General features: G+C 36.5%; 9 protein-coding genes and 1 long non-coding RNA gene across 21 annotated transcripts; 5 read left to right on the forward strand and 5 right to left on the reverse strand.

Annotated features, from left to right (window-relative positions):
- Nucleotides 1-951: 951 nt before the first annotated feature.
- LOC116711172 (60S acidic ribosomal protein P2-like) lies at nucleotides 952-3689 on the reverse strand. Its single transcript, XM_032550556.1, has 5 exons — nucleotides 3595-3689; nucleotides 2054-2177; nucleotides 1935-1983; nucleotides 1230-1331; nucleotides 952-1080 (listed from the first exon to the last, which is right to left on the reverse strand). Exons 2-5 carry the CDS (start codon nucleotides 2174-2176, stop codon nucleotides 1004-1006), a joined length of 351 nt encoding a protein of 116 aa, XP_032406447.1. The 5' UTR covers nucleotide 2177; nucleotides 3595-3689; the 3' UTR covers nucleotides 952-1003.
- Nucleotides 3690-7742: 4053 nt separating this feature from the next.
- Nucleotides 7743-10807, reverse strand: LOC116709977 (adenosine receptor A1-like). The gene is made up of 2 exons (XM_032548739.1): nucleotides 9404-10807; nucleotides 7743-8683 (listed from the first exon to the last, which is right to left on the reverse strand). The coding sequence occupies exons 1-2, from the start codon at nucleotides 9754-9756 to the stop codon at nucleotides 8047-8049; spliced, it is 990 nt and encodes a 329-aa protein (XP_032404630.1). The 5' UTR covers nucleotides 9757-10807; the 3' UTR covers nucleotides 7743-8046.
- A 2602-nt stretch (nucleotides 10808-13409) lies between these two features.
- Nucleotides 13410-15123, forward strand: LOC116709988 (adenosine receptor A1-like). Its single transcript, XM_032548755.1, has 2 exons — nucleotides 13410-14299; nucleotides 14432-15123. The coding sequence occupies exons 1-2, from the start codon at nucleotides 13938-13940 to the stop codon at nucleotides 15066-15068; spliced, it is 999 nt and encodes a 332-aa protein (XP_032404646.1). The 5' UTR covers nucleotides 13410-13937; the 3' UTR covers nucleotides 15069-15123.
- A 6232-nt stretch (nucleotides 15124-21355) lies between these two features.
- On the reverse strand, nucleotides 21356-27930 carry LOC116709912 (uncharacterized). 2 transcript variants are annotated; one of them, XR_004336996.1, is made up of 3 exons: nucleotides 27619-27930; nucleotides 21910-21965; nucleotides 21356-21836 (listed from the first exon to the last, which is right to left on the reverse strand). It is a non-coding gene; the product is annotated as an uncharacterized LOC116709912 (long non-coding RNA). The 2 variants fall into 2 exon arrangements; XR_004336997.1 differs by lacking the exon at nucleotides 21356-21836 and having other exon boundaries at nucleotides 21909-21965.
- Nucleotides 27931-32321: 4391 nt separating this feature from the next.
- LOC116710364 (tubby-related protein 1) lies at nucleotides 32322-44654 on the forward strand. The gene is made up of 13 exons (XM_032549386.1): nucleotides 32322-32346; nucleotides 36171-36326; nucleotides 36420-36530; nucleotides 36954-37082; nucleotides 39488-39607; nucleotides 39924-40058; nucleotides 40131-40213; nucleotides 40349-40513; nucleotides 41232-41344; nucleotides 41428-41536; nucleotides 41646-41744; nucleotides 42674-42845; nucleotides 43635-44654. Exons 1-13 carry the CDS (start codon nucleotides 32322-32324, stop codon nucleotides 43766-43768), a joined length of 1551 nt encoding a protein of 516 aa, XP_032405277.1. The 3' UTR covers nucleotides 43769-44654.
- A 3021-nt stretch (nucleotides 44655-47675) lies between these two features.
- tead3b (TEA domain family member 3 b) lies at nucleotides 47676-82619 on the forward strand. Of its 8 annotated transcripts, XM_032549053.1 has the most exons (16): nucleotides 47676-47845; nucleotides 48185-48310; nucleotides 61939-62193; nucleotides 72389-72453; nucleotides 73479-73541; nucleotides 73684-73746; nucleotides 76810-76821; nucleotides 77588-77713; nucleotides 77822-77865; nucleotides 77988-78044; nucleotides 78485-78543; nucleotides 78617-78753; nucleotides 79113-79286; nucleotides 80050-80193; nucleotides 80281-80433; nucleotides 80518-82619. In XM_032549053.1, the coding sequence occupies exons 3-16, from the start codon at nucleotides 62070-62072 to the stop codon at nucleotides 80629-80631; spliced, it is 1335 nt and encodes a 444-aa protein (XP_032404944.1). In that variant the 5' UTR covers nucleotides 47676-47845; nucleotides 48185-48310; nucleotides 61939-62069; the 3' UTR covers nucleotides 80632-82619. The 8 variants fall into 8 exon arrangements, with proteins under 8 accessions (XP_032404944.1, XP_032404946.1, XP_032404945.1 ...); XM_032549055.1 differs by lacking the exon at nucleotides 77988-78044; XM_032549054.1 differs by lacking the exon at nucleotides 76810-76821.
- A 900-nt stretch (nucleotides 82620-83519) lies between these two features.
- smpd2b (sphingomyelin phosphodiesterase 2b) lies at nucleotides 83520-90219 on the forward strand. The gene is made up of 11 exons (XM_032550472.1): nucleotides 83520-83938; nucleotides 85520-85655; nucleotides 85760-85856; nucleotides 86010-86086; nucleotides 86491-86584; nucleotides 87146-87235; nucleotides 87325-87407; nucleotides 87635-87767; nucleotides 88241-88345; nucleotides 88483-88651; nucleotides 88810-90219. The coding sequence occupies exons 2-11, from the start codon at nucleotides 85606-85608 to the stop codon at nucleotides 89232-89234; spliced, it is 1323 nt and encodes a 440-aa protein (XP_032406363.1). The 5' UTR covers nucleotides 83520-83938; nucleotides 85520-85605; the 3' UTR covers nucleotides 89235-90219.
- A 3698-nt stretch (nucleotides 90220-93917) lies between these two features.
- On the forward strand, nucleotides 93918-104404 carry LOC116710566 (plakophilin-1-like). Its single transcript, XM_032549698.1, has 13 exons — nucleotides 93918-94204; nucleotides 95246-95340; nucleotides 96008-96444; nucleotides 96575-96716; nucleotides 97762-97969; nucleotides 98256-98412; nucleotides 100644-100761; nucleotides 100922-101098; nucleotides 101330-101500; nucleotides 102567-102720; nucleotides 102890-103076; nucleotides 103205-103289; nucleotides 103701-104404. The coding sequence occupies exons 1-13, from the start codon at nucleotides 94012-94014 to the stop codon at nucleotides 103773-103775; spliced, it is 2199 nt and encodes a 732-aa protein (XP_032405589.1). The 5' UTR covers nucleotides 93918-94011; the 3' UTR covers nucleotides 103776-104404.
- A 381-nt stretch (nucleotides 104405-104785) lies between these two features.
- LOC116710570 (troponin T, cardiac muscle isoforms-like) lies at nucleotides 104786-113100 on the reverse strand. Of its 4 annotated transcripts, none has more exons than XM_032549703.1 (12): nucleotides 113011-113100; nucleotides 112860-112913; nucleotides 110120-110150; nucleotides 110015-110036; nucleotides 108941-109004; nucleotides 108741-108857; nucleotides 108549-108626; nucleotides 108307-108408; nucleotides 108099-108208; nucleotides 107919-108009; nucleotides 106803-106843; nucleotides 104786-105093 (listed from the first exon to the last, which is right to left on the reverse strand). In XM_032549703.1, exons 2-12 carry the CDS (start codon nucleotides 112887-112889, stop codon nucleotides 105054-105056), a joined length of 726 nt encoding a protein of 241 aa, XP_032405594.1. In that variant the 5' UTR covers nucleotides 112890-112913; nucleotides 113011-113100; the 3' UTR covers nucleotides 104786-105053. The 4 variants fall into 4 exon arrangements, with proteins under 4 accessions (XP_032405594.1, XP_032405596.1, XP_032405597.1 ...); XM_032549705.1 differs by having other exon boundaries at nucleotides 112987-113043; XM_032549706.1 differs by having other exon boundaries at nucleotides 113006-113024.
- A 4542-nt stretch (nucleotides 113101-117642) lies between these two features.
- Nucleotides 117643-120632, reverse strand: LOC116710572 (troponin I, slow skeletal muscle-like). Its single transcript, XM_032549710.1, has 8 exons — nucleotides 120534-120632; nucleotides 119340-119373; nucleotides 119201-119207; nucleotides 119050-119091; nucleotides 118813-118944; nucleotides 118645-118734; nucleotides 118380-118556; nucleotides 117643-117911 (listed from the first exon to the last, which is right to left on the reverse strand). The coding sequence occupies exons 2-8, from the start codon at nucleotides 119354-119356 to the stop codon at nucleotides 117807-117809; spliced, it is 570 nt and encodes a 189-aa protein (XP_032405601.1). The 5' UTR covers nucleotides 119357-119373; nucleotides 120534-120632; the 3' UTR covers nucleotides 117643-117806.
- Between the last annotated feature and the right edge of the window lie 1264 nt (nucleotides 120633-121896).

Below are 121896 nucleotides of genomic sequence, written 5' to 3' on the forward strand. Positions count from 1 at the left end.
CAACTGAGTAATACACAGACAACACATAAAAATTGGCAGGTGAAAGCAAAAATTCAAATATTGCTCAAGTGACATGTTCCGTGACAAGTTAATTACTTGCTCAATCAAGATTATGCCCGATTGTGTGATCAGTTCTCAAAGATGCATTGTCAAGATGATGTTGACTCACATGCTACAGCTACACCACAAAGAAAAAAAATATGGTTTCTGGTTGCAAAAAGTAGTTTTAACATAGACTTAGTTAGAACTTTGCTTCAGTCAGACCTCAAGCCCTGTACAATATGAACTTTTATGAAACCATACTTTGGTTTGAGTGGTTTTGCCTTTGTAATACCTTTAACGTGAGAAATACTCATTGTGGGCATTGGGAATTTCACAATTTTTCTTTATTTAGACTAGAGAACAAAAGCAAACACTTCTGTTTTAATGTTGTAGGACTGATTTGAAGGGTTTCCAGTTATGACATAAGTGGAAACATAAATTAAATCTTGATACAATGGTAAGTCAAAAGTTCACAAATTTTTGTTTCATGTTGATGCATGTAGAATAAATACATATACAGTGAACCCTTGTTTTTCGCGGGGGTTGCATTCCGAAAAGAACCCGTGATAGGCGAAATCCGTGAAGTAGTTACCTTTATTTTTTTTTACAATTATTATACAGCATAATTAAATACTCTACATTGAGGCCGTGAAAGGTGAACCACGTTATAGCGAGGGTTCACTGTATTTATATATGTTGACCTTGTGTTTGGACATTTGGTTTTGTCTCTTCAAACTACAGTTTTTATGTTTTTGTGGTTTCACAAATTGACTGTGACCACATGCAGCGATGGGATTGTTTAATGGCGTCTTAATGCGTGTTCTACACAAATAATCAGACATGAAAAACTGCCATAATGAAGCCTAAAAATATATAGATTTTTAAAACACAAAGACAAATAGTCAGATATCTGTGTAAACCTTTTACATTTTTATTGCTTTTTATACACTGAGAAGGACGATTAATCAAAGAGTCCGAAGCCCATGTCTTCGTCTGACTCTTCAGATTCCTCTTTCTTCTCTTCTTTTTTCTCTTCCGCTGGAAACGAAAGTAAAACCAGCAGTTCAATGTAGGTAAAACTACACAGATGCCACAGAAAACACTCAAAAAACCTGAGTGTACCTTACATTTACAAACTACTTTATATGTAGCTTCATGTTTACTTGTGTACAAAGACATAGACATACCAGCAGCAGGTGCAGCCCCAGTTCCAGTGGGCCCACTACCAGCAGCTGCTGGTGGTGCAGCTACAGCACCACCTGCTGGTACAGAGGCTAACTTGGAGAGGCCTAGAAATAGAAAGACAAAAAGGTTAGTAAACTTTCATCTGTAGCATGAAAGTTACAGATGAAACTTTCATGCTATGCAAGTTTCATCTGTAAAGTTATGTACTGTATTTTTCGGACTACAAGCCGCTACTTTTTTCCCACACTTTGAACCATGCGGCTTATAGCCCGGTCGGCTTTTCTGTGGATTTTTCTTCAACCGTTACGAGGCTCTTTAACAGGAAGTGAATCATTGGAAGTCAAAATTGGATATCAAAGAAGAAAGTGGTGATTTTCATTTAGAACAAGCACATGCTTGTTCTCGACAGAGAAATGTTTTCAAACTCATACCCCCTCATCATGGAAGCAACACAAAGAAGTTCATATGATGCTGCTTTTAAGTTGAAAAAGGACACTGCTATTAAGGATGCAGATTATAGCAGATTTATTAAGGACGCAGTCCTCTGCGTCCTTGTGGAAAACTGAGAGCGGCGGAGATACCAGCAGTTTATAGCCCGGTGCGGCTTATATATGCACGGTTCCAGTTTTTTTTTTTTACTTTGTGGGTGACTTATAGTGAGGTGCGCTCTATAGTCCGGAAAATACGGTAAATTATAGAGTCCTTACCTGAATTCATGACTTGGTTGATGTCTTTTCCGTTCAGTTCACTAATTACCTGATAAATGAGTAAGACTGTTACTACCTGGCGTCTACAAACAGAACTTTACAATCATTACATTACATACTTTATTCAAGCGTTCATCATCGGCCTCAATTCCCACGCTGCTCAGGATCTCCTTGATGCCTTTTGCAGAGGGGTTGGTGTTCCCACCGAGAACAGCGAGCAAGTAAGCGGCCACGTAACGCATTCTGGAAATAACATGACAAATGAGCAGTTATCAAGTTATATCAAGACAAAACCAAATGTCCAAGGTATCCATAAAGCATGCAAGCTCAAACATTACAAGAAATAATGTTTTAGAACTTGTGAGATTCATTTAAAATGAAAAGAATCCCAACACATTTAGAACACTGTTGGTTTGCAAGTAGTGCAATTTAAAACCGCAGAATTTCAAAAATTGCACCTGTCAAACTTAAAAATAAATAAATAATCATACCAAAGATTTTTGCAGAGGCAAATGTTATACTAGCAGAGTGAACATTTTATTTTTATATCAAATTAAAAATGAATCCCAACAACTTTGTTGTGCTTGGCAAATCAGCAAGAAAGTTAAGTGGTGACATTGGTGATATCATTTTCTACTTAATTAGCATTATGTTATCAATTAGTCAGAAAACAGTTATTTTCAGCTATAGTTAAGCTAGCCTCTTTGTACCTCCGTTTTGTACTTGTGTCCCCATTTAGCATTTTCTTAAACTGCTTCGTTCATCTAAATAAACCACTTTCTACCTAGCAAGAATGAAGTATTTTGAGGTGCAAAAACTTTGAACTCACATACATAAGTAAGGTGTGTCATTAGTTGAAAATTTTTCTAATTATCTTTAAAATTGTATCCAATTTTGTTCAAATTTTACTGATTGCTCAATTTTTTACCTAAAAAAATTCAGGAAGAAACAACCTAACAAGCTACAAAAAGGTAAAACGACCAGTGTAATTTGTATAGTTTAAAACCTGAATACAGTATAATTTAGATAGATAGATAGATAGATAGATAGATAGATAGATAGATAGATAGATAGATAGATAGATAGATAGATAGATAGATAGCATTTATTGTCATTGAACAGAATTCAACGAAATTTCCATTGCAGCTCCCGTGCAAAAGGTCAAATATATACAGTAAAAATTTGAACATTTAGGTTAAGGGAGACAAATAACGTGAAATTAAGCCTCTTAAAAATGCATCCAGCGTCTGACTCTAGTACAGATTTAATCATGATCATGTAAACACGACGAAGGGGATTTCATTTTAGCGTTGCTAATTTTAGCTTTTGTTTTTGATGTACTCAAAAAGAGTCAACGGATATCACACATAACCAAATAAACGGTCACATTGTTGGATTTTGTTTTATACAGCCTCAGCTTACCTATCTACGTTATTTGTCAGAGTTAAACCGTGACAGTTATAGTATATATCACAGCTAGCACAGGCAGCAGCATGTGGCCATGTTTTCCAAATACTTTCTAGTTCTAACTGCGTAGCAGGACACATAGACGCGTTCATCACGATTTAAGCACAAAATATAAGTGTGTGCTTTATTAATATAGGATAATACAGAAAGTGGTCTACACAACATGGTATAAAAGGTGTAAATTTTGACTTACTTTTAAGTCTAAATAGACACGAAACGTCGGTCACGCTAAGCAGTACGGAAGAGGGCGGGAGGTGGTCCCGGAAGTAGAAAAGGACTGGATATGGCGTTCTCATTGGCTGGTTTGTACGCCAGACAAATTACGTCAAAACCTACTAAGCTCTGCTCCCTTCTTTCTTTACAACATATAAAGTTTTGGGGGTATTTTTTGTTGTTCAAATAAAAAATCTATTCTGATTACAGATTTGTTTTAACTTTATTTTTTATTTTTTATTTAATTTAGGATTAAATATGTAAAATCATAGTAACCTCGCAAATATATTCAACCGTTTCATTTTTTTCATAAAATTCCATACAAATTAAAATAAAAACTAAAACAAAAAATAGCAACTTGTTCTCATTTTTCTAGTGCAACTGTAGAACCAGTCTTTTACAGGGCATTCATTTTATCAACTAAGACCTGTTCATTTTAAATATTGGATTTCTGCATAACCTAATTTATTAAATTTCCAGTTAAATCCTATTTTCAAGCATTACTTCATATTTTTTAGCAATTTGCTGATATCAGATTGTTTTGACAATGCAGAGAGATGCCAGTGCACACAAGTCAGTTAAAGCCATACACAAAGTTGCAAAATATTTGTTTTATTATGTAGCTGTAGTTCCTGTAGACGAACTACAGTCTACAGGAGCTAGACTGCAGTGTAGTTCCTGTAGAAACTGTTTATGTAACAGTTTACACTGTTACATAAATATCACATGAAATACAAAAAGTTTAAAAGGAATGGTGTGAACACCTTTTTTCACATCCTACAATTCAACCAGCTCCTCTTGTCTCTCCTGAGTGAAGAGCCAGTCGATCAGAAACACAACAGAGTCTGACACAAACTCTGCTATCTTCTTCCCATTTGACACATACCAAATTTTATACAAACATTCGATTAGCAAAATCATCACAAAGATGATTAAAAAGACTAGGAAGATACGATCCATATAATAGTTTGCCTTTTCTCTGAAGGTCCATTGCTCATATGGTTGAGCACGCCGACTTTCTCCATATTTACTGAAATGCAGCAAAGCTTGCTGTTCATCATCCAGGTCTTCCTCTGGAGCCTCTGGATCCTGGCTGCCGTTCGTTTCATCAGTATTTGCCATTTTACAGTTCCAAATGTAAACTGCTTTCAGAAGCTTGAGGACATAAAGGAAAACAAGATGCCAGTGTTTCTATTCAAAACTGGAGAAAAAAAAACATCAAAAACTTTAGTCTTATAAGTATGAGGCGTCCTACCTTGAAGAAGATTTATATTTTAGATTTGAGAAATATTGAAGAAGTACATCAGAAATTGAGACATTTATCTTCTTTGCTTCTCTTTTAGACCATGCTTCTGTTTCTTAAGCATTTGTTAGGCCATAGAAAAGAGAAACAGGTCATGGAGCCAGTAATGCCAACTTGGTTGTGTGGTATCTCTGTCACTAAGACAAGGGCTAAGGATTTAACCATGCTCAGCAGTTTGAAATCCCTCAGCAAGGAGGGGAGGCCGACAGATGGTAATATACGTATTAATGAGTTCATGACTAAGAGACAGACAGAAACAGAGAGGCAGAGTTTTAACATTTTCTTCCATAACACTTCAAAAAAGTAAATATTGTTATAGAGCAGAATTCTTTTTATTACTGTAAATGTTAGTATTTGCCACACACAGAATCTGAAAATTGCATGAAATTTTGCAAGAAATTCACATATTTTATTTCAGAACACTGCTGTGGAAACTAGGCAGGAGTCAAACTGATGACAAAGCAGACCTACTGCAGAAGCTTTCGGTTTAGAGTTGGAATAAATCAGCTTAATGTTCTTTGGATAATTGATTCAGATGGTCCAATGCTTTTCACCTCTCTGCAACATCTTTTAATATATGGCCCAGAGAAGCTGAATTAGCTGAACCGAGCCCTGCATTCTGTGGTAAAGACTAAATTGCTTGTCTTTGTCATAGTTCTGTTCCATGGAAAGCAGCCTGTTATTTTGCAGTCTTAGCAGGGTAATTTAATTCCTATGCATATTGAACAGTGATATAATAATAAAAACAGGCTAAACAGAATAACAACCACACTTAACCTCTAATGACAAAATATTAGCCTTTAATATCTTCTTTTTTTTTTCTTGACAATAAAATCTTCTTTTGGTCAGTTCTGAAGTTTTGACCCAGTTCCAAACTTTTTAAATTGTGACCAATAAAGTTAGAGTGGAAGAGTCTTGTGGAACATTTCAACTCACATTAGCCGGTTGAAATGTTAATAGATCAACACTGACACGAAGACACCATGAAAACAAAGACAATCTTGACTCAAATGAAAGCAAAGAAAAAATTGAGGAATTTGGAAAGAACATTTTTATTACACCCATTATTGCTTGAAATGAAAGTAAATGATTCACAGGGTTATGATTGTTTCAATAGTTTTGGTCATTTAGCAAACACATAGACACATTTAGTATTGGTTAATATGAAAAAAGACAATGAGGGATATCCTGCCAATATTCATAAGACAGGCAAGTCTGTGGAAGGAAAATGCAGTTGACATGTGAATACTTAATGTCTGCTAAAATATTTATGTTAAATTTGTCCATAACATCCCCGGCCAACCATGGGTCTGTTGCCCTTTTGTGCACTTAACTTATAATAACAGTGCCCTTTGTCAACACCCATTTATTCTTTTTACAACTTTGGCAAACATATGCTATTGATTTTTTGAAAAAAAAAATCCCCAACTTGTTCTTCCACATAGAGGGGTGCTAACTTCAATGTTTGGGAGCAAGTAGTCCTAAACTGACTGTTTTTTAATCTATTGCAATAGTATTTGTGCATATTGTCTGACAATTTGGTTACCACAGTCGACTTGTTCAAGCAGCATCTCATCACATTTTTCAGTTATATCAGGGCAACCTAAATAGAAATATTATGAGGAGTCTATCCAACATTTTAACTTTAAATTAAGAAGCGAAAAGGCAATAAATGAATATAACATAGGTTTCCATAAATAACTGTAATTAGAACTAACACACCCAGAACAAAAATGCAATTTTAAATCTGAAGCACAGTTATATCATAGCAATCACATTATAAGGAAAAAGGCATTAGTCTGAAAATGGGATGTACATTTGATAATAGGAGGATGCTTTTTAACACAGAAGTCTCTCTATATGGCTTTTGTGGAGCAAACAATAAAATCTGTATATTTCCCGTTCATATGCACTATTTATAAGATGTTTTCCTGATGCACAAAAGCTTTCTGATATCCTTGTAGACTTGTGGTATTATATATTGCAGCCTTATTTTCTTGTGAATTGTCTTTTACAAAACAGATTTAATACATGGCTGCCTGGGCAAAGAAATGTGGCTAGGGATCTGGAGTTTGCACATTCTCCCATGTGTAGATTCTTTTCGGTTACTCCCATACTCCAAAGTCATAACTGTCATTTTAACTGGACTCTAAGTTGTCCTCAGATGTGTGTGTGTGTGTGTGTGTGTGCAAGGTTGATTTTTAATGTATGTCTTTGTGATGGAGTGGTGCCCTGTTCAAGCTGTACCTTGCCTTTTGCCTTATGAATACTGGAGATCATCCCCCACCCCAACCATCACCCTCATGCCACTTGCAAGGATAAGTGGGGTGAGCAATGGATGGATGGAATTTAACACACATTTTTTACATTTAATGTAAAATGTTTTTTAAATCAACAGTTGCCTCCATATCTAAGTAAAACTCAAATAGTGTTTAACAGTTCCCAAGACCATGTATACTGAAATCACAAAGAAAAAGATTTATATGTTAAAGAAACAGGATCAGTCACACTTTTTTCATTTTTGAATATTTATAGCATTTTTAGTCCCCTGGGACTACGCATTATAAAATAAAGGGTAACACTTTATTTGACAGGTTGTGAATAAGACTGTCATGACACAGTCATAAACATGACATAACACCTGTCATGAACATGAGTAAGTCTTCATGAATATTTATGACTGTTGTCATAAAGTGTCATTTGGTAAATCATGACACTTTTAAAACAAAGTTGACATTTTTCAAAATGTCTTTGTTATGACAACTTGACATTAACCAAGATATTCATGATCTGACATAAATTTGTTATAAAAGTATTACTGATTAAACTTTAAAAATATGTAGCTTCATGTTATTAAAGCTAAAGTTTAATCAGTAATACTTTTATAACAAATTTATGTCAGATCATGATTTTTTACTTAATGTCAAGTTATCAAAATGAAGACAGTTTGAATAATGTCAACTTTGTATTAAAAGTGTCATGATTTACCAAATGACACTTTATGACAACAGTCATAAATATTCATGAAGACTTACTCATGTTCATAACAGGTGTTATGTCATGTTTATGACGGTGTCAATACAGTCTTATTCACAATCCGTCAAACAAAATGTTACCAAATAAAGTTCTTCAATATAGGCTCACACCCATATTTTCACTCCCTTCTATTGCGCTAGTAGGGCATCGGGTGGGCACCATTGGGTTACATAATATGCTGCGGCGAATTATTTGGATCAGAGTAAGACGGAACCGTTTCATTCTGAATGCATAAACCATCGGGTTGAGTGCTGAGTTTACATGAGACATAAAAATTCCTATATACACAGCAAACTTGGGTATGTCATAGTCTGAGCAAAAGAAGTCGATGCAATTTATGATATGTATTGGCATCCAGCACATTATGAAAAGAACAACCACCAAGACCAGTGACTTGGCCAGCCTCAGCTCCTTTCGGTAGTACTTTTCTCCGTCACTAGTGGCCTCAGCACGGCGGTTGAGCTGCTGCCGGATCACTCTGAAGATCTCCCCATACAGAATGATCATCAAGACCAGTGGCACCACCACACAGGCGAAGAAATTAAAGTACACCATGTAGTCCATCCGAATAACAGTTTTAAACTCACAAACTATCTCTTTGGAGTTACTGAAGTTCCCGTGGTGCAGGTTGTTCCAGCCAACCAATGGAACCAATCCACTGAGGATGGCGAGGATCCAACACATACAAACTGCCATGTACGCCCTCCCCTGGGTCACTATGTCGCCGTACCTGGGCAGCACAATCAGAAGACAAATGAGAGTTTTCTCCAATAACCTAAATGCACTAGCAGACAACTTTAATGGCATTTTCTTGAACCAAGGCCATCCTGTTATTTCTCAGAAGCATATTTTTAAGTGTCAGGCTTTGACTTCAGGATTTAGCTGATAGGGAAACGTTAGTGTGGACACGTGCCAGCTACCTAAACAAACTGCCTTTGTCAATAATTTAGGCAGACAATATTTTAATTTACTTAAAAGGTTCAATGTCCAGCCCTCTGGTTTGTATAAAATTTGGCACTGATGTGACTAGACTCGACTGTATGTAGGATTTACACACTCGGTGAGTATTCCTCTCTGTCTCTCTTTAACAAAAAAAGAAACTTATATCTTTGTAAATGAGGAATGTTTGAAAAAGTTCAGTGACAGTAGAGGAAAAAAAAATATTTACTTGTTTTAATTTAAAAGACATTTCAAATCAAGTGGTAAAAGTAAAAGTTTAGAAAACTACTCTAGAGTAGAAAAAAAGATTTTATTCATTTCCTGTTTTGTTCCATTAATGATATTCAATTATTCATTTTAAAAGCAGTTTTGGTCTCTTACATCACAACATGAGTAATCTATGCTATCACTCTCTTTTTAATTGTGTTCAATCTTAATTTGAAATGCAGGGGAAAAACAAAAAACATGTATGTTTGAAATGTAGATGTGTGGAATTAAAACTTTTTCTTACCTTGTGGGAATCTTTATGCGCAGATATCGGTCGACAGCTATGGCCAGGAGGGACAGAATGGAGCTCTGAGTTATGATCAGCACCAGGCTGGAGAGGATGAGGCAGGTGTAGAACTGCGTCCTGAATCCCAGACTGATGACAATGGCCAGAGGGATAACCAAACTTCCAACAGCAATGTCAGCCACAGCCAGAGATGCAATAAAGCTAAAGGTGGTGTCACGGAGAGCCTGGTTCACATACACCACAAGCACAATTAATACATTCCCTAGGACAGAGGCCACAGAAATGGCTATCTCAATGGAGATGTACGCCACATCCACATGCTCCCTTGGCTTGACACCTGGAGAGGACATCTTTTTTTATCGTTCAGTATCTAACTTATCTTTGCTCAGATTGTAATAAAATGTGAATTAGTTCCTTTTCTCCTTTTTGTGTTCTCCTTCAGCAAAAACATCTTCCAGTAAACATGTAGTTCAGCTGAGACAGATGTAACTTTAGTCTTGCCACATTTAGAGCCCATGAAGGCACACTGACTGTTCAATCTTCTGCATCAAATTCGAAATCTCTGTAACGAACCCAGAACTGGCACATCACCACTCTTCCCTACTCTCTCACTCCCTCCTATTCACTGACTACTCTGTATAAACGAGTCATAACATCAAGGGGAGGGACTTTGTTTTCTGCAGTACTCTGCAGCATTAGTTTTGCTTGCATTAAGTGGGTAGGCGTGTACCCTGTGTGTGTATGTGAGCATTACATTTTTCTGTGGAAACAAGCTACATAATAACTGGAAGGATACAGTTAGGCTGTGAGGATGGGCAAGCATTAGCATTGATTTGGTCTTATAATAAAGTTAATGTTGTATCATCATCAACTTCATCAATAGACTTCAATGTAGTCTGTGAAAGTGGTTTGGTCTCCAATGTGAACGTTTTATAACTACTGTTTTTAGGATGTAACTTTCTCAGAAAACTGTTTTTGTGTTTTCATTGACACTTTCTCAGGGATGCTTTTATATAATTTGTTAGGAATGTGTGGTTATTTGTAAATGTTGAGCAGTAAAGACCATACATTTTAATTTGATCAGTTAAAAACTATTATAAAGGGCTTTGAGAAGAGTGTTGCCCTCTTTCTTTCTCCATTTTCTTTTTCTCTCCATTCCTCTCTCTTTATCTCCATGGGGATATTGGAAGTGGAAGCCTATGCTTCTATTAATTAAGAATTTCCACTAATGTTGGAGAATTTAATAATGCTCATTGTGCTGCCTTTTGTAAGTTAAGCTGGACCAGCAAGGTTGAAAACCGCACTAGAACGCCCCCTGGTGGATATTTTGTTATGTTTTGGTGACGCTAAAAAAAGAATATAGATCCAAGATGGTGGAACGCAACACCGAACAGTTCATGGATTAAGCTGATTATTATCCTTGTACGTTGTGTTTCAGACAAGATTTGTTCGTAAGTATTGGTTAATTGTCTCTTTGTTTTATGTAACTGTGGTGTAAATAATTGTACGCTGGAGTCATTTAGGAAAATGTTTTTTTTTTTTAGCTAGCAGCAAGAATGGCTAATTTGCAATGTTCGTTGGCTAATACTCAGTCTTGTATGTTTCAGTTTACGATGGCCAAAGTGATGGCAGTGGTCAGAGGCCACTCTTCAATAAGCAAGTAAAAAAGAAAGAAGTTTGGTTATTGGAGCGTTGTTGTCTGGCTGTCTAGCTGCTGAAAACTCGAAATCTCAGGGCGAGGACAGCACAGCAAACAGCAAACTCTGTAAAATGCTGAGATATCCAGAGGTCACTAACATGGTTCTTTCCTGAACTCTCACAAATCAGATAAAGGTTTCAAAATCACAAACAAGGTTTTAGGTATTCTACATTTAGTGTAAATCAGTACATGTTTGAAGAGTCTAATGACTTAAACCAGAGCAAATTAAAGATGCCCAAGGTAGTGAAGAATGAGATGGGATATCCTGTTTTTCTGTTTCCCGAATTGGAAGCTATAATTGAAAGCTAACTTCACTTCTGTTCAATGTTATGTAAATACAGTATGTCTATGCTTGGTGTCACGTTGGGCTACAGTAAACTATGTCAAAAGAAATGCATTTCATGAATGTTAATGATAGTGCAGTCCTCCATAAACATCTACTCCTAATTCTTTGGTTGATGACTGTTATGTAAATAGAAGCAACATGCAGCACATTTAGAACTTAGCGTTTTATGTTACCTTAAGAAATCATTTCAGAGAAAAATTCATAATGATAACTGACACTGAGAAATTTGATTAAAACACTAAAAACCTTTACAAATACCTTAACCATTACCAATAATCACAACCAATAATCACATCAGTGTGTTGAGTTGGGCTAACATGCACTATTATCTAGAAGCCATAGTAATTGATTTTATTATTGGCTTGCAGGCATCCTCTTGTGCCTGGGCAAGATCAACAACATGACAATGAAGCCTCTATTACCGGTTTTAATTAGCAAAGTTATTTTTAGAATTCTTTCCAAGCAACCTAGTGATGCATTTATTGCAACTTGACACATTGCTGTCTGTATTAGTCATGATCAGTATGTGAATCTAAACACTTGAGCTGACTGATTCAAGTGTTTACATGAATAAAATTAATGAAAGGTATTAAAGAGCAGAGAGGAGAAGATTAAATAAATCACAGCCCATCTCTCTCTCGAATGTTAGATAATGCTCAGGAGGTACAATGCTTTGCAAAAGTCTATACCCCTTGAACTTTTCTACATATTTGTCTTGATAGAACCACAAAGTGGAATGTTCTGCACAGAAGTGTCCCAATTATCGGACAATAAAGTATATTTCTATTCTATTCTATTCTATGATTTTAGGTGGTGGGCAAACACAAACACAAGGTAAAACAGAATTGTAAATCCGAGGGAAAAATTATTTTTAAGAATTGATACTTTCAATCACCTTCGATGTAAATATCTGCTACTTATCTTTTGCTGTGTCTCTGTCAGATTTCCACATAAAAAAGCATACTTTAAGGCCTATTGTTCTTTGCAAAATTGTTTAAGGTAGGGCATCCACCATGCTTAGGTTTTATAATACTTGTTCACTAATACTCTCTAGCAAACCTCTGAGGCCGTCATAGAACATTTTGTTAATAGCAAACTGAGGTTAAATAACTGTTTACTATAGGGCCACTTATGGAGGCAGTTGATTGAAAATATATATATTTTTAGGATTATCAAAGAATTGGAGATTAATCTCTAAAGCAGTGGTAACGTAACCTTTTAGATTTTTATTTTTTTAGTTTAAAAACAAAATCAAAAACCATGTGAATTTACTTTTCTCAACTTCCAAACTTTGTGGCAATTTCTGTTGGGCTGCCGTAAAAATTTTTTAAAATGTATTAAGGTCTGTGGCAACAAAATGGGAACAATTCTGAGAAACTCATGGTCAAAGCTTCTGGTTTTGCAGCTGAGTGTGATGTCTGAGACCATGGCTCTGAGATAAAGAAACAGGAATTGCACCATGTGTTTTTGGTGGGAGACTAGAGAACAAGTAATGACGTTCACAGGAAGAAGTGAGAGACGGACAGATGAACTAAAAACAGATGAGTTTTGCATATGTGGTGACAGATAATGTGAGTTGGCAATGTGGTTATGGCTCAGAAAGTTCAAATGAAAGATAATACTGTAGCTGACTATGGCATTCATGTGTATATACAATCATATTAAATGAGACATGTTTCTTATCAGAAGTACCATTTGAAATTAATCGCTTCCAAGCAGTTATTAAACATACTTTTAAGAGGTTTTGTATGAGCGGATGCCATCTAATGTTAAATCTTGTGTTTACACTTGCTGTAGCAGACAATAATAAAAACAAAACAGGAAGAAAGAATTGGAATTATCAGTGTGCATTTAATTGAAAACATGTTTCACTTACTAATCTGAGTTTCAATAATAATCTAACTTATTTAATGGATCTGTACATACAGTAGTTTGTTTCATTTTTCTCATTTTAAATGTTTATGTTCTAGGCTAATTCTTTACAGACAGACAGTGCAGGAACAAAATGCATTTTTCAAGGACAATAATAAAAAAGAAATTAAGAGTAGGGTAAAATAAACAAATACCATGCAGAAGCAAGTTTGATATGGCTTCAGCTGTATGAAATATGAAAGGGAAATATGTATGGTGAGATTATAAATGTGTGGCTTTAAAACCACTACAGTGCTGGTTTGCACACACCGTCTCACAAGTCACTGTAGATAGTAAAGTCAGTTAATTAGTTTGTAACTAATATTACATGATTCATTAGTAATATTAGCTAATATGATTATATTTTTTATAATACTAATGTAAAAGTTTTATTGTGCAAACAAACTTTTAAGCAATGGTTGCAAGACAGGCTAAAAACAAAAAATAGAAGAAGCTGCTGCAGCTAAGGACTTCCTCTAAAAGCTTCGCAAGAGTGAGATGAATGATAAGTGGAAGACTATGATCTAACTCTTAGTCAGGCTCGGCATTAGAACCTCACTCCATCAACTTGCAACATGAATCAATCAGACTCAAAGAGCACCACGGATACTGATATTGAAGAAACGATTTACACTTTGGTGGAAGTTCTCATTGCAGTATGCTGCTGTCTTGGGAATGCAATGGTTGTTTTGGCTCTGTGGAAAACAAAAAGCATCCAGCAACCCACCTACTGCTTCATTGTGTCTCTGGCTGTGGCTGACTTTCTTGTTGGAGCTGTGGCCATACCGTTGTCTGTGCTGGTGGATGGCCGAGTGAAAACTTCATTTCACACTTGTCTTTTCATCAGCTGTGTGGTGATCCTGCTAACCCTAGTTTCGGTTCTCTGTTTGACGGCCATTGCTATTGATCGTTATCTTCGACTCTCTCGCCCTTTCTGGTAAGAAAGTTTTCAGGGATTATAAAATGTGCAGATGTGATCTCAAGGCATGCCAAAATGCTATATTCTACAGCTCATCATTTCAATAAGAATTTTAATTAAAGCTTTTCTTACCAATGCTATTCTTTACAGGTACAAAAGGACTGTCACCTGGAGGTATTCATATTCTGTGGCTGCTGCATGCTGGTTTTTTGCAGTACCACTGAGTTTTACTCCAATGTTTGGCTGGAATGAAGGACTGAATACGTTTAATTCCTCTGATAAATGCATGTTTATGAATGTGATCACCTTGAATTATCTGGTCTACTTTAACTTTTTTCTCTGCACCTTAACACCACTGCTGGTGATGACTGTATTGTACGCCTATGTTTTCTGCTACATTCGAGAAAATCTCAGAGAGAAACCAGGCAACGGTGCCCAAAACCAGTCAAAGAACTACCTAACAAAAGAGAAACAGCTGGCATCATCTCTTGCTCTTGTCTTGGCTCTGTTTGCGCTGTCCTGGCTTCCACTTCACATTATGAACTGCATCTCTTTATTCACAAACCATGCAAATAAAATAGCTTTTCATATCGGCATCTCTCTTTCTCATGCTAATTCCGCAGTAAACCCTGTCGTGTATGCATTTAAAATAAAAAAGATAAAGAGAGCATACATACACATCTGGAAACGATATACTTATTGTGAAGCAGAAAGTCAAGGATCTCAGAGCAGCAAGTCTGATGTTATGCTCAGCTGCAACAATATGAGTGAGACCAATCAAAGCTAAAGAAGTTTATCTGTGAAAATGTTGAAGCCTTTTTTATTCTAATCCAAGATTTGTATTAATGCTGATAATGATGGCGTAAATAGGAATAGCAATTATGCATATATGAATATGTTTTTATTGATGCTAATGACATTAATTTATGGACTGTATTGCTGTGTATATAAATACTTCTTAATCGTGACAATATTGGTATGTCTATGGTATCTTCATGTAAAGGTATCTTCTCTTCTTGAATTTCTTCAGATATCTATTAATGTGCTTATCTATTTGTGTAGGGCTGTGATGTGAAATGAAAGCATTTTTCTTGTCTAAAGAATGTCGGTTGTGCAATGCAACATCGTAGAGAGTTTATGCATTCCTCTGAATGGATTAGGACTGAAGGTGCAGAATTTGGTACACAATAGGAAAAAATGCTGCCAAAGCAAGTGAAACCTGCTTAACAAACATGTTTTTTTTTGTCTTTTGAAGCACTGTCATCAAATATTATGGTAAATGCTGAAGTGCAATGCTGCAATGTTAAGGTTTGCATCTCATTAAGCTTCCCTTTTATTGTTCAAAAAGAAATGCACTGCACAATCCGGAACTGCATTATTTCTAAACAGATCTTTTAGAACGCATTTCATGATTTGTAAAACCTGTGTTTTATTTACGACTGATAATTGTAAAGGTCTTATTTGGTCTTCAGAAATTATGTTGTAAGTGATATAAGATTCACAGCATAACAATACGTTTTTATGGGACAGAAAGTAAATGGATCGTTCAAATTTGGACCTAATCTCAAGTGATTAGATCAAATCAGAATCTCAGTTTGATTATTTTTCACCACTCTGTGAAATTACAATATGTGAAGCCACACAAATGACAATTTCATAGCAACAGAACTGAGAAAAGTTACTTGCCCGTTGCATATTTCTTCTTTTTTTTGTTCCAGTTCATTAAGCAATGTTGTGCATCAGCCAAATATAACAAGGGTAATGTATGTTGTCTGAACAAAGATATCCACAAACCTGGTCATATATAAAAAAGTAAGTGTTCTGTTGCTGAGTCAAATTTTATAAATCACATCCAAGTCTGATTCCTGCAGAACCATAAAACTACTGAAAGAGAACACGTCTGAACACATGAAGTGTTGAGATGGGTTCTCAGAAATGAATTATTTATTACCTGATCTAAAGAAATCAAAGAACAGATGAGAACCAGAGCCACACCTGTGACCCTGGAACGCAGGGACGTGCAGAGACCTTTGGAGGGGCAGGAGCTCAAATTTAAAAAAGGAGCACATTGAACAAAAACTCCGTACAACAACAACATAGCAACAACCCATATTAATCAAGAATCTAATTGGATCCTACTATATCATTGCCATCATGCGGGGAAATGCAAAGCAAATATAGTCTATATTTTCCCCAACAGGAAACAAACCAGAGGAGAGAAGGTCAAAGATTATGAAGTTATGAAATAAGCTAATTTGCTGCCATTTTACTAATTAAGTCTTAATAATATCTATTTAACCTCTAGAACAACCTGGCTGCAGACTATTTATAGATAAAAAAAACTCACAGGGGTTAACTCTATATAATAGTTTGATGTCTTATAATTCTAGATCTAGAATTATAAGACATGGGATATCAAGGCAAAGAAAACTCAGTAGCTGCTGGTAGGGCCCTCCAGACATTCAGGGGCCCCTAGAAATGGTTTAATTGCAACACAGACCATAGATCTAAACCTGTAGCATCATTTATAGAGAATGACATTGTTATTACATTTTATTTAATGCATTCAGCTGAGAAAAATAAATAGTACATTTAGGATTTAATTAGGAGGTTTACTTTGTAAAAGTTTAAAGAATCATCTTGATAGTTGGATTGTTGTGTTACCATGGCTACAATATGGTGTAAACTTTGTGTTTGAGTTGGTTTGTTCACAAATAAATCACAGCAAATAACCAATAATCAATGATTGATTTTAAACTAGGCCAATAAACCTGGTCTCTCTCTCACAGATTCACCTTATTGATAATTAAACATGTCAGTGATGCTGAGGTTCTTAGTAGGACGGGTTTGAGGGGGTGGGGTGGGGTTCTGTCTAAGGTCCCATACTACCTTGGGCCGGCCCTGCATGAACAGCCGCTGCGATGCGCATCTCTGGAATCGACCTGGAATCCGCCAGTGGCCCCTATGTCAGTCCCCCGATGCTTTGGGGACATTTTGATTCATTTAATTGTGGCACGTTTGGCTTTATGTTGCGGTTCTAATTATTGCTACAATATTTTCTCTGATGTTTATTTTGTGAACTCTAAATGTTCTGGGCCGAATCTTCCTTTAACACTTGAGGTTCTGCAATAACTTCTATTTCAACACATTCTCACTCCCGACTCGTCATATATTGACGAGTTGGGACGATTTCTCTATTTACAGCCGCGAACCTCCAGCCCAGATTAACCCGCCTGATAGAAACGTTAAGGAGAAGCAGAGCGACTGCCTGTAGCGAACCGGGCTTTTAGCACAATGATGAAGTTAAAGTCAGAAGTTTTCTCCGGAGCTGAAGCATGTCTGTGGCGGGTTTTGTCCCGCTATTGCAAGGACGATTATGAAAATATAAATAGAAACAGTTTTTCTAATGTCAACCTCAGACCTACGTTTTTATTCACAAACCAGTGTATGAAAAAATATTCTTGCCCATAATTTGATAGTTAGAGGACACAGATCCGCCCTCCTCCTCCTCCTCTTCACCATGGACCCGGAGTCTGAACAACATGGAGGCTCTGAGAGTCATTATTAGACTGAGGGCAGCCAGACTAGTTTGTTTTTACTAAATCATTATATTTAGCTAAATATTATTGCTGAGGGGCACAAACAGGCCTTCTGACATACAGATTAAAAATAAAAAATTCAGAAAATAATCATTAAAAAAAACTCAAAAAGGGAACTAGGGGCATCAAGGATAAAAAGGGCGGGGCCTCTGGACGTGCTTGCTGGAACGTGTGGAAACCACAAGAGAAATTATTTTAAATAAAGAAAACAGAACCATGGTGAATGTGTCCTGTCAGACAGCAATACCAAAATGACTCAGCGATGATCACAGATCTTCAAATCCGACAACAGCTTGAGTGCTGCAGCCCTCAAATGCCTCACTTAATGTCAGTGTTCATGTTTCAACAGCAGGGAAGAGGTTTGGAATCAGTGGAAAAGTTATTATTTAATAGCCTTTTGGAAAGTCCCATGACTTTAGGTGGAAAAACTAGCACAGCATTTGTGAGGGTCAGAAAAAAGAACATCATACTAACAATTAGACATGATGGTGGTAGTGTGATGTTCTGGGGCTGCCTTGTTCTTTCAAGGTGTGGATGATTTGCTGTATTTGAAGGTGGCATTGTTAACATTAGCTAAGACAATCTTTGGTGTGAAATAAACTAAGTAAGTGGGCCAAACGTTAAATGTATGGAATGTGAAAGACATTTTTACCAGTTATTGCAAATGCTTGCAGTTATTGATTGTAAGGGTGACAAAATCAGTGGTTGGGTCAAGCATGCACCTACTTTTTTGCCTCAAGATCAGGTTTATTTGGTTATTTGGTAACTGTTTTTGTATTTTCTCATGCTAAGCTCAAGTTAAAGATACAAACAAAATATTGGCTTCTCAGTTTTGCCTAATAAATAACTTGTAACAATGTTTGTTTCATTCTCATGAGTTGAATTTGTATTTTCACAGCTGCAATACTTCTGTGTATCGTAAACATGTTTGTTGCAAAGAAACCCACTTCCACTTGATTAAGACTAGCAGGCTTCAGTTCCAGCAGTTTCATATCACTGTTTATCAGTGTTTGAGTTTAAGTTTCCGTTCATCTTGAAAGTGCATACCCTCACAGAAACTAGATTCACTTCATTGCAAGTTAATCTTAACTTGTACTTATATAATTTTCTGGTAATAACTGTTTTAAATGATCAAAAGTAAGTAGACCATCCAGACTGGCTGATAGTTTGCTTTCAGTCTTAATTAGAAGTGAAATCAGCTTTATATTGAGTATTATCTGGATTATGCAGTTTATGTTTTTTGGGGGGGTGAAGGGGCCTTGCATCTGTGTGTTCTCATGCATATCTGCAAACAGGAACGTGTGTCTTCATGCTTCTGTCCTGCAATACCACAATATACAACCACACCAGAAAACTGAGCAATCTTGCCTGGCATAGTTTGAAAAGGGTTAAGGTTTAAAAGTTCATGGTAATGCAATACGATAACTTCAAAGTTTTACAAAGAATCTTCTCACAAGAATTTTCTCACAAGGTTCCAGTGTCATAAATATTAGTAAAATCTTATACATTTTTATTTAAAAAACTAGACCTGTGCAACATACTAGCCATATTGGCCATATTATTTTAGATTAATTAAAGTACTTTTTAGTGTCATATAAATAATAAAAGCAGCAGAGCATAATTCTGATTGGTTCCTAATTTGTTTATTACAACTCTGCTTTTTAAAATCTGATGGCTATCTCTTTTTGTGGTCACCCAGATATATTCTTTATTCAATAATATATCTCTATGAAACTTCCGCTTTTGGAAGCTTATTTTGAACGTATTTAATCTCTAACTACTAATATGTACAGTTAGAGTCAGATTTTTATTAACACAATATAAAAGACATTATCTTTTTTTAGTTCTGTTAAATTTAATTTAGCTAATTTTTGTTTATTTACAATGTATTGTGCTGATTCTTTATTTGACAAAACTCACGCTTTATGTCAAGATAACTGAAATTGTTCACCCAACTGTGAAGGTATTAGCAACCTCACACTGTGTGGTTACTTTGCTTTGCGCTGTTCACAAAATACAGGAGATGGAATAAAAAAACAAACATGTGGATATTAAAAACATACAGTTTAAAGATTGTGATAAAACAAAGCAGAAGAAAGAGAGGAAAATAAAAGAACAAAGATTCTCAAAAGAGATTTTTCTGATACAGTACAGTTCCACCAAAAGGACTCTCAGTTATTGCTCTCTTAAAATGTTATTTTTATGTGTACTGCTTACCACTTCTCTCACAACTAATATGTAATTATTCCTTGTTGGTTTTTACTTGTGCTAACTTTTCCTGCTAGAACCTACAGACTAAGTACGGAGGAGATGCTAACTTTAAAGGCCAAAGCTGCTGCTTGCTTTACTTCCTGCAGCAGAGGGGAACCAAACCTGGCTTCTAGTTTCAGGAGTTAGTGTTTGTTACTGTAGCAATCTACACATTCTCTGTAAGTCAGGTTTTATTGCTAACTTCACATTGCCTCCACCAGTGCACACACACACGCATACTTAAGCTTTATGTGGCGATCACACACTCCTCCTCTTCAGTAACACGTAAAGGAGCAACGCCCCCTACTGTTGTTGGCTGGTAGAGTTGCTCAGTTTAACTTTTTGGTTTAGAGAACATGACCTGCTAATGGTCTGTCTGGAGTTTTCTGGAACAAATGGGTTGTTTGTCCACTCCTGAGTTTGTAAAAGAAGGCTAAAGAATAAATACAGACTGAAAGACAGAACTGGCCCCAGGTTGTATGAGACCCTAAACAGAATTCCGTTTGGGTCCCCAAACACAGCTAAGCTCATTAGTCAATGTCACTGACCTTTATTGCAGTAAATACTGAATTAAAGAAATGTTTGTCTTTTTGTTTTTAGTTTATTTTTTGTAAATAGAAACATAAATTATTAATTTATATTTAAGTTATGCCTATTCATAACACAACTATCACCTATCAAATAGCATTTGTTCAATTTTCAATTTGACATGCTTTTGTCTATGTTCTCTTGGAGCCTGACAGTAAACATCAGACTAGAGGTTTTCTGTACCGTAAGCAAAAACTAACAAACAACACCACTTCTAATCATACTCTTTGCAAAATAAATCAATAAAATTATTTGTCCTCTTTTTTGTGGTAATTTTTCTTTTAAGATTTGCAAAGTAAAATTGAACACGGTATTTGAAGTATTACAAATAAGACACATGGATTTTTTTCATTTTTATTCAAAATACATGACTAAGGAAGTAGAGACAAAAAAATAGTTTGTTTCTCTTTCTTCAGCAGTTAATGTTAGTGTGGTTAATTTTACACCAAGGTCGTGACTGTTACTAACACAAAGTATACATTTCTTTAAATTCAAAATCTATGGGTTTCAATATCTTATTAAAAAATCCAACCATATTGAAAATCAGCAATCATTGTTTCTTTTTTAATGCTATATATATATATATATATATATATATATATATATATATATATGCTAAATACATTTAATTGTAAATTTATATTTTAAGTATAGCATCTGGCTTTAAAACTTCAAATATATCCATACTTCAGCATGTAGCCATTTATTAGATTTTGGCCATACGGTGGCGGTAGAGAGTCTTTCACTACGTAGATAAACCAGTGAGAAGCATTCCAAGCACTCATTGTACCTTTCAAGGAAGGTAATAGACTGTATAGTTATCACCTGAGTAGGATTGTCTCAATCCCACAAACTATACAACCTACTACCTCACCTTGCTAGGCTCAACTTCAAGTATATATCTATGTTCTTTAAAAAAATGCTTTCTTGCTCAAATATTAAACAATGATGTATTTTTAAATAAATGTCTTTGCAGCAGCTCGGTAATGACAATCCTGTGCCTGCATGTGTCTTCAGATGCCTTTAAGTTGAGCGTTTATTTCTTTTCTGAGTTCCATAACTGAAGAAGCTTCCGAAGTGCATGAAGGCTTGGCTTGAAACGTGGCTTATTCTGTTTCCTTTGGAAAGACAGTAGATTGTATAGTTATCTCAAAAGGAGGACATGAACCCCACAACTATTCAATCTACTACCTCAGCCTTAAGGACAGATGATTTGGCAGGTAGGTGTGGAAATCTGGCATTTGAACCTACAAGACACATTTAAAAAAAAGTAAAGTTATTCTTCAGTTACAACATTTACTTTCCCCAAATCATGATTGTCATTATAGTTATGAATAAAAGCAGAATATGAGACTGAGAACTGTCAAAGCATTTGAAATGAAATGCATTCAAGCTTTTTAATGCAATTGGGAAACAATTGTGTCAAAGTATTCTTTTTTTCAGTGGGTTTTTAAACACACCAAGAGATATTGTTAAACTACTATTTTTTAGGAATTGTTCTATTTAAGCAAATAGCTGTTTATTTACCTGCTAAGGATGTTTAAACAACTTAAAATCAAACCCTATTTAGGATTAGGAGGGATAGCTCAGAGGATCTAGTTTCACTTAGTAATCTATGACTTCCTGTTTTACCTGGGGGAAGAATATGATGACACAAAGGCCCATTTCTCTTTGCCAGTTTTCAAAACAGGAAAACCAAGAAACAAAAAAATCTAGAGGAAATAGCTACCTGTCTGAGCTTGTTCATGTATACAATAGTCACAGCAATAAAAAAAAAAGAATTTAGCAGGAACTGTCCCAAACAAAACCAGGTTTATCTGGTCACATAAGGCCAAATAACACACAAAAATCTCACCAAACATAAAAAACAACCTTCATTTATGACCATCGCAGTCCTCAAATCTAAAATGTTTAGAAAACTTGTATTGCGACCTAAAAGTAAGAGTGCACTGTTTCTGTGTTGTGAAAAGATCATTATCAAGAATGATCTTTGACCCTTCTTCACAGAGAAGAAGGATCAACCATTGCAGTGCAACCATTGAAAACTGTCACAGATGAAGAGGAGGGAAGATCATGTGGCAAAAGAGGGTTCTACAACAGGAGCGCCAATATTTTGCAGAAAATATCAAGTTATTCAAATAGAATTGTTTTCTTTACTGTTTAAATGTGAATGTAGCTTACAGATTGGCTTATTTTAATATTTATGTTTAGCATAAGAGTAAGTTCATCATAAAGTTGTGAGGACATCTTTATCAGGGGTGGCATGAAGTCTGAAGGGCATTGTGGTTGGAATGGTCATTATACACTTATCAGCTTATGATTGGCAAAAAAGATTTCTCCTTCATAACTGACACATCATAAAAACGTGTTCCTTACTGATCTATCAAAAACTATGGAAAAGTAATCTATATTCAGAACAAATAGTATATAAAACAACAAAATAGTGATTTAAAAAATATCGACTTAGATTTTTGTTTTTCAAATTTAGGTACAGTTTCCTCAGTTCACTCTCATATTTCTCCAACCATAAAGTGAAGAAAATCAAAGGAAATAAGAACAAAGATACCTTGAAACCTACATTTTCCATTTTAGGGAGTTGTTTGGCAGCTACACCTAACATCTGTGGTGCAGCATGTGAACTGCTTACTCTTTGCTCTGCCTGCCTATAAGTTCTGTCTTTCTTTTCCATGGAGTTTTGGTACAGCTAAGGGATTCGCTTGCTTGTGACTTATCTCAGTGACTCTACTGTTTATAATTTTCCAATATAATGTGATGTGAGGAACTAAACGTAGATGTCTGGAAGTTGCCCTTTTTTAGTTCAGAGTGACAGCCACTTCAAGTCCATTGAAAAGAAGTCTGTGTACTGTGCCAGCTAGAAGCTGGGACACAAGCTGGGTGAGTGGCCAAGTCTAGACGAGGCCGCACTTTGACGGGGAAAATTGAGGCCAGACACTGCTGTAGTAGAAGGCAATGGTCAAACCATGCAAAGTGCTGGGACACTTTGCATAAATTAACATGTGAACCATGTTAGCTGAAAGGCAGCTATGCTTTTCATTGACATTCTCAATTCCTTTTTACCCAATTAATGCCAGCAGAGATTGAAATGTTTTGGCAGGCTGCGTGGCTGTGCCAGCAGGACATGCTCAGTGGGGCAGAAAAAAACAGTGGGGCATCAGACAGTAAGTACTCTTAATTAAGTTGTTGAATTAACCAAATGCAAAATGATATTAGACTATTCTGACAATGGCTTACTAGCAGAAAAATATATCAACAAGATTCTTTAATACCATTGAAGTGAATCATATATACCAATAGTACCTACCTATAGTAAAAGAGAGCATTTATTTATTTTCTTTATAAGCTCTGTAGCACATATGGCTTTGTAAAAAGCAGCATCTTACCAGTATACATATTAAAAAGAGAAATCAGTATTGTGGAAATGTAGGGAAGAGTAGATTAAAAAACTCAGTTTTTTAAGTCGTAGACATTAAACCTGGATGATTGGATTAATTTCAAAATGACATTTATTATGTCCGTACTTTACTTTTAGGCAATATCCCAAAAATATAACTTAGTGACAAAGACTGGGGCTATAATTTAAGAGACAAAATTTAAAAAAAAAATCTTTCTGTTCATAAGCCAAAAATAAGTTTGTGTATTACAGTTTGTGGCGTGAAAATGTGGAACAATATGCATGGCAGGGTAGAACAAAGGTATAAATTAATGTAAAAAACTGTGTAAAAAGATAAATTAATGTAAAAAACTGTGTAAAAAGACATTTAGAGGAGGTATGCAGCTGAGGTTGGTGGCTCGTACTTTTCTGTCACATAAAGTATTTATCTTGGATAGTATTATTCACTTATTTTATTCCTGCAGTCACTTTTTGGTTTCTGTTTTTTGTGATTTGCTTTTCTTGATGTGCCAGTTAAACTACAGAAGTGTAATTTGCCATTCATTTCCCCACCAATCACATTTGTATTTTAGTTCTATGTGGCTTAAATTCTATTTTCCATAATTTCTGTCAAAACATGCATTGTGCTTTTTTTCTTGACCAACGTGTATGCCCTGTGAGTAAACACTTACATTGGAACTTTGTTGTCTCTTTTTGACAACAGATACGAGTTTTATCTGGCTGTGTCTTTGGTGCATTAAACTAAATGATGGACAAATTATCATTAGAGGTGATTTTTTTGTAAATAACAGGATACCACATGTCCAACTGGCTTAAGATTATGTTCAATAAAGGTAAGGGTCAAATGTAAAATAGGTGATGATCATGTCTTTCTGCTCATGTATCCAAATGGCAGTGTTACACTAGAAAGGATTTTGGGGGAAAGGAATAGAGGAAGCTACAATCAAGTGGTTTCTTTTGATGGCTAATCACATTAAGCAAGCTATATTTTTAAAGATGTTGGTTTGCAGTTTTAAAAATATATTCTTGTGTCTACTTTTATAATCAGACACTTATTCAAAATGTCCCTGCAATGCTTTGCAACTTGTTGCACTCGTTGCTGTTGCACTTATTACTGGATGACATGTAATTGTCTCAACAGTGTTGAACATTCACCCAGAACAAAACCAGGTTTCTTCCTGCCCAATTTGTAACTACTATACACAAGCAATAAAATAAGACAAATCTGGAGATGAAACTAAATGGGCCTTGAATGCTTGCCCTTTTCACTAGTCAAAAATAATGCTGCAGAGGACACTACCATTCCCATGTTGTGGTTGGGCTACAACAACCCACCAGAGAAAAAATGTCCATAAAAGAATAGTGCTGCCTAGACAGTAATTGGTGACTTATGATTTCAGAAAAAAAATAGTAAAGAACCTTTATAATGTGAAATATTTTATGACATCCCTTATGATATTGCAGCAATTTTTCAATGCCTTGGTCTCCGAGCATTAATACAAGAAACTGGGGCTGGTAATGTGTGATGTGAAGCTGTGCTCCATGTCCAACTTGGGTTGCACAAGCCTGTGACCAACCCCCCTTAACAAAATAGCTATAATGACTATTTAAGTACTGATACACCTCAGGACTTTTAACGTTTACCTTGGAACCAAATATATGTGGGAGAAGATATTATCCTCTCCCACATATATTTGCTTTGTGAGAGATCATCATGACTAACCAGTCTGAGTGGTAAAAAATATAAACAATTCACAGTTCCACTGCTAGCATATGTAGTTACTTAAAGAAGTATGTGATGGTCTGTTTGTTTTATGTTTATTATAATAAAGCTAAAAGAGCATCATTTGTGGTCATTTCCAGTATCTACTATCAACTGTTTTCAAGTCTGATTTTGCATCAACATGTTTTTAAGAGTTGTGGGGTGTGAAAGTCTGCAAGTACTTTTAATGGTTTTCCTGATGTGTTAGCTGCTTGAAATCAGTGCTGCAGCTACAATGATCATAAGGCAGTGTTTTAAAGTTTGTTTAGTAAACCATTGTCAATTTTAAATCAGTCATTTAATGGAAAACCTGCCACAAAGATAAAGACAGATGGTAAAACACTGGCCAACTATTTAGAGTCTGTCTAAAGAGATCTCTCACAGCTTTTGCTTAATGGTTTCTCTTGGTAGTCTTTTGTAAGACGGCTGTACTCCAAAGAGTTTGATCAAGTGCTGTTTATAGGCCCTGAAACAGTTTTGCTAACAGGAAGAGCTGATTAAGTGTGTGCAGTCTGACCTGATGAAAGCAAAAAGGCAAAACGAGACTTTGATCCTTACGACCACAGAGTCACACCAGCTATGGGGAGGAGAGAAAGACAAATAGCGGAAGAAGTGGCTTTCCAAACAACATGTCATCAAGCTATATGGCAAGTTCATCTGAGGAGAACTTAAGGGGAGGAGGAAATAGGCTCATTTTTTTCTCCTGGCTCCCACCCACTTTGTTTTTCTTCATTCACTCTATGTGTGTTACCATATGTAATAATATGTTTGTATCATACATTCAAACAGATGTCTACAACTGGCAACTTCGCCTGCTGGCTTACATAACTTTACATAGTGCAGCATAAATCTATGCAAATGTAATGCAAAAGCTACGGTTATAGACAGTAAAGAGAAACTGAGTGGTACGTAAAGTGAAAATAAAAGATACTTTTTCCTGTAGACTAACTACTCAACATGTGTGCTTTGACGCTTTAGTGACTAGAAAAGCAGTCCAAAAAAAAAAATCAAGTCTATTTGATCTGAAGCAGAATTTCTTCATCCTGGTAACACAACCCTCTTCATGAGCAGAACAGTTTTCCACAGAAAGATCAGGTTTACACTGGTTTTTAAAACAGGTTTATCAAAGGGCACCATCCAAGAGCATTTTAAGCAACAACACAAACTGTTTGAAAGATGTGAGCAGCACATTTGCCCAAAAGAGTATTTTTTGTTTTGTGGGCGATAGCTGGTGATAGTTACACTTCAATGTTGTTTCTAACTGCAGATTTTGAGCACCTTTCATTACTGAGAACTTCCTGTTTGAAACTTAGAGGTAATAATCACTGTTTATTTGGTTGGTGATTTGAAGATTGCAGCAAAATATGTTTTGCTGCAATCAAAACATATTTGTTAAAACAGAGAAAATAGAGCCGCAAATATGTCTTTTATTCTTATGATCCCACATTACCATAAATAAAAAATGTTCCTATGTACACAAAGTTTGAAAACTTTGAGCAACAACAATGCATTTAAACAAGATCGCATTATTCAAACAAAATCCAAGTTTGTATTACTGAATTGTAACCGTCTCCTATTTCTGAATTGTTAGCAAAAGAGAGATCTGTGTTGTGCAGAAGGTAATATTAAAATATGTTTGAAACGCCAACAGACACAAATAAAGGAGGCCTCGTTACAAAAGGACAACGAAGGCCCAAACAGAACCAGAAAAAGAAATGAGAAATACCTGATGTCTTTTTATGTCAATATCAGGCTAGCGGTCACACACTGGCAATAAGGAAAAGGTATTGATGAGAGAAAAAACAAAAAGCGTTGGTTGAAAAAGAAGAAAAGAATACTATTCCACACCTCTTTCTTTCGCCTGAGGAATGAGGGAAAGGCTGAGCAGTGTGTAAGTGTGCAACCCCACTCGAACAGGGGCTGGGGCTTGAGAGCAGCTTTTGGGCCATGCCCTCCTCTCTCCCTGCCCACTTTTACATGATTGCCAAGAAGCACAGAAAAGAAGGCAGGAAAAGAAATCACTAAGTTAGAAAATCTCGTTTCCACACATCCCATAAATCATAAAGAACAACGTTGATTACGCTGTAAATATAGAGAGAATTTAGCTTTGACACAGAGCTACAGTTGGCTAATTAAACTCAAGTGCAGCAGTCATGTGAGATGTAGATTATGTGTCATCTAATAGACATCCCACTTGACTGAAGGAGTAAAAGTAATTGAAAAGCTATTTAGCTATTTACTAAATTAGAAATGAGTACTTACTTGCTGTCTGGTAGCAAAGCTAAAGGGTTGAAAGATTTATCTGTAGCTGGCCAAACAGTTTTGTGCCGAGTTGTCCTGAAGCGAGTGAGTTAAAGTCTTGTCTCAGAGCCGTGCAGTAAAGCCTTTTGTCAGCAGTTGGCATCATTCCCAGGTAGTTCATGCCTCACAGTTCCCATTTTCAGTGGTTCCTCCAGACGTCTTCAGTTGGTCTGCACCTGCCTTTGTTTTTTATGCAGACTTTTTACAGAAAAGAGAAAGGAGAATGGTCAGCACTGAGATTCATTAGTCTAACAGTATTTTTGGTAGTAAACTAGTGTCCAATGTCAACACAACAGGAAATTCTTTACTGCTAAACACACTAAGGCAACAAATTGTATCTGGGGACTCTAAAAAATCTCAAGCAAAAAGGAAAAAAATAGGGCAAGAATCAGGTTTGAGTTCTGGAAAAGCACAAATCCCAGAAAATAAAAATAACTCAAATAATAGTTCCAGCCTTATGAGTAAACATCAGTATCTTTTATCAGGCAATATCCAAGACAGCTTTCTGTGTGACGTCACAACTCTTTGTCCTTTAGGCTGATACTGCTTTGCATGTTTTTTTAAAAATCCTTTCTCATTCTGTGCAGTCCTCCTTCCAAGAATTTACCTCATTGATATCTGCAAATAAAAGTATGAATGACTTCTCTGAATAAAGACAAGAAGACAGCAGCAACAAGCTCCCTTTTGCTAATCTCTCTGTGTCTTTCTCTTCCTGTTTGTGAGCATTGAGCTTGTAAAACTTTCAGCTGCAAGGATTTGAGCCAGCCTTCATTGGCACGATTTCAAAAGAGCAATACCTGTCTCAGGAAAAGAAAAAACAGAGAAAAGTCAAAGGAGACGAGTTTCAGAAGGTCTGGCGTTTGCAGTCTCTCCTCCCCTCACCCTCTTTCTTGGACTCTCCACGCAGTGGCACTCTTTTCCTCTCTGCCTTCGGGGTATTTTTTGCTCATGCCAGATTAGCTCCAAGCCTTCCTGTTATCTAGAATCATGGTCATTTGAATTGCTCCACATATTCTGATCCTTATCAAACAGAGCACACACAGAAAATGAAATGCGCGCAGCAGCACTATTTCCTGAATGTTGCCTCCAACTTTCCAGATGTATGTCAAACTCTCCTGGGGCTCAGCACTGCTTGTGTTATAGTTCACACAAGGTTCTGGCTGCTGTCTTTTCTTCCTGTACTGTAATGGCTTGAGAAACTCTCATCTAGACTTTGGTGTAGCTCTCCTAGTGAAAGCATAGCACTGGAATAAATTTATTCTCAGACTTATAACTGATGATCCGTTATTGTTTTTCTACTGTTGTCAGTTTTGATGTAAAATCTGAACAAAGTTTTAAAGGGGCGGTACTATGTATCTTCCAGGCATATGGTGCCATTTTTATAGCACAATCAAGTAATTATGTTATCTTCAGTTGTTATAAAGAAGCTGCATAGATCAAACATGACTTGAAAAAGGTTTGGCTTAACAATTGGATGCCTTGAAATTAGCCTCTGTCTTTTGAAATGTTCCTACTCTTTCCTATACTGCAGCATCTGGAGTTTACGGAAGAGTCACAGGCTGTTTCCATTAATCATATATCTGGGCAATTTTACATTTCAAAATTAAAAGAATAAATTTGCTTTATGGAAACACATCAGCTTCAAAAAAACGTATTTTTCTATAAAAAGTTTGGGATCCAGGAGAAGGTGTTTTTTTTTATCACATCAAAAGTAGTTTATCTCACAAAACGTCAAGGGAAATGGTTATTTCGGATCACACTAGTCACAAGATCAACAACTAGATGTTGCCACTGCAAACCAGGAAGAAGAAGACAGCAGAAAGTACTTAGCATGGCGTGATGTGTTTTTTTTGTGTTGTATAAACAAACTTATTTACATGCGATTTCATTTGCATTTCTTATTTAATGCAAACACTGCAATTGTGAAATTATGTTTTTTTTTTTTTTACATTAGCAGAATATTGACAGTTGTACAATATTTGTAATGTAAATGCAGCTACTATTTAAGAAAGTTCTTAGTAAACTCTGTTCATAAGTCAGGGGGATGCATAAAACATAAAAACACAAAAATGCAAAGTCATCGACAATTGAAACATTACATTTTGCCAAATGCCATTATTACACATCAAAATGTTTGTTAGTGTTTCATTTATTATGGTTCAAAAGCAACTCTAGACAGGTGAGTTTTTAGTCTAGATTTAAAGGAACTCAGTTCAATTTTATGGACGTTTGTTTCAGATTTGTGGTCCATATAGAACAGGGATCTCAAACTCCAGTCCTCGAGGGCCGCAGACCTACAGTTTTTAGATGTGCCACAAGTACAAAACGCTGGAATGAAATGGCTTAATTACCTCCTCCTTGTGTAGATCAGTTCTCCCAGCCTTGCTAATGACCTAATTATTCTATTCAGGTATGGTGCAGCAGAGGCACATCTAAAAGTTGCAGGACTGCGGCCCTCGAGGACTGGAGTTTGAGACCCCTGATATAGAAGGTGAATGCTTTTACATGCCATACTGGTCTTGTCAAAATACAGACCTAAAACCGTGACAAGACTTGAATGTTGATGTTCAAAAAATATCTTCATCCAGTCTGACTGAAATAAACAGTCCACTAGCAGAACTTGATGACATGGCAAATTAATTCAGATGTGTTAGAACAAGGGCACATCTAAAACATGCATGACGCCGGCCTGCATGAGGACTATAGTTTATATCAAGCATATTTCTCTGCTAGAATGACCTGGTTAAAGAATCTGAAGGACTTGAAAACAGATGGTACATCCAGTCTGAGCTTGAACTATTTTGCAGTGAGGATTGGCCAAAATCTCTGTAGTGAGATTCCCCATAAGACTTGCAGCTGTAAATAGAGTGAGAGGTGGATCTACAAAGTGTTGACTGAGGGGAACTGAATACAGATGCATGTCAAACTTTTCAGATTTTATTTGCATAAAGAATTTTAAGTCCTGTATCAATTTCCATTTTCTGTATATTTAGAACCACAGTTAATAATGTTGTTCTCTCAGTAAGATCCCAGTAAAATCTATTGAAGTGTGTTAGAAAAAGTTTAAAAGGGTAGATATATAGACTTTTGCTAGGCACTGTAAACTAAATATGAGAGACTTCATTCTTTTTATATTTAGCAAATTCTTGAACTTGACCAATCAGATTAACTTTTACACTGCATCTCAGATCATTTGCTGCACATGAAGCATGTTCATAGCCAGTCACTTCAGGACATTTTGTGCATTTGAATTTGCCTCAAAGATTAGTGCTCTAATCTGGGAATGATGACTCACCTAAGTTGAGTGCCTTCTGGCGTCAAAATGAGTGGGATTTGCTAACTGCTGTGGCAATAATGTTGCATTTGAAGTCAGGGATACTTGGGCATCTAAAACTTTCCAAGAAGGAATTTATACTCCAGAGGGATTTGTGTTCATTTTCTGACTGGAATACATTAAAAGAAAATAACATCTTGTGATGTTATTTTTCGAGGGAATAGTGAAGGCACTATTTTCTCCAAGACTACATACAACAAGTTTTAAACAATTAAACACACACTCTAGTTTGATCCAGCTTAGTTCAGTCTGTTAAATTCAAAGGTCCAGTAGAGCCATACTTACATTTCGGTCCCAAGGATATTCATGGAATTTCTGTTGCATCCCATTTTCATTACTTGGTAGATATTTACTCATTTTCAGTACCCTGGAGTACTTTATTTTATATTCAATGTATGGTTTTGAATACAACGTAAATGTTCTCAATAATAAAGCAAGAGTATATATTTCTACACTAAAATAGAAATTAACACATTTCTTCTTTAGAGTATTACTTGTGGTTCCTTATAATACAGTCATATTTGATAGGTCAGGCCAGTGAAAAAAGAAGAAAAATGTTTTTGACGCTACAGTTTTGTATTTCTGAGGATTCATTTGACACACTGTTGTCTGCCGACTCTCTCCAAGATATGTACGGTACTTAAGTACTTGATAAAACTGATTAAATTGTAACCTCACTAATAAAATCTGTACTGCTCCTTAACTTTCCTTCAAGATTGTTTACCATTTTCCCATGCTGAAACATAATTCACAAATCAAATGGAAGGGAAAGTTTCTGTCCCTTTAAGATTACAATGGCTTCACTGTCGCTCCCTGGAGGTCAGTGGCCTTCCTTAGGCTCTCTGCCAACTGCCATGTTACTATCAACCATTTGCAGAAATGCCAGCAAAGCCATTAGTCTGGAGCCTTTTCACAGTCAACAAACTGGACTGCGTGACCAGAACATCAATGCAGAGGCACAAAGAGTCGGGCCTTATAAAGCTACAAACTACTCCTCCTTCTTTATGTCCCACCATGTGTTGTTGGTCACTGCAGCTGTGATCTGTCCTCTCCTCTGTTAGCTCTCTGCCTGCAGGTCATTCTGAGCCTGGATAACATGTGGATACACTACGTCATTTTACAAACAAATTTCAGCTGACATCTTTCAGTACTGTTAAGGTTGAGTCTGCTCATCTGTGAAGCATAACATCTAAATTACATCAGCATCTCCACATGTGTTCAGAATGTTTGTGTCTTTGTGTACAGCAGCCTCTGGTGGCTGGAAGAGGGAATTACACCTATTTTTGAAATGTGTTTACAAAAGACTGTCAGAAAGACATTATTGTTGGTGAAATCCAGGACTGTGGAAAGTCTCCTCTTTCTGTATATTTTATTCTTGGAAAATTATATATACAGAAATTCAAATGTGAGAAAATATCTCATAAGTTTTGTGTTTTTTTTCAATATGTTTCTATGTTACATAAAAGCGCTTAAAGTAATTATGAATCCCATTGCTATGAAACTTCTAAACATTATTGTAGAACATAATTTAGCAATTTTGTAGTACAAAAACATCTAATATGTTCAGTGTTTTCTGTTATTTTTGGTTTATTATCTGTTCACTTATATGCTTCTAATTTGTGATTTGTATTTCAATTATTAATTGCATTACTGCCTTGCAGTTTGCACAAGTCCTTTAATAAAAAAAAGATGAACAAGAATGGTCAATTTTCAACTTGAAGTGTAAAAACATTTCAAATAATTAAAAGCAAGAACAATGAATGTGTTTTAAGCTGTTACAAGAAACACCAGAGTCTTTTCCTCGATGCTATAGAAAAATCATGATTTCCCCTCTTTACTAATCTATTTCTAAATGGGAATGTTCAAAATCAAACTTTTCACGTCTAAACTCTACCAAAAATGGTAAAAATTATTGGCTACGTAATTCTGCTTTCCTGATGTGTGTGAGGAGTGTGCATGTGCATTGTTGTTGATGATGGTGAGAGGGATCATGTGACACCTTTCCACCAAGCTGTGTGAGGAGAAAGGATTCGCTTGTAGTGACATATTTGCACAAAGAGGTAAAACCTGGGTTTGACCTCTTTTAGCATCAGCTCTGCTCCTCCAGCTTCACCTTGCGAAAAGAGATTTAGGTAATTACCAGCTTAGAGTTTGTCAATATGGCTTATAAAAACTTGCTTCAAGCATTTCTCTGGAAGTATTTAGTTTACTGGTTATATTATTTTATTTGTGCCTTCCATCACTTGTGAAGCCTTGTGGTTTTCTGAATGAGTGTGAACGCCTCACCACACCCTCTTTCCACAGTTTCCAGCCAAGTGTTGCCTAACCAATAAGATGCTGCTGTCAGGCAGACCTACTTAAGCACACTGACCATACTTACCCTGTCCGGTTCTTTGAGGAATGGCAGTTGCTGTCTACAAGTGGGTTAATCTTCTGGAAGAGTTGCAGAGTTTTAAAATTTGTCTATTGTAAATTCCAAAAGTTCACATTTATAATGAAAACTAATCTTGCGGCACACACTGAAGACATTTGCAGGACAATGACCTCCTTACCAAAGAATGATGTCACACTTTCAGCCTCTCGTAATCCTTCTTTATGTTCTTGCCATCCGTACATGCACGGAGTCACTCCAGGGCAGAGAATCTCTAATATTTTCTTGACGCAATTGAGATGATGTATTAAAAGTTCTCTGCTCATCTCTTAATTTCTACCAAGTTAGAAAAAGTTTTAAGTTAAGTTTTACACATTTTCAGAATTATTCTCAAATATTTAGTACCTTGGTCAGAGGAAGATTTCTAAAAGGAAGAATTTATGCAAAACAATAGACCAGGTCCTTCAGCACTTATCATTTTCTTGAGATTTAGGATTTGCAGAGAAGCTGCAGCTTTATTTTGGGAAAAAAAGTAAATTTCTTCTACTAAATGTTAACCTACATGACAAACAACTCAGGTCCCTCCTCCTGAGGCTGCCTTGGTTTCTCCTGTTGACGCGTTTCTTGCAGAGCAGATGGCTTTACACATAAATCCTATTAGCAACTTTCTGCTGATGGAGACATCACACTGAGTTCAGGGCTTTCTCATTCTTTCGTTATCTATGTGAGAAGCTTTCTTTTACTACTTCCTAGTAATTGAAAAAGAGTCAACAGTGCATCCTAATTTGGAGAGCAAGCCATGTCTGCAGAAAAGGTAAGAAATAGGCTAGAATGTCTTAGATTTTTTGCATATATACATTCAAAGTGCCAACTTTAATTTGCAACTGGAAAAGATGGTGACACAAAAGACAAAGGAAATTGGCCTTTGTTTAGATTTTTATGTTGATTAGACTTCAAAGTCATTTCGGAAACAGAATTGTTGCAGCTTCTACTTATATCTGTGCTAACAATTTTGTTTACTTATGCTAACATATGAGTTAAACCAGTGAATTAATACATAGTGCTAAAGGTAAGAAAGGTTAACATTGCTATAAATTATCCCTGCTAACAGAAATGGCTCACTCTAGTACTGGACCATTTAAATGGCTTAATCCTGAATGGGAAAAAGTCATTTGAATCAAGCATCATTTTGACATTATATGTGAGTACTATTGAACAAGCAAAGCAAAGACCAACTAAAGTTATTTTAGTCATCCAGTACTGCAGAATTATCAAATTAGAGCTTAATAAATATAGATATCTCAATTGTCTGATATTTATGCAATCCTTTGAGAACTTTTATAGGTGTTTCAAGAACATTCTTGTAACATATATAATAGCTGATCAAAAATTTAACTATTAGATTTTAAGTTGTATGTTTAATTTAAAATGGACAGATTGCCTTGATTTTGCCATGTGAGTTTTCAACTTCTGGGAAATAACAACTCATTACAATAAGGTTGTCACATTGGAGCACACAATCAATCTGAGTTTGAATTTTCTGCAGAGACAAATAGTCTTCATGGATGCAGGTTCTGAACCTAATAGGATTACCCCCTGGGTTTCCGCCAACTGCAATCGCACTGACCTTACTCCTTGTAACACTGTGACATCTTGTACAAGTCATTTGGTGCAAAGCTAAAGAAAAAAATGGGTTATATATTCATCACTGTGATTTCTGGGGAACATTATCCCTTGTACAAATGATTGCATACAAAGGAAAATGTCAGAAAACATGTCAAAGCATCATTTGAGCCTTGTGTTGTGACAGTAACTTATGTTGGAAACCATGAAAATGGAAAATACAAGAATTTGGAAGATTCTAAAGAAAATATGCACCTCCCCACAATATTGATATTGTTGTAGATGAACTATGAGATTCTGCAACAAATGAGAATGTTTGAATAAATGAAATTAAAATATGTTTAGAAGATGTTTCAGCATCTACTGCTGGATATCATGTTAGTTGTATTGAGTTTTCTTGCCAATATTAATAAACCAAGAATGAGGCGCTTATTCACCTAAACTCAATGAATTTTACTCAGATAAATAAAGCAATTTGTTTTAATTTTGCTTTTATTCTCCTCCCCTTGCTCTCTCCATACCATCTGCCTTTTAAAAGGGTGAGTTTTTGATACCCTTGTAAATATTTATTTTTTTAGATAGATGATCTAAAATGTCACTGCACCTCAGCTCAAATGACATTACCTACGAACCCACACATCTAACTAAGATTTATCAGCAGAAAATGCAAAGAAACCAAAAAAGAAGAAAGAACAGGCCAACGGTAGCTCTGAAGCCAAGCTCAACGGAAGTGAAGCCAAACCTAAGAAAACTAAGACAAAGAAGAGCGAAGATGCAGCAGAAGATGATGCCTCCACCACTCAAAGTGAGAATTATTTCAGCTATTTCCACAAAATGATTGAAAAACGAAAAAAATATTTGTTTTTGAGGCAGATCTGACAACTCATAAACTTTATAGGTGGAAAAAAAGTAAAGAAAAAGAAACCAGAAAAAGATAAAGAGGAACCTGAGAAGGATAAAGAGAAAGAGCCAAAAAAGAAAGCCAAAAGTGCTCCAAAAAAGAAGAAATGTGAGTCAATACACTGGACACTGTATTTAGTTAGAATGGTGGAAACAGAAGAGAAGGAGATATTTCATTAGCCTTGTAGAATAACTGTCTAAGTCATATTTTGGCCAAATTAAGATAATATTGATTGTCTTGCACTGCTACATCACCCTGCCTAATTACCTATCAGAACACTTATTACAGTCCAAAATCCATATTTTAAAAAATGTTTTTCCAAATTTTATTCATGTTCTTTCTTGTTTTCTGAAAACATTAAAATGGGACTTTAAGGTCCCATTGGTCCCATTTGTTATGAAGCTTAGAATTTTTAAGATAGTGTGAAAAGTTTATAAACCTCACACTTAATGTTTATGTTACTGTCAATAAAATTTCAAAATACATGTATCGGTCTAAGAGTTAAAGAATTATTTGTTGCTTTTTTTCCAGCCTCAGACACTGAAGAGGATGATGATGATGAGGAGGAGGATACCCCAATAAAGAAAACAAAGAAAAAAACAACAAAGGAGAGTTCTCCATCTGCAAGTAATACCAAGGAGAAAAAATCTAAAACTAAAGGTACAATAAAACGCAAAGACATTAAAATTTTCACATTTATTTTAGATGTGTCGGTTATTTAGCAATATTTGGTCATTGTAATTTAATAGAAGCACAAAAACTACCAGTATGTAATATGACAAAAACATAACGTCATGATTTGTTAAAGTAAAGCCATGATAGTATTTATAGGATGTATATAGGATATTTAAAATTGTAGCCTTGATATGTTCTTAAATGCCAGTAATAATCTAATATATGCTATTATTCTTTTATTCTAAGCTATAAAAATAATATATTGGGCCAGAGCTTCAGTGGTTAGAATGGTTTTTTCATTGTGAGGTTGGCTTTAGACATTTTTTCAAGTTACTTACCTGAGGTGTGAATATGAGTGCAATGTTCTCTAATAATAAGCAAACACACTCTTATAAGACTCCCTATTTCATACACACACCTAGTACCACTTCTAATCAGATATTTAGAAAACTGGAGAAAACCCAGAATCTTCTAGCCGTTAGTCAACATTGCTAAATTTTACAACTCAGAGCAGTCCAAGTCATTAAAATGCTTAAAACAACAGTTATGTGACCAGACTGTAGGTAAGTGGATCAGATTATTTTATTGTGTAATGGTGAGTGGAAATGCTGTCTTGACAGCCAAAAGTAGGACTAGTGTGGTCTTTTGCTGCGGTTGCTTCAAGGTTTGTGTGTTTGGAGATGCTAATCTGCATACCTTTGCTGTAATGAAGTGGTTTTTGAGTTGCTGTTGCCTTTCTGTCATTCTGAGGCCTTTTTGTCAACACAACTGTTGCTCACTGGATATTTTCTATATTTTTGGCTATTCTCTCTAACTTTGAGAAGATGGAATGCAAAAACCCTAGGAGACAAGCAGTTTTATGAAGTACCCAGACTAGCCCATCTGACACCAATAACATGTTCAAAGCCACTTAGTCCTTGTTTCTTTCCCTTTATGACTCTCAATTTGAGCTTCAACAATTCTTCTTCACTACACGTAGATGCCGAAATGCCCAAAGTTCCTGCTATTTGAGAAGCTGATTTGGGATTTGTGTTAACAAATAATTGAATATGTAGCAAAAAGGCTGGTGAATGTGTATTGATATACGAAGCTTCCATAGTTGCTTTTCTCTGCTTCTTAAAGTATCCCAAAGAAAATGTTTGAAGTATAAAATAAAACAGTAGATTTAAAAAATGCATTACTTATTTTTAGATATTTGTTCTTCTTCTAGAAATTATTTAACTAACTCCCTTTTTCATTTTGTACTTTAAAGCTTTCTCCTATAAATCTTTAAAGTTTCAGCACGAAACATGTTGGATCATTTTAAACAAACTATTGTCTAATAAAGAAGCACTGTCATGATGTTCTTAAGAGAAAACAATACTTGTTTTTATACTTGTGTCTTGTGTATTCTGTTTATAGGGCAAGTGATTATAATATAATCAGGGGCAATACAGCTTCTCCGCTGACTCCAAAATTCACAAAGCGGGAGAAAATTCAAATATCACACTCATCATTATGCAGTTTTAGCTCGGTTAGTATCCGCCTGCTCTAGTACGAGCCCTAGACATATGACACTATGAATTTGAAAAAAGAATTGTATGAAAAGATTTCATTTCTTATTAGGCTAAAATCTCTAATTTCTTTACTATCAATCTAAGGGCTTTCAGTCCTGAAGTGTCCTAAAGTTTGTTACTACCAACGTCACACACACAAAACACATCTTTAAGAATTCATTTGTCAGCAGGGCTAAGTGTTGGGGCATGTTCTAACAGATTCATTACCGCGGAACTGGTTTTGGGAGCAAGTATTAACAGGACTGTGGGTGTAATTGAGGTTTTGAAGACACAGGTTTTATGGCACCAATTTGAGCGGGGAATTTTGAATTCTTCACCTAAGCCTTGCATTCTGAGACTCAGTCAGTCGCTTGTGTTTAATGGAATCTACACATAAGAAAAACGACTTCCTCATGTAACAAGATGCCATTAAATCTGCTTTCTAAACAATTTCCCCATGAAAAGAAAACAGGCAAAGAAATGCATTTGACATCTAAATATGGTCCAAATAGCTGTTGAGCCTTAATTCTTTCCGCATTCCTAAAATTCTTCAATATGACAAAACAGCTTGCAGCAGCAGCAAAAGCAGATGTCAAACTAAATGCATGCAAAATCAAGACTGTATGCTCAAAATTACTGTTGTTGTTCCACATCTGTCCCACCCTCAATACGTTACTAATTTGACTTTCTATGGTTTGGCACAAACTCAACAACATTTTCCTATCCCTCTGTCTTTTAATGTTTGGTTATTTCACAATGTGTTATTATTATTGTTTTTATTCCAGGGACTATTTTCCTATCAATTTCATGGGTACAGAGTTTGTTTTTTTAACTCTACTGTTTTCCTATTCGCAGAGGACAAAGATTCTGATGGCAAAGATAAAAAGTCAAAATCAAAGGACAAAGAGAAGAAGAAAGAACCTGCATCAATGTTTATGATAAATGGGGAAAAATCATCTAAAAGCAAAAAGAAAGGTAATGAAATACTTAATATTTTATAGATTTTCCTTACTGTACTAATTCTAAAACCTTAACATATTTTTTCCTGATGTTTAATATGTTGTGTAGCTGTACACACAGATAAAACCAAATGTTTACATACTGGAAAGACCTCCAGATTTTTTTTACACACTGTCTGACATAAAATCAGAATAAACTTTATGTTAACAACTGGTTTTAGTTGTATATTATACTAACTACTTGTTCCTTTGAGTAAAGAGCACAATCTTAGCAAAGACGTTTGTTTTTATAAATGCATGGAATTCAACTATGATCTGTGTTTATCAAACAGCTGCCAAATCAGAGAGTGATGACAGTGAAGAAGAGACAAAGTCAAGCAAATCAAAAAAGAAATCTACTGCTGGTTCGGCATCCATGTTTCAGACAACATCAGATAAGGAAAAAGACAAAAAGACAAAGAAAAAAGGCAATTTAGCTTGACATTTCTTCCACTGTTTGGGTTTGCTAACCTGTCTAGTAAATGTGTCTTCTCTTATAGCAAAGGTAGAAGAGAGTGATGAATCTGAATCAGAGAAAGAAGAAAAGTCAAAGAAGAAAAAGGGCAAAGGAAAGAAGAAGAAGGTAGCTTAAATTCTAAAAATGTTTTTCCAAAAATAGAAAAGCTTATTTTAATTATGTTATAGTAGTAAAACAGTACAACAAACATTTAGAGTTAGTAATCCAGTAAAATGTAATAATCCCTTGTCCCATAATCAGGAGAGAGCTCCCTCACCTGAGATTGAGTTTGATGACTTGGAGACGTTTGTGATGGAGCCAGCTCCACAGGGTGTGACGGTGAAATGCAGAGTGACGCGGGACCAGAGAGGAGTGGACAAGAGCCTCTATCCTCTGTATTATCTTCATCTAGACAATGAGAAAAAGGTCAGGAAACACTCATTAATACATTGAGGAAAATATGTTGATTGGTCAGTAAATTAGAAATAATTCATTTATGGACAAAGAACTATTTCTGTACGACTGAGGATGAATTGGTTGTTAATCATCCAATAGTTGACTAACACATATTCTTTGACTTGGTCTATATCAAACCTTTTCAAAGTAAAAGTGCTCCATAATGTCAGATTCTAAATTATTAAAGGAATATAAAACTGTCAGGAAATAAATTTTGATAGCAATGTCCTAAAGAGAACACAGCATCATATATTGAAAACAAAAAGAGTGTGGTTAAATGATGAACCTTGTGGAACACCTCTTGATACAAACAATGACTCTGAGAAGGATCAACACCTTTTCATGAATTGTCTTCTTTTTTGAGAAGTAATTTCTGAAGCAACTAAAAATGCCAGACTCAGAATAAAAATATATTAATGAAATATATAATATTATATATTAAAATATACAATAATAGACAATGTATAATGAAATAGGAGTGGAAGTGTTTGACCAGTCAAAGTTGTTTAGAAAGTGATTTAAAGTCACTTTCAGGTAGGCCAATCTGTCCACTTAATCTAACATTTCAGAGATTCTCTAATGCACTACAAAATTGCAAAAACAACAATCATTCAGCAAGATAAAACGCTTTTTAACATTGGCAGCCTTCTTTGTTAGGATCTAATGTGGCTCATTGTGATCACCTTAGACATTCCTGTTGGCTGGAAGGAAAAGAAAGAAAAGCACAACTTCAAATTACCTCATCTCCATTGATGCCACGGACTTGTCAAGAGGTGGTGAGAATTTTGTCGGAAAGCTAAGGTATGTCAAAAGACGTCGGACAAACTGAACGATGATGTTTTTAACGTCTATTTGTAGAAGTCAAAATATCTTTTTTTAACCAGGTCCAATTTAATGGGAACTAAATTCACAGTGTTTGATAACGCTCTAAATCCAGAAAGGGCTCTTCCTGACATGTCTAATGCACGGCAAGAGCTAGCTGGCATCATCTATGTGAGTTGCCTTAGAGTTTATTGATTGCTACTTTACAGGGATGTATTCTGATCTGAATACTGAAGAGAAGAAATGTAAATACTTTGAATCTGGTTGTTTCTCACCTCAGGAAACAAATGTCTTAGGAATGAAAGGGCCCAGACGGATGACGGTCATCGTTCCAGGAATGAGCAAGGACAATGAGAGAGTCCCACTCAGGCCCAGAAATGTAAGCTTCATCAGAAACTTCACCTTACACAAAATGACATAACAGTTTAATTTTCTTTCAGTTTAGATGACTTTTATACCTACAGCTCATTTTCTGGCATAAGCACAGGTTAAATAACTAATATTATTAGTTAGGTCACTCCTACTTTGGTCTGAGAGTTTAATAAATGTTTTTGACTTGTTAACAACAAAAATGTACCTGAAATGTATGCCAAGGCCTAAGCAATAACAGAAAAAATAGAAATACAAAAAACATTAAGTAAAACTTGTAAAAGATTGTCCAAAATGTTTGGACAATCATTTTCAGTTTTAACTTAAATGTGAGTTAAAACTGATCGTAGAAGTCAAGACAAACATCGAAAAAACCACACAAAACTTAAAGTAGGCATTACAAGCAAGAAACTGTTGGATGCACTCCATGTTCTTTGAATGCTATGCATGTTGGGATAGCATAATTGAAAAGAGGCTGACTCATGCAACTGAACTGAAATTTAAAACATTCCCAGCACCACTTCTTTTGCTCATGCATTAGTTACAGTTATACTGTATTTTAAGGGGACTCTATGAAAATTTATACCCCATTACATTGTGATCATGGCTCATTTCTTTTTCCAACAATATCTGTTTGCTTGTACAAACTTTTACACTTCCGTAGTCAGGAAAAGATTTTTCTAAACTTTGGTTTGAAAGCATTTCCAGCACTTTTTTTTGTTTTTTTAAGAAAACAACCACACAAAAACAGAACCACCAAATTAAAAACTAAATTAGCAAATTAACAAAAACACCCTTTCTGGTTTCCAGCAGAAGAGCCAGATGTTTAACAGCTTGATTTAGGTTCTGTTTATTATGAGAACCAAACAAGGCAAGTGGGTAAAATCTTATTGCTCTTTGTTGATGCTCACTGACTTATGTTTTGCCAATTGACCACAGGAATGTGACGGCTTGTTGGTAAGGTACCAGAATAGAAGGATGGAAAATGTGATTGAGCTTCACAACAAGACACCCGTGTGGAACGAAGACACTGCCTCTCATGTGCTGAATTTCAACGGCCGAGTCACACAGGCCTCAGTCAAGAACTTCCAGATAGTGCACAACAAAGACTGTGAGTACTCCTTATCCATCTGTCTTTTTCCCACAGCCTGGTTTGTTTGGAACCAGATGTGGATGTGTGGGACAATGAAAAACAAAGTGGTTTACTGTCAAAACAAGTTCAAGGAAGACACAAAAGATCAGATGAGTGCATATGGTTCACTTTAGCAATCCCTCAAAAATGGGTTGCTAAGCACATTTACAAGTGAGAAGGTATTTGCCTCCTATTAGATGTATTTTGCTTTAGTATCAGACAAAAAATAACTCAGTTTCATTTATTAAAGAAAAAAAACTATCCAGTGGCTGTGACACCCTCTAGTAGTTTGGAAATCAATTTTCTACGTCTGTGTGCAGGAATTTTTTAACTCATTTTTCTTTGCAGAATTGTTTTAATTCAAGTGCATTTTTAAGGCTTTTTTAGCATGAGTTTCCTGTTTAGTAATTCCACCACATCTAAATCAGATTTAAGTTAGTTACTTTGACTAGAGCACTCCACAACCTACTTTTTCCAGCCATTCAGAGGTCAACTTCATGTCATTGTCCTGCTTCATAACCTCTGTGCACTTCAGCATAACTGTTGATGGAAAATCACCTCTGAAGGTTAATGCAGCTCAGACGCCTGTTAAAACGTAGTCTATGCATACCAAGGATTGTATTGGAAGTAATGATTTAGTCGACGAAAAAAGGCAAAAACAAGAAATCTTTAAGGTCGAAAATACATTTTGGCGGCACTGTATGTAATTTGTATCCCGCTTTCCTCCAATCAGCTCTGAGTTCCTAATATATTTTTGCTTTTTTCCAGTGGACTACATTGTGATGCAGTTTGGAAGGATAGCTGACGATATATTCACTCTGGATTATAACTACCCCATGTGTGCCGTGCAGGCCTTTGCCATCGCACTCTCCAGCTTTGATGGAAAAATTGCTTGTGAATAATCCGAAGATATTCACAAGCACTACAGTACTAGCACAAGCACTACTACCTACAGTAGGTTAACAACTACTGTAACCTGAATGCTGCAAGTTCATGCCAATCTGTGACTCTTACTTCCCTACGCTTTCAGAGATGAGTAGTGGTAACCAACAGTGTTGCAGTGGTGCCACCTCTTTGCTATGCAGATTTCCTCCTGCAGGTGTCAGAAGCAAGTTCAACCATTGTAGCTTAGTCTGATTTAACATGAATTTTCAGAATTAGTGTTTATCACAAAATGTCACAACTAATATTTAAAGAAAAAGGCAATAAGAGTAGTATTTAAAGATGTTCAACTTTATGTGTTTCTTTTGTTTTTTTTAATCTCATGTTGTGTTGTATCCTGTTCCTATCTAGGGCCAGTAGTAGAAGAGTTTCTTGTTTCTTGTGTCACTGTGAAAACAAATAAACCAAAAACTTCATTTTCCAAATGACACAATGTTTTCTCAAAGACAAATATTTCACAAATAATGTAGATCAAAAATTTGTGACATTTGTCTCTATTTTACTTTGATTATACCATTAATAATTATGATATTTAGGCTTCCTGTATCCCTCATTTTTTCCTAAATGTAATGACTATGAAACAAAAAGTGTCACGGTTAAAGTAGTATTCGTAAAAGAAGAGCAGCATCTTTGAAACAGTGTGTTTATTTTTGTAGATTTCTATTCCTGTGTGATGATTCAATCTTCTTTGTATATTTAACACAGTCTGGTCTAATGTAAGCTGTTGTAGATTTTTTTTCTATTTACACAATTTTTGTCAGAAAAATCTTGTATTTTTCCTTCACCTTGCCTTTGTTTTATGTGCTTATTGGAATAATGTGTGTGAATTAAACCTTCTTGATTACAGACAGATATTGTCCTCTGAGTAAAATCCTTTACAGAAGACCTTATGGGATCTGCCAGAACAGTTATAAAACATGTTTTATGATTGTATCATCTGCTGCGAGCAGAGAGCAGGCATCTGGCAGATAATAAAACAGATTCCAGTTGCAAGATTTTTAGAGACACCCACGCTTTTCTCCTCCTGCCATCTGACATGTCGAAAGCCTCACTCAGGATGAAAAACCTGTTTGCACGGAGGGCCTGGAGCAGAAGTGAGAGGTGTGTATTCTGCCTGAACCTGCTCAGGCAGTTGTCCAAACTCGCAAAATTAAATGAAGCCTGAAGCAGGCGGCTCCTCTTGAACAGATGCTGTAAGGTGAGTTTGTCGTCCACCTCCCACCTCCCGCCTCCCGCCTCCTACCCTCCCTATTGTCTGTTTTTGATACGGGGCTTTCAACAAAACAACTCCCAACATAAGTGTCTTAAATTGTTTCATTCTGAAGGAGCGCATTGTGTGTATATAAATTCTCTATGTATAAACATGCGTTACTGTTGGATGTTGCAGCCACATTGACGACCAACAGAAGGAGCTGTTGCTGGATGGAATCTTCAACTGAGAAACATTTGTCAGATGTTGAACGCTCATAACTTTCTAACAGAGTCATGAGTAGGAATTAGTCTACTTTATTCTTGAGGCACTATATGTGAAAACATTTAAATGAAAAGTTTTAAAGCAGATGTCGAACTCTTACTGAATGAAGCTCAAAAATATTATGACAAGCTGTATAATGAAGTTGTAGCATAATAGTTAGATATTACAAATCCAATGAGACTTGATGGACAAAAATGGAGAAAAACAAAAAAGGTCAAATGTACTGTAAGTTTCAATTACCTAAAGTCAGACTAGTGCATTTTCTAATAACAAATAAGCAGCCGTAATATTTATTTTGGAGCTAAGTATTTTGAATTACTTTCTTTTTATATAAGAACCTTAAATGCACTATGAAACACCAGCTCTGCCAAAATATTTCATAAATCAGGTTATTTTGATCTGTACTAGACAAAATGATAAAATATGATAAAGAACTTTAATATAGGGGGAAAAAAACTTCCTTTTTTAAGTTAGCTTCAGAATATTGCATTTGTCATGTGCAGATGCATTGAGATACATTGAGATTGGTTTACGTCATTTCCTTAAAATCTAAGATTAGATTTATTTCTATATCTTTTTTCTATCTGCACCAAATGGTACCTTAGTTTTAGTCGTTTTGATACAAAAACCACTTTGACTTTGTTGTTTATATTTATTTAGAAAATGTTGGATATCACAAACAACTTTGATCAATTCAGTGCAATCTGCATTTATCATTGCAAGACCTGTTAGAGAAAAATGTATATCTCTGTGAGTAAAATAAGAAAGTATTTCCTTTCAACAAACTACAAAATAGAATGCTTTGTGGTCTTGAACTGATGATAGTCTTTACATGCCAGTAGTGTAAATATTTGCTCTTATTGATATTAGCTTTCATTTTTTCATAGGTTTGTCCTATGCTGTACCACTTATATACAGTATGTGATCAAACTAATTTAACATTTTGCTTCAGTAATTAATAATTCCAATAAAATTAACACTTTCTGCCAACAAGTGGCACTTTTGTCTGAGTAGCAGAAGAAAACTTTCATCCAGGAAGCTACAGTACCACACTAATGACTTTTTGAGACACTAGTCAATGCCTGTGTTACATAAGTTTACTATTTGGTATTAACAATCTTGACGTATTAATTAATTGTCACCAATTCTGCTCAATTGTTTTTTGTAGGTTTTATTTTTATTTTTTGTTTTTTAGCCAGTGCTGTTCAGCAGTGTAACAATCAGAATGTCTGTCTGGGAATCCCAACAGATGTACTTTCCCAAGTGGAACATTATAGCTTTTGCTCCAATGCTCCACTTAATATACATTTTATTATAAATTGCTTCAGGTTTATTTTGGAATTAAAAGAAGAGGGACAAAAAGAGAAAAATATAGAAAGTGAGTTAGGGTAAAAACTAATCCTTAAGGAGGTAAGAATAAAAGATGTGAAGAATGATAAAAAAAAAAGACATATTGAGACTAAGTCTAAGCTTTTTAGCACATACCAGGGAGCTAATCAAGCTTAAGTCAAACCACTGCTAACCAAATGGAACAGGAATGCCCATGTCATGTTTGCTACAAAAACACTTTAATGATACTAATGGTATAAAGACATATGACATAATACTTTTTCACGTGCCAGATTGTTTTAGCTTTCTTATATTGATAGTGCAGTTAATCAGTTGAAAACTGCTTTCTGTATTTGCTCAGGGATTTTTTGGATGTATGATCCTCTTTAAATCTGTAGTATTTGACACAAAATTAGATAAAAAGAAAAAATAAAATCTGAAAGGGAGCAAATTCTTTTCCCAAGTGTGTACATCTTTATTGGTAGTTGTAAACTAGATAATGCTTATTTTGGTCAACCAGTGAAATTTGAGACCTTAGCTACGTTGTTGATTTAAAATGTTTACAAGTTGAGTTGTAAGACTTTTGTTTATCTTAAAAGTTAACAGTCAGAACCTGGGATATGCCTTAGTTGACTGGTTGAAACAATTTCAGCTTTATTTATAAGCTGCCACTTTAAATGTGAAACCTAGTCATTGATTAGTTTACCCACATACTTTAAAATCAGTGCTTTGAATTTTGCATTTATGCGCCAGACATCTGTTGCATTTTAATTCCTTACAGGAAGGACTCTTTCTCAATTCTGTTTAATTTTATTGTTCCTCTGGGATAAAGATAACTTTAAGATTAATTCATGTTCTCTTGAGGAAGTTCCCTATATTTTTATTGACTGGAACAGAACTGTGTGTGCTCTGTCAGACAGGTTTCGGGACCGGAAGCCCCAGTGTTCAGTGATTTGTAGGCGCGGCCTGGAACCGAGTCTCGGCCTCATGAGCCTGTTGATTGACGCGCACCGATGGCTCCTCCTTGAAAAGTCTTTCTTTCCCCTCCCCCTTCGTTTTCCAGTGTAGTGCGTTGATTTCATACCAAAGTCATACTTAACATTCCACTTATACTGTCAAACCTCTGACAAATATTACGGAAAACAACAAGGCGCCAAATTGTAACAAAGTTACTAAAAAGCGCACCTGGCCTCACTGGGAAGAATAGGGAGACTGCCAGAATTAAAATAAAAAGGTAAGTTCTCCACAAAAGTTCCCTCTTTCTGTTCTCAGCCTTTAGCGGGGAGATTTTTCATGCCGCTTGCCTCGGTGAAGTTTTCAGATCATTGTCATTTTTCACATTTTTCCGCGGAGCTGCCTGCGTTGGGAGGGAAGAAAAATATGTGGAGATTGATACACGATTGTGTTTGACTTTCCCAGAGAGCAGGGGCATCTTGACAGCCTCTGTACATTCAGATTTACACCAGATGTCCGCTTATTGGCACACATTATATTACAAAAAAAAAAAGAAAAAAGTTTCTTTTTTTTACGCAGAAGAACCGAGCCAACATGTTTTATGTTTTCTGTCGCGCAGAGTTCCCAGCTGGATCCAACACTTCCAGCCTTGAGGATTCCAGCAGTTATATCAAGTGGTCCAAGGAGACACCGACACGATTTGGAGGAATAACTTCGGACTGGCTTGGAGCTCTGCATCCTGAAGGTAAGAAGGTCCTCATCGGTCAGCGCAGTTCAGTCAAGGCGACATTTCAACGCAGAACTTGAAGTAAATAAATAAATAGTAATAATAATAAAAAAGAGTTACAAATGAGTTTTGCTCCAGATGACTTTAAGATTGTCAAACAAATTTATTCTAAAAAAAAAAAGTATTTCAGGGGAGATTTTTATCGGCAGCTTCAGTAACTTTCCCTTCAGTTTATCCAGCGCTGCTATTGGCTATATAAAAAAAGAATGGGAACAAAAACACATTGTTTGCTTTCAAGTCTGTGCGTAAAATAATGTTAATCAAAGCTCTGGTAAATAATAATTTTAACCAAGTTTGGACCAGTTAGTTTTTTTTTTTTGGCATTAAGTGTTACATTTAGAACACAATAAGTAACATTAGAAATTTACATGACCAGTTTTACAATTATATATTCAAAATATATGATTAATTAGATTTTACCATGTGGGATCTATGCTTCTGTTTAATAAAATAAAGGCTTTAAGAAAGAAAACTATTATTTTAATCAAATTATGTTTTTAATTTTCAGCATGACTACAAGTTTGTGAAAGAATTAAACTGAATAACTGCCCAGTGTATGAATTTATTTATTTATTTTTATGATCTTAGCTTTTTTTAAAAACTTTACTATGAATGATTTTGCAAACTTAAGATAATCTTATTATGTCATTTACAATTTGATGTGTCTCTCTCAAACTTCAAATCTTCTTTAACAAGTTATCCAATAAGATGCTCAGTTCCTCCTGTCTTTCTGAGTTTTCTCATCTCAACAGCCAAAGCATGCCACGACACTCTGCAAAGTCCTACTAAGTACATAATTCATAGGTGAGGATGTGAGATGCATGGATATGCAACAGGCTAATTGTATAATTAGATACAACCTCGGGCTACACTTGTCCTCTCTGTGAATGTGCTCTCGATTCAGTCTAGCTTCACATTTTGACGGAGTTTTATGTTTTGAGTGGAATAGAAACAAAACAACATTCCTAATTTGTACAGTCATAAGAGCTGCTCAGTTGAATCACCGACAATCAACAGGTTTAACTTGGTAGCAAAATGCAGTCCGTCCAGTTGGTCACACTGAAAAGATCAATCTTTTTAGTTCTTGGTCTGACATATTATTAAATTCTATCAATTATTATTGTTTTACATGTTTAAATCATTTCAACAAGATTGTGTGGATTATGAACCTCATTTGTTCTTTTACGGGGCAAAATATTTTTGTACAAGTCTTGTTTGACACAGATATCTCATGCCATGAATTTTTTCATGACTACCTGAAGATAAATTATAGGTAAAATTAAAAACGTAGCATTTTAAAGCACACTCAAGAGTTACATTTGATTACCATGAATGAAATGAGCTAAAATGAAAGTCTTCCTCAGAACAAAACAACGGCATATCTGTAAATGAGACTCATCAAGTCGCTTAATAATAAAATCTGGAAAGTATTAAGTAGTTTTTGCCACAGTGACAGAGTCCCTCTGTTTGTTTTTAGGCACTGTGACTATGCCAGGCCTCTGTGGTACAATGTGGTCTTTTCTTCTTTGTAGTTTATGTTTCTCCGCTTTTGCACATTTTTTGTATCTGCTCTGTTGTTTTGTGAGAGAGCGAAATGCAGAGGAGAAAGTTTAACAACTTAGTGGGTGTAGGGGTCAATTAGATTATTTTGGGTTGGTGTCTGTTTTTAATGCCCCAGCTGTGTTCCTCCAGGTTGTTTGCCGGAGCCAGTTAATGACCATGTGTTCTCCTCATTAGGCAACAACAAAAAAATAAAATTTGGATTACACACATGATTACAAACAGTGAATAAATTATTTTGCAAATAATCCATGGTCTTTGGGTTATTCCCACGCTGGGGCACATCTTCATGCACTGCATTGCATTTGCTCTGGATGCAGCTCTGTTGACCGACAGTAGCTGCTTCACTCGTTTGTGCTAAACCCACAGAAGACCAGCTAATGAGCTCGTGCCCATTTGTGCAGGCAGTGACTGCCTTTTAGCACCATCCCCAGAAGTGCTTGTCCAAATGGCGGACACTTACCCCTCTGTCGGGCCAGAAGTGAACAAATACAGCCTCACTTATGTCTGTATGGTGAGGGTTCAGGAGAAAAGCCTGCAGCTCTTGGTGGAGCGTCTTTAGTGGCAATTTAGAATATAATAGTTGCAGAGGAGTTCTTATGAAGAGGACAACATGACATGAGCTGTTTGTTGCACTCACTCAACAAAAGAAGAAAGTGAAAAGATTCAAAGCTAATTAGACCAAATCTTGTAACATAAACCAGCTTCTTCTCTCTCAAATTCCCCTCAAACACAATATATTAGCACTGTATTCACATTCATGCACTGCACATGTTTACATACTCTCCAAACCATCAGGTTTTCACAGATAAGCCTTCTGGCCTCTTGTTCGGACCACTCAGGGGAGGAGCCGGGGAGTGGCCTAGAACAGTGTTCTCTTTGTGTCAGCTGTCCACAACTTGTTAAATGTTTTAGTTGTTCTTTTCTCTCCAGACCAACTGGTAGAACTGATGTTACCTAAAAAAAAAAATATTAAAAATGTGGTCAAAAGAAGACGAGCACAGAAGGGAATATCTAGGGCAATCCCAATCTCTGTTACAGATAATAGGAGGCTTACTCCTATTTTATGTCTGTCTTGCATTTTATAAGTGTGTGTGGCTGGTGTGTCTTTGTGGAGCTCCAGTGACCCAAGGGCACTCATGTGAAACTACTTTAATCCCTCTGTGCTGAGTGTTTTAGGTTGGGGGTGATGATCTCCTTCTACAGCACAATGCTCATTCATTTCACTCATATTCTGAGCAATCATACATGCATCAATAGTGAAACGGTGCCAAAAGTCGCAGAATTTGGCTCTGCTTTTTGTGTTTGGTTGCAGTTTTTTCTTGCGAAATTGTCGTGCATATTACACTGATCAAAACCGTGGCTGCTCTTAATGCCTTGAATTATACAGTGAGATGAATTATTGGCTGGGTGCATTCTGCCTCATGTCTTAAAGGTTTCACAGATTATGGCCTGTGACCGCTCCCTTTACCACAAAATGACCAATTCGGGCTAGAATGGCTTCTCCGCTACGTTCCTTGGAAAATTTCCGATTAGAATGCTGATTCAGGCTGTTGGTGGGGGGAAAAAGGCCCTGTGGCTTACTTTGTCTCAGTCTTTCCCTTTGCAGTTAGAATCGAGCCGAACTGTTTAAAAGTGTGATATTGGACTGTAGACCACATATCCAGGAGCATCAGCTATTAAAATAGAACAATCAGGGAGTGAAACTTATGTTTTTGCTCTGACGTGACTTGTGTTTACCTACCCTTTGTTCTTACCACATTCAAATGTGTCTGTTTTTCACACTATGTGATATTTTCTGAAGAAAAAAATTGAAAAAGGACTCATTTTAGCTCATTTTAATTCATGTTTTTTTTTTTTTCAACCTCAACATTTAAACACATTTTTGCACCGAATCTGTGGATGATCATTTTTGCATGCAACACATTACTGTGAGGGTCATTGTTTTCTTTGGGCTTGCAGCTGGTATCAGACTGCAAATGTTTCACTTGACAAGTGGTGCATATGTTTTGTGTATGTGCGTGTGTTGTTGTGCATGTCTCAGATTTTCCCTCTGCCTCTTGCCGTGTGAGCTGCTGGCTATCCAGCACTCTTCTTACTCTCAGCTCTGATTGTTTCCTGAGTGCCGTGCCAGATAGGAAGTAGGAGGAAGTTATTGGAGGAGCTGGAGAGAATTTATTAGGGCCATACGCAGACACAGGAGGCAAAGGAAAGGGTGATGACTCCCTGTTTTTTGAGAGGGTGCTTGTGATTTTGTGAGTCTGGCTGAGCACATGTCCTAAATGAACAATTGTGTTACAGTCAAATGTGTGTGTTTTGCAGAAAATCCTTAATTCTGCAGTCTCTGTGTCGGACGGAATAAAGCTCTTGTCAGTGGAGCTTTCCTGGCCTGCAACCTAAAATGTTTTCTTTATCTGTAATCTGACCTTAGAGAGCAGCTGCTCCTTCTGCTGCCAAGACCTGTTGTTTCTCCCCTTCAAATGTGTGTTTGTGTGACGCGGCTGCGAGTTGCGGGGTCTCGCTGTGACGGAAAGCGCTGACTACATCTGTGAGACCCCCTCAACCTTGACTCAAAGTGCGGTTCTCATGTGGAGAAGTTTTCAGGCAGGGATTTGTTGCTGTGTGTAAACTCGAAAGTTTGTCAGAGGTGTATTTAGGTCCCAGCTAAGCAGGGGGGCTTTTGGCCGCCAGCAGCGGTCTGGTTTTTTTGCCAAGAACTGTCACAAGCCCTACAGCAACTAAACAAAAGCTGAATTTCTAAAGACAGGAACAAATCGTGCTGTGCAGCAGTTTGCAGCTAGAAGGAGGAATATACAATCTGACAGGAGAGACATGAAAGGAGGACAACTTTGAAGGATCAGCACTGAAAGAGGCAGATTTGAAGGAAATCTGCTTGCAATCTGCATCGCGACTTGGAGTCATGATAGTGGAGGTATACAAGGCTGTGAATCAGAAGCTGGTTTCTCATAGTTTTTGTAGGGGGTTGAAAAAGTTCTAGATTTTTTACATTTCTCTTAAATAAGAACATAAACCTCTTTATACAATATAATGCAAGTACAGTGAACCCTTGTTTTTCGCAGGGGTTACGTTCCAAAAAGAACCCATGATAGGTGAAATCCGTGAAGTAGTAACCTTCATTTTTTTACAATTATTATACTATGAGATACTCCATAATACATTGAAACCAAAGAACAAAACCTTTTTACAGGCCCAAGCATTTGTTAAACAAATAAAAGTACTGTATAAACGTTGTTTTTTTTTTTTTTTTACAAATAACTACTGTACAATATTTTTAATCATCAATACGAACTGAAGGCTTCAAATTGCGGAGATCAGCACCGCCCCACCGCGACCCGAGTCATTGGATTAGAACGGGAGAAAATGAAAAATGATTATGAAAAAGAAAAAAAAAAAGTACAGTAGGACAAATAGTGACTCAGCGTGTATTTCACTGCTCTACTGACTGAGCCGCTGCATCCTGACTCCGTCGCGTTTTTTCTTCTGAAGCCCGCGGTGCAGGTGTGTTTTTTCGAGAGAAGAACATTGTTATCGGTGGTTGTTGTCGCTCTTTTTTCTTCTGGGCAAAAAGATTCTTGAAATTGCAAGAGAATTTGCAAACTTAAATTTGGCAAGCTGTTTTACGTACATTTTAAACCGCAACGTTGTTGACACACAGGTAGAGAAGAAGCTGAGAGACTGTTTAGTCAATCAGAATGCAGAACACAATGCACGATGCAAATCCGTGACGCAGCGAGACCGTGAAAGGTGAACCGCGATATAGCGAGGGTTCACTGTATAAAACAGTTTTGACAAACATGGAATCATTAACCAAAGCAAATTTTTACCAATCTGTAAAGGGTTTCTACAGTTAGCATCTTCATAATTCCTGTAAAGATGCGTACAAGCTCATTTCAGTTCATCAGGTCAGTAATCAAACTTGTTTCATTTTTAGATTCTTAAGTTCAGTAAACTTAAATTTACTGAAACTTAAGTTCAGTAAATTTACTATTCAAATATTCTTTAGTCTGGCATTAAGATATGCTTTATGACAGATCACACCATGATGTTTCCACATGAAAATTTCACTTTTGGCATGGCGTTTTTGGGGGATGTGCAGGACCAATCTTTTTCCAAACATTGTGTGTGCAGTGACGTACAAGTGTTTCATCTTGTATTTCAATGGCTTGTCCAAATGCTCTGCAACAAACTTTAAACAAGCTGTAATTCCGTTTTTCAGCAGTGGATTGTTATACAGTCAGTGTGCTTAGAGGGATTGCAGTTCATAACTTTTCTTATTGTTTCTTGTGGGGGGAAAAAAACTGTGCATGCCATTTTCAGGTTTTTTGAAGCTCTTTGTGAGTGGCTCTTGGACAACTGTTGATTATTGCTTTGACTCAGGCTGGTTTATGAAGAAATCACGTTCTTTCCCCTTCCAGGTTATAGCTATAATGTGTGGAGCTGCACAATATGTTGCAAATATATCATCATCACACTGTTAGTGTGTGCAATATTCATATCACAAAGACCTGTCTGGAGTGGAGTACTTGTTGGATAATACAGCATATTTTATAAGATCTAAAGTTGCATTTTTCATTCTAATGCAATATTCAGTCAGTAGGACAGAGTATCATGGCAACAAAAGCTCACATTAGACACATATGGCATTACTAAAAATGCTACTGGTCTCATAAAGTACGAATAATTGATTAGAAATTGTGGAAAGAAGAAGCAAATAGGAATATATCGTACCTGATATTTTTTATATCATATAAGTACTTGTGCTCATTGGAATTTTTGAGATGCAGCTGTAACCACTAAAATTTTTATTTTTGTAGCAGTTATGAAACTTTTGTTGTGAATGTCTCACTGCTTTTACAAATTCACCTGAAATATCATCGAGCATAATGTAATATGTAAATATAAGTATTGGAACTGGCGGATCAGATACAAAAGAAAAACTTAAATATTTATTAAACTGCTGATGAGTGCATCTCTAGTTTTCGTATTTGTCTGACTGTCTGACAACAGACTGATGTCAGATGGATATTTTGACAGTTTTACTTGGATTGATTAAACTGAGCCACTATTAAAGCTTTACAGAGATAAGATGACAGCAAAAAAGAAGCATTGCACTGGAGAAAACCATGACTGCACATAACCACCATAAAAATTGGACAGATTTGTTTGTTGTAATTCTTTCTGGCATTTATTGCAGTTTCCATGAGCACATGTTTTAATGCATCATTAATATTGAAAGTCTCTTATGGTTGTGAAGCAAACACTGAATCTCCTTAGCTTAAAAGTAGCCTATTGCATGCAGTATATACCCAAGTGAGTAATGATGCTTGTTTGGCTCTGTCGGCTCTCCTGGTTCTTATGGTGAGATGTTAGCATGTATTTCTATGTCCTGTCCTGTTATTCGTCAAATTTTGTTATAGTGTATTCAGGCACAGTGGAGTAATTCTCAGTAGTAGTTTTTCAATTTCAATTCAATTTCAAGATCTATTCAGTCTGAGAACACCAAGGTGATGTTTGTGTTATGAGGAAGATGAGGAAGTAGAGTAGTAGTCAAAAAATTGACAAATTTGGAATCTCTTCAATTTTAATCCCTGCTACGTGAACACATTGCTTATGATTTTTAAGGTTTTAAGGCTCTTTTACTTCATGTGCAATGGGATCCCTTACCTTATTTAGGCCGCATTGACAGCTTTCCTCCATGTGACCCGGCAGCCTCAGAGTGACTCATATGAATTACTGGAATTCATTAGTACACAATCCAGTCTGGGAGGCAGAAAGGAAACTCTGCACAGCTCTGGCCAGTTCGTAGTTAAATCTGAAGCAGAGATAAGCCGATCGCTGAAAACACACGGCAATATGATCACTCTGGTTTGCGCTGGGAAAATAGGAAGAGGGATTTCGGTGCATGAATGGTGCTGTTTCAGTGAATGTACAAGGAGCATAGCTTTACAGCATTATTTACATTCCTGCTGCACATTGGAATTCTGAAGCGTGTTGGTCTCAGAGTCTCATGGCGTGACTCCCAGAAAATAGGAGGGGAGGTGTGTTATTGATTTTTTTTCCCCTTTTTTGTGATGTGTGAGAGGATAGTGTGATTCAGTCTGGATATTTATGAAACTCTCCCATCAAATGTCCAACACATGGGATTGTGACGTAAATTGAAGTAAGAAGTTACAGTAAATTAATTTCATTAACATTTATGTTTTATTAATCATAAATTAATCAAAAAGTTTCAATCATAAAGAACGTATTGTAAGGACTTAAAGCTTTTTTTCCTTAGAATGTTTGCAGTTTGTGAGTATTTTGTTTCACGCCAAAATGGATCCAATAAAATGTTAGTAAAATCTTTATTAATTTAATCTACATTGTTAATCCCTATACAGCAACAAAGTCAGAAACTCTTAAAGGGCCGTTATTATGTATTTTCCAGACACAGAGTGCCACTTTATAGCACAATTAAGTAGCTATGTTACCTTTATTTGTTATAAAACATTCTGTCTACATAGAACCTAATTTAAAATAAACTTAACTTCGCAATTTGCCTTGAAATTGGCCTCTTTCTTTTCTTTTCAAGAAGTTCCTGCTCTTTTCAACCCAGACTTCAGCTTACCATCACAACATTGCTACTGTCATTTACAACCATTCTTAGGAGCGTTGGACTGAAAAGTAGTTTGCATGATAAACTCAGCAAATGTGCAGTTCTACCCGCTGTTTGCTAATTGCTGCTACCACTGGTCCAGAGGAGCTGGGTGGGGAAGGTGTGAGGTAGGGGTGCTCTGTGAGGCAGGAAGCTCAGCTGGAGACTGCTCTTCTGAGGAGTTTTGTGGAAATAGGTGGTGATTTGTGAGAGCAAGCGTTTAGGCACCTCCGAATGCCTAAACGCTGGCTGCATTGGGGGATTCAAGGATTCCTCAGACATGCATGAAAGAATCAAAGCAACACTCCAGGTACGTTTTTGACGAGGGACTAACATTAGATGATGTAAAGCTCAAAAAAGTCAAATTTTTAAATTCCTGTTCATAAAACTGACTTAAAGTTTTATCATAAAAATGACCCTGAGCTAACTTTTGTAACAGCCACAGAGGACATATTGAAAGATGGCTGAACAGACATTGCCCTCCCTTTGGTCTGAGCTCTGAACGTCATAATGCTGGAGTGATTCAGTGCTGATGTTGCATTCCAGCTGGAACAATCCCACTGTTTTCCAGACCCCAAAGTGGACGCCTAAATTGGACAACAATCTGGCCCCCCTCACCACATTCCCTCCCCTTTCCAATACCGCTCACCTCTCTTCCCCCCATGGACACCCCTTTTTTTCTCCCGCTGCTCTCCAGCCAGTCAACCAACCCACTCCTCCCATACATGCATCCCCTGGTCTCCTGCCCTTATTTGGGTAGAGACATTCTGAGTTAGAGGGGTGGAGGGTAGAGAGGCAGTGAAGGGAGGGAAGGAGGGCGTTGAGTTGACACAAGGGAGGCAGGAGGAGAAACAGTGAGCTCTCGCAGGCCTTTCTTAATAAGGACATGTCTGGAATTCAGGCCCCTCTCGCGGTGAAGAGCCTCTCTTTTGCAGCACCTCTCTCGAACACACTCGTGTGAGCACTCTGAGCTCCGCTGAGGTCGTCAGATCGGTCGTTGTGCCGAGCACTGTTTGCTGCTCTTCACAGCTCGCAGTGCAGAAGAGGTTTGTGGTGTTTTCTCTGCTATAATTGGACATAAACAATAGTGCAGCCACTTCTCCCTCCCTCACACTGCCACCAGCCTTTAATTACTAAACCGGTTACCACACAACACCTGCAGTTTCATTATTGATACATGCTGTCTACTTAAAAAACTGTTTCACATTAGACTGCTAAACTGCTGCTGAATGTAAGAGATTCTTAAATCTCAATGTAAGAATCACTTTTATAATGATATTGGTGGATTTTGTTTAAGTTTTTATGTTGCTTCTCTCTTGGATTAAAGCTGATTAAAATTTTGTTAATAACTGCAAGTTAAACTTCTGATAGGAAACATAAATAGGACTGTGAGGTTTTCCTTAAAACCTCTGCTAACTATTACTTAATTAGTACACAATTTCCTTAACATGTTTTCTATTCATAAAGTATTCATTTTTGGTACTGGTTCTTTTATTTTCTACACGTTAATAACAAAATGCTATCAAATCACAAACCAAGTTTGTACAGTTCAAAAATGAGCAAAAAGCAAAATCATCACACTAAACTGGAAATTTACAATCTTGGCATTTACTTCCCTGGATTAATGGAGAGGTTGGAGTAGGATGCAGTGCTTCTGATCAAACCAATGGACTATTGTTGTGTGTAGATTGTGTAATCCTGAGGGGCCCAACCTTGTGATCTGTGAGGTCTGAGGAGATCATTTGATCTGCTGATGGGAGCTCGGTTTCAGTGTTGAGTGATCGTGTTGCAAGCCTTCGTCATGAGGGTACCTTCTCAGCTAAAATTAACAGGCTGACTTCTGGATATTCATCAAACTGTCGTTTGTGTTCAATCACTGGAGCTGATTTCATGTTGCATGCAGTGGCTTTAATTGGACCATGAGCTACATTGATAGCAAGGGAATTACAATTATAAGCTACATTGTACACTATTTTTAAAAAGGAAAGACATCAGTTTCTAGGCAATAATGAGTTTCATGTCAATGATTAGCAATCCCTTGCACATTTTATTTACTGTGGATGCATTGATGAGACATGTCAATGCAAAATTCTTGTACAATTGAAATAGACTGCTGTGCCCTCTGTAAAAACAAAAGTTGTATAGGCATTATGAGGTAAACAATCAGTTTAGTTTAGGTATTTTTTATTGTACAATAACTATCAATTCTGATATTAAAACTAGTCTTGGTAAATCAGTTTAGAATGTAATTAAAGTTTGAATAATTTACTTAATCTGTTTGAAGAAAAAAACTGTAAAAATAACATAGATTTCCAGATGCTCCTTTTTTTTACTTAAGAGGAGGTGTCTGTTAAACAATAAGAAATCTACCAATGCAATTTGTTATTAACTTTGTAATTGCCTCGTATTTCTATGTTGAACTAAGACTTGCATAATGTCATCTCTAGGAAAACTCGGCTGGCACAGTTTATGGATTTGTAAAAAACAATACCATGGCATGGTATGCAACACAGATACCACATGTACTCCACATATGTGTGTCTGCAACAATAATTTCGTAATTGCTGAGTGTCGTAACAATGATCTGTTTATAAAGTTACTTTTCCTCATGCTATGCTGTACATACACTCTGTCCAAGTTGATGAAGATTCACTTACCTCAGCATGCCGAATGCTTAAAGACACCGACATGGCATCTGATCCGGCATTATTTTCTGATTCAGTTAAGACAATAAGTATTTCATCATTTACAGGCAGGGTCATTATAAAAACATTTAGATGGTGACAATGAAGAGTGACTGAATCTTTTCCAACTGCAGCACCACACTGCAGTGCTGTTCACAGAAATACAATGTATATGCAGGGCTGCATATATGTTGATGTTTCACAATATGAGCTTCTTAATCTTGTTTGGATGGAGGTAAAAGGGGTTTTTAGACATGACGACATGACTTCAGTTTAAAGAAAACATGTAGCCATTTTAATGTGGGAGTGAAATGTGCTGGACTTAGTAATGTTTTAGTATATTAATCTCTATTTTTTAAAATCTATTTTAATTTCTTTTTGTAGAAGATATATTTGCAGATCTGTTTTTCATTTGTATTCTCACCATGTTAAATTTAAACTAAACTTGGAGCAAAACGGTTGTATCTGTGATTCATTACTGTTTCAGTAAAGTTAAAAAGGGGTAAAAAAAAAAAAAAGGTTTTCCAAACCTCACTTACTGTCACATCACCTCACAATCTTTAATATAAATAATAAAATATGGCAATCATGCTAAATACTTTGAAGCCATTATAGCTGCCTTAGTCTTGTCATGTAAACTCAAAACGGCCATATATTTGGTTAAAACATTTCACTCCCCTGTATTTATCCATTTTACTTCACATTTGTCAGTGTCTGGTGAAATGTTAAAACAGAAAGAGAAGCATCCTGGGAGGATCATTACCTCATTGACTTTTATTACTGAAACAATACAATGTCGAAAAGACAGCTTGAAAAATACTTAAGATCTTTTCCTGCAGTCAGCTATAATCCAACCACATTGGGAAACAGTTCCCAAACCACAAGCATTCTCAGAGACCAATGCTGATTATTGGGGTCTTTAAACTTTGTTTTATGAAATATCTTGAATTCATCTAAGCATTTGAGAGAAATCGAATTAAAATTTAGTGATAGTGACATGACTGTTGAAAATAAAGTTCTATGCTTGTGCTTTACATCAATTCTCACAGCTCTCTCTCCTTTGAATTTTTGTAGTGAAAACATTATTGAGGGAAAAGGAGTATCAAACAAGCCGACAAATTCCAGTGACTAATGTACTTACAGAGTATCTAACAAGTATTCGCTTTGGAGATCAGTTTACTAGAATAATAACCAAAAAAATATCCATAGAAACTTCTAACTTGTTTGCTTGTTGGTTATCTCGGATCAGTGCGTTCATGTGGTCATGAAACTTGCTCGTCCAGCTCAAACAGCAAAAGAGTTTCCAGACTTCCATTTAGTTGCCTAACTGGTTGAGTGTCTTAAAGAGAGAAACTATGGCTTGTAATTATCTGACACACAATTCTCAAGAAAGTTTTAGTCATGTATTGTTTGAATTACTTTTCTACGCAGCTTTGGTGCTGCCATTAGTCATACAAATTGAGTACGTCTAATAATGACTTAGTGTTGCTTAAAACAAAGTTATTTGGATTTTGCGGATAATCATTTTACAAAAAGATTATTATTTTGCACTGTCCTTAACAGTGCAAACCTATTCTCTTGCTAAAGAGTCTGTTTAAAGCGTAAGTTGTTTTGATGTTCTAGCCAGTTTGCTTAAGCCATGTAGGTCACACATTGCAAAGTATTTTGGCAAAAATAACATGAGATTTTTGCTAAATTGGCTGTTGAAAAGCTGAAGCAATCTCTTCATAGAACTTTTCTCTGTAATCTGACATGATATCACACATAAAGAGCAGCAGAGAGGCTTGGATGTTCTGCCAGTGCTCAGCCAAACTCTAAAAGCTTTGCCCTTCTCATTGTGATGAGTTATTCTTGTTGACCTCATTCTTCCTTTAATCAAGACTCCTTCCAGTGTTGCCTAAATCCCATTATTGTTTTATGGAGTTGTTAAATTTGTCACTCATAATTTTCCAAACACATGGTTCGTATGCAACGTTTCTAAAATGTTAACCAGAAATAATTCCACATGCTCTGATTATATCCAGCAGTATTTGGCGGGAGAGAAACTGGAGCATTAGTTTAGTGGAGCCTATGTAATGGATGGAATGGATTTCTCAACATTTGATTACTTTTTCTGCGTTTTGTTTACATCTGTCAGTGGGGCACTTGAAGGTATTAGACAAAAACGGTTAAAATAGAAGACAAAACGTGGGTGGAGTAGCTTAAGGTCACGTTGCTGTCCTAACTAGGGATGCAACAACATGAAATTTGCAAATATAAAAAAAAGTACCACATGACCAACAAGATGGAAATAAATATCGGTTGTTAACATCGGCAGCATTATTTATCGGACCAATGCTGATATGTTAAAAAATTACCAATATCGGCCGATCTCAATGTTTTTGACGATATATTGTGCATTTCTACTAACAGCTCTCACAATAAATATTTTCTGTTGAATTCTATAGATTATCCAGACAACAGATATGTTTTTACTGTCTGGGGTTTACAAATTTGAACCTTAATACAGCTTGGAAAATTTGGGGAAACCAAAATGTGTGTGAACCTTTTTTTTAACTCATATTCAAAAAAGAAAGGTATATTGGCTGTTCATTAGAGTTACGTATTGTGAAATTATAAATAACATTAATTGTGGTTGAAGCGTCACTGCCGAGTGATAAAAACTTCTGCACTGTTTTGTTTTACAGATTTCCCACTGATCCTTTGATCTTGGGGCTCAGGGTTGGGCCCAGGGGGAGCCGCCACCATTGCGTCCAACGAGTGGAGTGCCAACGGTAGCCCAGAAGATGGGCTGGACGGGGAAAATGAGGACAAAACCATGGACGGAGATGCAGAGGGCGTTTGGAGCCCAGATATTGAGCAGAGTTTTCAGGAGGCCCTCGCCATCTACCCTCCCTGTGGCAGAAGGAAAATTATCCTGTCAGATGAGGGAAAAATGTATGGTGAGTACACGGCCAGAGCAGCACAAGAACAACAATTACAAGGATATAAACCCAGAAGAAGTGCTTATTAATAAGCACTTATTAATAAGTACTTATAAATCACTGCAACATATATGGTTTCTCCATTAATTAATGGAGAACAGGCAGATTTATACTCTGCTGCCTTAAAAGCAAATAAGAAAATGATTTTTCTTCCTCTTTCGGTTTTCATGTCACAACTTAAACCCAGAGGTGAGTGTTTTCTTTCCACAGGTAGTTCTGTTTAACAGGTCTGTACCTGTTGAGCTGTGACCCACGGGCAGGTTCTTCCAGTCACACTAGCACTTTCAGAGGTGGTTATTGCTGTCCTGAAAGAGACTCAGCTCCTCTTATCGCCTGATTTACACTAGTCTGTTTTTGCAGAAGGTCTTATTTATTACCTGGTTTTCACACTCAGGCTCTTCCTTCTCTGCCTTCTCTTCAAACTTGTCTTTTATCACTCAGCTACAATCAGTTTTTTTCTCTCTCTAAACTTGCAGTACTAGCAAGCATTGCCTTTGGGTGACTGGTTAAAATCTGCTGTTTGATGCTGAATCGCTTTTTTATATTAAAGACAATTAGCACAGCATGAACCAAGACTTAAGAACAAAAACATTGCATTGGCATGCTCTGCTGTTGAAGTATTTAAATATCCATGTGGTTGGGTTGTTTCCTGCCATATGTTCATAAAATTGCAGGTGTTGAGTCCTTGATGAGCTTAAAACCTCCAGATGGCCATACTGGCAAGTGTTCTAGCAGAATCAATAGCATCCAGGTGCAGCAATTTAATCACACTTCTCTTTAATTATTTTCATCCCATTTTCTATTGTTAAAGCTTCAGTTTGTAACTTTTACAAAGATATGTTTTTTTTTACATATTTGTTGAAACTGTCACTGTATCATGACAGTGTAATATATTGGTATATGTGCTGATGGCAGAGAAACAACTTGCCACTGCAGGAAAAGTATTTATCTGGCGTTATCGGTGGCCATGTTTACTTGTCTGAGCATTCATGGCAGGCTCCATAGGAAACACCAGTGGGAAGATCAGGGTTGGGAAACACTGATCTACACCAGTGTTTCCCAACCCTGGTCTTCAAGGCACAGTGCCCTGCATGTTTTAGGTATTTCCTTGCTTCAGTCCAGCTGATTTCAATTGATGACTGATTAAAAGGCGTTTGTTGAACTGCAGTCAGCTGAATCAGGCACATTAAAGCAGGGAAACCTCTAAAACATGTAGGACAGTGTGCCTTGAGGACCAGGGCTGGGAAACACTGGTGTAGATGACAGTAGGAGTGCTGGAAGAAGGCAGAGGAGATTGATTTTTCACAGATTATCAGTCTCATATTATACTCTCACGACATAGTGAGAATTTTAACAAGTATTTAAAAATATTTCATATATATAAAAATTACGTACGGCAGCTTTAAAGACAATACATATTTGATTAGATTTGCACCTTAACTAGGAAGAAAGAGCAGCAATAAATGTTGACTGGCGTGATTTTTTTTCTGCCTTCTTTTCTGTTTCCTTTGCCCCTGACAGCCAAAAAGTCTAGGTTTTGTGAGATTATTTATTTTTTGCAACAATCAATCTCAGGCAATAAACTTTTAGATAGTTTGTGTTTTGATTTGCAGATAATTGTTTGTGGGAGGCTTTTTGGCAATTGACGTCATATTAGATTCTTTTGGTATGATTCACCCAAGATGGAATCCCATCCGCTCATTTGTCAGACAGATTTGAAAACTGAAGGACAAGGACATACCTAGGTTTATTCAAGTAGTGTAGCTGCTTTTGTTTGTCGCCTGTTGAGTTTTTCAACTTAAGGTGCAAAGGCGAGGCAAAATGAATAGCAGAATCAGTCAAAAAGAATCAAAGAGAATTGTTTAGATTGCTAGATTCATTATCTGATAATAATTTCCCACAAGCTTGTTTTACTTCACTTATATTAGTGTGATATATATTTTGTGGATTGTAGAAATAAGGAATTTGCTAATATTGAGCCCAATTTACTTCAGAGACAAATTGATGCTATTTACCATATTTATTTAGAGCCAAATGGGATAAAAACATGTTGGTACCACTGAAATGGGCATGATGCATTTAAATGGGAACAAATACATTTATGTTAAATTAAAAAAACCATTCATGGCAAACACATAAACTGCTATGTTTTGTTCATGATTGTATACTCCTAAATGAGTTGAACATATCTTACTTTCATAAGGAGACTGACTAAACTACTCTGAATATTGAAGAAATAGCATAAATGGTTCTACATAATTGGCTACCAACTTGGTAGCACATCCTACGGTATCTGACAGTGAATGTGTGCATCTATGTAAAACTGGTCAATGTGAGACTAGAGGACCAATCACAATAAAGATACTTAAAAAGAGCTAAGTACAAAAATCCAATACAGTAAGTGCACAACATTCAAAACCATAGGTGATTTTTTTTTAATGCATTAAGATTTTATCATTGCAAATCTTATTAAATTAATCTACATAGCTTTGTCATGCTAATCAAAAAAAGTTTTAGTTTGAAGTTCAGTGCAATATTCCAGATTGTTTAAATCCTCCTTTCAAGAAATGATCTACAAAGATTAAAACAGCTTAGTCCAGAGGGCTTAAATTGTAAACTATAAATACCTGAGTTAATTTTGTTTTGCCATCCACACTCTGTTGCTATATAAAATGTGTTTGGTATTTGCCATTTTCTAAAAGTATGTAAGAGTAGAGTTGTGGCAGCTTGGAGAGTAACATACACCGCTAGAGTTCTTTTCAGAAGTATGCATTTTAATTAAGAAACAAAATTAACATTCATTTTGAATCTTCAGCTTCTTACTGGAACAAATTAGTATTCAGTTTGCTTTAGCTGCATTTTGTTACATAATTCTGATGAGATAACCCATCATTATTGCAGAACCAGTGTGGGGTAATTTTTGACATCTAGGAAAAGTCTGTGGCAGCCTGGTTTATCTAGTGATGAAAGTGTGTATGCCACAGTGCTAAATTTGTTGCAAGGCAATGTGGTAGTGTTTTTGTCCTCTGACATGTCTTCCTATGCCATTTAAATGAAAGGCATACAGGCCTCTCCATGTGGAGAAAATGTTTTATCTCTTTGGTTTGTTGTTTTCTCACGGGAGTGACTTCTTGAGAGCTGTTGCTTCCAGTGTATTGATCTCAAATCAGGAACAACATAAGTTAGCATGGTGACCACGGTCACCATGCTAACTTATGTTGTGAACGAGCCTCATTATGCTGTTAATCCCAAACTTTGCGTTACAGTAGAGGTCATAGAAGATGTGCATGTTGCATGTGATGTACATGTTTGTAAATTTTATTTGATCTTGTCAAGAGAAACTGAACTCAGTTCTCAAAAAAAAATTGGAACAAAATAAAACAAGATTATTGTACATTGAGGAGGCAAAATTTTCTGTATGACAGCTTACAAGAAGTATGTTTTATGCTTTCCGTGGAAGCGAGTATAAATAAATAGAATGTTTTATTTTATTTTAACTTAATAATGTTCCAGTCCTGTTTGCTAGAAGTGTGCTGTCTCAAAAGATTTGGTACGAGAAAATCATCAAAAAAGAAGGTTAAGCACAAACTTTCTACCATAGCAACAAACTGTCAGAACCCCTTTTAAAGGCTGTTTTTTCCCTAGGGCACTAAACATGCTCTCCATTTACAATAAGTCATCTGAGGCTTTACTGGCAGAGCCAAAGCATGCCCCAGAAGAAGCCCTCTCACAAGGTGATTACCTCAGATTTCTAAAAGCTGCCCTGACGTTAGGTTAGGGGAATGTTAACGATTGCACAGCATGTAATACTGTCTACCTTGCAGTCTCAGACTCCGAGTGGCCTCCAAAAGCAGACAAGTCATCCCTCCCATAGGGAATTCCACTTTTTTTCTGCCAGGATTTTTTTTATTATTATTTTGTGGGAAACCTTTGCAAATTTCCATTAGCTAGTTCACAGTTTTATACAAGTGTAATCTGTGCTCCACACGGCTGTCTAGACCAGTGGCATTTATTTTCATTCAGATAACTTTAGGGTTACAGAGAGTTCAAGGAAAAGTTATGTTCTACTGTAACCTCTCACATAAGGAAATATTTAAGCTGTTTTATGACATGAATAAAGAAGTTTTTCTTATAATGGCTTCGACACATATGTGCTTCTGTGTCCAAACCACCGGAAGAGCACTTTGGTTTAGTTGCTTAAACAATAAAAACTTCATTGCAGAATTAATCAGAAACGGAAATAATTACTGTTTAGAGCATTCTGTTGATATCGCTGACCAGAAACATGTGAGTGTTTCTGTGAGAAACAATACATGAGACAACATTTATTGTGATGTTGAGATGCAGCAGTGTGAAAGGTGTAGGCGGAGATGACTTTAAAACTGGAGTGGGAGATCTTTCCAAAAGATTGAATGACATTCTCTTACCATCAAGGCCCAGAATGTGAATCACCACTCAAATAGACCTGTTACTGTGAACTTAAGCTCCTGTGTAGGTTGTCTTCAACTGTGTTATTGTTAAGCAGTTATTTGATTTTTATCACGCTTGCTGTTTTGCTTTTCTCTGCCAGGTAGGAAAAACAATCATGCTTTTGCTTAATTGGATGAGAACTTAAACACCCCACAACTTTGAATCAGCGAGCTACTTCTGCAAGGCACGGGAGATTATAACTGAAGATCTGTTAGCAACATAACATAATAAGACTGTCCAAATATAAGATGGAAGGTAAAATACACAGTTTGTTTACCTAAATAGGAAACAAAATATGACACATCACCTTAAGAGGTTTGGCTTGAGAGGAGTTTAATAACATGACAACAGCCCCAAACAAGTAAATAAGAGTGAAACTAAGTATGTCTCCAGGCCTGAGTCCAATAGAATAGCTTTTACGTATTTAGAACTGGAATGCAAAGCAAAAAAACAGCAGAAAACAAATAACATGGAACTGTGGAGACAAAAAATTTATACGTGTAGTTAGATAATATTGTATGTAATATTATATGTAATATTGTGAATGAATTCTAAATTCACAATATTACAATATTATAAGGATTCATTCACAGAATGGAACATAACCATAAACACAGTTTCCATCAGCAATATTTTGTTGAGCAAAATATTAAAAACAAAACAATCAAAGAATGATTGAGCCTTTAAGATTACTTGTAAAACGAATAGCTGACAATTCTTGTATGCTGAATTCAAAGAAAGCATCAGGAAAAGAAAATGTAGCCCTTCTTGTTTTGCTTCGGGGCTGTGCTGACATGCAGTTCACCTGTGTTTTCTGGTCTCAACAGGTGTATCACACGCCTCTTTGCTTCCACGCCCCTGCAGCTGTCACTATTGCAAAGCACTCTGGGTATGAAAATGGAGAAAAGTTCCAAAGGATGGTCGGTGTCTGTTCTGACCTTCGAGGTCCAAATTAGAACAGGTTCAGTGCATGCACGGGTGTGGGAGAACATATGGGTACAGATATGGGAGCAGAGCCTGAGTACGCTGTTTGATGACTACGCAGGCCTGGTGTTTCCTGTCAGCTCCCTCGCTGAGATGTTAGGAATGTTTTCAGTCATGGCTGAGCAGTATGTTAACAATTTAGGATTACCTCAATGTTATGTGAAGGGAGGAGGGAGGAAAATAAGGGAGTTGAAAGGGTTCAGGGGAGAGATGGAGCTATAGAGAGGTAAAGTTGTGATGACTGAATAGAAATTACCTTTTTCCTCGCTATCTTAGCATGGAAGTGGAAAATTCCAGTGGTCATATAAAAAAAGAGAAAGATGGGTGTGTCTTGTCAGGGGAGTTAAGAATGGCAGCCTGCAGCTATCTGACTGACTGTTGAGCAATCACCAGGAGAATCATGATAGGTTCGAAAGTGCTGCTGCAGAGAAAAGTGCAGTACTGGGGAAGCTGAGGACAATAAGGCTATGCACTCAAATGAATGAGTGTGTATCTGTTTATATTCACCTGTTATAGTTTCCTGAAGTGTGGACTTTTGGCTATCTGACCCTCCCAACGCCATCCGTCCTCCCTTTTCACCCCCATTTCAGACCACAATGTCAAGTCTGAACAGATGTCAGCTGCTGCAGCTGCAGACCCAGAGTGCTGTAAATCATTTCTGGTAAAAGGTTTAAGGAAGCAATCAGTCTAAAAACAAAAATGATAACTGCCACCCAACACAACCAGTTCTGCTGGGTCTTCATTATGAAGAAAGAACAGACAAAGGTCATAATTAGCAGGAAGATGAATTTCTATATCCGGCTGTCTCTTTAATTTTTGGTTGTCTTTGAAAGTAGAGCTTCTCTTTGTGTATGTTTCAGAAGGTAGTTGTTCAAAACAAACGTCTGCTAAGATACAGTGTTATCAGATCATGGTTCTTTAAAAATGTAGCTTATTATCTTAGAGTGCATTCACACCAGCCATGTTTAGTCTGTTTTAATCAAACTCTAGTTCATTTCTTCAGTGATTCTTAGTGTAATACTATAACAGGAGATCGAGGTAACAGTTTTTGCAAAGGGTTTGGCTTGTTTGACACAGTAGAGTGTGAAAGCAAACCGCAACAGCTGAAAATATAACAAATATATTGGGTGTTATTGTCACCCAATAACAAGAAAATCTAACAAATATTGCCCCAGTGGTACCAAGTCTACCAGACCATCAGTTGTGAAACACCCTTCGTTTATAAAGATCTTTTTCTCGAGTCCTGGGGCCTACAGTAGGTATCTTTTCCAGTCATAATCAAGTGATTCTTTTTTATTTGTTAATTATTTAACCTTATTTTAACCAAGAAAGTCCCATTGAGATTGAAACCTCTTTTTCAAGGGAGTCGGCGAAGAGATAGAAAAGTTACACAACTACAATTAGGTACATAATGCCATACAAATAATTAAAAACAGTCACAATTTAAGGAAGTCATCTCTAGTAGTCTCAGTCTGGACTTAAATGTGCTCAATAAAATAAGCTCAGTTAATTTCCTGTGTTTTGCAACATGTTTTATGTAGATGGAGCAAAGTAAACAAAATCTCCATTTTCCCAATTCTGTGCAGGGAAATGGAACAGAGAGCAAGAAATTAACATTTGAAAACAAAGAGTAAAAATTAATGCTTCTCTGTGTGATTAAATTGCAGATTTAGGAGGGCAACAACCCAAGCATGGTTTTATAAATAAATGAATCAATGTCCCAATAATGATTATTTTAAATGGTTCCATAGAAAATGTGGAAGTCTGGGGTAACTGTGACTCAGTGGGTAGCATTGCATTGTCTTGCAATTGAAAACAATTGCAAGACAATGCAATTGCTGTAGGTTTGATTCCAGCTTTCTCACGTCAATGTTCCCATGGGCAAGGCGCTAAACCACAATTTGTCTGATAATTGGTGTACTGGTGAGAGCAAGGGGGTGAATGTGGATTTGAGCCATCAAAATGACTGGAAACATGCTTTATAAGTTCTGTCCACTTATATCCGATGATGAGTTTAAAGTTCCGGGATTTTCAAATGAACTACTAATATCCAACTGTTTGAATTAATGATTACAGTTCCACTGCCATCCTAAAGTAACAACAGTAGATTTTGGCTATGTGCTTCACACCTGTTTGGGGGTTTTTTTGTACTTCAATAAGGGCATCATGTCTCCACACAGACCTGTTACAGTTACTAGCAGCATTATTTTGCATAGTTGAAGACATTTCTAGAATTGTTTCAATTTCATAAACACTAATACATTCTGAAGATATTCTGTTTTCTTGTGATGAAGCCCTGTTGACCCTTTTTAACTACGTCACATAATCAAGTTGAGGCGCCATAACAGATGGTCAAGAGTATTGGACAGAGTGATTGTTTTCCCAAGTTGTTTTTGGCAATGTTGCCATGACTTCTACTTGAAGTCAAGCTAATTTGTCTTTGAAAGAAGCACACCTCTTTACAAAGAGCAGAGTAAAAAGTGTTCAAAAGTTGCTTACCAGTTATTTTGAACATGGCAGGAGCATTCTCTCCATGGTTACTAATAATTATACATATACCTTCTTCATTTTGCAGTTGATTGTATCTTGCTCATTTAGATTATTAATGAAGTACATGAGCATTCATCTTCTTACCTTGTAAGAAATAGTTGCTTCAAATCCATGAATACACCAAGGGCTGACAGTACTTAATTATTATGACTTGCTGCTGCTATCCATAGCCATCATCTTCCTCATCAAAAGGTTTACAATAAAATGACAAGTCTGGTTTGCATTCTTGTCTCTGCGGTCAACGAAAAGCTAATTTAGGCTACCAACTCTCTGTTACAGGAGTTAATGTGTGCAGATAGGTTGTTTTGACATTTGTCAAGGGGGTGTGAGCTGATTTTGAAGAGTGTGGTGTCACTTGCAAAGGGTCAATAAGCACTACTGTGCATCTAACTATCAGTCCTTAGTAATATGTCGGTATGGCACTATGCTGACTTTAGCCTAGGGGCCCAATGTTTTCTAGATCTGCCCCTGATCACTGTGCTGCATTATCACATAAGCAAGAGTTCTGATTCAAAGTATTAGATAAAATCAGATGTTGTGTAAAACAAATTTGCATAAAACAGTAAAAAATTCTTTATATAGTTTTTTCTAGAATGACTGTAATTGCAAAGAAGCAAAGTTGGCTCAGTGTTGAACCGAAAACTTTACTTCAGTTGTTTTAAATCTGGCTCACGTTTTGGAGAAAAATTCTTACTTTTAATTATTTCACTTGTACATTAGTGAAATACTTATACCTCATTGAGTAATTCGCTGTGACATTTTAGTGAAATTCTTTCCACCTCCATGATGCAACATTTACTCTCCTTTCCCCTCCAGCTGAAGAGACTGAGAGTGACAGTTGGGTGGGGGTTGAGAGGGCGTTATTCTTTCCCTGCCATCCTCCACCAGGACGGTCTGCAGCAGGTGCTGTTGTCTGTTAGCTGTGGGGTCACACGGTGGTGTTGTTTTGGGAAAAGCGGCTGCCTCGCTGCCAGGTGGCAGTTGTTGGCAGAGACAGTTATGGCTTTGTGTTTTCTCCAAGAGCCCCTGCCCTTTCCAGCTGCCCTTTTTGCCCCTTTATAGGCGATCATCCCCCGTCCCCATACCCAAGCCTGATGGCCTTCACCCCGGTTCTAACCCCTGTTTCTCCCAAAGCTGGAAGTTCATTTGAGCATGTGTGCACTCAGCCAAGCTCTGTGTTTGTAGGCCCAATCAGACTGGCCAGCACAGATGTGACAGGCTTACAGGAATGTTAGGAATGTGGAGGCGCTGGAGCGGGTGTGTCCATCCTTGGCCTGGGGCAAAAGAGGAGGGGCTCCCTCAGTATCGGCAGACGGCTCAGCTCTGCTTTGCTGGCTGACTGCCGGACTGACTGATTGGTTAGTACGATGAGTGCTGTAAGCCTGTTGAAGATGGCCTGCGGTACTTTTATGGTAATTGCAATAACCAGTGCCTTCTGGAGGCCAACTAGACTTGTTTCTCCTGTCATTATACATCTGGAGAGCTATTAAACTCCTTGGGTTTAAAAAGGCACGTCTTGACCAGTTTTGTCAGCATAATTTTCTGTCAGCAAATTTGGAAGCATTATTTTAATGATATGGTGGTTCTACCTCTCATTTCAGCCCCACTTCCACAGAAACCCAATAAGCGTGACTTGGCAGAGAAGAAAACTCAAAACCCCCTATGCACCCGGTTTCCTATAAGACAAAATCATGCAGCTTGTTTGTGCGTCTCATGCACTATAGTGAATTTTTACCTGATAAAAACAAAAGTTTAATGTAAAGACATTACACATTAGTAAAAGTACAACCTAGCATAAGCGGCTATGATCTGCACAAGCTGTTGGGCAGAATTTTGAGTGGAGATGTTATGTCTTGAAAAACATGGTTGTTTGTAATTATGCTGCATGGCAATGGGAAGACATATTATGGATTGTTAAGCAAGCAAATCAAAACATAAAGACAAAATAATTTAACCTTCCTATTTCTACTGTCAGAAACATGTAACAGGAAACAATGGAAGTATTGTGAATCTTTGTGTTGATGATGAACTCTGAGGCAATGAGATGACTCAAAAGAGAACACTGCCACCAAGTGTCCAATTGGGGATGTACATTATAATGTTTGTGTAACTGCCTTTCATAACTTTTCTTTCTGCTTTTTTGTTACAGGTCGAAATGAACTGATAGCAAGATACATCAAGCTGAGGACAGGCAAAACCCGCACACGAAAACAGGTAAACTTGTGCTAACAATGAAAAAGAAAACATGCATGATTATATTGGGTCTATTTTGGTAACTGTAATCCACTAAATAAAAAGACAGAAACCAGCCTGAGATTTTAAAGGATAATTATGGTTTTATTTTATGTTTATTTCAACAAATTTTATAAAACAAATAGTAATTCCCTTGACCTACTTAACTTGAAAATATAAAAAGACATGACAGAATAAAGTGCTGTTTCTAAAAATCTTCTCAAACTTGGTCATTGCAAGTGTTTTCGCTTGAAGGAATTAAAACCATGCCATTGTTGGCTGATTGCTAGAGGCTAATCTGTCTTAAAAGCATTAAACTAATAGTTTAAAAGTGTAAGAAGTATATTTGTGCTGCATTATGCACACATTAGTGGTGAAATAAATTTTATTCATCACACAAAAGGTCCATATCTTATTTGCCATCACATTGAAACAGAGGATCTTCAAGCTACGCATGTGTCTTAATTAATATTTTTCTGACATTTTTTAATGAAAAAGAGAAAAATCTGCATTTGCATGGCTTGTTGACTTTAACAATAAAGTACAACAAAGCCGTCTAAATGTTTTCACCTGATTTTGTGTAGTGATTCCCAGAAGTGTTGACCTATTTGTTGTATTGGTGTTTCAAGAAGGAGTTGAAGTATTTAGGTGAAGCGAAAAGAAACTGTGTTAAAAGCACCGGATTTTGCTGTTGATGGCAGTCAGCCTCATAACTTTTTCTGGCTGTTTCTTCGGATTCTGTGTTATTATCGCTTATCTCCAGCATTATTTCACAGCTAACTACCACGTTACAAGAAACCTATTCACTAAAGTGTATAATTACCAATCTTATCCTTATCTAAATTCACTTTTCAATGTTTTTTAGCAACTGTTCTGACCGCTGAACATTTTCGTTGTTTCCGTAAAGAATTGGCATACACTCTACAAGTATGCACCTGCATGGTTGTGCATGCATGAATTTGATTGCATGTTATTTATTTGTTGAAAACTGTTTCACACCCCTGTAGGTGTCTAGTCACATACAGGTGTTAGCACGGAAGAAAGTTCGTGAATACCAGGCGGGTATTAAGGTAGGTCCCGCCGGCCCGCCTCCCGGCAACACTGACTGGGCGTCTCTTTCCTCTTTGGTTACGGCTTCTCCCTTTCTTCCCCGTGTCCTTTCCCTCCATGTCTTCTTTCCTCTTCCCTTCTCTTGGCTATTCTTCTGTGCAGGTTTCTAGCCATTTGCAGGTTCTCGCCCGGAGAAAATCTCGCGAGATCCAGTCAAAGCTAAAGGTATGCGCTTCACCTCAGCAGGGCTGGTACACGCTTGGCTTTGCACTAACCAGCTAATTTGAGAATCTGATTATCAATCTTTGCTTACATGGAAAAACCATTTTGGCTACACAAGCAGATGCATGCTTGCTGTGAACAAAAGAATTGTTTGCACTCAAAAGTTTAAAATACAAATTAGATTTGCTTTTTTGCATCCAGTACATCGACATGCATGGTTTTTTTAGCCCTGTATTTGTACAGCAGTACACAGAAATCTAAAAATCAAGCTGTAATGGTTGTTACTGTAGTCTTTGCTTTAATTGAACGTGCATTGCTAAGCCAGTCTAAAAAGTTTATATAGCTGCATGTTGCTCCAGCTCTGTCTCTGTCCTCCACAACTTACTGTACTCCTTTTGCTCTTTTCTTTCTTTCCTTCTTTTTATCTTTCTTTCTTTCTTTTTCTTTCTTTCTTTCTTTCTTTCTTTCTGTTTTCTGCTCCTTCCACTTGAATATTTACAGTTTCTTATCTATTCCTTTGTTTGTAAAGTCTTCTGTAAAACTCAATATAAAGTTTTGTGCAACTCTTTTTAGCTTGTCTCATTCAAATTCTCTGGACTCTTTATGCTTTTTAAGTAATTTTTGCATATCCACACTGAAATAATTCATCTACTTCTAATACTTCTACATATTAAAAATACTATATTCTATGGGGCAAAAATTAGATTAAATTAAACTTCTAAGACTGACTAACCTTCTAGAGTAGTGCCTCCCAAACAGGAGTTGGGAAGCTGTGGTTTACAACAAACATAAGTGGGGCATCTTGAGGTGATGTTTTTGTCATTGTTTAAGAGATCAAATCAAATTGGGGTTGAGTTATGTCTACTTTTTTAAAATTAACTTTTCTAAAATACTGGGGTGTACTTTGTTACTACCTGCATAAACAGGCTTGTGATGTTGCAAAATAACTATATGTAATTACTATTTCAGTGCTTTTTATATAAGAAACAACAGGTGTTTCTGTTTTCCTCACTCAAATCACAAAACAAAGTGATCTAGGCAGTAGATAGGATTGTTCAATTTCTATTGAGCAATCTTTATTGCATATTTCAAAGAGCAACGAGGTGCTTTACATTTCTCATATACGATTTACTTTTTATCAATCAGGGAAAAAAATGCACTTTGGTTTAGTTGTTTATTTACCCAGCATTTTTTTTTTATTATTATTCTCTGTAGTTATGAGTTAGGGTTTTTTACTATTGAGTGCATACTATTTATCTGCTAAATTCAAGTAAATCTCAGCACGACAGCTCATGTTTGTTGTAGGTTCCAACCAAAAGATCCATCAGACCATACTGGTGCAATACTGGTTCTTTGGTTGTCCAGGGACTCAATCTCAGATTAAGAACTGAGTGATACGAATGAAAAACAAGACAAAAATCTTGCAGGGATCTAACAAAATAGCCATATGTAAGACATACAGTGCCACCTAAATTTACCTCAACTAAATCTAAAACGGGAAACTAAATCTGGCCATGCAAGGCTTCTTGCTTGTTCAATTATAGTATTTTTTCTAGAACCTGCAGATTTCAGGGGAAGAAGTTGTCATGAGAGATAGGCCAATTAGATTGCAAATTTGGGAAATTTCCAGTTTCACTAGACAGCCACTTCTCATTAGAGAGCCAATACGAAAAATGGTTCCCAAATTCATTGGCAGATTCTTTGGACACAAACTATCCTTAATGGGGAAACTATTTAAGCAAATCATTTTGATGATAGGTCTGAATTTAAATCAGTTTTAAAAATAAAATAACTTCTAGGTTAACATAGCAAAATGTAGAAGTGCATTTATTAAAAGAATAGGATAATTGCAGTATCACCATGGTAAAGTTACTGCCATAGATTCACTGCAGTTACTCTTAAATGCCACACATAACTGTTGAGTACATAATGCCACTGCAGAGCAGGAATGGCATCACAAGAAGAAAGTTTTGCAGAAAGTACACTCTTTACTCATAAAGAAAAAAATTGAGCAATTTAAACTTTTCTGTGAAGTACTTACTGTCAAATTTGCAGATTTCTTTAATAACAGTAATTAAAGAAATACCTTTGCTATTGTATGTACCTCTGTATACTTCAATACTCTATAGCACCCCACCTTATTATAGCTAGTAATATTTCAATATAATAATGACATTTTAATATGGGTTTGCATTATGTCATAAGCAATAGCTAATATAAGTTCAGGCTCATGTTGTTTTGTAAGTTAAAAGATGAAAAAATTGTGAAATACTGGAAAGTAGGTCAGTATCCATTGCAGTCATGTTTCACTTAATTTTAGTCAAAAGTGTGGTGTCTACCACATTTTCCCATAGATACTAAGTTTGTCCTAATGAGATGTTAGAAGCCTCGTTTTAAGCACCCAACAGTCTGATTCAAGAGTGTGTTACCTTTTTAAGAACTTGCAACAATGAGGTGTAAACTAAGTTTTACATTGTACAATACCTGTTTTAAGGCTTTATCAACTTTGTCACCATGTCCTAAGCCTCTACATAATCCAAACATAAGTTGCAAGTATAAAACTGAAAGAGGTACTGCCTCTTTAACTTCTTCGAGAACACATTGACCTTCATATCAGTATTTGGGATTGACAGTTAAGTTGATAAACTTCCTGCAAAGTTAATGTAATAGACTGAAGACTTAATTTGGGAACAATTAAAAATCAGATTTCCATTCAAAAAGATTGTGAAACAGGACAAATTGCATTTAGTTGTTAATAATATGCATATCTTACCATTAGCTTTTTAAATCAAAGATAAAAATTCTTGAAATTTTAGATAACGTTGACTGTCAGCCTCAAAAGGAATATTTTGTTTTCCCATGATGCCACAAGCTGTGCTTTATTTGCAATGGGTAAACTGTACCAAATATTTTTTAGCTGAATCGAAAAGTTTTACTTATTTCACCCCATTTTCGTGGTTGACTTTAGATTTAAAATCACTATCAAATTTAAATGCCGTAGAAGTAAGCATCAAAACATTATATAGAAGTGCATAATACTAATGGTTTTTCTCTTTTTTGATTCAGGCAATGAATTTGGTAAGTGAATCTGCCTTGTGTAATATGCTTCCCTGCTCCCCTTTGTTTGGCAGCACTAGTGCACTATCCTTTTGCTATGGCCGTCTGCAGGCATGGCATCCCACCCCATCATTATCCAGTTAATAAACCGATGCTAAAGGAGAGAGTTCTGAGCACAGCCCTTCTATGATACCTCATTCTCGCCCCTCAGCCTCTGCCAGAAATCAAACTCTTGCTTGCTTTCCATTAGGTGTCGTTCTCGACACAGAGTCCTACTTCTGAGGTATCTGTCTTTCAGTCGCAAAGTAAGAGATTGCAGTACAAAATGCAACTATTTTGCAATCTAAAACAAAAAAATTTAAATATATACATATATACATTATTTATCTTTTAATGTGTTTTCTTAAATGATTTATCCTCCAAAGGGTTTGGATTGAAATTGGATGGGTTTAGACATCTTGAGCTACCTATGTTTATTCTTGGGTCTTGTGGTCTCTTGAATCCAGCTTTAATGACTTTATTCTATTTTTCTTGCAATGTTCTTGATAACCCACTGACCATCTACTGTTTATATTTGATCAATGCTGCTTCATCTGTGTCATTCTCTCTGCTTTATTCTGAAATCTGCTTTTCATTCAGAACAACACAGTTTTATTGCTAAGCTAACAATTTTCCAAGCTTTCTTTGACAGCTAAATGAGTTGTTTTATTTATCAAACATAGATGTTTTTGAGGAAAAAAAAATTATATGCTGATTATTCCTCGCATATTTCTCTCTTAATTTTCAGGATCAAGCATCCAAAGACAAAGCCCTGCAGAACATGGCCGCCCTGTCATCTGCACAGATTGTCTCACCGAGCATGATAAAGAATCACCTTCCTCCTCTGTCTCCCGCCCCATACCAACCCACTCGAGTGAGAATGATTAAAAATGACTGTATATAAACATCTTATCACAGTGAAAAGAAGGGAAAAATTTGAGAAAAAAAAATTAAACACTTGTCTCTTTTTCTTGCCCTCCAGTTCTGGCCTCATCCAATCCCAGTACAGCCGGGACCATCTCAGGAGTAAGTAAACACAAGAAATAAATAGCTGCAAAAAATAAGTAAATCAGTAAGCAGGTTAGGTTTTATGTCAGGTGAGTATTGCAGGTTTTTTATTTTTACTGAATAACATTTTTCAACACTAGGATGGTTCTAGATGTCAACCCGGGAAGGACTCCTGGGCCTATCTGCACCAGCCATGTGTAAGTTCTCCTTAGCCAAGACCTGAATTTAAGCACAGAACAGCACTAACTCTTCCTGAACACCTGTATTGTTTGTTTCCTACACTGTTGTTGAATTAACCACCATCAGGCAAATTAATTACTTCAGATTTGATTGAAAAAAGGGGAAAAAACATTGAATTCCTCATAATGCTGATGATCTTTTAAAAGTACCAAAAGCCTTAATTGGTTTTCTGTGATTTGTCTGGAAATTATATTGACTGGTGCTGTTTTGTTCTATTATGTAGCACTGAAGAAGGTGAACTTAACGCCTAGCTGGTGCAGCAACACATGATTATTCTTACAAGTTAACAGATTACCACAATAAGAAACACAAAGTTGGAGACATTAGCAGTACGTCTTATAACGAAATACTTATAACTAAATACTTATAACTCACTTGGTCATTTGTTGTCTTTCAGCATCAAACCTTTTGTACAGCCTCCATACTCAGCCCTGCCAGTACAACAACCCATACCAGGTAGGTGTGACTTGTGAGTGTTTTAAAAAATAAAAAACAGACAGTTTATTCATGCCTGTGTGTCTGTGCCCAGCCTATGAGCCCTTGGCGCCCCCTCCTCCACCAACAGCGACCGCAGTTCCAGTATGGCAAGATCGGACGATTGCGTCATCTAAGCTACGGATGCTGGAGTACTCAGCCTTCATGGAGGTCCAGAGAGACCCAGACAATGTAAGCTGAATTTTGGAATGGCATTGTCTCTACCAAACATGCTCCTCTGTGGTGATCACAGAGGAGCATTTGTATTCATTTGTTTGTTCAAATTGTACCCTCTTTGTGAGACATTTAAATGATAAAAGGTACTCAAACTTCACCTGTGTTTTGGTGTTACACAATCATTATCCACTTTTTGTTTAGTTGTAAGTGGATCTAAAAATTTAGTGTATTTTAACTGAGATAAGTAAGGAATGGTGCATTGAAGCTTACTTGCTTCCTATATCAGTTGTTTAATGTTCTCAGAATTTTTTCCTGGTGATGTGATAAAGACTTTAAACTGACAACTTTGAACCTCTGGTCTTTTTCCACTGCAGTACAGCAAACACCTGTTTGTCCACATTGGGCAGACCAACCCTTCCTATAGCGACCCGCTCCTCGAAGCTGTGGAAATCCGGCAGATCTACGACAAGTTCCCCGAAAAAAAAGGAGGCCTGAAAGACCTTTACGAGAAAGGACCCCAGAATGCTTTCTTCCTCGTCAAATTCTGGGTGGGACTTTGTTCATTAACTGCTAAATACATTATTTTCCACTCTAAACATCCCTCCTGGTATATATGTGTTAAATGTCTTAAAGAAAATCTTTTAAATTAATTGCACAGTGTTAAAGTTCAAGAAAACTAAAAAACAAAACTTTTATTATGTTATTTTATTTTGGTGGAATTCCGTAATAAGACATAAACCTGAGGCCCAGAGGCAATAGAAATCCTAAAGACTGCAGATTTTTTTTTTTTTTTCATTTTTATTATATTTAACTTCTGCAGATTTAAATCCATGGCCTCCTTATGGAGTCCATAAGGGGGCCATGTAAAAATAGAGTGATCCATCCTCACTTACTTTCTCGAGATTCTGTGAAAGTTTTTTGAGATCCCGAGAAATATTTGAAAAGTGTGTTTGAGCTGGAGATGATGGTACTGCAAAAAAAGATTAATTTATTTAGGCTTTTTAAATATCCTTACCAAGAGAGCCAATGACTGCGGGAGGTGATGTAGTTGAAATAGCGTTAGAGCTGTTCTTTAGCATATTACCTTTTGATGACACCATGACGATTATAATAACTCAGATGATATTTTATTAGGTGCAATGAGTTTTGCAATATTCGCCATATTTATTTTCTGCTTGAAATCAGTCTAATATATAATTTGTCTTCAGGCTCTTTGTGAGATTCTGGTGTTTCTCAATTTGTTTCCTATTAGACTTAATTTTTAGTTTTATGAACGTTTTTGTTATAACTAAAGTTTTATGCTCTCTAAAGGCTGACCTGAACAGCAGCGGGATGCTGGATGGGCCTGGCTCATTCTATGGTGTAAGCAGCCAGTACAGCAGCATGGAGGACATGACTATCACAGTTTCAACAAAAGTCTGCTCATTCGGGAAGCAGGTTGTAGAGAAAGTCGAGGTATGGATGTGAATTAAATAGCTATTTTCACAAACGTGTGTTTGATACTGCTCACTTATTTTCTCCTGTTTTTGTTGTATGCTCCAGACAGAACACGCCCTACTGGAGGGAGGAAAGTATGTTTACAGGATCCACCGCTCTCCTATGTGCGAATACATGATCAACTTTATCCACAAACTCAAACACTTACCTGAAAAGTACATGATGAATAGTGTTCTTGAAAACTTCACGATCCTACAGGTAAAAAATCCTTAATTCAAATTAATCCTTAAAAAGCTGCCTGAAATACATAATCATTCCAATCAAATGTGTGTTTACACTCAGGTGGTGATGAACCGTGAAACCCAGGAAACCCTTCTCTGTATAGCGTTTGTTTTTGAGGTTTCCAATAGCGAACATGGAGCTCAGTATCACGTCTACAGACTTATAAAAGACTAACAGCTCGTCAAGATGATTCTGGAGAAGCCAGACTAAGCGTGACGCAATCTCTCTACGACCACCTCAAACATCCAGGAAATTTACAACAGAAACTTTTGACAATGCTAGACCGGACTAACATGGACACACGTTATGCTTTAAGGAAAGAATGCAAGGACAAAAGACAGACTCGCCAACATGAAACAAAATTGTGAAGAACTGTGGATAACCAGCTGTTTTTATGTGATTAAACAAGATGAAGTGGGTCACTCTGTGTTTGATGAAGATTGAAATGTTTTACTGAGGGAGGGAGAATGTGATTATGGGATTGTAAAGACTCTGATGGTAGCAGTAAGAGAAGTGCTTATTGGCCTGAAAAGTGGAGAGATATGGACCACAGAAAGGGGAAAACCAGAGGGAAATTGTTTAGGTTTGTTAGTACAGCAAGTGCCTTTTTTTAACCAAAGGTTTTACCATTGCCTGCCACTTTGGATTGCCTTTTTTACTACCTCTTGTTTTTGAATGAGCAAAATATGTTCATACAGATGAGTTTTGTTACAAAAAATATTGGAGTCTGATCAACACCTGTGAGGGCGGTTTTTGTCTTTGGGCACACGGAGGAATGGGATAACAAACTTTCATTCTGCCTTATCTACAAAATATGACATGAAAAAGAAATTCTAAGCAAAATGTTTAACAGTCCAAGTGTAATTGGGGAATGCTGATATTGTTGCTGTGTTATCGTAGTTCTGCTTGTATGTTTTTACATCTTAACAGTAAAAAATCAGGTCTTACCAGAATCTATCGGTTACAGACATTTGACACAAGGGTCTTGTATTATTGCAATTGTGACAGAAATCCAGGGCTTTATGTTCCTTATGAGACCCTTTGGTATTTCTTGCTGTTTAAAAACGTGTGTTCAGATGCACTTAATAAAAAAAAATATGATGGGGGGGTTGCAGCAACAATAGTGCTTATTTTCTGACTTGAGTTATGTAGCATAATTGAAATGTTTCTTTCTGTACTGTGAGTCAATGGATATTAAAGGAATATGTGTTACATAGGAGTATTTTTCGGGGGGCTTTTTGTTGATATTTGTGATCATGTAATTCAACACAGAGACCATGGTTAAAGGGGGAGAAGTTAATCACTAGTTTCTTTTGTTTAAAAAAGAGATTGTATGCTGTGAAGTTGGTTTATTTGCTTCACTCTTCTCCATGTAGTGTGTGGAGAGGCTGTATTCACTGATAAAAAGTTCAGTTTTATTTAAGTCAGTTTTTTTTACATACAAAATAATTATGAAATCAATTCAAATGATGATTTTGAAACAGAACTATTGTCTCTGTGGAGTATGACTATTGATTGTTATTTATGGGGTTGGAGGAGAAATACCGAAAAGGCAGGGTGGGGTTTCTCAAGACATGTTGATAATTTTCCAATGTGATAAAGGTGTTAAAACTCTGGCATAAGTTTTATTTGAGACAGAATTAACTTTTGACTCCACAATTCCTGCTAGACAAGCATCAGTTTTGTGAGGTCCACTGGAAAACATTGCTACAAGAGAGTAAAATTAAAAATATATCTGTGACTTTGGATGTCAAACTTCACAGCATGAATACAGATAACACTTCTCCTTTTGCAGGTCTCACGGTTTATCTTTTATACAGACATTTTCTGCCTGCATCAAGATTAATTTTTTGTTTTGATCATGTTGTCTTTTGACTTTCAGTGTTTGCCGTATGTTACACTGAAAATAATGTGTGATTGTTCTGGTATTGATAATACTGAGTTACCTAATGTATCATATTCGGAATGGTGTGGGAAGTTTTTTTTTTGTCTTTGGTTTAAGGTGGTTTACTATTGTCTTTGTTACAATTGTGCATTGCAATTTTATACTTAAAAGTAGAGGTTGGACTATGTAATCAACAAATGTATCTAACAACACAAGACGCATGGTGCCTTTGGGGCCATTTCCCCCCAGAAAACTCATTAAATTTATGTTAATTTGTTTTGTCTATGGTGGTTCTTCTTAATTTAACAAATATATCTAGAAACAAAATGTGTGGTTATGAAGTCTGCAATGACAGGCAGGAAGACATACATTTTTAGGAAAGAAAATATAATAGTAGATACTAGTTCAAATTAAGGTTAAACAGAAACCAACAATTAAATAATTAAACAAAAAAACTACTGCCTGTACTATTGTGAATATATTTACATGTACACTCAATGGTCACTTTTTTTAGGTAAAGCTTGTGTTGGACATCCTTTTTGCTCCCAGAACATTTTTCTTTGTTTATTTAAGTACTAATTTTTGGAAACTGTACCTAAGTTGTTAGTCCATAATGACATGATAGCATATCAGAGTTACTGCACATTTGTCAGCTGTACATCCACTTTGCTAATTTCCAAAAATGCTGGTTGACCTAGTGACCTAGGCCACTAGAGTGCAATGATCCACTAGTCATGTTCAAGAAAGTAGCTTAAGCTTTGTGACAAAGTCTGCTACTGGACACAAAGGGACACCCTTGTCTGCAGGAATACTCAAGACAGATGGGGATTCAATACTTCTTTGGAGCTAAGGGGCTCAGAATGTGCTACGAAAAATCCACCAGTACACTAATATCGCCAGTCTGAACCATTAGTTCATGGATCCATGCTTTCTAATTAGTACACAAAATTCTGACACTAACATCAATCTACAGAAAACCTTTAAGCTTGTTGCTGAGAAAAAAATAATTGTCATAAAAAATTTTTTTATTCCACTTGAAATGTAATACATCAGGAAACACTTTAACTTACCATTGTAAAGTACATCAAGGAAGTGCTGAACTTCAACTCCCAGAAGTCACTTCGACAAATGTAGCTCAAACCGGAAGTAATACTCTCAAAATAAAACTGCGTAAAAGTTGTAAGGGTTGTTTTAATGCTATCAGCTTTGACGTACAATGTTGCACGGGTAATGTAAGATTTGAAAGTTAGTCCGTAGTGTACAACTACTAAATTTGACCTGATGTCAAGCTTTAGTTGGGAAAGAACAACTGTAATCGGTGGTCAGCCCATTATTTTTTTTATATACCAGCTGACTTGACGTCGGCGTGAGAGAAAGGCACGTATCAATGGCAATGTTTGAGTACCGCTATGTCAGAGTTAGTAGTGGCCTGAAATACTCAGACCTTACTGCTATGTGTTTCCTAGAGGATCATTAACCTGGTGGCTAACAGGCTAACAGGAAGTGTCCTAAGACTAAAGCAAAAATAAATAAATAATCTCATAACTCCGACGGCAAATCAACACTCCAATTCAGCCGACGGGAAGTAGACTGACGGTAAGTTATTGAACAAACTGATACCAGGCCAAAAGAAACCGGAGCAAGTTCCACAGCTAAAGAGAACAGCTAAGGGATTTAGTGGCTGTAAGCTAACTGTTGGCGTTTCCTGTAAGATAATAACATTTATAAACAAGCTGAATCACTTATAGCAGAGCGTTTTACATGTTTCAATAATGTTTTTTACAAAGGACCCAGGAGGCTGCTAAATGCGACTAAAGAGTTGTATAAATCAACATGTTAATAATAACAAAGTTATTTTCGGCAAAGCGTCACCTGTCCCGTCCCGAACACTCTTCAGGTGTAACATTTTATTTGGTGTCCTGTTAGATTACAGTATGACATCTGAATCTAACATATCTGAGTAACTGGAGATAGAGTTCCTATAATCCTACTTTTTAAAATTTGTTCCAGGTGTATAATATAATTTGTAATGAATCCCTGAGGTTGATGTTTGTGATTTACTTATTTCTAGTCAATTTATCAGAGTCATCATCTAAACCGAAAACCTGCTAAATAGATATTGTAACCAAGATGTTCTTGGATGTTTGTAAATCACGTTTTATCAGTTAACCAGTATGCTGTAAAAATCAATTGATAATACTGCAACCTAAAATTGGAGACTGCTTTTGTTTTTGTTTTCTGACAGTTATTCATAATGAAGTAAAATCCAAATTTATTCAAGCATCAAATAATAACAGGATATTGTTAAATAATTTGGAATTTAAAACAAAACATTTAAAATTTACTTAAAACTTGTTTGTGGTGGATCTGGGGAATCTGACAGCAGGTGATAGACTCTTTCTAAATTCCGTTACCTTTGGCCTCTCCTGATTGTTTTCACATTACCATAGTTTCTCCCTTTTCTTTCTAAACTGAGCCATGTCAGCACTCTGGTCTGGGCAGTGTGTTGTTCCAAAAGAGTTGAATGCAAAAGGGTATGGTTTTTTTAAAACGTGGAAAGAAAACTCAGCAGAAAGGTGCATGACATTTTGCTGCCTGACTGGGTCAGCTGAGCTTTAACACATTGATCATTCATCAGCTTTACTACTAACATCGCAGAAAGGTTATCTCAGCATTTTGTCACTTAAAATTTATAGGTCACAATACACAGAATTCTAAAAATGTGTCTTTTAATTAACAATATGTATTTTTTGTTGTTAAAAAAAACAAATCTGGTGGATGTAAACCACTTAAAAATAACCGAGGTATGGAATTATAAGTCAGGTTTCAGTTTGCTTGACTTGCACTTTTCGTGCTTACAGTGCAGATCACAAGTCACAATTTTCCAGTTTCTCCTTTTGGTATCTGTTGTCTTTTTTTTGGTTGTTTTTTTTTTTTAGTCAAATTCATAGGTTTTTATTTTTGTATACATAAGTGCACATAACCCTTTGGTTATCCTGCAATTTCCTTAATACCCAGGTTGTATTTACTCTACTAGTGACTCCAATTTAACTGCCCTAGTGATGCCATTTATACATGTGTATTGGATGTTTTTGTGCAATGAAATGCCGGCAATAAAAACAACAAAGGAACTTGGTATAATTCAACTCATCAATAATCTTTTATGTGACCCATCAGGATCTACGTCATCCGTCACATCTGATCTTAGCTACTCCCGATCTGAAACACCATCATCACCTCCACCGATCCATTGACTCTTCAGCATGGCTAACGCAGACTGTGTCAGTGTGCGAGTCTTTTCTCTGAACTGCTGGTTAGTGGCTGTGGTTTGGAAATCTTCCAAATACAATGTTTTACATCTGTGTGCATGTACAGCTTTGCAGAATAAAAACAATGTCTGTTCTCTCTGTGCAAAAGGGGGATCCACTATCTAAGCAAACACTGTTCTCAGCGCTATCAAATGATTGGAGAAATGTTGTCCAAGGAACAACATGATATTGTCTTACTGCAAGAGGTAAGTGAAAGCTGTTGTACAAGTTGATTGACTTTATCAGCCCATCATTTTATAAGGTTGGGTATGCTAAAAGCATTCATTTAAATTGACAGAGATATAAACACTGATTTATCAAAAACTTGATTATGAAAGTTTACATGTCTTTTTTTTAAGGTGTGGAGTGAGAAGGACTTTCTGTATTTGAAAGCGAAGCTTGCCTCTGCTCATCCTCACTCACATTACTTCAAAAGGTAATATCTGGGATCTCCTACTCCCAAAGGAATTCTAGTGAACTCTGGATGTGTTTCCCTCTTAACTGGGTGGTGTTATCTTATATCTTCAAAAGACCGTTGTAAGTGAAGTGTTAGAAAAATAGACATGCATTGCAGTGAGTTGTTTGAAAATGTAGCTAAAAACCCTCATGAAGGACTAATCTTTGCTACTTAATCTTTTGTCTTTGACCCACCTGTGCCCCTCACCCCAAGGCTGTTTTAGTTGTAGTCCTATTATAGCATATAAAAGCACAAGCTTCAATGGATAATCATTTGTACCTAGTACAACAAAATGTTACTTTTTATGTCTTATTTGTGTTATAGCTAAAAATAAAATAGTAAATGTAGAACTGATTATGTCCTGCCTTTTTTCTTCTTTGCAGCGGAGTCATAGGAAGTGGACTGGCCATTTTTGCCAAACACAGAATCCATGACACGTTTCTTTATCGCTACTCTCTGAACGGTTACCCTTACATGGTAAGTCCTTCACATTATAGAGGTTTGTGAAAGTTTACCCTTTCTTGCACATTAACTGAATTTCTGTTGATACAAGAGATAAAAATGCATATACGTGCCTATACTTTCATCCAACCATATCTATGTTTTTTACTAATGTGTATGTAATAAAACAAATAAAAATGTAAATGTAAGCATCACTTCTAGCTACAGTAATATCATGTGTTTAGAGCAACCACTTTAATTTATTATAAGGGATTTTGATTTTTGCCTCAGTTTGTAGCGACCGTTAGACAAAAGTCAGATGAATAGACTAGGCTTTTCTTTTTATCTTTGTAGTTGAGTCCACTAAGGTTAAATTATAAAATCTCCATAAAGTCCAGGAATGTTTAGCCTTTTAAATTTGCCTAGCTGGACTGTGCTACTGATGCTGTTTGAATATGAAAATCATTGTGTTAAACATAGTTTTGGAAGTCAGTTGAGGTAAAAGTACTATCACTTTTAGTCATACTGCCAGTTTTCTGTTATTTTCTTCTTCTATCTGTTATTTTATAAATTTCATATATTCGCTCTTATTTGCAGGCTCACCATGGGGATTGGTTTGGAGGTAAAGCTGTGGGGATGGCCATACTGAACATTGCTGGCCTGACCACAAACGTCTATGTCACACACGTAAGCTTTTGTAAAATCAGTTTGTTTTTTTTTTCTCTTCTAGATTTTATTTAAATGTTAAAAAGGCATTTGTATTTGTGTATTGATAGCTGCATGCAGAGTACAGCAGAGAGAAGGACTCTTATCTGCCCCACAGAGTGGTTCAGGCCTGGGAGCTGCAGCAGTTCATCCGGTAGTGTGTCTTTGCTTCAATGCAGCCTCTGTGATCTACTGCAGTGTGTGTTTACACTGCAATGTATTTACATATCATTTGCATGGCTATCTCCACCAGCTAACTTTTAGTAGTAACATATTGTTCCATGAGGTTCATTTCAATCATTGACACAAGAACCAAAGCAAATTCTTAAATGTATGCCGAGTTGCATCATTAAATAATTTTTTTTTTTTTTTTTTGTTAAGTCATACGTCCACTGGAGCCGACGTAGTCATTGTGGGAGGTGACCTCAACATGCACCCTCAAGATCTGGGCTGCAGGCTGCTGATGTCTTACACTGGACTGAAAGACTCTTATATAGAAACTGCTAAATTTGATGTAGGTAGCAAAAAGACAGCTGCACTGAAAAAAATTAGTCTGTTCATATATAGAAAATAGAGTAAAATGCATAAAAAATTATTTTAGGAACAATTTAGCAGTTTTTAGCCGATGTGTTTGAGATTTTTCTTTTTACACTTTTGATAAATCTGCTATTATAGAATCTCAAAATGAATCAAACAGACTTTAAGCAAATCCCAGCTTCAGAGTTGAAGGTCAAAAAGCTTTATTTCAACATAAATGTTTGACAGGAGCTTCTTTTGCATGTTGCTCAAAACTGTTGTGAAACAGATGGACTAAGTTTTACAGCATCATTGTGGTTTTATGTTTTAAGATCTGAGTTGATTGCATGTCAAAGTGACTTGTATGAAATGAAGTTCAGGAAACAAAATTAAGGGACACTTTACTTGCAAGTAAAAACTATTTGTTTCTTCATGGTTACTAAGATTTTACAAACATGTTTCTTTTTTTAGGGATGTGAAAATGGTATGACTTTAATAGCAGACAACCTTTTTATCCGTAAAAATGAACTCATTCCCTTTGAGAAGGGGATTCGGATCGACTACATCTTGTTCAAGGTGGGTGAAAGCTTAAAGCTGTTAAATGCAGTTGTTTTTGTTTTTGAAATCCTACTTGTTCACATGAATATTTTACAAACTGTAAATGTTTTTTTTTGTTTTGTTTCTTTTTAATTCAACTCACTTTGTCTTTTCAGGGTTCCTCCACAACCAAGATTTATTGCGATTTCATGTCCACCACCAAAGGCTCTGTTCCTGGCCATCCCCTCCCTTATTCTGACCATGAGGCTCTCACTTCAGAGTTACGGCTAGAATCCCACATTCCAGCTCAGACTGGAAGTGACAAGACTCAGGACACTCCTGCAGGTATCACTACCATAAATGCAAAATAACTTAGTGTCGGTTCATAGATTTTCCTTGAAGGGCCTCTCTTGTCATTGCTTCTCTTGCAAGATGTATCAAATAAGGTGTTTGATGAGTGTTTTTTGACAACATCTTTGTCCATTTTCTCTCTCCTTGTTCAGAAAAACTAGCTGAGCTGGTTGACACTTTAACCGAGGCACGCACAGAGGTCAAAGTGGGCTTGCACTGCGCTGAGAGGATGCGCTACACCGCTGCACGTACTGGAGTGATGGGCTTTGCGCTCCTGGTCCTGGAGCTGGCCATCGCAGCAGTTCCCTGCTTCGCTCTGGGAGCGGAACAGCCTTTTCCTCGTATCTCCTTCTACCTGCTGGCCGCCCTGTGCTTCACCATCCTGCTGACCACCTTCCTGCTGTACATCTTTTATACCATGGAGCTGAAGTCTCTCCAGGGAGCTGAAGATCAGATGAGGCTGGCTGTAGGTAGTCTCCAAGAAAAGCTCAGAGGTTTCCCTGTTGCTCAGCCTCACGATGCACCACAAAGGTCTCCAGAGGGGCAACAGCCCAGTGCCTTAGATCCAGAGGAGTAACTTTAGAAGATTGTAGTAAGAAGGTTTTGAAGTCAGCTTTAGTCTTTTCTTCCAAATATGCTTTTGAGATTAAATGCCTCAGAATGAACTAGAAGTATGAAACATTTCTGAAGGTAGTGCAGGACACATTCTTTGACATTTTTATACTTTTATAGTCATCTGCAGACCTTTATAGCTCCTCGGTTTCCCTCTATGCACCTGCAGTATACAGATATGCTTCCTAGTGCACAGCAATTCCATTAAATGTTGCTGTGGTGCTTAAAAGTCTTAAATATATATATTTTTTGCATAATTAAGCCTCGGTCTGACGTCCATTCCACCCACCCGTAGTTTGACTGGGACCAGTTGTTTTTGCGTTGAATTTCATGTGTGGCATTACTGACTCCTATAAACCATCACGCAGCAGCTGTTGGCCAGGTTGTGGTTGTTACAATGTGCTTTGAAGCTGAGAGAAAGTTCTCCGACCTAGAAGTAGCAGACACTTTGCACGGTTTACATTTCAGTTTTTTTTTCTGTAGTTACTGTAAGGATAACTATGAAGCTGTTAAAACATTTCAGTTTTTTATTCTAAGTGGACAGGTAAATTTATCTGCATGTCTTTTTTTTTCTTGCTAACCAATATTGTGGCATTATTAATGTCTATATTTTAGAGACAATCTGCACTCCTGTTTCATGTATTATTAAGCTACTGAAATAGTTTGAATTGACTGATTGTAAATTTGACCTTTTTGATAATCAAAACAATTTTTTTAACAAAAGTTTTCTGGATAACTGAAAATTTGAAGTTGAATAATATATTATTAGTGATGTTGATTTACATTACATTTGCTTATTTTGTGCTGCCACATGACTGAATGTGTTGCTCTAAAACCATGATGTGAAACTCTTGGTAGTTCTTAAATCAGACATATTGTTCATTCCCCTGTAAAGATTGTGATGAAGATGAATCATGGAAGCAATAATAAATACTTTATAAATGCCACCATACTGTTTCAAATTTGTATTGTTTTTTTTGGTTTTTTTGGCAAAAGTATACATGCTCTTAATACTTTGCCATGTTACAATTCAAATGCCGATGTCTTTATTGGAGCTTTTCCTCTTATACTTTGACAACGTGTTCTTTGTTGGTCTGTCATAAAATTCTAAATATATTCAAGTTTTAAGGAGATACAAAAAAGGAGCACAAACAGCACAGCACAGTTTGGCAGAAAGGCCGCCACCAGAGGGCGGCCTTTCTGTATTTAACAGATGGACTTTTAAATGGTATGTACTGTACAACAAACATCACTGCAGATTTCAAGACAGGTGACAGTAGGATTATACTTAAGGCAAAGTTGCCAGCTGCCACATGTACACCCAGAGGGCAGCACTACCCTTGGGCGTGTTCCTTTAGAGAGTTTTTTTTATTTTTTCCCTGAGCACTCGCATGAATAATTCATTATATTTGGAGGCTATTCTGTATACTTGTCCATGTGAGAAAGGCACATACTGTGCCGCCAATTTCCTGGAGTCAAACCTGATTTCAAATCCATTTGGTATCATATTGACTCACAAAATGGATTAATTCATATTTTTCTAAATTAGAGCCAACTTGGAGCATGATTCAAACCCCTTTTATTTTACAGGTTACTTTTGTGATGAGAAAATAAGGCTGTTTTGATATAATTTGTTGTACCGACTGAAAGGACTAGCTAGTTGTGTGTTCCATTACAACAAAACCTTGTAAGTGATCGCCTGTTTTGAGTTTCCAACTCAGATGCTTTAATTATTTTTTTTTTTAAAGCATTTGAGTCAAATTCAAGAATAGTCATACAATGATAGAATGCATTTATAATTTGTTCAGTAGCATTTGTTCAGTATGTCAAAAGGTAAAAAAATACTACCTGATGCTGACCTATTGCAAATGTGTCCTCTGCATATATTTGTCTAATATGTTTACTCAGCAAAATGCAGAATGGTGATCAGAATAATATCTATCATCAGGTTTCTTCATCCACACCCACTGACTGTAAACTGGCTAAACATAATTATAAGCACTACTCTTATCTTTAAGCTTCATTTACTTTAAAATTTTCCACCAATACAATGACATCTGCTAAGGTATATTTTTTAGATAAAAGTATAGTAACATAATAGATCATACAGTACTTTCTTGTAAAATTTAGTATTTTGCTTTTTTTGTTTCATTATATACAGGTACATGTAAAGTAATAATAATGTCCTTTAACATTTAGACTGAAAAAAGTAAAAATCATATTTTAAACATATCTATCACACACAGATTTCATCCATTTATTTCTGTTAATTTTGACAATTATGGCTCACAGATAAATAAAAAAGTCAATTCTTCTGCAAATTTGTGTTATAAGAATGATAAAATGGGTATTTAAGTTGAAATATCAGCCTACTAAAAAACATATTGATACAAGGTATAGAAAGTGAGCTTAATACTTGGTTAGGGCTTCTTTTGCATAAACTACTACATTGACTCAGTATATCATGAAAATTAGTCAGCCTACAGTAGAGACGAGGTGATAAGGAAGCATAGGTTGCATAAAAAGCAGCCTTCATGTCAGCCTGTGCTGTCTGGTCTGGTGTCTTAATCTTCACAATATTCCACAGATTTTGTATGAGGTTTAGCCAGGAAATGATGTCTCATATCTCTAATTCTCAAGTTAAGGAACCATAATGTTCAACCTATAAAAGAGGAATAGCTTCTCCTAAGTCATTTCTGACTGTGAAACCTTCACAATGGAGCTTAGACTACCTGTATTCTGTGTGCCTCTGTACTCTTTCTCAAGATCTTGACTTGGAAATGAAGTGAAATTTTTCCTCAAGTGACTCCAGCTGCAGTGTTAAGTCCCTCGAATGCTATGGTTATCCCTCTTGTTTTTGGACATTTTCAGTTAATTTTTTTCCTTCCACTGAACTTTCCATTAACAGCATTATGTTAAGAGCCAGCTTCAACAGCAAATATCTTTTGTGACTTACCCCCAAGACAGAGGGGCAAAAAAGCTCGCTAATATTTTAGAGACTTTTGGTCTAACACAACATGTCAAACAAGCAACACACACTCAAGGACACACACTGGACCTGGTTATCAGTAAGGGTGTGAATATTTCCAATGTCTCTGTAACTGATGTCGCATTGTCGGATCACTTCGCTGTTATCTTTGAAAGTTCTTTATCTTTTAACCCACTTGGACAAACAGCAACCATCACAAAACATTCTCTCACTGAAAACACAGCAGAAACTTTTAATCAAATCTACTCTTCTTCCTCACCCTTAAGCTGTAATGATGTAGATAAATTGGTAAATGATTTTCAGTCTAAAGTCTCAGATATTATTGATTCCATTGCCCCAATTAAGATGAAGGTTGTGTCTGGTAAAAAGAAATCTCCATGGAGAAATGCACAAACAGTTAGATCTGCAAGACAACTCTGCCGTAGGGCAGAACGAAAATGGCGTAAAACTCAACTCCACGTTCATTGTGACATCTATAAAGAAAGACTACGTAACTATCATTTAACACTAAAACATGCAAGAGAGGCTTTCTTTGCAGATGTCATAAACAAAAACATTAACAATGCTCGAGCTTTATTTGCAACAGTTGACAGAATCACAAACCCTCCTATGACGTTACCGCCTGAATTCCAATGTATTGCTGCCTGCAACCAGTTTTCCAGCTTCTTTTCAGAGAAAATTCAAAAAATCAGAGCATTAATCTGTACATCCACTATAAAGTCAGTACCAAACAAAACAAATACTGGAACAATGAACCAAACGAGGAGAAGCAGCTTTCAGCATCTATGCACCACAGATTTGGAACAAACTTCCAGAAAACTGTAAAACAGCTGAAACACTGACTTCTTTTAAATCTCAACTGAAAACCCACCTGTTTAGAATTGTATTTGAAATGTAATCAATTACAAATTTATTGATGGAACTTGACTTAATGATTGATTCTATATTGCATTGTGATTCTGTGTTTGTAATGATGTAAAGCACTTTGAAATGCCTTGCTGCTGAAATGTGCTATACAAATAAAATTTGATTGATTGATTGATTGAATATAAATTGCCCAACTATCTGCTGACACCTGAACTGGTCCTAACAGGATCATAGCATAACATTTGTATAAAATAATGTATTGGTTTCATAATTTGCAAATTTCGAGAGAAGTTGAATTATGATTCTTAACTAGGTGTAACAATCATTCAAATGAGTAGAAATAAAATATTGAAATATATATTCTGTGTAATTCACGATGTGTGAATTACGATATATTTGTCACGATGTTTACTTTTTGAATAAAATTACTGAAATAGCTGCTCGATAATATTCTTCGTTTTGGCCTGCACCTGTTGATAACCGGATCAAATAAAGTTAGTTGTCGTTATAATCACTAATACAATGGTTTTATTCCCCACATCAAAGATAGACGTTGGGTTCACTCTACCTCATCTGTAATTAGGTCAGAAGAATAACTTTCCCCATAATAGGTAGAGCCAAATATTTACTGGCACAGCTTCCCCCAATTACTGCTCACGTTGTGGGGAAAAAAAAGGAGTTGGCTGCTGTGTGCAGCTCGTATATCCTGCAAGTAAAAGTCCAGTCTTGCAGGTCTATTGTGGTTTCATGTGGGCGCGGTCCCATCGCTCAGGGTAGGGCAGGGCAGAGCAGAGCAAGGTGAGCTGTTCACACTCCGCCGACGCCGACTTTCCTTCGGCTGCCAGATCCTTCGGATGTTGTGTTCGCTCTCTAAAGGCTGAGCAAAATGTCGAGTGCGGATCCTCTGAAATCGGCGATTTCCATCAGGAGCTCGGACGACACGTCGCTGGCTCTGCCGTCGGCGAATGAGTATCATTCCCGGGAGCAGCGCGTCAAGGCGCAAGTGCAATCTCTGAGGAGGACGAAGTCAAGGCACTCCAGCAGCGGCAGGAGCGGATCTACTTCTCTTTCCCCAACAAGTAAGAGGGGCCTTTGTTTAATTCTACACACAATTCAGCAGGATATGGCAGAGTTGAATTTAAGCTGGAGAAGTTTTCAAGTAAAAATATGTGTTAAAGTTTCACATCTTAAGGTATTTTCTGGTGCAGAAAAAGAGAGAGGTCGATAAATTATTCATTTCATTTATTACACCCTCATAAACTTTGCTGGTTATATGAAGTGTACATAGGCTTTACTGTCCTTCTAGTTCAGAAAGATAAGAATACGATAGATTGCTGCTTACCTTCAGCTTCAAACATCTGCAATGATTTACCAGGAACTAATTTTAGAATAAGAACCTTTGAGTTTGCTATTTAAAAAGTGTTTTAAGAAAGATTAATTATAACAACTAAAGAATAGAACAAATGATTTACATGTATATTAATAAATTATTAGTTTAAAAAAAAAAACAAATATTCCCAAAATGGAGACTTATTCAATGGTGACGCAGTTTTTGGATTGAGTACAGTGAGTTAATGTTCAACTTTCTGTCCTAATCCCTTTTCTTGTGTAAATCACATCCATGCCAATATTGACAAAATATTTCAGAGATGTCTTGGTTATAAAAAGAAACATAGAATAGTTTGCTGATTCAATAACCCAATTTTTTTTTTGCTACAAATGCCATTTTACAGCTGCAGCCTCTTGAAAACTGCAGCCGTCAATTTATTGTAAGTGTGACAGTAATAATTACAGCGGTTTATGGCTTATCATTAAAATGTAAATTTTATTGTTACATGCTTGTTCTAAAGAAAATAAGAGTCCAATAATTTTTTTTTTTTTTTTGCTGTAACTTCAAACCTCAGTGCTTTTTTTTTTGTTTCTGGCACCAATCGTTACTTTTTCTACATTTTCATAGCAATTCATACTTCAAGGGATAGACCGAAGATCAGAGGTGCCGTCACAGATTCAAAGCAGTTTATTGTTTTCCCACAGGCAAAGGATTTAAATCACTGGCTGCAAAAGAGGTGTGTGTTCTGAGCGCTGGATAGCAACTAATAACCTTTAACTTCTCTTCTCAGGCCCCGAGTACGACTCTGTGTTTTTAGATGGCGCAAAGTCTCAGTTGAGTTCATCTAATGGAGGCGATTTTTTGAGCAATGGCTCCTCAAAAGTTGTGAGTTTTTCTTTCCTTCTTTATTTTAATTATGCTGACATTTTCACATTCGAGGGTTGTTTTCTTCTCAGTGATGGTTCTAATACATCGGGGAATTTTAGTGAGTTTATCTTCCAAAGCTACAGAAAAAAGGCTTTTTTTTCTGTGTGTTTAGTTTCTGACCTGTTGAATCTTTGCTTCAGTCCAAACGTTGGTACTACAAAAATGCTTATGTTATTTTTTTCTCTTTTTAAATATTATTTTCTTTGTGAAATTATTTAAAATTAGGTTTTTAGAACTTTTAAACCATAAGTAGGATATTGTTGAACTTTGGTAACGGATTTTATTTAATTTCATAGTCAGTGCAAAACTTAATGTTTTTAGAGATTTTCTGGAGATTTTTGTCCAGAAAAAGGGAGGAGTAGTACAAGAAAGTATACTGCTCCTAACTATAAATTAGAAAAACCTGTCTTAGATACTCCACAACATTTTTCTTTTCTTTGACAGAAATGAAACATTTTTAAAGCTCTCATTTTACACAGAGTGGAAGGCATTGCACCACTGGGTCTCAGAAGTCAACAATCTTTCACAGTTTGGTTTATTGTGTCATTGTTTCACTGCTGTCCTTTTTAAGACATTATGCATCTCTTGATAATCCTGTATTTTTTCTCTCTCTTCATTTCTCCAGTTTACCACAAACAGAAATATGAATAACCAACACATGATCAGTAACATGAAAAGATCCACTGTAAGGAAGCAGACTATAAATCACTATGATAGCAGGTATGGCGCTGTTGGCGGTGTAGCCAGTCTGGGTCTTGCTAACACCAGTCGCAGCGAGCCCGGGCTGGCCTTGAACAGCAGCGTCCCACTGCCGTCCGTCCCAATGCAGATACAACCAACCATACAACAGCGGAGCAACAGGAACACCTACATGAAACACCGCAGCAACAGCAATCACTATATAAAGAGGACCATCTCCCAAACCCAGCCTCTGTATGCTTTAAATGGATCGGGTCTGATGCACAAACAAAGCCAGTACGGAGTCAGTCAACCTGAAATGAACAAGGCGCAGTCGCAACACACCGTCACTGATTCTTCATCCAAGAATCAAATGAACTCAGAGTGAGTCCGAAAATCCCCCCAAAACCCACAACGTCTCCTAATTTCTCATATTAATAAACTGGATCAACTTACCAAATTGTGTTTAGGGGTTGTTTATGAGGTACACTGAAATGCATTTTTTCTTTTTCAGAGTAAATGGAAACAGTTTGAGTTCTAACATCACTATGCAAGAAGCTGTACAGTTTCTTTCCAGCCAAGATGAGAAATACCAACACTGTGGTGCTTCCTACATTCAGCACAACACTTTCATTAGCGACAAAGCAAGAGAAGAGGTGCCTGAACTTATTTTGATTTAACTCTCTTTGTATTCTGTTTGTATTTCTTAAATCATCGTGCTAAATCAAATTTCATACAATGTCCTCAGCATAAATTGATCTAAAGTAGGAGAACTGTAGGCTTCAGAAGAAGAATGTCAAACCTGGGTGTAAATCTCAGTTGGCAGTTTGTAATTTGCATCCATGTAGAGTCAGATTTTCTTAATTTCTTAATATGCATTGCTTTTTGGAGTGTTCCATTCCTTTGAAAGTTATTTTGGAGAATCTTTTTTTTTAACACTTAGGGGTGAGTTTGTGTGTGTGAATGGGTGTTTAGCTCTACGTTCGCTCTGTTTTCAGATTGGTGACTTGTTGGGGATTGGAACAAATCTCCTTTAACCCTAAACAGGATTTAATATTTGATATTATTTTAAACTGTGTGCACTAATAGACCTGCAAACCATCTACCCTTAGTTTTGTGTTCCTTTATTATAATTTGCTTTTATTTCATTTTCAACCTGCATTTGATTATTTACCAGGACATTATTATCTTTTATCTGTTGTAATTTTAAGTCTGATCCATTTAAAGACACTGTGGTAACAAAACCATGAAACTAGCTTCACAATTTGAATCTACAGAAATGCAACTGAAGTGAAATATCTTTTTAGGTTGGAGACAAACCAATCTATTCATTGTTTAATGAGAAAGAAGTAGAATTTGAAGCAGGCAAAATTATTACTTTAACTCAAAGGGAGGGAACAAAATGCAAAATGTTAGACTCATGAGAATGAAAACGAATGTGAGTGTTCCTGAAAATCCCCTGTGCTTTGTTGAGTAATTTGAATCCAGGACAGAATATACTGAGTACTGTATCAGGGAGAGGAAGGTGAAAAAAACTGATGGAATCCTCAAGGAAAAATGAACAGAATCAAAGCTTTTTTTAAACTAAAAGTACAATTAACCCTGGTCATCACTTTATTTCAAACACAGCCATTGTTTAATGATTAAAACCAAGTATTTCTCAGTGTCTTTGTTAATCAATTAATTCTTATTGCCTTCCAGGTTTTTACCTTGAATGGTATCCCGCCCCTCATGCGTTTGCTGCAAAGCCCCAACTCACAGGTCAAAAGCACGGCCTCTGCCGCCCTGCGAAATCTGACCTTTCAGAACAACAAAAACAAAGAAGAGATCCAACGCTGCGACGGCATACCCGAGGTGGTTGCTCAGCTCAAAGCCTCAGAATCTGCAGAACTGGACAAACAGCTGACAGGTACACAGTAGCGATCTGAAATGTAAACCTGTATATGTAGGAGTGCATGCACACAAAAGGCCAAATGAACAAGTCGGACAGAGAGCGTCTTGTTTTAGTGTTACATAATACTGTTGAATTCTGGTGCTCTGTGAAATGAGACTGGTGCTTCAGTTATACTGCTAAAACCCATTCTGCTTCATGCTGAAAATGATAAATTGAACAGTTTTATTTAGTTTTAAAGGTAAAACGCCTTTGCGGATGTTTTGAGGCTGTATTTGAATGATGACCTTTCTTTTTTCTCTAGGTCTTTTGTGGAATTTGTCGTCTGTAGACAACCTGAAGTCAGACCTGCTGAAGAATGCTCTGCCTGTTCTAATGGAGCGTGTGATTCTGCCTTACACGTCAGGCTCTAGAGATACTGTCAGTGCTGAGGTCTTCTGCCACGCCACAGCATGCCTTCGGTGAGATACAGAATCCAGCTTTGTGCTTCATGCGACTCTTTACATTTTAGAGAATCCTCAAATTATCTTTTTAAATTTCTTTGTGGATTCCCACCACGATGCTAACATTTAAACTTGTTCAAAGCAGTTAGCAGAACTTGGCTTTGTGTATCACTTTTACCCAATCGGGCTAATTTATTTAGATTGAAGATTTGAGCTGCAGAAATTAGGCTTTTCAATTTTTTTTCAATCACAACTGCCGATTTAGTCCTCTAAAACATGAAAGAGAGAAATGTGCATCAGACTCTACTGTAAAAGTAACTGTTTTTAAAAGTCAACAAAAAGAGAAGGAATTACAAGATTATCTCAATTTATACATTAAAACATGAATTTTTAAAAAATTATTTCCAGTAAATTCAAAAAGTATTAATGAAAGTGGATTCTTTTTAACAATTGTTTTTTAAATGTGTATGTTTTTATCTATTATGTTTTAGCATAAGACCTGCTGATACAGATTAGAGCTGAACAAGGAAACTAGTCAAATAAATGACCTATCTCTCTTTGAAAATAATAATACCTGGAGACATTGGATGACAGGATGTGTCTGAACATGCTTAAAAGGTTTAAAGTGAATGAGGGTTTGGGTAACTGTAACTATAAACCCAGAAACAACACCATGGTGACGGCAACAGTTGCATGATAAATATGATGAATGGAATCTTAATGATTCTGTTCATTAAGACATTTCTTTTTCTAATTTATATGTTTTTGTTGGAAAGGAAAAATGAATATCGACACTGTAGAATCAGGCGCATTTTGTTAAGGTGTTTTGCACACATCTTGAGCTGTCAGACTCTCTGTAAACATCAATGTTTTAGGTGTCTGGGGGGAAAAAAATCCTCTCGTGTTCATTGCTAATTCCCTATTGTTGTATTTCTTACATGAGCTATTTTTGTTATTATCTTTATGATGTCTAGAATCTGTGAGGTGTTTGCTGTAGTATTAAAGCCTCTGCTGAGTTAATTCTCGAGTCTGATGGCTTTTCACTTCTAACCGTGTAACAAATGTTGAACAACACAAACCACTGTTAGAAATTTATAGCAACATGATGACAACCGCCTTATCTACTGCTTAAAGATATGCATGCCTGCAGTGTTGAAAGTTTGACTGACATCCAGGGACATTGTGCAAGAGCTAAAATCGTAGTCTGGTTTATCATAACATCAGCGTAATCGGTGTTAAAAGTTTCTCAGACCTCTGTGGCAGATGACTGACATTTTTCCAACGACACAAACTTGTTGAAAAATGTAGGATATTTTTAGGTCAATACTGACCTATCTATGCTTCCAATGTTACATCAGCCTGAATTTGAAATCCATCTGCTTGATGGCACTGTCTATTTATTCATCCTTGTAATGTCAGGCGTGTCTATAAATCCCAGTTATGAAAGAAAATAGCTCCATCAATTACTGAGTCCCTTACAGATGTTCTCTCTCTGTTTTTGTAAAACAGGAATAATACTCAAGGATTTAAGTAGTTAAAGAAGCATGTTTGTTCAAATCTGGGGATGCTAGTTTATTCACTCACTAACGGTAATTTCTATTACCTGTGCTCTTTCCTACATACTTGAAAAATTTATTCATACTCGAATTGTAAAATATTTGCTGATATTTGTATTTTGTCAATCATTAGTATAGATTCAGAAAAAAAGTTTCTTATAGTGCATGTCCAGGATTTATGGTTGTTGACTCAGCCTTCGTCCGCTAATTGTGAAGTTTCCCATGATTGTGCAGCCTACAGACTCAGACTGAGAGAAGCTTTAAGGGCTTATGAAGCCTTTGCAGGTGTTTTGAGTTAATTAGCTCATTAGGGAGTGACACCATGAGTTTCCAGTAATTGCATTTTTCAAAGTATTCCCATTTTCTGAGACTCAAAATCACAAGAAACAAAGGCTTTGAATGTATGACATTCAAAGCATATGTATGATATGCATTCTTTCAATAACCTTCTAGATTCTATTTTAATTTCAAACAATATGTGATTTGGATTGATTTTATACATAAGTATTATATTTGATTTTTTGATTTTATGTCAAGAGTAGGTTGTCTTTTAAGACTTTAGGATCTTCTTAGCTTTTGCTTCAACAGTTGCTTTTTTGCTGCCTGTTTGTATTTGTTGTTTGCATTGTGCAAATGAAATAAAAAACAAGTTACTCAGACATGTACTCATATCTTGGGCTTTGATTTCATCAGAAACCTCAGCAGTGCAAAGGAGGCCAGCAGACAGACGATGAGGAAATGTCGAGGTTTGATCGATGGCTTAGTCGCTTACATGAAAGAATGTGTGGCAAACTCTAAAACAGAAGATGAGGTAAAAATAGAAAAAGATTTCTTTTTCTCAAACTAAAGAAGCATTTAAAAAAAAAAAAGCTCAGTCGAAATTTCTATGTGAAGTTTGTGTCTCGGCGTGTGCATGTGTGTGTCATGTCTCCTGATGTGTGTGTTTGTATTTTTTTTTTATATGTCCATAGACTTTAGGACACTGTGTGAGCATTCTGCACAATCTGACATTTCACCTGGAAGAAGAATTTTCAAGTCTGTTCATCAACATGAATTCTTTGGCGAAGAATATGATCAGTAACGTCAGTCAAAATAACGCCAACTCTGTTGGTTGCTTCAGTGCACCAAGCAAACCCCTACAAACTGATGTGAGTCAGACAATTTCACTCAGTAGATCCTCGATGACTCCCAACCCAAACTGACAATTATTCTTTCATTTGTCTAGACATAAACTGACATGAAGTAAATTAAGATAAAACATTTAGCTTAGTTTAGTACATGCAGTTTACTTTCATGTTGCTGTATCACCATCATAGTGCTTCCCAAAAAAATTACTTTATTAAAAACCTCAGCAAAATAATGTTTTTTTTTTCATGTAGCGTCCCTTCGACTATGCAGTCATTGAGGATCCGCAGCCTAATGGAGCAGGCCTTTTGATCCACTCCAAAACGCTGAAGGATTACTTGTCTCTGCTTCGCTTGACCGAGCGCCAACCGCTGCAGGATGCCTGCTGGGGCATACTGCACAATCTCACTGCGCGTGAAAGCGCTGTAAGTTACATTTACTCTATAAGCAAGTTAAATCCTAACATTGTCTAGTGCTGAGAATAACAAAGGGATGTCTTTGTAAGTAGCTTTCATGTTAAAAAAATACTAAAGAACAAAAATGTCTCTATTATAAATGAGAAAATGTGCTGGAGATTTCAACTCAGTGCTATTTTGTTGTCTTTCAATTTGAACTTTTTTAACATCAGATAATTATCAGTTTTATATCCCACGGGGATGTTTCGTACCTGTTTTAAAATCCGATCATTTGAAGTAAATATCCACAATATTCTCATAGTAAAGATATTGTCTCATGTGACTTAAACAATTACTGTCCACCTAGAGGAGTTTGCTAATAATATTTTTCTTTAATCAAGGCAAAATAATATAACATTTTGTTTATTTATTCATTGGATTTGAGCATTTTTATGATTGTTTGTCTTCATAATCCATTGAAACAATTAACTTACTAAACAAACAAACAAACTAATGCATAGTAGTTAAGTATGTGGGTGTGAAATGATTTGTTTACAGGTGTAAAACAGAAGTAGGAGGGGCAAAAGGATAATGGATGGGTGTTAAATGGGGTTCAAATTGGTAAAGAGACAAATTCACAGAAAGAAATATGCATAACATGTTCCTACTTTTCTTGCCACAGATCTATTGCCAAAAATGCAGTGATGATTTTTTAAACACTTCTGGTGCACATGTGTCATTTTCACAATAAGTGCCACAAAATATCATTGTGAAATTTTAAGTCTGTATCTCTACATTGCACATATACCAATACTGACGCTCTGTAGAAAAGTAGGTGTGACATTAGCCAGTCTCCAATGGTTTCACTGCTAAAATATCTTCAACTGTCATCACATTTCTCTGTCTGACATTGAACATCTTAATGTTGCGTTGATGTAATTTTCAGTAGCATTTAGACTTTAATTTAATAGCATGTTTTTTACACGTTTAACACTACAGAATAACAACATGGTTACGTTGTAGATCGACTTTAACATGTTTATGTTTATGTATCTTTAACAGGTTTATGAACCGGTATGCTTTTGTGTTTCTGCAGGTCTCTTATGTAATAAGTCAGATCATTGTGAAGAAACTGAATGGCATGCATTATATCAGCCCCTTCTTAAAGTCAGATAAAGTCAACATGCAGAAGAACGCAATGGGTTTGGTGGTAAATTTGATCAAGAACCCAACTCTGTGCAGTGTCGTTGGTAAGAAGCAGGTCAAAACAGAATCGTGTTGTGCATGTCATGTTTCCTTGGTGAAATCCTGCAAATATTTGTGGCCTTGAAATCCGACATCCTGAACATGCATGTGAAACCTCACAAGTATGTACTTGTGTTCTCTGCTAAATGTGTCTTGTTGGACTTGTTACTTCAGGTGAAAAAGCCATCCCAGACCTACTAAGTGTCCTCTCAAAGGACACGGCTGGAGCCAACGAGTCCGATGACACTCTTGCTTTGGCCTGCCAGGCTGCCAGTGGCCTGGTTCTGAATGACGTTGAATGGACCAAAAGACATTTAAGCGAAAAACTGATTAAATCCCTGAACGGCATCAGCCAAAACATGTAAGCTGACATAAATACAGATAGAAAATCTTCCCACATGTGCCTAAAATAAATGTATATTTGTCTTGTCTGTCAGAGTTCTCACATAAATTCAGCTAGTATGTTTCTACTTTTCTTTCCTTTTTTAGTTATTTTTCCAAATCGAGCAAAGCTGCTTCAGTTCTTCTCATCAGAATGTGGTCTAATAAAGAACTTCAGAGCTCTTTGAAAAAGGTGAGCTGAAGCCCAAAACTTGTATGTCTTTGGGTGTGTCCTCTATGACTCCTATGAGTAACTTGCACCAGACACAAAAGTCCACGCCTCACTTGGGAATTTGTGAGAAGTAGAAGGAAAGGCTGCTGAATTAGTCATGGTTCCCATGAAAGTTTAAGCGAGAAAATATACTGCTACTGATAATGCTATGGAATCCGGTAGGTCAGGTTTGATGAATCACACATTCGACTTGATCTTTAAATGCATACAACTCTGGTGCCAAAGTTTTACATTTACACTTCAAAGTACATTGTTAAGAATGTTTTATTAGCATGTTTGCAAGCTCCCCAGCGTGTCTATTTTTGTTATCTCAGTATTTACTACGAGAGAGAGAGAAAAAAATGATTTTAGTGTGATTTATTTTTCCTGCAGCTTGGGTTCAGCAAGTCTATGTTTATCAATGACACCACCATGGCAGTACAAAAATCTCTCCACGTTGTGGATTAACACAACTTAAAAGATCATCTGAAGGCTTTTTATACCCTGAAGAAACTCACCTGCGTCTGGATGTCATCAGGACCCAAAGCCAATGAGGCAGAACATCGTAGATTTAAAACGTCCGAAAGAAAATGTTCCATAAGCTTTATATAAAGTATTTCTGCCCTGTGCATGTGCTGCAAGATATGTGTTTAATGTAGGAATAAAAGGTGAAGGAGAGGTTTGGCAGCAATAAAGTTCCTTCCAATAGAATTGCTTGTATTGTTTTGTCAGTTAAACGTCTTTTATGGTAAATTGTGTTTAGAAATTCAGCTTTCTTTTTTTACATAACACTGCAAGATATTAATGTAATTTAGCAATGCTGTAAAATTGATTTTGATTGTGCAAAATAAGCAGCAGTATAAAACATGTGTTTTATAAATGATATTGTATTAATCGTTGATTTTTTTCTGTTTTAACTGTATTTCCACATGTGCAATCCAAAAATTTGCTATTTTGAGTTGATGCGGTATCACTAGCAGATGTGCACTGCATATTTGGCAAAGGAGATGAACATGAATAAGGAAGAGGAGAGATGATTACCATTGTTTTGTAATGGTTTCTGCAGAATAAATATTTTTGCAAACCTTTTCACACAAGGGTGCTTTCATTGCTTCTTAATTTTGGCACCAGAGTTTGAAAAGCCTCTGGCAGATTACCAGTATTGCCTCACCCTGGTGGTTTGCCTAGCTTTCCCTCCAGGAAAACAAATATATAAATAAAGATTCTCTTTTACTGCATTTTGCCACAGTCTGACCCAGTTCCAACCAATCAAAATCTGAAGGATTTATATGATTGCATGACATAATTTGTAGAAAACAGAGAGGCAGAAATCAAGCCTTCCTGGGTTTGTGGTACCAGAACACAGAAAAAAAGCTGGATTGTAACCAGTCAAGAAGTGTAAACCTGATGCTTTAATAACCACTGAAGTTTTTAAGACTTACATTAAGTTAAAAACAAACAAAAAACAAATCTTGTAATTTATTTGTTTAATAAATTACAATAAATTTGTGCTTTTATTCATCCCACAAGTTTGTTTATAGACTTCAATAATCACTTGTCACCAAGCAGCTGCTTGGTTTAAACATTTTCAGTTCACTATTTCCAAGTAAGCACATTAAACAATATATTAGTTTATGTCTTCAGAAATGTGAATTGGATCTGACTTGTTCGAATCTTAAACATAATTATCAGTTCAATGGGACTTTCTGTAAGAATAACCAAGGTTGGCAGACTTTGCAGCAGGTGTTACTTCCTCAGGCCTCGCTTGCTCCGGGTGCCTTTTGAGCTGAAAATGAAGATAAAGTCAGCAGAGATTTGACAATGCAGATGGAACACAAACTACAACATTTCTCCAAGTACAGAATCTTGAAATGACCTATCTTTTTACTCTGATTTTTGAGATGTTTAACAAACTCAGGAAATCAAGTAAACAATGTTTTGATTTGTCTAAAGTAAAAGATCAAGGCTTGGAGTAAAACTTTAAAGTTTGACCTGGGTTAATGTAGGAATAAAGTAGGAATAAGCCCAGCCTGTGTTCTGTGTTTTATTTCACAGAACACAGGGGAGTGAAACTCAGTAAATGCTCGAGTCAAATACTCATCATGCAATATTTTTTTATGCAGTGACTCCTTTTGTGTAATGATGTTTGTTCAGCATTACATGTCAGTGTTGTTGCTGCAATATTGATGAATAGACACCATAATACAGGTGAATTTATCAGTGACTCGTTGGTTGCCACGGCAACCACAGCAAATATTATTTGTGCTATATACACACATCCACACAAAATATGTGTTTGTATATAATGGCAATCAAGTGGGATGTGATCAAAGGTAGTTCTAAATTTAAACACAGTTCATTCATATGTGAAATATTTCCTGTGCAAACATTGTTTACACAGTCACTTTGCATAGCTTTGATGGTAGCTGTGGCAACCAATGAGTCGCTTCTGAAGAAACATTTATTATCATGAATGTTCATGATCAATACTGAAGCGACATCATTGACAGAAGAGGAGTGACAGCATAAAAAAACGGCATGATGAGAATCGAACTTCTCATCATGTCACTCCCCTGTCTTGTGAAATAAAGGTCTGAACAACAATCCCAGCCATTGTCTTGTTACCTTACTTGATCTTTTACATTGAACAAATGCTATTCTTTTTTTTACTGTATGTTCAAAATGTTTTGAATTTTAGGATAGCAGTTTTATTGTTAATTATGGGGCTGCATTTTTTTTAATTAAATGTATTCAGTTTTATGTATAAATATTTCTCTAACACATGGTTTTTCAACTTAATTTAGTAAACAGTTAATCAGTCAAACTGCAGACAAAATAACTGGGAGGACAAAAAATTCAAACAAATAAACCCCAACTGACCTGTTTGAATTATAACTTTAAGTAGCCCTGCATGAGTAGTACACATGATTTCAATGACAGCATGTAATACTAGCCACTGTTTAATTCTCAGCTACATGAGCAGAGATATCACCAAACAGCTGAGATAATAAGTGCTTTCAGCTGTTGTGCTTCCATTTTCAGCTCATTTATCCCCTGAGTCTAAATTCACATGCATGGTTTGGAAACATCCTGCTGCTGATCGGACAAAAACGTTTGCTAACCCTTTTTTTGTATAGCCAATGTGTTTGGCGGAGTGTGAACAGGAAGATTAAGGCCTAGTTATGTTGCTTCCAGTAACTTTAAAAGGTTTTCAAGCCCTCGAGCCCAGATTTTATTCTATTATATTTGGATTTTAAGTGGCTAATGTAAAGGAAAGAAAAAAATAAAGTTTTTTTTACGTTTTTGCACAAATAAAAACCTCAACACCTGGAACTGGGATGGAGGTTACAAGACATTGAATCTGCAATTAGACTTACTCAATACAAAATGTGTGTATTTATTGTACCAGTGATTATTTTATTGCAGTATTCATGAGCCAATTTGCCATTATTTCCCTACTTTGATTCCACAAAGACAGAACAACAGAGGACTTACATTTTCTGATGATCGCTCACCCGATTCCTGAGCACTGTGATCTGTGCAATGAAGTACAAACACAGTCACTTAATTTAAATTTATAACATAAGTCTGTTCTTTGTCAGATATTTTTTGCTATTGTCTGACTAAACCCAGCCAGCCTTTTGCTCAATAACTGCACCTGGTCCCCTTTTAAGACCTTTTTTTAAGGATAAACATAAAACCTTAGACTTCAGACATGTGAAAAAGGGGTGTTTTCATCTTCTCATGTCCTTAAATCTACTAATTCAAAGTAAAAAGGGAGAGAAGGAATTTTTGTTCAATGGTCAAAACAATCCCCACCAGAGGAATGACAATGGAATTTGTCAGTCTGAAATGCTCTGCAAAAACAAGCCTTGGAAAAACATCTTGTGAAAGGCAAAGAATCTGAAAAACATGCAAAACCTTTCAAATTAAGTATAGCATTTTCTGCAAGAAACCATTCCGTAAAGAACCTCCAAAAAGGAAAGTGTTTGTTTGGAATTAGTGGAATTTTAATGATGTAAGGTTTTTGACAAAGGAAATTAGCTTTAGTTATTTCACCATAAGCACTAAACTGGATGAAAGCATGCTGGAAGTAAACATGAGATCACATTGATGAAAAGCTTAATTTCTCAGGAAATGTCTTTCTACGAGTGTGATTGATGTTATTCAGCTCAGCAAATTGAACAAGTATTCTCTCTGAAGGAGAACTAAGCGACATTTTGATCATGTTATGTAGGTCTGAATACATAAAAACCCAAATACATGAAGCAGCCTTCAAAGTCTTGCAGCCCTGAGAATCAGAAGCCTTAGAGGAGTGTTTCAGTGTATGCTTGCCTTTGTAATGAACTATTGTTCAAAAATGTTTTTTTTAGCACGTTGAAAAGTGTCAGTTATGTCTCTAAGGTATCTGCAAATTCCTAACAAAGCTTCTTCATCTGCTTAATTCCATTTGTAACAACAGAGAAAGCCATTTAGCTATATTGTGCATAATTTCTGCAAGTGTCCTTTAAAAACTGTCTTGTAGCTCTTCGTGCTGGAATGTTCCTGTTCCAAACACAATCTTTGTTTGTGCACAGGCCACAATGACCACAAGAGTGTCAGCAGCTTTACCTCATACTTCTGCTTTGTGTACTTAAATTGAAGGTCAAATTTCTCTGCCTCAAGCTGCCGCATCCAGTCCCACATTTCCTTTGCTTTCTCTCTAAAGACAGAAAAAAAATCTTTGAATAGGTTCATTTCATTTAAGCTAAAAAATAATTACATCTTTGTGTGGCAATGGGAACTCCCAACCTCAGTTTCTCCTCCTTCAAGTGATCAATGTTCAGCTCCTTGCGGCGATCATTTAGGATCTTCCTCTTCTTTTCTCTTTCTGTTTGTCTTTTAGTTCCAGGCTGTGTTTGCTAGAAATCCATAGATCATCAATGGTAAATAATTTTACCTAGACATCATGTTGGATGTCAGTGAAAATAGTTTTTTGTACAGCTCGCAGATTTACTACCTTGTATCCGGTGAAACTCAGATTGGACAAAATCATCTTCTTCCTTGCATCATCGTCTGCTTTCTTCTTAGCTTCCTCTTCCTCTTTTCTTGCTTTCTCTTCCTTATTGTTGGAAAGAAACAGATTTGATCTACAAATTGCATTTCGTCAGTAAGGATTTCAAATAAGCTATAGTTACTTGCTAAACTGCATCAGTAGCTGACAGCTTTTGAGGCCTGGGTAAGTTTTCAGCTTCCACTCACAGCTAGTTTGGCCTGCCGTTCTCGTTCTCTCTCGGCTCTGATCTTCATCTGCTCAGCTCTCTCAGACCTGCGTTTTTCCTGGGAAAAACAACGAGGCAAACCCTAAGCATCAGGAGAAATCCTTTAAATTGAAAACTTTAAGAAATAGCATGGGAACTTTAATTTGCAACAGGAGTGTTGAGGTAAACATACAATGCGATCTGTGAGCACAATCAGCTCTTCCTCTTCCTTCTTACGCTTCTCAAAGTGAGCTTCAATCAGCGTGTGCAGCTCAGTCAGGTCCTTTTCCATACGCTTCCTATGAATGTCCTGGAATCAAGGGATGAAATATTAGGGGAAAACGTATCCACATCCAAAACAGCAAGTGTGGATTTGATCAAATATTAACTTACATCAAAGTCCACTTTTTCACCTTCTGGGATCTTAGGAGGAGCCAAGCCAGGCACAAATGTAGATCTGAAAGGGAAAGGGGAAATGCATTCAATCTCATTATGTCTCTCATTGGAAACCATATTGTACAATGCCTTGCACAACTATTTATACCCCTTTGAATGTCAATTGTAATTTTATGTGATAGTTCAGTAGAAATTATTATATATATGTGAAGTGAAAGGAAATGGATGCTTTTCAATTTTCTTAGAAATATAAATTGAAACTGAGTTGCATACTGATATTCTCAAACATCTTATTAAATAACTAAATAAATAATGTTACCTAATCTCAGTATAAATAGAGCTGTTTTGTGAAGGCCAGACTGGTTTGTAAGAGAGCCTTAGTGAAAACCAAGGAACACAGCCAACTGGTGGCAAACTATAAAGTAATGGAGACGTGTGAAGCGGGATTAGATTATAAAACACTGTCAGGCTTCAGTAATGTCACCTACATACATTCAACAGGTGGTAGGTGACAAAGCAAACACGTGCAAGAAGGGGTTCCCATTAAATAAGACCATAATAGAACTGGTTACTTGCATGCAAAATGCTGTTTGGCTTTAAGCTAACTCAGCATGTCATCCCAAACACATCAGAGACATAGGGACTGCAGCATCATGCAAAATACAATTTTACGATCAATGTGGCCAGAATTGAAAATTCATCCAGTTTGACAGAATTTGACCTACTATGCAAGAGAAAATGACCAAACTTTCAGTATCTCCATCCACAAAGCTGGCGAGGACATCAAAACAAAAAACCTGCAGCTGAGTGGTTGTATGAAGTTCTGACCCTACAAATGGATACCACACTTTTCAATTTTAATTTTGTTTTAAAAATGAAAGCAATATAACATTTTACTTTGCACGTTACAATTTTGTGTTCATTCATGCTTATCCATCACATCAAATCCACAAATAAATGAAAAGACTTGTGTTGTGGGACAAACAAATGTGGAAAGGTTTAGGGGTATAAATAACTTTTCAAGACACTGTTACTGACTGATGCAAAAAAAAGTCTGAACTCAAGACTTACTTTATCCTGGGCTTTGAGTCCTCTGTGTGTCAGAAATTTGATAAAAGAATTTCAGACCCATAAAGGTAAAAATGCATAGTTTATGCACAAGAAGGAACAGCTCACCTGTACCTCCCCCATTTTCCTCTGTATTGTCTGTTGAAAGATTGACAGTAAGTCAAGACTTGATCCCAACTACGGTTTTTGCATACAAGTAATCCTTCCCTGTTGTAGCTTATGATAGGAGCTGGTTGTCAATAACAACAGAGTTGGAGAGCCCTCAGGCAGAACTGTTACAGAAAGTGAGTCAGTAAATTCTCTGGCACTGTAACCTATCACTGCTGATAGACAGGAAACATACAAGGTATGCATGCATTTCTCTGTTAAAACCCTACAAATGCATATTTAGATTACGGTCACTGATGACCTATGAATTTTCTCCACCCAAGTCTGTGAAGCCGAATGAAAAAGAAAAGGAACATACCAAAAAAATGTCCTGACCGACACAAACATTGTCATCTGTCATACACAATTGACTTTAAATGGAAGATAAAACCTATAACTAAGATTTCACTTTTGTCCTTATCTACCTCATTTTTTAAAATTACTAATAGTTTTGTCATCAAAAACACAATATAAAAAGCTTACACCATGTATTACCTCAGTGACACTACAGATTAAGCAGAAAATAGACCTAATTGTAACGACTATGTGAAAGGGTTGAGAAGTTTAACTTTTTTGTTTTCATATTTATTCATCAAATTTTTCCCATAAATCTCACTGCAAGAACTTGTTTTTGTTATTCTTTCAAATATAAGATGGATGATGTTTGAACAATGCTCTGTGAGACTGTTATTGTTTTCCATCCTAACCCCACTCTAAGCTTGCATGTTGAATTTCTTGTTTTTCGTGATGCTGTTTGCTCATAATGCTTTTCTAGCAAATCTCTCAGATTTTCACAGAGTAGCTGGATTTAAAATTAAAGTCCACACAATATGACTCTGCTTAATAATTATGGGACATCCCTTAAGGGACAACGCAACAGCCAGACTTCTCACCAAATCCAGTAAATTCTGTCATATCACTCCTCTTCTATATTCACTACATTGGCTTCCACTTGATTTTAGAATTCGTTTTAAAGTACTTGTGCTGACATACAGAACATTACATGCCCAGGCTCCTGATTCTCAGCTTTTAACTAAATATTCTGCTGCTCTGGGTCTTCATTCTCAAAACTCTGAATCTTTTGGTTGTTTCATGAGCACGGTTAAAAACTAAAGGGAACCGGGCCTTTCAGTCAGTGGCCCCAAGGCTGTGGAACAGCTTGCCCTTGGTGACTCTGTGGAGGTTTTAAAAAAGCAACTAAAAACATTTTTATTTTCCTAGAATTTTATCTTTTGATTTTATTGTGTTTCTTATGTTCATTTTATGTTTTGTATGGTTTTAAGGTTTATTTCTATTGTACAGTGCTTTGTGACTTCATGTCTGTGAAAAGCACTTTATAAATAAACTTTACTTTCTTACTTACATACTATCTCAAGGCAATCAGTTTAATGGATTTTATACAGTAAAGGGGACTAAATTCAAATCATGTAAGCAGTTTTGTGTTTGTGAAAAAATAAATAACTTTCTTTTGCGCCACTTCACAATTTTATGCTACGTTGTGCTGTGTTGACGCTCCTCCCTTCTCCACCCCGTTTTTGAATTATGCTGCCAAAATATGAAAAGGTTCAAAGGGTATCGATATTTTTACAAAGCAATGCAAAAACAACTTTCTTTTTCTTGTTTTTGCCTGCAGCTTTGACAGATAATGCTTCCAAAGTAGGTTAAGTACTACAGTTTTTTCAGGTGTCCTCATTAAGCCTCTGTTTGGGCAAATTTACCTCCGACAGTAAGTACCTCCAGTGACAGAATCCAAAACTCTTTTCATCGCAAAGACGGTAAGCCAACCTCCATTTAGGCAGACCTCTAAAAGCCAAAAAATTGCAAGTGGGTATTGTGTTTCAGCTCCTACTTCCCCAAGGACCTCTATGTAGAACACTGAGTGACCTACATTGCTCTGTAACAGGGACTGTTCTATACACAGGAGGAGAGGCGGGTGCTGTTTAGTTTCAAGAGCTGTCAGACAGCACAGGCAGTGTCTTTTATGGACAGATATAGAGTGATGGCCATTCTGTGTCATGGTGACCTTATGCACCCTTAGACATGAAAGAGAAGATCTTGTGGGATCATAGCTAACTTCAGACAAAGTAGGCAGTACTGTAAGGGCAAAGGTCAACCAGCAGAAAAGCCCTAAGACAGCAGTTGCCTGTGTATTGACGCCAAGTGGTTGAAAAAACTGAAAACTGAGCAGTAGAAACAGCAGAATTTGGTGATGTAATTCTGTGACTTTGAATCTTTAAATACAAAGTGTCAAAGTATAAAATACAAGTGACAGAAACAGCAGTCACCTAACTTTGCATCCAGAAGATAATTATATGTTGTACATGGATGGACTGCAATGTTACACTAAGAAATGTTCCTCTCTGCACAACAAAGCTTTAAAACTGTAATTAGCAACAATTACGATTAAAACAAAGCATTTAAATTTTAAATTCATACATTATAATCCCAGCTCTTTTTTTATTGCTTCAGAAGCAGTTGGAAGGAGTGCCATGCAGCTGCCTGAATCTGCATCTTGTAAAACTCACTTCAGCATGAAAATGTGAAGAATTATCCATCTCGTACATGGGTTCAGTGAACTGACAACGCTTTCTGCTTACCCCTGGGAAAAGAAGACAGACAAGAAAAAGATTTTGTCTAAACTGATTCTATCAGTGCAAGCATAGCTTGTTTTTTCTTTCTGCAGAAACAAATTGAACACTCACTCATATGTGGCCTCTTCGGTGTCTGACATGTTTAAGGATGCAGCACCTGCACACTGCAAAAGGTTTTGGTTAGACTGCATTTAAAACAGCAAAATAGAGTCAAAACGGCAAATCAAACCTACTTGCCTATATTGCAGGACCTTACCTTACCTTACTAGGAGCAAGTAGGGAAATGTGTACTGTGTCCTTCTCTTTGGGTCCTAAGCTTTTAAACCCAGCAGAGGATCACATGGCAGCAAGCAGCCCATGACTACAAATGATGGGCACATACCTACAAACAGATGGTAGATGGCCTTAACTGGAATAGGAAAACATGCGTTGTCCATGGATCTGCATCGTCTATTTTTATCTTTCGAAGCTTCAGCAGTAGATCACAGGATTATTGCTCTGAAAAGGTTTCATGCTTACAGGTCTGCCCGACTCGGGCATGTTGCATTTAATCCCTTATAAACCTGCTCCTACGTGAACATACAAGTAGAGAAGCATGGCTGACGCTCCTCTGACTCCAAAGTTGCCAAACATTAACAGCAAATATGGGGACTTGGTTGTTAAATTTTCAAACTTTTTTCTTCGGTTGCCTTTTCAAAAGCGACTGTTTGTAAAAATGTGTCAGTGAGTACTATTACTGTACGGGTTAAAATTAATTACCTATCACACCCTTCAAAAGCTCAATCTTCTGCACTTTGCCTTTAATCTCATCTTTGCCTCCACAAGCAATGACATGTTATCAACAACAGCAGTTATGACCATGCCAAGCCCTTTGATAGTCCCTCTGTTTGCTTTAATGCCACATTGGACACCACAGAGGGGATTATGACTCAGATGTCTCATCTGAGCTGAAGCCAAACTGCAGCTCTGTTTGTGGAGTTGTCAGGCTGGGAGTTCACATTTTACCTTCTAGTTCTTTTTTATATGTATATAGAATGTGTTGCTGGTTTGAGGACTTTTTTTTTGGCAAATCAAACTCATAAAAATAAACAAGGCTTTGTTTCAAAAAATGAAACAGCATTGCATTTTTTGTTGGGGGTGGGTTTTGTTGAGGGGACTAATTCTTAGGAAAATTTAATGCTTGTAATTGTCATAGGGCAATAAATAAACATACTTGACCTTCCAAGTCATTTAAAAATAATAAGTACCTTTTTTGGGGTTTTTTTGCATGAAGTAAGTCATCTATTTTACCACAACACTTTGCATTTATAAGCATTTATGTCACATAATTATGACCACCCTGGGAATGTCCAACCATTTAGAAACTGAACATGTTCTTTTCCCTAAAGAGGAACTTATTTTGATGTGAAATGTGCACATCAACTCACTTAAGTAAAACACCCTATGAAGCTGAAAGAAGCCGGGAAGAAACTGTTGGGAATCACAATGAAACATGCATTGTACTCATAAAAGGAAAGGCCACTCAGAGACGAAGAAGTCATTGCTCCAAAATGACAGGATACAGTTTCACAGATGCAGAGACTCAAAACTTTCGGAGAAATGTTCTGTAGTTTGTTTAAATAAAAACCTGAATTGTTTGGCCATAATAACCTCATTGTATTTGGAAGAAAATAGAGGGTTCTTGCAAGCTTTGGAATACCACCCTGACTGTGAACTTCATGGGTAAAAGCATTGTGTTGTGTAGTTGCTTTGAGGCAGAGAGACTGAAACACTTCATACATGGGAAATATGAGGAAAGGGCATCATGTGGGAAAACTGAAGTAATATCTCCATACATCAGCCAGGAAGTCAAAGCTGGAGTATAAACGTGTCTTCCAAATTAAAACACTGCCAACTAAGTTTGCACTACAGTTTTCTCCGTAAAACACTAAACCTTCTCCTCTTGTCTGAACTAGCTACCAAGCCATGCCAGGAATATAAAGCATTGCCACAGAAAGTTGAAAGTTAGAAATCCAATTATTTTGCTTGAATTTTACATTTTGGAAAGAAGAAAAATTAGCAGTGACGTGCGGTCAGGGGAGGCAGGTGAGGCAGTGCCTCACCAGCCATCATGGAAAGAAAGAAAATATATAATCATAAAGTAATTTAAATTGTTATATTCATCCGGTGGTTTGTACTAAAAAATATTTATTTTTCATGTAGCTTCACCAATTTCGATTTTTATTTGTTCAAAATCGCTGAATTTTCTTATTTTCCCATTCAAATGCTTGGAAGCGATGCCGGTGAGGCAGCAGCGAGCTCTGCCTCACCTTGGATTGCGCAACCCCTGGCTCTGCGCTGGCTGCTAAGCGGAGAGAGCATGTTGCTGTACGGCGTCAATAAAATGGTTTAAACAAATTTAATATGTGAACTTATTTCCAATAATTTAGCTTATGTATATAATGTACAGTGCTTTTTGTCACCAACTGTGTTTGTGTAACGTGTTTCGTGTAATGAGCGATTATAAACGGCAGAGAACAGGTTCGAGGTGAGGCAGGCAGTTCTCTTGCCTCATGGCAGGGGGCGCTCAAGATCCCAGACGTTCGTCTTGTTCACTCCTCAACTGCCGAGTAAGTGACAGCGAGCTAGGCTAAACGATTCGGGAAGCAAGTCAAGTGCAGCGATAGATTATAATAGAGATAGTGATTTTTTTCCTCTCGCTTATCCCGACTTTCGACATGGATGACTACATTACAACACTAAAAAAGTTTTCTCAAGTGGACTTTCAATCAAAGCAGGTAAGACAGTAATAACATTTATTTTGTTTTGTTTTTTAAGGAAATGTGTGTTTTGTGAGCTACAGTTTGTATAAATTAGGATTATAAATAATAATAAATAATAGACAAGTGGCCTGGTTTGTGAAAAAATTGGTCTTTGGCTGGCTGGCAGTTGTGACTAATATGCAAATTCTTTAAAACATTATTCAGATAAAGCCACATATAAACATATTAAAACTGAAACACTACTTCGATTGGTTGAGACCAGGTTAGAAAAAAAAAGTCAAAACTTTCGATCATTTTATCTCATAAAACTACAGTTAAAGTCATTAGAAGAACAGTGACTTAGTAAGATTTAAAGCCATTTTTCTCTGACAGAAAAGGAACGCCCTTTCTCCTATATTGTCTACAAACCACACCTGTCTGGCCCCTGAGTCACACAAGACAAACAAGAGAAAGTCATTAAGCTAAGTTTATTTCACTATGCTGGGATCTTTAGCTTATCCAAGTTTTTAACAGAAACCTCCAGTTGTTCCCACCATTATATCTGGTTTTGCAAAACAAACATAAGGATACTCAGTAATGAAAACATTTGCTAGGAAGGTGGATCGGCTCTACAAATTGCTTTTTTTACTAGATGCTGCCCCCATGTGGCAAAACGAGCTCAAGCAAGATGCAATTCAGAGAAACTTGTCGTTAAAGGAAAACTGTTTATCTACCATCATTGGTGGCTATGCTAGCTAGACTGAGCATTCACAACAGGCTATGCTAGCTGCAGCATAGCACACAGCAAGGAGGAGGAAGGATGAACAGTCACATAAGACTGTAATTGACAATGGTATATTCCGGCTCCTGCCTCTGATTGGTTGTTTCTAGATTGGACTGGGAGAAGGCAGAGGAAATACATTTTTCACAAATTATCTCTCATACCATACTTTAACATAATGGCAGTTTTAACAAATATGTATAAAAAAAAATACATTTTTTATAAATGTTATATACTGCAGCTTTAATTTCACTTAGGAGAGGGCAGGTCAGGAGGGACGTGGTAACAAGTATCTGTAATTTAAATGCAAGCTGAGGTAAAACTGTTTGGACTGGCTCCAGTCCAGACAGAAGGTTGTTTTTTATAATCACTATATAAAGATTGTTTGAATTTCTGTCAGTAATAAATATATTGTTTTGTTGTGTAATTGTAAAAAGAGCAAAGACACTGAGAAATCCCTATAGACTCCCTGGAATGATGCTAATAGCTTGTCATTGAACACAGTGTTCAGTTTTTTCACTGGGACAGAGGTGAGGGGTTAGATCTGCTGCTGGCCGACTCATCTGTTAAGTGTGGTAAAAGGTACAGGGACAATTACATATATGAATATGTTAGTAACTTTTTTTTCTTATTTCATTAGATGCTAGTGAAATGGAGGCAAACAGTACTCTGTAGCTAAGCTAACTATGCTAAATGGTTGATAATCTCAGTCTACCCACCTCTCTTGGAGAAAAACTGGGTTTCAAATGTTTTTTGTTTGTCTGTTTTTTTGTTTTGTTTTTTTTAACCTGACTTTATTATTTTTCTTAGCAGCATAGTAACTGTCTGCCACAGTCGTTTTTGTCTTCTACTGTCTGCTGCTGAACATCGTCACTGTCAAGTGTCAAGCAGGAACGATGTGTGCTTTTTAGTCTGGGAGGAGTAACATTTAATTTTTATTGCTAAAAACAATTTCTTAAAATTCAATATGATTCATTTTGTAATTGACAGGGCAATGTATTGTACATCTGGCATTATGTAAATGCCAGTGAGTTCTTATTCAGCATAGAGACATTTCATTAGCCTACATCCATCCATGCATCCGTTGTTTATACTGATTTTGCTTGCAGCAGTGTGGTATCTATCTCCTGTGGTAGATTGCCAATCCATCACAGGGCGAGAGAGAGATAAGACAAACAACTGTGCACATAGGAGTCAGATCAATTTGAGTCTGACTCCTCAGGACAAATTAGATCAGTGTCATCAAATTATTTTGTCTAGATATGATTATTTCATTTGAACTGGATCGTATGCCACTGACTATAATGCTGACTTGGTTTTAAGTTTGTCAGCAACATTCTCCTTTAAACTATAAAAATAGACAAGACAGAATATATCAGGATTTGTTTATTTCATTAACATAGAAAAACAATTGTGGGAAGATACTCAGTGTAAAACATGTACTTTTTTTGTTTTGCTACATTCAACACTCTGTGAACTGACAGTGATGTTGCTTCAGAAGATGAAAGCTGACTTTTTCTTCTGTTGCCACTGTTTTACTGGATCTGGCCTTTGGCTGCATCAAACATCTTCTTGCGCCCCTCCATTCCTGACATGGCTTCCACATTCTTCCTCCAGTCGCTCACTTCCACTGTCTTTTCCTGCAGATTAAACATCACAGTTTGGCATTATGCACTAATCAGAAAATTTGGGAAAGTTTTGGAGAATTCAGCATCTTTGCATGGTGAAGTTACAATAGTAATTTGTAATTTGTTGATGTTTCTTTGATGCTTCTTTGAATTTATGTCTCCTTTGTAGCAAAATGTCAAAACACGTACACCAACGTACATGGGTCCAAGGCACTAGCAAATACTTTATTGTTAGTTCTTTGTGCCTTAAACTTATCACAATAATGCATAACTACAGTACATTAAACTTTATGCATTATTTTGTCTTCTGTATTTTTAAGCCTGCACCAGATGCCAAAAGAAATTCTTCTTTGTGAAGTCATAAATGGTAATAAATTTCCTTCTGATTGTGACTTGGAAAATTGATGTGAAAGTACGGAAAATATTGTTTCTTTGCACTGATTTCTGTGTAAATTCTCTTGTATTTCAGTAAAGATGTACCTTTTCTGTGTCCTCCTTCTTCACAGATTTGAGGTTGGCTCTCAGATCCATGGACACCTTGTGCTTGGAGCCCAGTAGGGAGCGCAGAATGGCATCAGCGGAGACCCGGACCCGTCTCAGATTGGGCCTTTTGAACTTCCCTCTCAAGTCCAGCACTTTGATGTTCAGATCTTTAATCTGTATGGATAAATATTATGACATTTTGAATTTAGTGTAACTTTGCGTAGGTATGTATAATGTACACTTTATGGTGCATCATTCTCACCTCTCTGGTGTTGTGCAAGACCTTGGCTTCAATATTATACCGTTCTTCATCCACTACATCTATTTTGGAATGCAGCTCTTCACATAATGCCTACACAGACAAAAATGTGTATTTATTTTTACAAAACTTGCTATTTGTGTAAACAAAAATGAGAACAGAAATATCTACCTTTAGCTCCTCCAGTGACAAACCAGTGACTGGTGCTGGAGGAACTTTCTCTTCAAGGTATTTTGCTTTTTGCTCCTCTTTTTCTTCCATTTCCTGCTCCAGCTCCTCCTTCGCTTTTGCAACCATCAAGCTCTTATGAATAATAGAGATGTTTTATTTATTAAAAGAAGGAACTAAAAGCTCTTAATCTTGTTTGTGTCAGAGAGTGAAGCTGCTGTCTATGCAAATCCTCCTTACCTTAAGCATGAGCTTCCTAGAGGCTGAGATTTTAGATTTTCTCTGCAAATATCAGATTTATGTCACAGTTTAACATTTTACTAGTCTGATTTAACTTTAAAAATCAGTGTTTGTATTTGTTTTCTAATTGATAATATTTTCTTAATCTTACCTCTGGCCTGTGAACAAAACAGAAAAAAATATTCTAAGTTAGTTTTTACAAGTCAATTTCTATTAATATGAAAGTTTATGTTTATGACTGTATAAAACCGATACAAAAACTAAAAATACAAGAAGAAAGCAATACTTACATTTTCTCAGGCATCATGGCTAATTTTAATGAACCTACAAGACAAAAATACATTTGTTTTGTTTAGGAGAGCTTAAAAGTGGAGACAGTCTGGTTCTAGAGCCCCAGTTGTTCCTAATTATGAAGTCCAGTTAAGCCCTCGTATGCACCACACCACAGCCACCCTGGGAGTTTTAGATGGATGTGAACCGAACATAGTATCAAGCACCGTTGACCAAGACCGATTTTCTTACTTTCCGATATTTACCTTTCTAAAGAACAGTCACTTATTCAGTTAAATAAAACATTTAAATAGAATTTAAATGGTTCGATTTTCTCAGTCATTGTTCCAGGTCCTCATGGGCCTACTGGACAAAATCACCCAATCGCCTTCCAGTGCTGATAACACAATCCTCCCCTCCCCTGGGCAAGGTGATGGCAGGCAGGGAGAAGCATGCAAAACCCCCAACGTGGGAATGTTTCCACATAGATTAGACTTCCTGCTTTCAGCCCCACTTTTCTGCTGGATAAAAAAAGACACAAATATAGACCAGGCCCCTCATTCTTGGAAGGCCATTTTGAGTTTAGGAATGCCACGTTGACTTCACAAAGAGATGTTGGTAGATTGGCAACAGGAATTTAAGTATAAAGTTGGAATGAATTCAGAAGCATAACTCAAAAAATATTTTAATTGTATGAAGCATTTAAAATTATATAAATATTTTATCACTGATGGGTAGAAACATGATGAGCTCAATAGAGAATAGATATTTTTAGAAACAGATCCACCTTATTCAAAAAGTTTAAAGTATATTAACTATACAGAAGCATATAAATCCAGTCTTTACTTTCCCTTTTAATTGTGACCTGTGTTATATTGTGTGATGTGGTTGCAAAATTTTAATATAACATTGATTTTCAACTTAATCTATTTTGATATTTAGATGGTTGATATAAGAAAACTCAGCATTAAGTATCTCAAGTCTTTCTAAAGGAAAGTTTGTATTATTTTGTTGTCAATAGTTACATTTCATACAAATAAATAGTAAACAACTTTTGGTGGATTAGTCATGGTTGAAATAGTTTTTTGCATAATGTGTTTTCCAGCTAGATATAGTAAATATATTTGCACAAGCCAAACTGTAGGCACACATTCTTACCTTCATCTGAAATAAGATTATAATAATAAAAATATAAGAGTTAATTTTCTTCTTACCTTAATGTGTTGATGCTACAGGAGCAGAAGGAAAAAGTGATGTAGAGAAGAATGAGCTAGAACATTCAACTCCTGATTTTCTCTTGTCCAGCCCATCCTGTTTATCACAGGGGTATTTAAATAGAAAACACACACGCACACACACACACAAGTGCACCCGACTACTAGAGTGGGTGGACTCAAGATAACAGTGTTTGTGTGGCTTGTTGACACCACTGTTCTACTTTCACAATAACGTCAGTGAATGACTCTTTAGCTAAAATATGACAAATCACTTCTTTCACAAATTCAGTGATTTTTTTTTGGACAGAAAATAATTTAATAATTTGCTCCTCTTATCTCTGAGATGGAAACTCTTTCATGGTCTGTATCATGCAGTCCCACATAATGTTGGCACTTTTTTTTATAAAACTCTTTGAGATTTCTTACAGATACATAAAAAAAACACTATATCGTTAGAAGATGTGATAAGAAAAAAATTATAGCAATACATTACAAATGACAAAATGTCCTCATCTTCTTTGGATTTGTTTGTGGGGAAAACAGTAGCATAATTTCTCGACTGTGAGAACACATCTAATAACTTAGATAAGTCATAAGAAGTGACAGGAATCTAAAAGTTGTATTTGACTGACTTGGCTGAATGGTCTTCGGCCTGAATTTGTTTCTGCGCTGCCGGTGAGTCACAGTTTAAGTAAATTAAACAGTAAAGATCATGTCATCCTTAAATTTAATCATTGTTTTGATGCATTGCTTGTATTTATGTAGTCTTTTTATTTGTGTCTGTTTATTTTCCTGTGAAACACTTTGAATTACTTTGTGTATGACTGCTGCTGTACAAATAAACTTGCCTTTCCTATTTTAATAAAGTATTCAATATGCACAGTCTGAAAGAAATCCACACACAGAAACACACCCAAAGTTTTTTGTCTGATTCTAAAAGATGTCAGCTGGTCTAAAAGCGCCACCTCTTGGAACATTAGGCTGTAACAAGGAAATCATGTTTATGTGAAGAGTAGTTTACAGGAGCTTGGAAAAAATACCAGTGTCGCACATTTAGAAGCTGTTTGAGAGCCCTAAAGATGAGATTTTGTTGTTGTACTTGTAGCTACTGGTAATTGAATCCAGAGATTTGTATTATTTGGTAGTAATAAACCCTCTGCTATATTGCAATGAGATAAACGTAGTCACAAGTTTCTGCTTATGAAATTTATAAAACTCCAGGATTTACTTCACTCTGCTGACATTCTGCTGCTTTGAACATTTGTTGATTTTTGGGGGGGTTAGTTCTCGGTGCTCTGACCTTATTCTGACTGACAGAATCTTTAACATGATTTTTCACCCTTCATCAGGAATGCCCAGG

This window comes from Xiphophorus hellerii, chromosome 20, assembly GCF_003331165.1.
Source record: "Xiphophorus hellerii strain 12219 chromosome 20, Xiphophorus_hellerii-4.1, whole genome shotgun sequence".
NCBI classification, from domain to species: Eukaryota; Metazoa; Chordata; class Actinopteri; order Cyprinodontiformes; family Poeciliidae; genus Xiphophorus; species Xiphophorus hellerii.

Excerpts from the sequence above, each read along its gene's own strand:
- LOC116711172 (XM_032550556.1), bottom strand. The coding sequence starts at position 2,176 with ATGCGTTACGTGGCCGCTTACTTGCTCGCTGTTCTCGGTGGGAACACC. Across the intron at positions 1,984-2,053 it reads ATGATGAACGCTTGAATAAA|GTAATTAGTGAACTGAACGG; the intron begins GTATGTAATGTA and ends CTCATTTATCAG. Across the intron at positions 1,081-1,229 it reads TGGGGCTGCACCTGCTGCTG|CGGAAGAGAAAAAAGAAGAG; the intron begins GTATGTCTATGT and ends TTTCGTTTCCAG.
- LOC116709977 (XM_032548739.1), bottom strand. The coding sequence starts at position 9,756 with ATGTCCTCTCCAGGTGTCAAGCCAAGGGAGCATGTGGATGTGGCGTAC. Across the intron at positions 8,684-9,403 it reads CGCATAAAGATTCCCACAAG|GTACGGCGACATAGTGACCC; the intron begins GTAAGAAAAAGT and ends TGTGCTGCCCAG.
- LOC116709988 (XM_032548755.1), top strand. The coding sequence starts at position 13,938 with ATGAATCAATCAGACTCAAAGAGCACCACGGATACTGATATTGAAGAA. Across the intron at positions 14,300-14,431 it reads CGACTCTCTCGCCCTTTCTG|GTACAAAAGGACTGTCACCT; the intron begins GTAAGAAAGTTT and ends TATTCTTTACAG.
- LOC116710364 (XM_032549386.1), top strand. The coding sequence starts at position 32,322 with ATGGCTTCACTGTCGCTCCCTGGAG. Across the intron at positions 39,608-39,923 it reads ATCTAAAAGCAAAAAGAAAG|CTGCCAAATCAGAGAGTGAT; the intron begins GTAATGAAATAC and ends TTTATCAAACAG. Across the intron at positions 41,745-42,673 it reads TCCCACTCAGGCCCAGAAAT|GAATGTGACGGCTTGTTGGT; the intron begins GTAAGCTTCATC and ends AATTGACCACAG.
- tead3b (XM_032549053.1), top strand. The coding sequence starts at position 62,070 with ATGGACGGAGATGCAGAGGGCGTTTGGAGCCCAGATATTGAGCAGAGT. Across the intron at positions 77,866-77,987 it reads CAGCCGGGACCATCTCAGGA|GATGGTTCTAGATGTCAACC; the intron begins GTAAGTAAACAC and ends TTTCAACACTAG. Across the intron at positions 79,287-80,049 it reads TCTTCCTCGTCAAATTCTGG|GCTGACCTGAACAGCAGCGG; the intron begins GTGGGACTTTGT and ends TGCTCTCTAAAG.
- smpd2b (XM_032550472.1), top strand. The coding sequence starts at position 85,606 with ATGGCTAACGCAGACTGTGTCAGTGTGCGAGTCTTTTCTCTGAACTGC. Across the intron at positions 87,236-87,324 it reads CAAACGTCTATGTCACACAC|CTGCATGCAGAGTACAGCAG; the intron begins GTAAGCTTTTGT and ends GTGTATTGATAG. Across the intron at positions 87,408-87,634 it reads GAGCTGCAGCAGTTCATCCG|TCATACGTCCACTGGAGCCG; the intron begins GTAGTGTGTCTT and ends TTTTTTGTTAAG.
- LOC116710566 (XM_032549698.1), top strand. The coding sequence starts at position 94,012 with ATGTCGAGTGCGGATCCTCTGAAATCGGCGATTTCCATCAGGAGCTCG. Across the intron at positions 94,205-95,245 it reads TACTTCTCTTTCCCCAACAA|GCCCCGAGTACGACTCTGTG; the intron begins GTAAGAGGGGCC and ends TTCTCTTCTCAG. Across the intron at positions 101,501-102,566 it reads TCACTGCGCGTGAAAGCGCT|GTCTCTTATGTAATAAGTCA; the intron begins GTAAGTTACATT and ends GTGTTTCTGCAG.
- LOC116710570 (XM_032549703.1), bottom strand. The coding sequence starts at position 112,889 with ATGTCAGACACCGAAGAGGCCACATATGAG. Across the intron at positions 108,858-108,940 it reads GTGAAAAAGTGGACTTTGAT|GACATTCATAGGAAGCGTAT; the intron begins GTAAGTTAATAT and ends CCTTGATTCCAG. Across the intron at positions 108,209-108,306 it reads TGAGTTTCACCGGATACAAG|CAAACACAGCCTGGAACTAA; the intron begins GTAGTAAATCTG and ends ATGGATTTCTAG.
- LOC116710572 (XM_032549710.1), bottom strand. Across the intron at positions 118,945-119,049 it reads CTAGGAAGCTCATGCTTAAG|AGCTTGATGGTTGCAAAAGC; the intron begins GTAAGGAGGATT and ends ATTATTCATAAG. Across the intron at positions 118,557-118,644 it reads TCTTGCACAACACCAGAGAG|ATTAAAGATCTGAACATCAA; the intron begins GTGAGAATGATG and ends TTATCCATACAG.